General features: G+C 35.7%; 2 protein-coding genes across 43 annotated transcripts in view; one reads left to right on the plus strand and one right to left on the minus strand.

Moving 5' to 3' along the window:
• Positions 1-2,375: 2,375 nt before the first annotated feature.
• ACVR2A (activin A receptor type 2A) lies at positions 2,376-87,686 on the plus strand. 2 transcript variants are annotated; one of them, XM_070579656.1, is made up of 13 exons: positions 2,518-2,748; positions 3,105-3,238; positions 51,294-51,501; positions 55,201-55,310; positions 55,504-55,658; positions 66,846-66,869; positions 70,731-70,874; positions 73,236-73,379; positions 74,431-74,576; positions 76,330-76,444; positions 79,058-79,196; positions 82,847-82,977; positions 83,925-87,686. In XM_070579656.1, exons 2-13 carry the CDS (start codon positions 3,184-3,186, stop codon positions 84,117-84,119), a joined length of 1,566 nt encoding a protein of 521 aa, XP_070435757.1. In that variant the 5' UTR covers positions 2,518-2,748; positions 3,105-3,183; the 3' UTR covers positions 84,120-87,686. The 2 variants fall into 2 exon arrangements, with proteins under 2 accessions (XP_070435758.1, XP_070435757.1); XM_070579657.1 differs by lacking the exon at positions 66,846-66,869 and having other exon boundaries at positions 2,376-2,748.
• A 2,966-nt stretch (positions 87,687-90,652) lies between these two features.
• ORC4 (origin recognition complex subunit 4) overlaps positions 90,653-144,179 on the minus strand; it is a 77,697-nt gene continuing 24,170 nt past the window's right edge. For 5 of the 41 annotated variants that reach the window (XM_070579690.1, XM_070579676.1, XM_070579686.1 and 2 more), the window contains exons 2-15: positions 122,275-122,348; positions 122,117-122,185; positions 119,382-119,458; positions 118,705-118,795; positions 112,487-112,562; positions 111,935-112,020; positions 109,451-109,499; positions 107,480-107,631; positions 104,761-104,934; positions 98,443-98,529; positions 94,330-94,438; positions 93,486-93,581; positions 93,335-93,402; positions 90,653-91,109 (exon numbers count right to left, since the gene is read on the minus strand). In XM_070579690.1, the coding sequence (XP_070435791.1) occupies positions 90,921-91,109; positions 93,335-93,402; positions 93,486-93,581; positions 94,330-94,438; positions 98,443-98,529; positions 104,761-104,934; positions 107,480-107,631; positions 109,451-109,499; positions 111,935-112,020; positions 112,487-112,562; positions 118,705-118,707 (1,089 nt within the window). In that variant the 5' untranslated portion in view covers positions 118,708-118,795; positions 119,382-119,458; positions 122,117-122,185; positions 122,275-122,348 and the 3' untranslated portion in view covers positions 90,653-90,920. Of the gene's footprint in view, positions 91,110-93,334; positions 93,403-93,485; positions 93,582-94,329; positions 94,439-98,442; positions 98,530-104,760; positions 104,935-107,479; positions 107,632-109,450; positions 109,500-111,934; positions 112,021-112,486; positions 112,563-118,684; positions 118,796-119,381; positions 119,459-121,228; positions 121,504-122,116; positions 122,186-122,274; positions 122,349-123,443; positions 123,519-144,179 lie in introns of all 41 variants that reach the window. The other 36 variants (XM_070579667.1, XM_008518686.2, XM_070579666.1 and 33 more) reach the window with 19 other exon arrangements.

The following is a 144,179-nucleotide window of genomic DNA, read 5'->3' on the forward strand; positions in this document are numbered from 1 at the left end:
GTTCAATTAAACTTATTGTTGGTCTCTGGACTTGAAGTTCTAGCACTGGAGTGGATACAAGCCCAGGTCTCAGGTTTTGGGATTGAGTGACGTTAGCTAAGGCTGTTTAACACATAATTTTCTAATGTCCTGGCAGACCACAATTCCTTCTATGTTTCCTTTTCCTTTCCTCTCCTTCGTCACTTTCCTTCCTAATCCCAGTTTGTACAGCTTACACTATGTTAGGGAGGTGTTGGATTTGTAGATAAGAAAAAGTGATTCGAGAAAATAGAAAGAATAGAGGGGCAGTAGAATTAGCTGCAGGTACTTCTATCTCCTTCTTAAGCTTTGGAATTCCAATGGGAATTAGTCACATACTCTCATGTTACTTTAAATTATTAGGTTATTTTTACAGGTTAAATTACTTTTGAATTTTTAAAAAACACAGAAGGTGGAAGTGAACACAGACTTAGGGACAAAATAGGTAACTACTGCTATTGGATGTTAACAACTTTCCCCATGGGGTTATTTTAACTCTTTATTAGAGAAGAGTCTAGTGAAGACTTTGACTTGTTGCTCCTTTTTCATAGGACAGAAAAATAATTTTCATCTTCTGTTACAATCTTATACTGGTACTTTGGGTGTTAAGATAAGAAATATATTTTCAAGTTTTAATCCTATTAGTGGTTATTCCAGTTATTCCACTTGCTCTGGTTTCACAATTCAAGAAATATTGAAGTGATGCAGAGATAAGACAACAGTGGGGCCTGATTCAGGGTTTAACCGACATCAAACTCCTGAAAGAACTGAATAAAATACACTTTTCTATTCCAGAAACATTAGTGGCAACTCTTAATCAACCAGAGAATGGAAGAAGGTTTATATTTATTTCTCTGACCAGCTCGTAAAGTCCAGAGAACTATGTAATATGAGCTCACTTAGACACCTAGAAGACCAGCTTGGGACTTTTCTTAACTGTTGCACAATATCAGTCAAATTCTGAGCACCACGATTTGAGAGCTGGAAATCTTGGAGAGAGTTTAAAGAGCCACAATGATTATTAATAACCTTGACAAGTTGTAGAAACGGGCAGATAATTACAGGATGAACTTAATAGACAGAAATACACAGTAATTTAGAGGAAGAGAAAAATGAAACACTGTAAATACAAGGGAGAAGGTTTGGCTTTGTGGGAAAAAATGTGGGAATCAGTAAACCACAAGTAAAATATGAATTAGCCATATAGTACAGTTGCTTTATTATTTTTATTAATAAAAACAAAAATGTGTAGAGTACATGTGGGAATATCACATTTAAGAAAAAGGCTGTTATCCTCTAGTCATTTATACAATTATTTATTAAGCACCTATCATATGTTAGACACCCTGAGCGCTAGCATAAAATGGGGACGACAATAATAAGATCCCTACCTTCACGGAGCTCGCTAAAGTGTGGTAAATGACAAAGCTAGCACCTTTAATATCGTCTTTAGTTTGTATTCCGTACCCAACTTCGAGAAGGTAGAGCAAGTACTGGGAGCACCTTAACGTAGGGATCCTATTTTTACATTTTGCATCCCATTCCGTGCCTGGCACAGCACCTTGTAAGCAATCAACTTGGATTAAGGGGTAAAAACAAGCCCTAAAAGAACTAAAATTTGAAGAAGTAAACACTTGTCTGACCATCAAACATGTCGATCGAAATCAGCAGGTTTTCTCTTCAGAGCGTAACACATATTTGCGAACCTATTGCATGCAGGACAGTTCTCAACACAATGCTTTGTGTTTACAAGGGATGGTGGGAATGGATTCAAACTGCACATCGTGATAACTGCCGTGGATATCCTGACCGGGTGGACAGCCCATCCTCCGCGAGTTTTTTTCCTTTCTTTTTTCTCTTTTAGCCGAAAGACAAAACGCTTAAGCAGAAGCCGCACGGGTGGGATGCACCGGAGGACCGGGGGCACAGACCCAGCTCGCGCGCACCGAGCTCGCTCGGGCAGCTCGGCAGGCGTGGCGGACCGGTTCCCACCCCCGGCTCCCCGGCGCCCGGCATCTCCGAGCGGACGAGGCGTCCCCCCAGAGGAAAGACGGGAAGCCGCAGACGCCCCCCGGAGGAGTCATCAGCCCCCCGCCCCGCCTCGGGGTCCCGTTCCTCTTGGGCTCCCCCTGACCACTCGGGCATGCGCTGCAGAGAGGCCAGCCGAGCACCATTAGGACACCAGGCACTCGGGCCCCCAGCAGCATCCACTGGCCCACCCACTCGAGACCCACAGCCCAGCAGGCCGACCAGGCCGGACGCCGAGGCCTCGCGGTATCGAGCCTCCGTGCGCTCCGCCTCCTCGCCCTCCAGCTGGCCCCGCCCTCGCTCTCTCACCCCTCCCCCGCTCCCGCCTCGCTTCCCCGACAATCTCCTCGCGCTCCCGGCCCGGCACGCGCGCTGCGCCCGGCCGCCGCTGTCGCTGCCGCTGCCGCCGCCGCCGCCGCCGTCGCCGCGGAGCGTTCCTCCGCCGTTTAGGGCTTCCAGCTTCGGGCCGGAACCGGAAGTTTAGGGGGCGGGGCCGGCGGAGGCCAGGGGACCGAAAACGCGGCCGAGCCCTGAGCCCGGAGCCGGAGCCAGAGCCTGGACCAGAACTTGACCGCCGCCTGCACAGCCGCAGCCGCCGCCGCCGCCCGCCGCTCCTGCCCCGCGCCGTCGCCGCCGCCTCGGCCGCCACCGCCGCGAGCTCGGCCGCCAGTGGTCCGCGGACTTTGGGTGTCCGGGTTGAAGGTCGGTCCGGACGTCGGACCCAGCTCGGTTCCCTGACTGTCCGGGCGGCAGCGGACGCCGCCGCCACCGCCTCCTTGTCGCCTCAGCCTGGCGTTTTGTTCCGAGAGACCCGCGAGGCGAGCGGAGCTGACAGTGATTTTGACAGTGATTTAAACCCGCTTTTGTTGTTGTTGGCTTTTCGTTGTTTGGTTTTGTGTGTTGTGCGTGTGTGTGGCGGTTTTTCCCCCGTGGTGCATTTTTTTAAAATATATTATTATTGTGCTTTTTTTTCTTTTTTTTTTTTTTTTTTAAACCCCGTGAACGTTTTTTTGGTCGGGGCTTCCGAATATGTTTTATGACGGTTGATTTTACACCAGGAGGTTTGTCTCCGAGGAAGACCCAGGGAACTGGCTATCCAGCGAGAACTTCCTCCGGATTCCCCGGCGCCTCGGGAACATGGGAGCTGCTGCAAAGTTGGCGTTCGCCGTCTTTCTTATCTCCTGTTCTTCAGGTAGGTGCCGGCAGCGCGGCGGGGCTCCCGCGGCTCCGGCGGCCGCTGCTGCCGCTGCTGCCGCTGCTGGCGGCCGCGGTTGTTGTTGGGTCGGCGAGCTCCGTGGGAGCCCGGGGAGGATTCGCCCCCGCCCCGAGCCCCGCGGCCGCCACCCCCCCAGGTCTGATGGGGATCTGGAAACCTCCATGAATTTTTCTCGTTTCGAGTTGGGTTGGCGAACTGATAAGAGCCACTGCTCTGTTGTTGTGGAAGTGAGAAAGTCATGGTTTGTGGCCATAACACTGGATGACAGCGCTGGTTGGGTTGCAATTAAGCCGCAAATACCACAAGTGACAATTTATGCGAAGGTTTGAGACCTGAGAGGCGTATTCCCAAATGTCAGTGTGGCATCCTCTCGCATAAGGGTGTTTTTTAAAAAATCGTCTTTTAATTAGTGCTTCACCGGTGGTTATCACGACAGAGATCAAGTCAGTTGCTGCTTAATTTTGACCGTAAGAGACAATGCATCATATCGGCAATTTCATCTGGGTCTCCCCTCACGTTTTCTTCAACTCCAGTGTCCAGCAGTGTTAAAAATAGTTGTAGTTGTTGTTGGAGTGTTAACTATAACCCAGTGCAGAAGAGGTATGCCGCTGTGTGTTGGTAATGTGCTGGCTTTCAACCACCATTTATGTGCTCTTTTCTGGCATAGATTTTGCTTACCTACGGAATACTTATTTTAAACGCGTTGTGTTGAAGCATTGTTTTCGGTTTAGAACAGCCCGTTTGAAATTGTTCATACTGTCAAATACACAATAGTCATAAAATCGGTTTTGGTCCAAGGTTGGAAGAACAATCTGGCCCTTTTATATTTGAAATTTTGATTTTGTGAGAACATTCTATGGTTGCAACCAGTGGTTGGAAAACTATCTAGTCTTTTGTATTTGAAATTCTGTAAATGAATACAGCATCTAGCTCAAAGGTGTGCAAACGTACATAACAGGAGAGGTAGATAGAAGAAACAGTTTAAAAGTCACAATGAATCTATTTATCATAAAATTCAATATTCAGTTACTAGGTTGTGAGATAGAATTGTAAGGGGGGAAAACGAACTGACAGGTTTCATGGCCATGTCTTTATCTCGTTTGCCACAGGGAAATTAGAGGGTGGTAGTCTTTTCTTTGTGTACCTCTGTGGTGTGTGTGTGTCCATCCATCCTCCCTCCCCCCCTTTTTAATAGAATCTTTTGTAATGTATAGAATTCTGCTGAATGGTACATTTCCTTGTGGTTAATAAATGGATAAAGTCTAGTCTTATGTCTGTAGTGGTATTGATCAGTTCCGGGTGGGCTGAATGTGTTGTGAAATGGCGATCATTGCCAGAGATTAACCGAAAGAATCATGTCTGTTTAAATGGAAGAAGGAACATGCTTAAGGCAGGCTGACAGTTCTTTTTGTGCATGGTTTGGAGAGGAAGATAAACAATGGTGTCTCTGAAATGAATGAATACCTTGATAACATTAAACCTCTTGCTTTTGTGACATGACTTAACCACGTAGGTTTTACCCCCGCAGTAGTACTCTTTCTCCTCTGCCTCTCTATGTTCTGGTTGGTGAACTCCTCTTGTTCAGATCCCTTTTTCTGATCTCCTGCCCTTGTGGAGGAGGGGCATCATGGCCACTGACCAAGGAATTGTGGACATTACTCCCTCCCAAACCCACCTGAGTCGCACTATTTGGTGAAGGAGGTTATTCTTGAGCATTCTCAAGGTATTCTGGAAAAGCAGGCTGTCGCTACAGATCTTATAGCTTTCTCTGCTTGGTTTGGGAGTAAAAAGAATTGAGAATTAGTTTCTTGTAGGATTGTTTTCACTGGGCTGGAGGTTAATAGCTAAAATTTTGAAATAAAGTAATTGTGTTGCTATAGAGCATATAGATGTTCCACTTACATTAAATTAATATTAAACGTTATTGCGTAGTTTTTTTAAAATAAACATTCCTAGTTGAACTAAAATATAATTCTATTGAAGATAATTGAAATAATCTTAAAGACTTTAATCCATATTTATACGTGAAGATTTTTAGTACTTAAAATGTCTGATTTTTTAAAGAGCTTTTGTTATGACTAAAATGTACTCTGAAAAAGGATTTTTATGTTTCTTTTCCTAATTGATTTTTCTATGTAGTATGTAATCTGGCATGCTGGAAGCATGAGGATGGCTATTTTTATAAGGATTTAAATATTTCTCAAGTTGTCAGTTTTTTGTTTCTGAGTATTTGATTTTTTTAATCAAATGGAGAATAGTAGTGAACAGTTTTATTTCAGGTGTTTAGAATCGGTGTTTACTGTTTTCTATAGGATTTTGTGGACTTTGATTTTTCAGTTTCCGTCCCATGGTATGTATACTGGAGAGTGACTGTGCAGACTATTCCTGTAGGATATGGCCAAGTGTATACTTTCCTCCTCTCATTCCAGGGGAAACATTTTTGAGTTTTGCCCTCATCCTGAAATGCCTTCAGATTCTCTCTGATTTTGAGTTTTTTCATTCCGCTTATCCTTCCTCAGATTGTGTTTCAAAACACAAATCTACTTAGTTTTTTGTTTTTGAAGCATTGTGGTTAATTTGTATCTTTCTCCACAATTTGTTAAAATGTGAGGATGAGTTTAATGCTTGCTCTGGTACTTGGGTTTTTCCTGTCTAGTGTGATGCAGCTATTGTGGTATTTGAGTTGCATTGAATAAGTTGAGAATTCCTTTGGATCTTTTGGGACCTGGAGCAGTCTGGTCTGTATATTTGATGAAATAAGAAATGGAAATAAAGTAATGATGTGCCTTTTCTTCAGTTCAGCTAGGCAATACTGTACGAGTGCGCGCGCACACAGTATTTCTGTGAGTGAGTGTATGTGTGGTTGGAGGAGGAATTGGCAGTGCAGTGAATCTTCTGGGACTCTTCTGAACTTTGGCTCACAAGTGATAGATATTAAATGCTTTGTTTTCTAAAAGGCAGAATCTCTTAAATGTTGTCTGTGATCAAATTCAAATATAATATATTGGAACAGCAGGACCAGAAGAAAAACAAAACAAACCCCCTGCCCCCTACCCCCAATTCATTTGGAATTATTTTTCTTTTTAGGATAAGCTAGTAGTTCTCAAGCTTGAATGACTTTTGTTTTCCTCCCCGCACCTCTGGGGGGATATTTGGAGACATCTTTGGTGGGGGAGGAGGGGAGAGTGTTCTACTGGCATCTGGTGGGTAGAGGGTAGGGTTCCTGTTAATCATCATATAATGCAGGACAACCTTCCATAACAAAGAATTATCTGGCTCAAAATGTCAATAGTGTTGAGGTTGAGAAGCCTTATTCTAAATTCTTAATTTTTAAAAGCATTAGTATATTAGCAAAAGGGTTCTGCTCCCCCTCCCACAGTCAGTCATTAAATTTTGCAAGTACATGGTATTGATCTCCAGGTGACATTTTATTGAAAGTGTTTGTGTTTTCATTATCTTTTAAAATTAGGATGGTAAAGGAAATAGGTTACTATAGGTAGGCACATTATTTCATCCTATTATACTTTAATAAACATATTTTGCTAACTTCTGAATATACTCTCAATTATTTGTTATAACTGAGTGCTCATGAAGACTGCATATTCATGGATATGATGAATGATTGGTCAAGGTATCAAGTTTAATTATATTTGCTTTTGATACAGTAGTGTCTTTGACATAATAATTATCTTTAGGGACATTTCCTTTTGTCCTTATTGAAATCACTGGGTGATGTGGTGGCAGCGGGGCGGGGGGGGGGGGGTGTGTGTGTCTGTGTCTGTGTGTATGTATGTGAGAGAGAGAGATTAACATAGTGCTTGAAAGTTTTGTTAAGCTTCATATGGAAGAAATATGTTCACTATTACATGTTCCTTCAATGGTTTCAAGGTATAAATTCAGGTTTTTTTAAAGATAATTCTTTTGTCTACCTAACTTTAATTTCAAGAAACTTTTAAAGTGATTTCTTAATTACATCATTTTCTTGAGAATCATTAGCTGGGTTTTGGTTACCATTAGACTCATTGAGGCTGTATTAAGTAATATTCTATGATCTATCACAGACCCTTGTCATTTTTAAGATTAAATTTTGACCATAATTAATAAGTGCTTACCTTGATTTGAACTCTTGTTTTAAGGAAGTTAACCAGTCAGCCAGAATAGGAATTACAGTGAAACTCTTAAAATAAGTAGCACTACACTATTGAGAGGAAAAATTCTGAAGTCACTCCCACAAGAAGTATGCAAATAAGCCTCATACTGTTTTGTAACACACTGCCCCACGCATATCTGGTACTACTGACATTTCACCTTTTGGGTCCACCAGCCTCATTGTTTCATGAGAAGTAAAGCATAACTAAACCAAATGAGATTTTCATAATCTCTAAATTGTTCCTTTAGGTTCTAAAAGTATTTTGTTGCTTTTTTCCTTTGGAGGTACTCTTACATCTTATCTTTGGTGTCTTATAAATCTGTGATTTATATTTGTCTTTTCATGCTCTCTTATGTTGCCACTTGTCATGGTGCCCTTCAGATAGTAAGTTAGGTAAGGTTGGCAACGTTTGATGTTGAGGTCACTGGTACTTCTTCACTTTTTATTCCATATTCTGTAACTCATCTTTTCTTCCTTTCTCTTTCATTATAGTTTTTCCACTTTCCTCCCTTCTTAGTTTACTCTCTTTCCTCTTCTGTCCCTACAGTACTTCCCATACTGTAGGCTGCTTGCATGTGGAACCTACTCAAGGATGGCTCACTCAAGAGGGCTCACCCATGGTTTAAGTGAAAACAGATTTAATTTAGAATGCTTGAGAATTGACCAGATAGTCTTTTCTACTTTTATTTCATTCGTTGGTTTCTGGAATACTGCATACACACTTGGGAGTAGTGTTACTCTCTTGGAATCAAATGGCTTGAACTTTAGATTGTTCTTACTCTGTTTTTAATATTCTTTTTTTTTTTTTTAACTCTTTGCTTTCAAAAAGTCTGTCTCTTTTTATTATTCATTCATCGTCCCTGTTTAAGCCAAAACTTGACCAGATCAGAGAGTATATTTATTGCCACAGCTGGGACCACATTAGACTTCTTCTGTGGTAGATTTAATTCTGTTAGGTTATGATAATCATGTCTAGACAGAACATTGATTTGAAATTGACTATTGAACATGAAAGTTCCAGGAATAGTGTATAGAGGAAGAAGAAGGAGAAGTTGAGAAGGTAAGAAAACTAATGTAGATAACAATTGACTTTCTGTCATTCCCCAACTAGATTTGTTAGTCACTTTCATTGACCCAGCACATCTAGTGGTCAGATTTTGTTTAATAAAGGGACCTAAAAAGGGAATATGTTTTTGTCTCTGAGGTTGGATTTCTTTTTTTTTGAGGAAGATTAGCCCTGAGCTAACTGCTGCCAATCCTTCTCTTTTCTCTGAGGAAGACTGGCCGTGAGCTAACATCTGTGCCCATCTTCCTCTACTTTATACGTGGGACGCCTACCACAGCATGGCTTGCCACGCGGTGCCATGTCCGCACCCAGGATCCGAACCAGCAAACCCTGGGCCGCCGAAGCAGAACATGTGCACTTAACTGCTGCGCCACTGGGCCGGCCCCTGAGGTTGTATTTCTTAAACTGTTAGCATGGTGGGCTTAAGGGAAAAAATTGGGAGGTTCTTGTGGATACTGGACAAGGATGTCATCATAGTGGTCAGTAGACTTCTGTTCTGGTGCCAGCACTGCCACTGTCTAGCTCATCTATCATTTTCTTACCTAAGTTATTGCAGTACCTTTCTAACTAAGACTAGCTAGTTCCCTGTTACTACTTCCTCTTTCAGTCCATCCACATAGCTCCTAGATTGACCTCATTAAATAATAAATCTGAATATGTCACTTGTGCTTCAAACTTTTCACTGACTGTGAGTCACCTTTAACATAAAATCTAAAGTCTTAGAATGGCATACAAGGTCCTTTATCATTTGGTTCCTGCCTGTTTTCTCTAACCTAGTGCTTAAGAGTATAGGCTCTGGAGTTCGACAGTTTACATCCTGGTGTCACAACTTAACCTTGGGCAAATCACTTCACCTTTTGTGCTTCAGTTTTGTCATCTAAAAAATGGGGATATTAATAGTGCCTACCTCAGAGAGTGGTTTGAAGATTAAATGTCACATAAATGCTAGGTATTCTGCTCTTGCTCCTCATCAGCGTGAGTCCTATATTCCAGCTATACAAACTCGACTTGCAGTTTCCTGAATGTGTCATCCTTTATTTTATCACTGTGGTACCTTTGTACATGTTATTTCTTCCTCCTTTACCTGGCTAACTCTTTGTTTTTAGGACTGAGAAGTATCAGCTCTTTAGAAACATTTTCTCTGCCACCCAACCCAGATTGGTTAGCTGCTTTCTCTTCTTCTAACACTTTGTAAATAACCTTGATTCCAGTAATTACTGCAAGTGTTTACTTGCCCATATACACTTTAGACTGTGAACTCTTCAAAGACATCTTCTCTTTATCCACAGACCCCATCCTTGAACTGGGCACACAGTAGGTACTCATGAAATGTTTATTGAATGAGTAGAGTGAAATTTTTTCATTTCTGGACCTAAGTTTTCCCTTTATGCATTAAAGTGATAAACTAGGATTAGAGGATCTCTGAACTTTTTTCCTACTCTGAAAGCTTTACGATTTTATAGTTTTAAGGTTAGAGTTTAATAGTGACATTTTATTAGGAAAAAATGATTTTGCTGGTTGTTTTTGAGTGTCCTTAAGTTCTGTTCATTTTTTTTTTTTTTTTGTGATTGGCACCTGAGCTAACAACTATTGCCAATCTTTTTTTTTTCTGCTTTTTCTCCCCAAATACCCCCAGTATATAGTTGTATATTTTGGTTGTGGGTCCTTCTAGTTGTGGCATGTGGGATGCTGCCTCAGCATGGCCTGATGAGCAGTGCCATGTCTGTGCCCAGCATCTGAACCAGCGAAACCCTGGGCTGCTGAAGTGGAGCACATGAACTTAACCACTTGGCCATGGGGCCGGCTCCCTGTTCATTTTTTCAAATGATGTGGCTCTGATCTTTAGACTAAATCTTTTAATATAGTTTGAATTGTATAGATTTAGAAGACATCTTAGAGATCTTTCAAGTTCAGTGGCTTTCGACTTTTTTGCCTATAACTCACAATAAGAAATATACATTACATCATGACTTAGTTCCCATATACATAAATGTGTATATGTATCAGAAATAGAAGTTTCATGAATTAATTCTTACTGTGCAGGACACTTTATTTTATATTTTATTTCATTAAAAATTTTTGATTATGACCCGTAATTAATTTGGTGACCAACTAATGAGTTCTGAACTCCTAAAAAATTCTGAACTAGTTCAACAATCCCTTATTCTTTCCATCCAGTACCCTGAGTAGAGAAGGAAGCTACATAAATAAACATGTGCAATAAGAAGTATGTGCACTGAAAACTATGCTCATTATTTAATCTACAATAGAGAACATGTGCCTAGGTATAGAATATAGGGAAAATTGCACCCAAGGGAAAACATGGACCTGTCCTGGCTGAGCTCTTCTCTTTTCTGGAGAATTGCATGAATTAAGCACACACAAAGGTGCTAAAAATTATATTGTAATTTTGAAGAGTTAAGATTTTTTCATTAGGAAAGGCTTGCTGGAGGAGATAGATCCTAATGAGCGGGATAAAATGTATTGGCAGGAGATCGAGAAGGATATTCATCTTAATATGAAGGAAAAGGCACAAAACAGGATCAGGAACACAGCATTTGAGAGTAAACTTGACCATGGATGGAAGGGAAGTTGAGATGGAGGAATTTTGACTAAATCTGAGGAGAAGATTTATGTGATGAAAGATGTTTATAATTGTTTGCAGAAGTAGAACAATCTCAGTTGAGAGGGTTAAATCCAAATGAAAAGTAATTAAAACTTGGAGGAGATAGAATTGGATGATGTAGATCTTGATGGATGTCCTAAATACATATACATGTAATATAGGGCAGAAAAGCAACTTGAAGATTAAAGTAGGATGGTAGCACTACAAGATAAAACTGGTAAAGAAATAGCAAGCCAGAAGAAAATAGGAAACTCTTTCATCACTAAAGAAATTCTACAGACAGATACGGATTTAGATTATAAGCATGAATGAAAATACAGACATGAATTTGGAAAATAAGAGTACATAAAAAACATGAGAACATGTAATATTCTTTTACAGGGGCAGGCACACTGTATGGTGGATATGTCTTCATACTGAGGTCGACTTAAAGAATTCTAAGCACTAGTGGCTCAATATGTTGTTTGTGTTTAAATAATGGTCAGATTCCACTAATTGCCTGAATTGCTCATGCTGGTCATCCAGATTTTATTCTTTGAAATCTAAGCAAGGCATTTTTCTCAAATAAGTTATACTGTTCTATAGAAGTAGATTTAGAAACTTTTCTGACTGGATATATGCAATTCATGCCTGAATCCTAAACCTTTTCAATACCGTTCTTTTGGACCAGATAAAAGCACTTTTTTTTTTTCTTGGTTGACTGTTTTTGTAGCTATAGTTACATTGGGAATCATTTTATTCTCTCATGTTGCTGAAGAAAATAAATGTAAAGCAATAAGATCATAATAAGAAGGACCCATGTAGGGAGAGATTGCTTTTTAAAAGATTTTAAAAATGAATCATCTTTACATATGGTAAGAAAAATAAGCGTATCTATATGTAAAGCTTTAAGGGAAGATTTTTGCTGGTTATGATTACTAACTTCACAATTTACATTTTATAGAAATGAGACCTTTATTAGGAAAAAACTCTTGGTCTTCACATGTTTATGTCTATAAATGATAAATCAAGCTTGTTCCAAGGCATTATTTCAAGAGGAAGTGGCATGAACAAGTTATGAGATCTTGCCAAGTTTCTAAAACTCTGAGATTAATTTTTTTAAATTTGTAAACCGTGATGCATTAAATGAAATAATATGCCACATAGCACAGTAGCTGGTTTATAGTAGATATTACATATGTATGTTAGTTTTTAACTTGTCTTTAAGTCTTCTTTTTAAAAATATAGTGTGTAAAAAGCTTAAAAATATAGATTCAGTTCTTGGGGGATATTTTAAAATTTACTGATAAATTACTTATCAGTAATATAAAATAATATTCTGACTAAATGATTCAGCCAAAGAAAATATCAATAAAGAGTGCCAAATAGGGGCCAGGGTATATCTAGTACATTCAGATATCATAGTTCTTTTACAAAGAGTTCTTTAAGGTCTCGTTGTTCTAGCATGCATTAGAAGGAAACATTGGAGTAAGTCTTCATTTCTATTTATTTGTTGGAATTTAAAGTATTTTTCTTAGTTTCACTTAGACTTTAAGTTTAAAAAATTTTCATGTAAAAGTAAAGTCTTGAAGGATTCTCAAGTCTGCTTTTGGATAATGGCTTCAAGCTTTGAAAACATGATCGTTTGAGTTTTGAGATCAGTATTTTGAGTGTGTTATATAATATTTTGGACTAAAACTTAAGAGTTTCTCATTCAAATTCCCAGTTTCTTACTGACTCTTCTTTGACCTTGGCAACCACTAAGATCTCACTTTTCTCATCTCTAATTTAAAGAGGATGAAATAAGTATTCATTCATTTAACAACTAAATGTCAAACTATGTGCTAGGCACTATGCTAAGTAAACAGTACAGACATGGTTATGCCCATGTGGAGCTTCTGGTCATCAAGTAAGTAGTCTCATGAATAAAATAGTTACAGATTATTGCGTATGCTCTGACAGAAACAAATTAGGTCGTGAAAGGGTAACTCTTCATTTGCCTTACATATCACAATCTCTAACTACTTAGGTTATCTACCTATTTATTATCTGCCCTTTCCACTGCTAGAGTGTAAGCTCTGAGACAAGATGTCTCACCTTCATCAGAGTACCCCCTGGAAATAGCACAGGTTCTAGCACAGAGTAGCAGCTCAACCAATATTTGACTGGCTGCCTGAAGAAATGAATGCAGGGATAGGACTCAAGAGACAGGGACAAGAGCCTGTAGGGTTTTGCTCTAATGTGGGAAGGAGTTAGAATAAAACCCAAAGGGGAGTGGGAAGCAAGGAGTTTTAAGGAGGAGCTACATCTGGGATAGGTGTTAAGATCACTTTGGCAGCTATCTTGAAAATTTACTGGAGGTTGGTAAAAGTGAAGAGGTGAGACCAGTTAGAAGGCTGTTACATCCACCTTAGCAAGAGAGACTCTCCAAGATCCCTTCAGCTTTGAACATTCTCTGTATTCTGAAGCTTGCCTATGTTTACCAGTCTTCCTCTATTTTCTTAGTCATTCCATTTTTTCCCTACTTATCGTTGCTTAAAAAGAAATGGATAGTTTTATTGTGCACAGGAGAACTTTGAATGCAATGTCACACACACACACACACACAAACTCAAAAAAGATAACAAAACGCAGACCAGAGGTTAGTGAATTTTTGTGACAAATTCCTGTGTTTAGATTTTGTGCATCTGCTAATTTATTTTCTTGTTTACTAAACATTCCTATTTCTCTCTGAAACTTGGACTTTACTCCTTTTCAAATGCCTATAATATTCACAAGATCACCTCTTTATTGTTTTAAACATGTAAAATACTGTATTGTTGGTATGGTTGAAAATTCAGAAGTAGAAACTCAGCATATCTTGTATCTTAATTTTTAGGAATTTGATATGTTTCTAGGTTATCAAAGTTGTACAATAAAGGCTGAAAGGATAAATAGCTAATACTGTGGGCTATTATTTATACTCAGGGCTGTGGCCTCTAACTCTAAGAAGTCAGCTTGACTATTTTTATCTGTGAAAGATTTCAAGCTTCTACTGTTGGTGGGAGGGGGAGGTGGTGCTTGGCGCAGGGAAATCAACTCTGTATTGGCAGAAGTTCAGCAGCAGCATCTTTGACTAGGAAAACCTGCATTATTACACAGAGATAAAACCAGAAGAGACGTTAAACTTTACTGAATTTAAGAATATGAGAGTGGTTGCCTCTTTTCATTGGATTTCATTCATTTTGGAAGCAAGTAAAGCTGTCTATCTTTGGTAAGCCACCTTCTTTGAAGAAGTGTAGTTTCATCCTGTAAATATTAAAGACCATTTTATTTATTATTACCTTAAGTAAAGTAGTTCTAGGAAAAGAACTGGTTGCTTGGTTTTGTGTTACCTGGTAGTAGAGTTTCATACTGCAGGATTAGTGAATAGAATTTGCTAATTATTTTTATTTAAGCTGACTTGAAATTACTTGCATAAGTACACTTTAAAATGACATGGGGAGAAATGAAACGTCTGAGTTAAAAGAGAATGATAAAATGAGGAAGAGCAGTTCTAAGATATTAACTTATACAAGATGGGTATGGTAATAGTAAAGCAATTTGATTAGTAGGCATTCAGAAGTTGAATAAGACACCTTTCTGAATGACTAGGAAAAATGAATAGCTACTGACAATCCTTTTATTCTATATAAACATTATATAACAAATCTTACCAGGTAACCTTTTTTATTCTCTTCCTTAATTCTTTAGAGATACAAAAACTAGGTTTGGGTGATGAATTAGGAAATTAATTGATAATTATATTGTTTGTTAAAATGTAAACAGAGATTGCCTATTAACTGAGAAGGTTAGACGTAATGGAAGCAATTAAATTAGGAGGCTTTAACTGCTGAGAGGGCCTAACAAACTGTCAGGTACTATTTTCTCCAGTAACTCCTTCTATCAGAATGATTTCATGAAGAATAAACTACCCAAGCTGATCCTCACTTATGAAGGATGGAGTAAAATTAAAAGATTAGGGTCAGAGAAGAGTGTTAGTTATACTTTTTCCCTTTTGAATCATGAAGGTTGATGATGAAGGTTTTCATCTTTCTCCACAGATTTTGTCTTTTGCTATTGTAGCTTGAGAATAGCCCCTACTGAGAATTGTAATTCCTAGTTTTTTCCAAGATATGGAGAGAAATCAGCTATAAACCAGAGAGCGAAGAGTACATGAGCTTAGTTTGTTATAGTTTATAGAATTTTCTATCATTGGAACATGTGGTTGGCCAGTAAGGGCTGGCCAATAGAATTAAAAGCAGATCTTGTTTGCACAAAGGTAGCTGTTGGTTGGAAGGAATGGTTTTTTAGAAAACAAAGGGGCTGGTCCGGTGGCCCAGTGGTTAAGTTCATGTGCTCCACTTTGGCGGCCTAGGGTTTCATCAGTTCGGATCCTGGGCACGGACATGGCACTGCTCCTCAGGCCATGCTGAGCTGGTGTCCCACATAGCACAGCGAGAGGCACTCACAACTAGAATCTACAACCATGTACTGGGGGTGCTTTGGGGAGAAGAATAAAAAAAAAGAAGAAGAAGAAGGTTGGCAACAGTTGTTAGATCAGGTGCCAATCTTTAAAAAAAAAAAAAGTCAAACAAAAAGGAAAAAACAAACAAAGAAACAAACAGCAGTAAGAATGTCTATCTCAAATTCAGTGAAAGTAAATGATTATGAAATTCTGGGCTGGTTTGGTAGAAAGAGCATACATTCTGTACAGAGAAAACTTGGATGTTGGGCCTTTCTTTACTATGGTGTAATATACCATGTGAACTTGGGAAAATTTCATAACCTTAGTTTCTTCATCTGTAAAATGGCGTTTATAATACCTCACAAGATTACAGTGAGGATCAAAGGTCATATACACAAACATGAGACACTTGCGCATATATATGTCTGTGTGTGTGTATATATATATATATATATATATATGAAACTTTTGAAACTTTGAAATATTATTCCAGATATTTATAATTAATGCAATGACTTCTTCAAGGAGTAGAGAACAATAGGAAGGATTCACATGAACTGTAATAACACTTCTAATTCAGAATTTGTGGTTCTTTTTTTGGGGGGATGATTAGCCCTGAGCTAACTAACATCTGCTGCCAATCCTCCTCTTTTTGCTGAGGAAGACTGGCCCTGAGCTAACATGCATGCCCATCTTCCTCTATTTTATGTGTGGATGCCTGCCACAGCATGGCTTGCCAAGCGGTGCCATGTCCGCACCTGGGATGTGAACCGGTAAAGCCCGGGCCACCGAAGCGGAATGTGCACACTTAACCAGTGTGACGCCGGGCCGGCCCCAGAATTTGTGATTCTTCCTTGGTAGACATTATCTTTATGCTGTCTATGGATAAAGGGATTAATTCCATAAAGAACTGAATATAAAAGATTGGAGAATGTCTATTTCTTACCATGACCTTAAAGGCACTGCTTGATATGGCCTTCCTCCAGCCTCATCCTTTGCCATATTGGCGCTCTGATGGTTCCTACAACAAACCAAGTGCTTTTTATTCCTCTCAGCTTTTTTTTTCACTTGCCTTCCAGTAATATTTATAAGGCAGACTATATCTGACTTATTCACTGTAGTTTCCCAAGTGTCTAACACGTAATAGGTGCCTAACAGATACTTTTGAATGAATGTTGAATGCTTTCAAGTGCTTAGGACAGGGGCCCACAGACTTTTTTGTAAAAGGCCAGATAGTAAATAGTTCAGGCAGTCTCTTTTGCAGCAACTCAGCTCTGCCAGTTGTAACACAAAAGCAGTCATAGATAATATGCACATGAATCCGTGTGAGTATGTTCCAATAAAGCTTTATTTATAGATGCTGGAATTTGAATTTCATATGTCACAAAATATTGCTATTATTTTGATTTTTTTAAACCATTTAAAATGTAAAAACCATTGTTCAGGGCTGTACAGAAACAGGCTGCAGAGTGGATTTGACCCACAGGCAGTAGTTTACCAACCCCTGACATAGTACATTGTATTAAGTAGCACACCTCCCCCAATTTAGAAATATATTGTGTTCTAAAAACTTTGTTTGGAATGTAGGAACCATTTTCGTATTGGATAATTGTCATATCTGTTGATTAACTTGACCAATCTACAAGCCTGCTTTACCTCTGGTGCTCTGTATTCCAGCAATACAACTTTTACTCCAAGGAATAACACTGTCTCTGCCGGAAAATGGATTTAGTATTCTTTCTTGGACCACAAGAAACACCGACTCTCCCCAGCACTATCAGAATTTCCTTCTTCTCTGTTCTCTCTTCTTCTACCTGCTGTGCTTTGTGTCTTGAGAAGTACCCTGCCTCCTGGGGCTCCAGTAGGGTGGTATGGTGATGAGACCAAAAAAAGCTGTGTGTGTGTGATTAGGGAGGAGGGAATGGGAGGAGAAGGGCTAGGGGGAGAGAAGACAGAAAGAAAGAAAACAGAAAATATCAGAATGAATCACACATAGTATAGATAGTATTGTTTTGTGAAACCTCTATTTGTGTGATTATATGTATTTATGTACTGGGTCACAATGAAAAATGTGTTTCTTTCTGTGGTTTGGGGTCAGAAAGTTTGAAAGCCCATATTCTAAGGGTTTGAGATACTGATCCTGAGATCTTTTTTCCCCTCTTAATGTATATGAGAGCCAAATGAACCCAATGAAAAATGTAAAGGAAGCCCTTTGACTGCTTGCTAGAGTGTGTTTCTGGTACTGAGTTACCTTATGAGGTAGCTATCTGTTTTACAGATGAGAAAACAAGGTCATGTAGCTATTAAGCTTCACAACTGAGTTCAAACAGATGCTTACCTTACTTTAGAATATGTGCTTTGTCCATTATACCAAGTTGTTTTTCCTGTAGGGAAAGAAGCCACGTATGACCTCCATTGTGTTTTAGGGGATAGAAAACAGGCCAGTTGGTGGCAACTCACCAGATTTCTTGAGATGAGGCATTGGCTTTTAAGTATTAGGACAGGGCCATTGGAAGAACATGGTTAGGAACTCTATATGAAGAATGACACAGTATGTAAGAAAGGAGGGGACTCTGTCATTTTGCCTTTATTTTTTCTTCTTCCTGCTTTGTACTACTATCCCTGCTCCTTCATACCTTACCACTAGTATGGGCTCTTAACTCATAGCGGAAACAGCAAGGGCTTGAAGATGAGGTTTAGTGAGGAAGGGTAGTACAATCTTGTCTTTAGCTCAAAGGAGAATGAGGAGGGAAACCCAAGTAGCAGGGCCACCTGGCCACCCAGATGGGTTGCCTCTTCCCAGGTGGCAATTTGTAAGTGGGTGTAGGTAAAACAGGGCCTGCTATTAATTGTGTTACAAGCAGAGTCTTGGCTTTGGAGACTCGTAGCTTTGATATGCTAATTGAAATAGTTCTTTTTTTGTTATTAAGGGAATGCCTCTCTTAAGCAACACTTGGTTGGTCCAGATTGTTACTACTTTTAAGTACTTAAAAATCATAATACATGTCTAAGACATCTCTGTTTCTCTTGTGTATTGAGTTAGCAAGTATGGTGAAAACTAATTTAAGCTGATTGTGATCTCTAACTTGATTTGGAATTGTCTTGGGAAGAAAAAGATTGAAAGGAAAGCTATTGTTCTTAACTAGGAATGTAACAAAACTGTAGGGAACATCTGATACCTGGTTAATTGAATGGAGAGATGACGAACCCTTATAAAATGTGTTCGTCTTTCTCAGGCTGAGTTGGGATTCTTTATTTTGCTGTGGGAATTGCTAATTCTTGTAGAATTAGTTTCAAGTAGTAATATCTGAAGTCATAGATTTTATATCTTTTAGCCCTATTGCTTACCCCTATGGTACTGCTTACCGTATTCTGTATTATAATTGCTTGTTAATATGTCCATCTACTAGCTGACCTTGAGTTCTTTCAAGTTCATTCAATGTAGTGCTAAATTAGTGTTTGATGTAGGTTAAGAGCACTGGAGCCGGAGTGCCTTGTCTTGTATTTTGGCTCCATTATTTTCTTGCTTTGTGACCTAGGGCAAGTTATGTAACCTGTCTGTGCTACGGTTGTCTCATCCAGAAAATGGAGATGATAATGGTACTTTAACTTTGTACAGTTGATACTTTATATATTATAAAGTACATTTGAGTTAGTATATGTAAAGTGCTTTGAATGATGTCTGGCACGTAGTAAGCATTCTAAATAACTCAATAAAAAATAATAGTTGAAAGATAAGCCACAGACTGGGAGAGAATATTTGCAATATTTGATAATATCTGATAAAGGACTGTTGTCCAAAATAACTCTTAAAACTCAACAAGAAGAGAACAACCCCATTAAAAAATGGGCCAAAGACTTTAACAAACACTTCACCAAAGAAGATATACAGATGGTAAATAAGCATATGAAAAGATGCTCAACATCGTATGTCATCAGGGAAATGCAAATTAAAACAATGAGATACTACTACACACCTATTAGAATGGCCGCAATCTGGAATACCGACATCCCCAAATGCTGACAAGTATATGAAACAACAGGAACTCTCATTCATTGCTAGTGGGAATGCAAAATGGTACTGCTACTTTGGAAGACAGTTTGGTGGTTTCTTATATAATTAAACATCCTCTTAACATGTGATCCAGCAATCATGCTCCTTAGTCTTTACTCAAAGGAATTGAAAACTTTTGTCCACACAAAAACTTATACACCGATGCTTATAGCAGCTTTATTCATAATTGCCAAAACTTGGAGGAATCAAGATGTCTTTTAGTAGGTGAGTGGATAAATAAACTATGGTACATCCAGACAATGGAATATTATTCAGTAATAAAAAGAAGTGAGTTGTCAAGTCATGAAAAGACATGGAGGGACCTTCAATGCATATTACTAAGTGAAAGAAGCCAATCTGGAAAGGTTACATACTGTATGATTCCAACTGTATGACATCTAGAACAGGTAAAATTAGAGACAGTAAAAAGGTTAGTGGTTGCCAGGGGTGTGGCAGGGTGGGGGCCATGAATAGGCAGAGCACATAGGATTTTTAGGGCAGTGAAAACATTCTGTATGATATCATAATGATGCATATATGTCATTATACATTTGTCCAAACTCATAGAATGTACAGCACCAAGAGTGAACCCTAAGGTAAACTATGAACTTTGGGTGATTATGATGTGTCAGTATAGGTTCATCCTAGCTAATAAACGCACCACTCTCATGAGTGATGTTGATAATGGGGGAAGCTATGCGTGTGTGTGGTCAGGGGGTATGTGGGAAATCTCTGTACCTTTCTCTCAATTTTATTGTGAACCTAAAACTGCTCTTAAAAAAAATAAAGTCTTAAAAAAAAGTTGCTAATGCTGCCTGTTGTTTTTGCCTAACACAGTGTCTAGCTTTGAACTGTTTATTGAACATGAATGAGTACAATGTATGAATCTAAAACTGAGGCCATTTCAGTATATTTAGTGAGGGAGTCTCCTTTTGCAGATGGCCATGCTGTTTTGTTCAGAATACAGTAGTGTTTATTTATAATATTTATGTTTATATATTTATTGGACTCTGGTTTAATTCTAGAGCATCAGTTGGTTTTCAGGGAAGAATACTAACATTTTCAATTATGTAATTTGGTGGTATTGTTTTATAGAGAGATTTAGGGAGGATCTTTTCAGAAAACTACAAAATAGAAGGGAATAGTGTGATATTCAGTAGTATATTCCCAGATGAGAGCACCTCAAAACCTTCTTTCCAAAATGAGATAAAGACAAAAGGGAGTGAGTATATTAGGGCAATAACTGAAATTTCCAAAAGTATATATTGTTTTGTTTTCTCAGTATTTGAATATCAACATTTATTTGAATATCAACATTTTCTGGGAAGCTAACTTCCATTTATTAATGCTTTGTAGTTTTCTAAGTGATTTCACATATGTGCCTAGTTGATCCTATTTGAACCTATTTGAAATACGTTTCATGTTTGTCTTGTTGTTTTTTTTGGTGAGGAAGATTGGCCCTGAGCTAACTTCTGTTGCCAGTCTTCCTCTATTTTGGATGTGGGATGCCACCGCATCATGGCTTGGTGAGCATGTGTGGGTACATGCCAAGGATCCGAACCTATGAACCCTGGGCCGCTGAAGGGAAGTGCACCAACTTAACCACACGCCTCTGGGCTGGCCCTTTGTGTGTTTTTTTGTTTATTTAACTCAGACCCTGAGATAATAGAATTTGCCTGAAGTCACTAATCAGTGGGGTTAGAACTTAAACCCTGATTTTTAAGATCAGTATTCTTTTGTAAAAGTAAAGAATGCTTACCAATTTTTCTCTCATCCTCCTCTGTCATCTCCCAGCCTTAGGGGGGGAGATGTTTGCAGTCATTTATAGAGGTAGTTGCTTTGCAGATAATTCTGTGCCGCACTTTGAGAAATCCATGCTTGGTGGGGAACGGGGAGCCAGAAGAAGCTATATGGCAGTAGGAAGCAGCAAAGTGAGCCCAAATTCCAGGGCAGAGGTGGTTATGCTCTTGCTTGGATAGCTTGATAGCAACCAAAAGTCCACACATGTTAATTGTTGCTGAAGGACATTGTAGGTAAGTCTTGCCTTTAATTGCTATAGAAGTACTTTTCTCAATCACTTTTGCTTTTTATGAAGAATGGTTAATTGTTTTCCTAATGGGCCATTATTAGGTAGTCCTGTTATATGTGTTGGAATTTTACATTATTACATTTCTTTTCTCTCTCTATCTTTTTTTTTTGGTGAGGAAGATTGTCCCTGAGTTAACATCTGTGCCAGTCTTCCTCTGTTTTATATGTGGGATGCCGCCATAGCATGGCTTGATGAGTGGTGTGTAGGTCTGTGCCTGAGATCTGAACCCACAAACCCTGGGCTGCTGAAGCAGAGTGTGTCAACTTAACCACTATGCCACCAGGCTGGCCCCCATTATTACATTTCTTAGGTCACATTTGGAACTGGCAAGTTATGTCACAGCCCAATCATTATGTAAAACAATGTTATTAATGATAATCATTTGTTAAAACTTCCGTTATTAACAGCCACCAGTTATTTCATGCTCTGGGCTAAGTGGTTTTAAGTCTTAGTGATAATGTGTCTGACATGCCCTACAAGATAAGTGTTATCCCCATTTTATAGATGAGGAAACTGAGACTCAGTGACTTGCCTCAGGCTGCATAACTATGTAAGTAGCAGAGCCAGTTTATGTGACCTAGGTCTACAGGGCTTAAATCTATTTTTTGTGTTGAATCAAATATTCTGAAATATATGTAAAAATAGGAGTTACCAATTCCAGGAAGCATGACTTTCTTTGAACCTATTTTGCCAACGTGCCCTCCCCCTGCCCCGACCCTGACAGCAGCTGCTATTGCTGGTACTCCTTAAAAACTGTGATGTAGTAAAAGATGCTAAGTTAGCAAATTGAGTTGATCGGCTACCGGTAGCAGATATAACAGACCTTTCTCTACCTCTTAAATTAAAGTAATTGTTTATCCACAGCTGTTTAAAGACTGAGAAACAGAAGTTGTTCCTTTTGGTTATACAATGAGCCAGAATCAGAACTAGGTCAGAATTCATTTGCTCTGATCACCACTTGAGTAATTAGTGAATCAAATGATCAAAGTAAATGCAGCTTTTAAAGATGATTATACCTTGATTCAGAGAGATTGAGTTAATTGAAATTTGCTCACGTAGGAGAAAACAAATCCAGCTTCTTTTTGACTCATATTTGGAAAATAATTTAACGATAGTGGTCATTAATTGCTCATTTGTTGCCTGTTACTTATGTTGGGTGGGTGAGGAAGAACACGTTCATTAAGTATGAATGGTTCTGATACTTGGATTTGTGGTTCCCTTGCCCACATTCATATTAGGACAGATTGATAAAAAGATATAACGCATACTTTGTTATCCAAATCCAAGGACTTCAGTTTTCTGGTACTATAACTTTTAAATTATAGATTAGCTTGCAGAAAAGTGAAAAATGCTGAAGAGAATAGGAAGAAAAGGAAATCTCTTATTTTTGTATTTCTTAGACTAGGACTAGTGAGTAGAAGATGGCAAATGAGTAGTAGAAACTAATAAATTCATAGGGATTTGGTTTGAACTGAAGTGGCTGAATTTATAGAAAAATGAATATTGTCGTATCCTTAATCTGCTTAGCTGTAATTGAAATCAGCCAACATTTAAGGGGTGTCCACTGTGTGCTTCTCAGAATGCCATGTACTATGGAGGTTACAAAAGGAATATGAAGTCTTTGTCTAGGAAACTAGTCACTTTGGAATGATAAACCTTATACTCTAAACATAATACACGTTCTGAAACTGAGAAGGTAAAATACAAAAACATTTGACACATAAATTACTAAAATAATGTCAGCACTAAGTGATACTTCTTTTTTTTGGAGGCTTTCGTTATCTTTTAAGACTTCATTAGGTGAGGAATGCCGTTCACATTCTCCTTGATCTAGTCTTTTTGAGTCCTTGATTTTGTGTCTTCCTGAATTTATGGCTGCTAAAATAAAAGCGCCATGAGGCTTCATGTTTATCACTGCATTCCTAGTGACCAGTGCTCATTAAATACTTTTTGAATAAATTAGTATGAAAGAGTCTCCCCTTTTCCTCTCACTGTCTGGTTTCTTGAAAGTTTTCTATCCTACGCTGGCTTCATATCTATACCTTTTGTTTTCTCTTCAACCCATTGTTACCTGAAGTAAGTGAAATAATTTCCTCAAAGATTAATGATTTTCTAATTGCCTAATCTAAAGGATTCTTGTTATCTATATTGGGTTACTCCTTGAAAGTCTTTTGTCCCTTTACTCTCTGTTTTTCTGAATACAGCCCCTCACCACCTCGATATTCAATCCGCCCATACTTTTAGTTTTGTGTTTCCCAGAATTCAATCTTTATGGAATTCTTTTTTTTTTTTGAGGAAGATTAGCCCTGAGCTAACTGCTGCCAATCCTCCTCTTTTTGCTGAGGAAGACTGGCCCTGAGCTAATATCCATGGACATCTTCCTCCACTTTATATGTGGGATGCCTACCACAGCGTGGCGTGCCAAGCGATGCCATGTCCACACCCGGGATCCAAACCAGCGAACCCTGGGCCGCAAAAGCAGAACATGAGAACTTAACTGCTGTGCCACCGGGCCTGCCCCTCTTTATGGAATTCTTAATCTTCGTACCCTTCCCTGCTGAAGTAATCCATCTCTCGTCTTTAGTTCTTAACTAAATGTAGACATTCAAAGTTATACCTCTGACTTTGTTCTCCCTCTTGAGCTCCAAACTTATTTGTTAGTCATCCAGTAAGCATTAAGTGTATGTGAGAACTGGGAATATGGAGATGAATAAGACACCATATTTACCCTAGAGGATTCACAGTTTAGTTAGAGGAGAATGATTAGTAAACTAGCAGTTATGTAGCACATTATATTAGAGTGCCTTGGGACTACAGAAAAAGGTGACCTAATTCATTTTGGAGGGAGTCAGGTAATGTTTTCTGTCAGTGATGCTTGAGGTGGTTGTGAAGGATGATTAGGCGTCCACCAGTTGAATAAAGTGGCAGGGATATGTTACATTGTCTCTGTCAAGTCTGGTGGGTGTGCTCCCTTATGGTGAGACAGCCCATTATGGAAGTCTCCAAGGACTGAGGACATAGAGTCTCAAGGCACAGGGTGAGAATTGTCCAGTACAGCCAATGTCATGGCCAGCAAAATGGTATCAAGCGTTAAATCCAGAGGGAGGTGACTGTAAGAACAGGAGAGTTAATAAAATCCATTACTACTCAGTCAAAAGCAGTATGTGTAAGGGAATGACTTAGACCAAGGCTCTGAAGGTGATGTGTGCTACATTTGCCCTTTTCTGTGATACTTGTATGTTGTAGCAGTGGTCATAACAAGTTAAAGCAGTGCTTCTCAGGCTTCAATATGCATATGAATCACTTGGAGATATGCTCATGTGTCAGTGGGGATACATTCTGAGAAATGCATCATTAGTCTATTTTGTCGTCGTACTAACATCATGGAGTGTACTTACACAAACCTAGCAGGGATAGCCTACTACACACCTAGGCTATCTGGTACTAATCTTATGGGACCACCATTATATATGCATTCATCGTCGACTGAAACATCTTTATATGGTGCTTGACTGTAATGTTAAAGTGCAGATTTTGATTCAGTATGTCTGGAGTGGGGCCTGAGCCCCAGCTCCCAGCGATGCTATGCTGTCAGTCCCTGTACTTTGGGTAGGAAGGGATTAAAGGAGCCGAGAATGGCCAGACAAATGCAGAGGAAACAGCTTATACAGGGACATGAATAATTATTAAATGTCTGAGGAACTGGAATTAGTTCATAAGACCTAGATCATAAGGCATATTATGGGGCATGGAGCAGTGATGGGGGGGGGATGAGTCTGCAGAGGTGGACAGGGATCAGATCATGAAGGGCTCCATTTGCACAGGAGTGTTACCTTCATGCTGAAGGCTGTGGAAAGGCCATTTTGAGCCCAAGGATGCTTCATCACATTAGAGCTTTAGCATGAAGAGATGCTTTAAATTTTCAACAAGTTGAGGTCAAAGTACTTGTGGCTCATCCTGATAGTGATGTCAAATAAGTAGTGGATACAGATCTGAGCTGGAGAGAGAGTTGAGTCTTCAGCCAATAGGCATACAGGCATGAAATCTATTTTGCAGAAGGAAAACCAAAAAGAGAACCAAAGATTAAATTCTGGGGAACACTTAACGTTTTCAGGGTAGGGAGCGAGGACACGGAAGAGCTTGTAGAAGAGAGCAAGATGTTGCTAGAAAGGTAGAAGGAAAACAAGTATAGTGCCATTGTAAGAAATCTAGATGGAGGGAATATTCACCAGCGCCAGAGAGATCAAATAAGAAAGATCCTGAAAAGTCACCACTAGATTTGTCAATTTGGAGATGATTTATAACTTTAGCAGGAGACATTTCAGTGGAATGTTGGAGACAAAAACCATGCTGTAGAAGATGAGGAGTGAAATGTAGATGAGGAAGCTGGTTCAGCTGTGGTCAGTTACTTTTTAAGAAATGTTGGCTAAGAAGGGATGTAGAAATATAGGAAGAAAGCTAAAGTTGAGATGTTTATGTGCTTGAGGGGTTGGTTCAGGAGAGAGTTTATAGAAAAGGGGAAAATTAAAATTTAAACCTTTTGGAGCCAGAAACTTGAGTGCCATCTTCAACGCTTACTTCTTAGTGCTCTGCCAAAACTGGGAAATTACTAAATGCTGTAACTTTTACCTTCTGAATATTTCTTGAATCTATTCTTGCCTGCCCATTCCCATCACCAGTGTGTTAGTTCCACCCTTACCATCCCTTGCCTGGATTCTTAAATGGACCTTTTTTCCCCCACTCCAAAACAAAGCAAACAGAAAAGCACCAGGGAAAAAGAAAACCCTTCTTCCACATTCTTTGCTAGAAACCATGGAGATTACAGAAACTGAAATATCTGAGGATGAAGGTCAAACTTTTTAACCAGATGTACAGTATGCCCTGGGACTGTTCCTTTTCAACTTCATTTCCTGCCACTCACTGCCTCCCACTTTAATCCTATAACACTAAAAAAACTTCTTATCTCTCCCCTCCCCCACATGCTTGTTTATTTTGCCTCCAAACTCTACTCATTTTGTACTTCCTCCAATTCCTGTGGGATCCCTCTTCCCTGGCAAGTTGTTAGGTGCTCCTTTCTGTGTTCCTATAGCACCTTATTCATCCGCTTATTGTTATACTTCCTACAATATTGACATTTTCTCTAGTTTTCTCTCTTCGCATTAGATCTGTAAGGGGTTTATCTAATTCATCTCTGAATTCTTGATCCCTGGCTCAGTGCTGGTGGAGTTGGTACTCAGCTCATGTTCATTGATTAGATGTAAAAAGAGTTACATATGGAGGTCGTGGTATTTGACTGAACCTGGGAAGAATGGTAGGATCTCACCAAGTGGCCTTTGATGGAGCAGAAGATTCTATGCAGAGTGGCCAGTGTATACAATAGCACTGAGGCAGTAGATATGATACTTACAGATATGCTGAATATTTCTTTTAGACAGGAGAGAAGCAGTAGAAAATGTAATGAGGGAGAGGGTTAGAAAAATAAATTGGGGACAGATGAAATGGAGTCTTGGGTTCTGTGCTTTAAGATTTTATTTTTCCTTTTTTCCCGTGTAACATCCCTTGCAGATTGTTAAACTGGCAATTAACACCAACTCTTGAATTTTGAAGAAAGGCTCTATATCTTCTTGAAGTATCTGATGTGGATAACCTATCTATTTTGTGCAAGGTTTTAGTAATTTCTATTTTTGTTTTTTGGTTTTTTTAGTTCCTTTCCTAAAGATTATAAGATGTACTTTGTGGATATATCACTACTTTCTGTCATTGACTTTTTAATATCTTTAAAAGCAATTGTTGATGACTTCTAGATTTTTTTCCTCCTGAAGATAATCGTTTAATAAGGGGAGTTTGCATTATTCTTCTTTTAATATTAGAAATTATTCTAATTTTACACTTTTATATACTTAAGAGAACTTTCTAAAGCTGCTTCCTTTTAGCTTGGTAACTTGCTTCCTAGAATTGCTTGTTGAAATCTGTAAGTCTGGAGGTTTTGCTTTATGCATGCTTTTCCAGGTTATTTGTAAAAATGTTAAAATTGATTTTGCATCATTCATAAGGGAGACTGACTATTCATTCTTGCCTTTTGCATATTTCCTTAAGCCAAAGTCTAATTTATGACTGCAAAACTCTCTCAGTTGTGTGTTTAAATGTGATATTGTGAAATCGTGGAATGAAATTCAGGAATTGAATGTGTTTGGGGAATTTTTAGATAAGATTAGGTCAAAGAGAGGAATAGCATATAGGGTAACAGCCATTCAAAAGGGGTTTGCCCCTTACTGTGTTCCTGTAGAGAAAACGGAAAGCTGTGGTCTATGCTTATGCTCCAGTTGAAGAGAGAATTCTATGTATAAATCAAGAGTAAATGTTACGATGTAGTATATATTTAAATGCTAAGTTGCATGAGAAACCAGCTGAGTAACTGAGAAATACAGGACCAAGAAAAATCATCAAGAGGCAAAGTAGACTGGAAAGCATCATAAAGGAAATAGCACTTCAATGAACCTTGAAAATGAATTAAAATTTAGATAGATGGGAAAGTAGTTGTGTGTGGGGGTTGATAGGCTGGGGAGGAAAGGTGAGGGTAGGGACTTGAGCTTAGATAGGGAGGGACAATGAGAATGGCACATGTGCATTGAATGGGGTATGAATGTTCTTAGAGCTAGTGTGGGAGAGGGTGAATATGGGGGATATGAAAGGTGTGTGGGGGTGTGAAGTTTGTGGGAATGTGTGAGAGAAGAGGATGTGAGGGTGTGTGGGAGTTGTGAAGCTATGAGGGGGTGTGTAGGAGTGTGGGGGTATTGGGCATGTGAGAGAGGAGGGTGTGTGTGAGAGTCTGGGAGTATGTGAGAGAAAGTGTGTGTAGGAGTGTAAAAAGAGGGTGTTTGGGGGGTATGAGAGAAGGATGTGATTTGTGTGATTGAGAGGAGGGTGTGTGGAGGATGTGAGTGTGTTTTCTTCAAAGCAAAAAAAAAGAAAGAATTTAGTGGAGTGAAAAATATCTCGAGTAAAAGGAAACCTTCAATATTCGGACATTCCTGTAGTCATTGTGGTAGTCTGATGTAACATAGCATTAAATTAAGCGTTGGCCTGTTTCTTCCTCCCTTTAATAGTCTACTTGGTTATTTCTCTTACTTCTTTAATCAAAAATGTACTTTTAATCACAAATAACTACCTATCTTGCTTTTTTTGAATTAGTCTTTGAGTGAAGTATACCTTGCCAGAATGCTGAATTTAACAGGCCACTTCTGATTTTTCTTGAGAGCAAATGTCACACTTTGTACTGTTCTTCAGTCTATCTAGTGCCCTGTAGGCAGCCTAGGATGGAGTTACCTTTTACTCCTTCAGGCCTGCTAACCTGTAAAGTCGCTATGTGGTGACTCTGAATACTATAGGTAATTATCATAAGTCTTCTATATTGTGAAGACCCCACTTCTTCCTTCTTCTCTTTTAATGAGCTTCCTTTTTCATTACTTCTCGGTACAGACTGCTCTCTGCATATGTGCCATTCTTTTCCCTGAGTACCCTCTTCCTTCTTTAGACAGTCAAATATCTTTACTTTCCAAATACAGCTAGAATCTTTTTCGTAAACTGCTTCTTCTATGAAACCTTTTTTAATTAATCCTTGTATCCCTTTAAGTCTTCACATTCCACATGCACTTGGTTTGCAACTAAGCACACAAGTTATTTTACATAATTTCTAAATTTTTGTTAGTTTGAGTTTCAGAATGGATTGCAGGTTCCCCAGGGCAGAAAAATAGTATTCTGTTTCTTTTGGTATATTTCTGTAATATTTTGCATTCTCTGAGCACTTGGATATGGTTATTGTCTGATGATTGGTACTCCTCTCCCCAGAGCTCATATATGGAAAGGTGTTACCCCTACTGTGTCGCAAGTTCTATTTCTTATACTTTTGAATTTTTATTATATTAAAAATTTGCTAGGAAGACATTTTTTCCTTCCTTTTCATCAATATTGAGTAAATGCCAATGAGTTAATGCATTATTACTGATTAAATTAATTGTTAAATAAGCTTTCTTCTACATTTACCTTCTACTAGTCACTTTCTTTGAATTTTAATACCTAAATTCTAAAGAGCTGAAGGGACATCAATAAATAATTTGATTTGCTTTTTAAATCAGGATTTTATTTAAATAAAAAATTTTTTATCTTATGCCTCATAGGAACATTTGCAGAATATCTAGCCTAAGTGCCTGTGCATTTATGTACATATGATGTATTTAACATACAAATAAATTTTTATAGCTGGTATATCAATATTTTATATAGAACAAAAGTAAAAACCCCTGCTATCTGCTGCTGGTAAGTCCTAGCAAACAAAGGCGTGGAACAGCTGTTCTTATGCCTTATACTGTCTTTTTAGTGTCAGTGGACTTGAGCAGATATATTTTAAAAAACTCGTTTTATAAATATTCTGAGGATTAAGTCCCCTGTTTAACCATCTGTTAAGATTTCATTTTAAAGACAAACTTGCCTCCTGCTATTGGGGATCATCTTAAATTGCTGCTCACATTGCCATCCTCTTGCTCTTCAAATTGGCATCTTGTGACTTTTTCTGCTCATTCTCATCTCTTGTTACTTTCTCCCGTTGTCATTTCCTGTGACTTGATTTTGCTTGTTTCCTGGTCTTTAGCATGAATAGGAGAAAAACAGTTTGTTGACTGCCTTCTGTATTAGGGACTCTTATTGGTAAAGTTTGCTTGCTCTCTAATGCAAGTTTTTTTTACCCTACATAGTGGCAAACCTGATTACATTCTTTCCGTTTCCTCCTCTGAATTAGCATTGAAAACATGGAGTCCATGGTTTGGTATGTATGTATTCTACCACAGTAAAATTTTAATGATTGATAGCTAACTTCTTAAATGTGTCCCACCTACCAGATTTGCATCTATCAAAAAGGAGTCGTATGTTGTTTTTTCTGTGTTGAACATATTATATAAAGACTAATTAAAAGTAAAATATGCCTTGATGTAAAAAGCTTATTATTATGTCTTAATGGAAGGTTTGATTTCATGGATATTCAACATGTTGAGTAGTTGATTTAAAGCATTGATAGCTTATATTGTGTTGTACTTTATGTTTTCAGAGTATTTCTCAACAGAAATTTCTCTCTTTTGCTCCTTTTCCAGTCTGACAGCAACAGACTGCCATGGTTTTTCATCTGATGTTTTGGTTTATCACTGCCACTTCTGCAAATGCAGGAAAGTTGTCATTGATACATCTCTTGGCTCACACAATTGAAGAAGTATTGGCGTGATTTCTTTCTTTGACACAAATGCTACTAGAGGACCATGGTAGGAGTCTTGAGTCACCTCACTGTCTTCAGGTGATCTGGTTAAACAGGATTTGTGGCAGATGCTGTTAAATGCATCCTTTCTGAAAGTTATAATGATTTTCTTTCTTAATAATGTATCTTCTGACTCCCAGAATCTTGTATTAATACTTTGATTTTACATGGAGTTATTTTATGATAGAAATTATACTTGTCTTTCTGTGGTTTCTAAAATTTTTCTTTTTCCTTTGTTAGAAATAGCCATTGCTTTACCTTCTTAGGGGCACCTTTTAAGTACACAGGAGAGAAAGCAGTAAGAAAAGTTCCAGAGAATAATTTCCAAGTAAAGGAGAGGACTATTTTAAAAATAGACAGGGTGGTTTATGTGCCTTTGAATAGCTCATTTACTTGACACCTAACTTGTGGTTCCCTTTGGAGACATTCATGGTAGCTTCATTTCCAGATGGTATTCCTTGAAATGCACAAATATTATTTGTGATGAAACATTGTTTTGTGTTTTTTTTATAGGATGAACTAATTGATACAGCTTTCAGGAGATATTGAGTGGATAGAATGTGCATGTTCTAAGAAGGGCTCATTTGGCATGTGTTACAACGGGGGCATTGGGCCAGTCAAACTCAGGATGGTGGAGTATCTAGAACATTGCTGCAAAAGAAATACAATGCAAGCCACAAATGTGAGCCACAAAATGTTATTTTAGATTTTCCAGTAGCCACTCTGAAAAAAGCAAAAAAAAGGTGAAATTAATTTTAATAATATATTTTATTTAACTCAGTATATTAAAAATAATATTTCAACATGTAATCAATGAAAATCATTGAATTTTGTTGTACTAAGTCTTTGAAATCTGGTGTATACTTTACGCTTAATGGCACATCTCAATTCAGATTAGCCATGTTTCTAGTGCTCAGTAACCACACATGGCAGGACAGCTCAGGTTAGAATGTTTGGTGAAATTATGGTGATGCCAGGAAATTGGGGAAGGCATGAGAGGAGCAAACGTGAATTTCTAAGATAGACCTAGTGCAGGGAATTTTGTATGAAATGGTCTGTAATTTCAGGAGAGAGTAAAATTGAGAAACTGTTGTGAAGCCGAGCTTTGGTAGATGGTGGGGAAACCATCTGGAAGATGAGAACAGCAGAGATTCAAAAGAAGATAAAAATAGGAAATGCCAGGACTTGACAATGGCCAGTATTCTATAAGAAGAACAAAGTAATTGATTATCATTTTAAGGAAAGCATCTTTCCCAACTAAGGGCTGTTTAGCCTAGGCTGTGCCATTATAGTTTGGAGGAGAGCAGTAGTTACTCATAATGACACCCAAGAGAAACCATTGAGATCAGCAGATAAAATTGATGGCAGAGAAATAATGTGGGTAGCAGGGAGGCAGGGGAGGATGATTTACACTAATATAGTGGAGAGGTAGGGTCTGAGGTAAATGATTGATTTTTGTGAAATAAGAACCCGACAAAGTTCTTGGTGACTTAAGAGCAAATGAAAGATTATGCAGAATACTATATTAAAATTTATTGCTTAGGCAATGAATAAGAGGACCTAGTGATAGACTGGGCTTGGTATATAAAGTGAGGTTAAGAGCTCATGCTTTTAACTTTGGCCCAGTCCTGGTGTATGACGACTTAACTTTATATTCCTTGGTAAATTACAACCACCTAAGCCTCAGTTTGTTCATCCATAAAATGGGCAGAAATAGTATCTGCTTCATAAGATTACATGGATTAAATGAGACTATGCGTGTAGTGACTTTGACAAGTATGACACATCTTCCTGTTGTTCCTCTTAGTTTGAAATATCCAGAGGGAGGAAAAAGAGTTAGCATAGTGTTTTCTCAGAATACATGTTCACACCACATCTTCTAAACTCTTACCCCTTAAAGCAATTTTCAGAGTTCAGGTTGATGAAATCTGTTGATTAATAGTTGGTGAAAATTTCCTTACACATAATTTGTATTAAGTGAAGAAAGACTTTCTAAGTCTTGTTTTGTGAATGACATAGATAGTGAAAAAGAGAACAGAAGTCTGGGATTGAGTCCCATCACCACCACATAATGACTTAATCACTTACTTCTCTCTGGGACTCAGTTGGGATTGAATTGATTAGTGTTTGAACCTCCCAGCATTAGAATCACCTTGAGTACTGGATAAAAATGTAGATTCTTGAGCCCCAGCTTAGATCCCCTGAATCAGTCTCTGAGGGTAGAGCCAAGGAAGTTTTATTTAGCATTCAAGTGTAGCTGATCCACAAAGCATCCAGTCTGAGAACCAATGGAAAGGTTGATTCTAAGATCTGTTTTCCATTAAGTATGAATCTACTTATTGTATTATAAGTCTAGAATAGGAATTGGATAGGAATAATAATATCTATTCCTGTTTACCCTGTAGGATTGTTGTGAGGCTCAAGTAAGATATCTTTAAGTTTGTAAAACTAAGTTTAAATGAAAAGATAATTAAATTTTAGACATCTATAGATTATAATATATATGATACATATTACATATACATACATTGTAATATATAATACATATGTTTTATATATATATAAAATAGCTGTATATATAAAATAGCTCTTAGCTATAAATCTATAATGATTTCTGTATTAGCTGAATCTTGGTAGATCACAGTTCTTATTTGATACTAGGTTTTCTGTGCATAAAATAATCAGTTAATTTTTATTTCCCCCTTTCCCATTTAATTTTTTTTGCCTTTATTGGTTGCATAGAGGCTAAGCAGGATTATAGACATTCAAACCAGATGAATATATAATTTGAAAGAAAGACTAATATCTATTCTAATTGTTAAGTTTAGAGGTTTAAAATGTTTACTATCAGGAATATTAATATTAGAAATATTAATATTAGAATAATATTAATTCCTAATAATGTTAATATTAGAAATAACTTTTTTCATAATTTCTGTGACTCTTTTTACTTATTTATTTTATTATATAATTTTTTTAGTGCGGAAGATTGGCCCTGAGCTAACATCCATTGTCAATCTTCCTCTTTTTGGTTGAGGAAGATTGTCCCTGAGCGAACATCTGTGCCAGTCTTCCTCTATTTCGTATGTGGGATGCTGCCACAGCATGGCTTGATGAGCAGTGTGTAGGTCTGCACCCAGGATCTGAACCCCTGAAACCAGGCTGCCGAAACAGAGTGCAGGAACTTAACCACTACGCCACCGGGCTGGCCCCAGGTCTTCTGTGACTCTTAATTGTTTAAAGTAGATTGTCCTGTTTAGGGATTAGCTGTAGTCTGCTTTTCATATTCTTTTTCCATCGATTAACCCTTCTGCTCTCAACAAACAAAAAAACCAACCCAGAACAAAAAGCCACCGCTACCTCTGGCGTACTTTCTGGGGATAAAAGATTAATCCCCCGTTTTCTCCATTTCCAGAGAGGGCAAATTATTATTGAACATCTACTTTGTGTTACTTACAGCGTTTCGTGCTTAAAAACACTTATATTTTTGTATCTAATCCCTACACATAACTTAATGTATAAAAATGCTTATTAAAAATGCAGCATCCCAGACAAACAGCGAAGTGTGGTTGTGCAGGGCCCACGCTTTGAGAAACGTTGCTCTGAGTTTCTTGTTGCCTCCAGAGGCATAAATTGTAGGCACTGACTGTATAACATAAATAAGGAATAGTTTGTTTTCAGGTTGCAAATGAATGTAAAAATATTACACATCAGAACTCCACGTGTGTTTGTGTATGTTTTCTTTAAAAACTCAAAATGATACTAACACAGACCTACCACCTGCAGGTTAAAGCTGATTAGTATCACATAAAACATTTTTATGAAAAAGTAAATCAGAGGACATGGCTGGCTCTTGAAGGATTCTGTACTTCTCAGCCTTCCTTTTTAGGTTAGTTTCAGGGATCCAAAAATGTTACTATCCCTTAGTGAAAATTGTTAAGATTATGTAGTGAAAATTGTTAAGATTGGCTAGACAGGCAGTGTCGGTACTACTTCTGTTAAGAAAAACTGTTGCGCATTATCGTATGCCTAGTACTGTGCTCCTGCAGGCATCTTACCACACTAGCCGTTACCTCTTGAAAGGATTGAATGCCTTCATTCCCATGAACAATCCTCAGTTTTTGGTGCTTGTTCTTGTTTCTCCTTTAAATAGTTTGCTCACTCACTGTTACTTGCATTTCTTGTAATGTTTCACTTTTTGTCTCTCTCTTTGACTTCTTGGTTTCCCTGTTTAGGTATAATTATAAAATGAATGAAATAGCTTATAAAAATTTACAATTCCTGGAGCTGGCCCCGTGGCCGAGTGGTTAAGTTTGCACGCTCCGCTGCAGGCGGCCCAGTGTTTCGTTAGTTCGAATCCTGGGCGCGGACAAGGCACTGCTCATCAGACCACGCTGAGGCAGCGTCCCACATGCCACAACCAGAAGGACCCACAACGAAATATACAACTATGTACCGGGGAGCTTTGGGGAGAAAAAGGAGAAAAATAAAATCTTTAAAAAAAAAAAAAATTTTACAATTCCTAAGTACCAAAGTAAGCCAAAATTAAAATTTGGTTTGATAAAACCCATTTTCTTTACCTACACCAGTGCTGCTGCCTTTTCGCTTAGGTTTTTACCCAAAACCCCCTCAAATGTTAGGTATATGCCATGAGTGCTATTTATATTTGAAAATGCTAATATTGAAGGTGGATCTTGGGTTCTGTGGCGCCAAGGACGTAGTTCTCATCAGCTTATCGCTGTCATTCTCTTCCTCAGCCTTAGGAGGCTTTTCATACTTATAGATATGTAAGTTCCTGTTGGGCTTGAACTTTTATTGCAGTTGTTCCCTGCTCTTAATTTGTTTTTAAAAAGCAAAATTGTTCTTCACTGAAAATTGGGGCAGGTGGATATAAGTGCTAAATAGGAAGAGGGTGTGTGAATTCCACCAGGAATTGGTCTTCAGACTTAGTGGAAGGCCCTGGATTAGAATTGTTGACCCCTGAGTCACCAGCCAGCCAGCTGCTTCACTGAGAACAGCTCTGATGGGTGCAGTTGTTCCCCAGTCCTTTCAACTGCTTTTGGTCTCCATCCTTTTCTTCTATCTGGTTGCTGATGTCCCTTCTCCATCTCCTCAGTGGGTGAATACATCACTGAATGTGAGAGAGGGTAACAATAGTAGCATTATTACTAAAGTTTCTATGTCTCTAAATTCCTTTGCTTTCTGCTACGCGTCTTGATTGCAGACTTCCATTCCTAGGGTAGAACCTGAACCTAAACATTGCCTAGCTGTGGCCTTAGTTTCTGGCACTGGGAAAGTAGCTTTTATCTTGGAAGAAAGTACCCTATATTTGAACTTACTTGAATCTTACTTTGCTATCTTTCAGTGGCTCACTAGTAAAAATTTTTTGCCCCATGTTTAAATGTTTCACAAATAATGAGCTGGGAACAGCCCTAATAATCGTTACAGTTCTGTGGATCTTTGTTCTTTAAGAGAATGATGGATATAAACATGTCTGGGTGGGAGGATATCAAAGAAATGGTGGAATGGCGTTCAAGGTGGGCTAGCAGTTCTTTTCCAGATTTTTAACTTGCTAGAACATAAGCAAGGATGTATCCATGTGTGAACTCTCTTCCACTAATGAATTTAAAAGTATATAGTTTAACTTTATTGTTCTTCAGTTCTACTTTTCCAAGGCTGTCTATCATACTCTTGAACACAAAAGATTGCTTTACGGGGCTGGCCCCGTGGCCGAGTGGTTAAGTTTGCGCCCTCCGCTGCAGGCGGCCCAGTGTTTCGTTAGTTCGAATCCTGGGCGCGGACATGGCACTACTCATCAGACCACGCTGAGGCAGCGTCCCACATGCCACAACTAGAAGAACCCACAAGGAAGAATACACAACTATGTACCGGGGGGCTTTGGGGAGAAAAAGGAAAAAATAAAATCTTTAAAAAAAAAAAAAAAAAAAGATTGCTTTACTATTAGCTTAAGTAAATACGGGCTTTTCTGGTTTTATTGTTGAGGTATAGGTGGTGGCATATTAGAAAATAGGCTAATCATTCACATAGACGGTAAAACTTATCAGTTATTGATTATTGTTGAAATAAGCCTGGCTTGTTTTCAGTGTAAACATGACATTTCAAGTGAAAGTTATATTAGTGAAGGTAGTAAAATTTGTAGACTAAATGTAAATAATATGCTTTACAGATATTTATATGAAAGCCTTCTGAAGAAGGTTAGTCTAGACAGTCTATGTTCTGCCATAACTTTGATTCTTGAGTAAAACTTAGTATTACATTTATCGTGCTGCTTTTTTACTCTTTGAAAACTATATTTCTTCACTACTGACTGGTTAAGACAGATATATAAATACCTATGGTAAAAATTGTTGCTTGTAGTATATATATTTTGTTCCGTTAAGTTGTGGAGGGATAAGTCTATTGAGATACTATTAAAATAACTATTTTGTGGTAATTAACATAGAGCAAAATTGTCAGATTTTGGGCAGTGTTAATATAGCATGACTGTTAAAGTGTTGAAGAAAAGTTTTTTTCTTTCAGTTTAGATGGTAAAGCTAGATTTGGCTGAAATGTTTTAAAATTGTAAACGTGAAAAGATTTAGATTAAATATACTTTGTAATATTAAATAAAAATGTGTGTGTTAATCTGATTTTATTATTCCTGCTACTCCTTTTTTATAGGATTCAGACAAGTCAATATCTAAAACAATTTTGGTAATTGTTGAAAGGTGTTGGGTAAATGGGTTTATCTTTAAAGTGGACAAACATAAATTTTACAAATGTAACTTTTACATTTTTCTGGTAGGGAAGAAGCCAGTAACTGTAAACTGATTCAGATATTCATTTGATTTAGAATGTTTGTCTGAAATTTTTGCTTAGCTTTCTCTAGGTTGTGGAGGTGGGGATGCATGTTTTGTATTGTGACTTAGGGATTTTTAGAGAAAAATTGTTAGATTTAAGGACTTTCCTCTGTCTCTTATGAATAAATAGCAAATGAGACTTTCTTTTTTGGAAGGAGAGGTAATGGTTATAGAAAATCATAGAAAATTAATGGATTAATTTTGTGAGAGCTTAGAGATCAGTGGTTTCTTGAGATTAGAGAAGATGCTAAATGTATATATTTAAAAAACTTGTTAAATGTAATCAAACTGTGTTCTCAGTGGTTTGAGAACTATTTCCAAATGAGAGTTGATATTTTGCCTTTTTTCATTTCATGATCTGGTAATTTTTTCTTCAACTTTTTCAAGCATTTTCTCCATGTTTTACTCCATTGCATTATCTCACCCATTAAAAAGGGTTAGGGATAGGGTCAGGGTGATGGGAAGAATGTATCAAGGCCTGAAACAGTTTGATGTTCAAAGCAAGAAGTTCAGCTTATCTGGTTGAGGCTGAGGAGGAGTCAAATTGTGGAAGGCCTTATAAGATTTGTTCATTTTATTTTAAGGCCAAGAGCAGTGAGAAGCCATTGAATGGCTTTAAATTGGGGGAGTGACTTGATTTTATTCACTTTAATAAAGGATCTGCCTTCTGGATGAAGAACTGATTGGATGGGATAAAAGTGGAATCTGGGAAGTCAGTTAGGGAGGCTATTGCTCCACTCCAGGGAGAGATATAGGTGACTTGCAGTAGTAATCTTCTTACCCCACTTACACTCACCTCCTTCAAAAACTGGCTTAGATTTTCTCTGATTCTATTGCTTATGACTTAAATCTCTGATCTGATTTTGCTCTTTTTTATTTGTTTCATTTATCTATAAATTTTCGTTTGGCAAGCTAGGTAACATTTTATTGTTTTATTCGTTAAGGGTGCAAGTATGAATGGATGGTTTCTTTCCTTTTTTTTTGAGGAAGATTAGCCCTGAGCTAACATCGGCTGCCAGTCGCCTCTTTTTGCTGAGGAAGACTGGCCCTGAGCTAACATCCACGCCCATCTTCCTCTACTTTATATGTGGGACGCCTGCCACAGCATGGCTTAGACAAGCAGTGCGTAGGTCCGCATCTGAGATCTGAACTGGCGAACTCCGGGCTGCCAAAGCGGAACATGCAAACTTAACCACTGCACCACCAGGCCCAACCCCTTGATGGTTTCTTTATAGCTAGTATGAATGCCTTTATAGAGGGTTTACTTTCTGAGGTGTCCTTACTATCTACCAATGAGGAGTTAATGTGGCTGCTTTGTAATATGTAACAGTGATAACTAGTAAGCACTTTTGTATGCTAAGTCAGGATATCTCATTTGATTTTTATATTTCTTTTTATCTTCCAAATTCAGTTCTAAGACAAAAGTCTACTTTTTTAGAGGCATCAACGTGATTTTTTCCTTTAAATAAAGTGCACTGATAAAGAAGCATATTTGAAATTCCCTAGTCTTTGTGGTCTTCTGATTATTTATCTGTCATTACTGGCTTCCCACGTACCTTGCGGGAGTAGTTAGAATAAGCCCTAATTGAAGTTTAGAAGTATCTAAATATTTGTGAGTTTCTCTCTTGCTTTCTACTTTCAGTGTCTTGTTTTGAAAATTAAGGTCCTCTAGAAGTTTTGCTAATATAGAAATGTGCCTTTTGTATTAAATTGGATCTACAGTTAAGGGAATTAAATAAGCAAGTTGTAAAGAATTTATTTAAAGGGGGCTACTTACCTCTTTTATAAAGGAAAATTCTGTTGTTACAAATTTGGTGCTTTCTTTAGGACTCAAAAACTTTATGTTGAGACTTTTTAAGAAAGAGGTTTGAAATTGAGAAATTTGTTTCTCTTCAAATCTTGATCTGTACAAAAGTAGATATATACTTATTTTGGAACTGTTTATAGAAGGAAAATTAGTCACTTTTGAGATAACCTGTGTTGAAGTACATGTTAGGTGGTTATCTTAGTAATTTGTCGATAAACATTAGGAGTCCTTAAATAAGCAGTGGTTAAATGTTTATTTCGAAGTACTTTTACTTTCCTTATTATGCATGCGCACAGTGTGTCTGGTCTCACAACATACAACATTTATATTTTTAGTTTATTTCATATTAGTTGTGTTTTTAGTTTGTATTACTTGAGCCGGATGGACAGAATCTTGCAATGTTTTGTCAGACTGTTAGTAAGTACTAAGCACAGAGTATAACAGGCAAGGCAAAAAAAAATTTCTGGGAAGAATGCCAGAAAGTGTTTGTGTTTTCCTTTAGAAGTGATTGTTTGGTGGTAGGAAGGTGCTTAGTTAAAAAAAAAAAATTTGATTGACAGAGCCTAAACTGTGCATTGCCATGCAGAAATTTTATTTGAAAATTTATTCTCCTTCCTCATTTTTCTGACTTGTTTATCAGAAGTCTTTTGGGACATTGTGGACTTTACTTTTCTTGCTAATGCTTAAAAACAGTCCAGGGCAGCCAAATAGGGAAGGTGACTTGTCTTCTTATGATGTGTGTTAATGTAGAAAACAAAGAACACCAGAAGACCTATGATATATTTATAGTTGCATAGAAATAAATTATTAAAGTGAGTTTTGAAGTGGGAAAGAAATTGCAGAACACACAAAAGTAATAAATAAGAATTTTAGATTTTTCTTTTCTAATACTAGGAGTCTTAGTTATAAATATGCAAAAGGCTGTTGCTGATTTTTAAAGTAAGGCTAGTTAAGTGATTCTATATCCATTGTTATTTAATGTTATAGTGAGTTTCCAGTTTGCTTTCTTTTCCTTTAATAGAGCTGTTTTGCTATTTAAAGCTACTCTCATAAATATTGCTAGTTTTCTTTAATTATTGGTTTTAAATTGCAAGCTATTACTTTGATGAATACTTTAGTGATTTTTTTTTTAATTTTCTTACTCTTGATACTACTGGTTCCTCAAGTGTAATATTTCACATTACTTTCATGATAGCTGAAGTGATCCATTTTTACTCTTTTTTGCAGTAGAGTTTGATGATTTACTGAAAGGAAGGCCTGCATCTTCCCAAGTAAATAAAACACTGGAAAACCTTGATGTACATAGTGTCTTTTCAGTGTAATTGAGACTCGTAGGTTATTTTAAAAATAGTAGGAACTACTTTGTGTATGTGTGTGTGTTTCCTTAATCTATTTTAGGAGGTCTGTTCTGATTGTGAGAATTTAGCTTTTATCTCTTACTCTTCTAAATTTGTGCCCAATTTTGGCTTTTGTACAACTTTTAAAATAGCCCATTGATTCTGATGGAGGTATTGGCCTCTAGCTACAGTCACCATGATCTCCTCTGCCCCCCAGAAGATGAGCATCTAATATCAGAAATCTGTTTTACACAGTTAAGGTAATACTTGTATCTACTTGTACCTTTTTTGATGTAATTTGTGTTTTGAATAAGTGCCAGAGAACTGCATAGAACTATTTTCTTTGAGACCTGGGCATTTATAGATAGTCACACATTTTGTGGCTGTAGGCAAAAGCACTTTTCTGTTGTGCCTTATCTTTGAAGATATCTTATTTATCCTGGACAATACATACCTTTCATGCCAGTAAGACTAAATATCAGGAAGAGATTTAGCAACAAAGAGAAACAAAGGGTAAAATATGTATGAAAACAAGCTTTGTTTTGTCAGATGATGGAAAATAAACATTTAGAAACAGCAAGCCACCTAACCCAAATCCCTTTTGTCTGTTACTTCTTATACTCAGAGAGGCCGAATAAGAGACTATGGAAACTGAAAACTTGATCTCCATACTCTAATCTGCCAATCCTTTGGATACCTGTCACCATCTGGTCAGACGGATACTATAGACCCTTGGTTTCTTACTGAGTTTCTTTCCATTCCAACACAGTTTACTCATTGTTTTGAGATTAATCTTAAAAATATCACTTCTGTTCTTTCTCTAAACTTTTGATGTCTTGCAAAATGTGCCTTAATTCAATACTAAGGAATACGGAACATTTGTGTCTACTGAGAGCAGTCTTGTCAAACATTCTGATTATTCACAGCCCTGTTTGTTTGTTTGTGATCTTCCCTGCCTCTGTTTACCTTAGTTCTGTCTCTCCTTAATAGCCTTGCTTTAGTTCCATTTCCTCTGCAAAGCCTTCTTTTTTCTTTTCTTGTGAATTGATTGATTTAGTGCACGTTTACAGTCATGTGTTGTCACTTAATGATGGGGATATGTTCCAAGAAATGCGTTATTAGGCAATTTTGTCATTGTGCGAACATCATAGAGTGTGCTTACACAAACTTAGAAGGTAAGCCTACTATATACCTAGGCTGTATAGTACTAATCTTAGGGGACCACTGTCCCATATGCAGTCCGTCATTGACCGAAACGTTGTTATATGGTGCATGACTGTATAGAATTTCTGTACTGTGCCAGGCACTGGTGATATAGAGATGATAACAGGGCTCGTTCTAGAAGCTCATAGTCTAATGGAGGTCCTAGGTTATCATCTCCAAATTCCTACCACATTTATAAATCTGTAGTCTTTATCTTGGTGTTTTAATTTACGGTACAAGCATATGATCGATTCTTTCATCTGTACGTGCTCAGTATAAAGCACAGTTTTCTCCAAAAGATTCTTCCTCAGAAAAAGAGTCATCTTTTGAGTTTTACAAAGTTTTTCATATTTTGAGGCTCGCTCTCTCAATAATTTTATTTTGAATAGAAGTATGTTTCGAGAAGACAGACAAACTTGAAATGATGCCAGTCAGTGCTACTTTCGAATGTTTCTGGAGCTTTCCTGAGGGGCTAGGTAGAAGGGGATAAAGAGTTTAAACAAATAAATTATTCTTAGAGGGGGGGATTTACTATCATAATTTGTTGTAAACTGTTTACAAAGGTGGTAAAAAAAATTTTGGAAGCTCAGTTTTAAAAGCAATATTTTAAGTAGTTACCTTATGAAGATCCCAATATGTACCTATAGAAAATGAAAAAACCCACTGTTTTAGTATTGTGTGAATGGATACTTGTGGCTTGGAAAAACATTTCCAGTGACCATGTTCTGCATAACTTCAAAAAGTATTGCTTCTCAAACAACTTACATGGAAGTGAAGATTGTTCACGTTTTGATATTTTTTGATGACTCCAAAAAAAAGTCATGAGACAACACCTGCTGAAAGGTATATGTGAAGTTTGAACAAAATTTTGTAAAAATTTTGTGCTTTGTGATTCTAAAATATTCATAAAACTAAATTAATGAATAAAATAAGTTAATACATTGGACTATTTCCTATAGCTATACAAAAGTTTTGGTATTTCAAGTTGGTCAGAATTTTTAAAAAATCTGGGGGAAAATTGGGGAATCCTTTATATTGAGGGTTGCATGACTTACAAGTTTCTGGGTAGTTGGGTGACTACCTAGCATAGTGAGAGATTGTTAAATAATACCTGTTGAACTAATAAAATACTGTACACACTTATTTTAGGATTTCTTGGTGCCGTGGAGGATTGTACTATACTAGAATTTCTCAAGTACTTATTTACCAAAAATCATTCTTTTGTATAATGTTTTTGATCCTTCTTTATTTTTTTATTTGTACTGTAAAATATTTTGGTTTAAAAGTATCATTCACTTTGGTCTCCTTTCCATAGCTGATTCTCTTTGGATATGTGTTCTATCCCTAGAGTGGCAGGAGGCAATGACATGTAAAAGGTAAACAAGAATTGCTTTTCAAGTGGGATTTATTATTTTTGAGACTTCATTAACCCTTCCTAGAGGACTAAGTTGCCTGTGGGAGGCACAAGTTTAGAGAAGGCATTTAGTTGCATGCCTGTTTATACTATATTCTTAATGACTTGTTAATAGTTTCACACAGCATTAGAATACTTTTCCAGAAGTGAGCCTCAGATTTTTAAGTTGTCAGAACAGTTCTTTTCTTTCTGTTTATGTTGGTTGCATACATAGGAAGATTGTGATAAGGTAAGGCTAGTCACGGGGCCATGACAAACATTGTCCTCTTAATCGGAAAAAAGATTGATATAATTCATAGTTGTAAAAACTACTTTAATTCCGTCTATCTGTTAGAGAGAGGGAGGGAAAAGCAGTAGTTGGTGGGTTTTTTATTCAGTTGTTACATTGTGTTTTTCAATTTTGTCATTTATTAAGTACTGATTATGTTCAGAGGGCAAGTAAGATGGATAGTTTTAGACCCAATGGCATTCTGACATGTAAAAGGACATATATAGACAACTGATTAAAAACAATAAATATAAAATAAAACATTTTATATTGGATTGCAAGTAGTGTACATTTTGAGGGAAGGAGGAGTCCTCATTAAAGGACTTCTAGGATTTTGTTATATCTACCTTGAGAAAACTTCAAAATTGTCACATAGTTTGGGAGGTCTTTTGCAAGAGCTGGGTTTTCAGGAACTACCGGAATGATGATAGAGAGCAAAGGGGAGGGCATTCAGGATAGATTTGCTCAAACCGTGTCCCATTGCTCCAGCACAGTTTATTGAAAAGGCTATTTCTCCTCCGTTGAGTTGTTTTTTGCTCATTTGTCAAAAGTTAATTGGACAGATTTCTGTGTATCTGTTTCTGGGTTCTCTATCTGTTCCATTGGTCTATGTGTCTGTCCCTCCACCAGTACCACATTGTCATGCTTACTGCAGCTATATCCTAAGCCTTAACATCAGGAAGAGTGATTTCTCTCACTTTATTCTTCTTTTCCAAAAATTTTTAGAATAAGCTCATTTATGTCTACAGAAATTTGCTGAGATTTTTGATATGAGTTGAGTTAAACCTATATATCAATTTAGGGAAAATTGACATCTTTATTATGTTGAGTCTTCCAATCCATGAACACAGTCTGTCTCTCCAAGTTTTAGGTCTTCTTTGGTTTCTTTCATCAACATTGTATAATTTTCATCATATACATCCTCATATGTTTTGTTAGATTGTATCTAAGTATATTATTTTCTTAGGAGCAATTGTAATTGGTATTGCATTTTTAATTTCATTTCCACTTGTTCATTGTCATTATGTAGAAATGCAATCAATTTTTGTGTGTTGATCTTGTGTCCTGGCCCTGAATTTACTTATTAGTTCTGGCATTTTTTTGTTTGAAGGTTCCTTGGGATTTTCTACATAGATGGTCATGTCATCTGCAAATAGAAATGGTTTTATTATCTTCTTTTCCAGTTGGTATTCCCTTAATTTCTTTTTCTTGCTTTACTGCAATAGCTAGAACTTTCAGTACTATATTAAATAAGAGTGGTGAAAGTAGACATCATTATCTTGTTTCTGATCTTAGAGGGAAAGCATTTAGGCTTTTGTCGGGAGGTATGATGTTAGCTGTGGGTTTTTTTTATAGCTGCTCTTTGTGAGTTGAGAAAGTTCCCCTCTATTCCTGGTGTACTGATAGGTAGACTATATGATTTTTCTCTTTTAGCCTATTGATTTGACAGATTGCATTGATTGATTTTTAAATATTGAACCAACCTTGCATACCTGGAATAAATCCCACTTGGTTATGGTGTATTACTTAAAAAAAAATTTATTAAATTCTGTTTGCTAAAATTTTGTTGAGGGCTTTTGCATCTAAGTTAATGAGGGAGGTTGGTCTATGTTTCTCTTTTTTTGTGCTGTCTTGGTCTGTTTTTTGTATCAAGGTAATACTGGCCTCATAAAATTACTTGTGAAGTAATCCCTCTTCTTCTGTAACTGGAAGAGATTTTGTAAAAGTAGTGTTGGTGTATTATTTTAACACTACATGCTTTTTAAAAAAAAACCCTGATTGTCCTCAGATCCAGTTGCTTTAGGTGAAATTTACATTGTCCTCATAGGAGGAGTATTTAGATGTGAATATGACTTTTGCAGGGCTATTTTATGGCCAAATGTTCTGCCAAATTTCAGGTCCTGTGTATGGCTTTTTTTTTTTTTTTTTTAAGTGCTAGGAAAAATGAAATGGTCAGTACTAGTCATTCATGCATAAGTAGTATATTGGAAATAGAACTATTATCTAACTTAACTCGTGCTGGATTCAGTGACAAGACATTGATTTACTATAACTATGCTGAGTGTGAATTATGAAACTATGGAATTATCCATAATACTTATGGAATTATTATGGAAATTGAATCAGATGTGGAAACAGGTAGTGAAAGGTTTGGTAACTGTTCTCGGTCACAGTTTGTGAACTAAATTCCAAGTTCAGGTCACAGTCTCCTAAGCCAGCGGTCCTTAACTAGGGAGGAACATTAGATCACTGGTGGGTCTTTGCCAAAAAGAAAAAAGCAGAAACGGGGACACATATATATATCCACCCTCTCCACTCCCCATGTACTTTTCAGCTACCCATTCCCAGGCCTACAAAATGTCACTCAAACATATGAATTTGAGAAAACATATAGGGGTTTCTGATACACATCATTGGTTAAGAATCATTGTACTAAACCCTGCACACAAACCTTTTATGCCTCTTTATTTCTTTTGAAAACAGTATTAACTATTTTGAATTACTTTGATAGACTAAACCTATGGGTAGAAATTTAAAGTTTCAAAAATTTTAAATTGGGAGATGCTGTTAAAAATTAATATGTAAGTAGCTTTTGCTATCCCTTTTAGAACTACACCTTTAAAGTCACAATGTGAGCTTAAGAATATAAAAATACATATAATTTGATTGATTGATTGATTTTTTGGTGAGGAAGATTAGCCCTGAACCAACATCCATTGCCAATCTCCTCTTTTTGCTTGAGGAAAATTGTTGCTGAGCCAACATCCCTGGCAGTCATCCTCTATTTTGTATGTGGGATACCCACCATAGCATGGCTTGATGAGCAGTGCACAGGTCTGCGTCTGGGATCCAAACCTATGAACCCTGGGCAGCTAAAGTGGAGCATGCGAACCCAACCACTATGCCACTTGGCTGGCTACAATTTGATTTATTTTTATAATTACTATGTTATTATATTTAGTGTTCAGTTAGAGACATGATTGGATAGAGACTGATTATAGAATCAACTTAGAAGTGGGTGGCAAGGTTGTCACGTTTTTCCCTATAAGCAATCTTCTTTCTCTCTATGGAAAATATCAATCAAATGATAGTCTAGAAAATCATCCTGAAATCTTATTTGCCTTTAAAAATTGTGATAGAAGTAATTTTTTTAGTAAAGAAAATGGTCATTTGTTTATCTTTTCTCTAGACTACAAGTAGCAAGTAAAAGATACTGATGTTGCTCATTCCTCCTTACATAATAATTTTAAGACCCTTTACCTCAAAATCCTTCTCCATACACTGCTCCAGGCAGCCACTGTTAATTGATTGGAATTGACACGAAAGATGAAACCTATTTGGCGTTTCTGCTCTAGGCAACGTTCTGTTTTTCTGCCAGTTTTGTTTAGTTTAGGTGGTGTTTGTATGCCTCTGGAGTCTTCTTTTGGAAATTAAAAATAATTAATAGTGGTTTTTAATGTGAATTACATGAATGATAATTCACAGAAGACCCCTCCCCAATAAAACAAAACAAACAAAAGGCAGATTAGCTAGACTGTTGGAATTGGGACATTGTTTTAAGAAATAGCTGACCACATAGCCTGTGGACCAAATGCAGCCCGTGAACTAAGAATGATTTTTACATGTTCATAGGTTGATAAAAATTGAAAAAAGAATATTTTGTGACATGTAAAAATTACATGAAATTTAGTTTTTCAGTGTCTATAAATAAAGTTTTATTAGAACATAATCATGCTCATTCCTTTATTGGATGCTTTTGTACTACAATGGCAGAATTGAGTTGTTGTGACAGAGACCATATGGCCTGCCTAATATATTTACTTTGTGCCCCTTTAGAGAAAAAATTTGCCATCACCTATTTTAAGATAATAATGTAGGCAGTGAATGATTGCTTTTGGATTATTTAGTAAAGGAAGAAACTTATTTTGCTGTTATTTTCAACCAGTTTCTGAAAAGGAGTAACTTAGAAAATAGTGTAGTCATGTGCCTCATAACAGCATTTCGGTCAATGTCAGACTGCATATATGATGATGGTCCCATAAGATTAGTACCATATAGCCTAGGTGTGTAGTAGGCTATACCATCTGGGTTTGTGTAAGTACACTCTATGATGTTCACACAGTGACACAGTCACCTAATGACACATTTCTCAGAATGTATCCTCACTATGTTAAGTGACTCGACTGTAATGGCAGCCCTTCTTTTATAGGATACAAGGAACATAGAGATACCAGCCATAGTTTACAATATGTCAGCTCACCCTGTTATTTCTTCCACAGTTGAGAGGAATTCTTCCATAGTTGAGAGGAATTCTGCAGCACCCATTACTGCCACAGATTCTAGCAGCTTATAATTACTTCTCTGTGCTAGTACATTGTAAAGCAGCAGTTCTCAAACCTTTTCGTCTCAGAACTTCTTTAGGCTTTTAAAAAAATTTAGAACCTAAAAGAGCTATTTTTTTTTGATATGGGTTCTATCCATTAATATTTATCATGTTAGAATTTAAGACAGAAAATTTAAGACTATTTAAAAATGACAGTACTAAATCTACTATATATTAAGAAAAGAACAGATTTTTACGAAAACTATTTTCTGAAACAAAAAAATTAAACTTTTGCAAATCTCTGTAATGATTGTTTTAGTAGAAGATAACTGGATTCTCCTATCTATTTCTCCAGTCTCTTGTGATATATTGTTTTGGTATGAAGGAAATCTGGCCACACACAATATAATTAGTTAGAAAAATGGGGACTATTTGAAAAGCTTTTTTTCACTGAGGAAGATGTGCCCTGAGCTAACATCCGTGACCCCTCTTCCTCTGTTTTGTATGTGAGCCGCTACCACATCATGGCCACTGACAAGCGGTGTAGGTCCATGCCTGAGAACCAAACCCAGGCTGCTGAAGCAGAGTGTGCCAAACTTAACCAGTAGGCCACTGGGACTGGCCCTTAATAGCTTTTTTAGATAGTTGTGGATGTTTTTCTCTGATACTGTGCCAAAATCAGCAAGTGGTAGTTTCTTTGCATTTTTTAAGTCGATTTTATTGAAATTTAATTTACATAGAATAAATGTATTTTTCTTTTAGATAACAATTCTATGAGTTTTGATTAACCCACACAGTCATATTACCACTAGCACAATCAATGTGTAGAATATTTCCATCACCCCCCAAAATTTTCTCATGTCCCTTTGTAATCGGCCCTCTCTTCTCGCTCCCAGCTTCAGACAACATCTGATCTGATTTTTGTCCCCATAGTCTTGCCTTTTTTAGAATTTCATGTAAATGGAATCATACAAGATATAGACTTTGAGTCTGCCTCCACTCAGCATAATGTATTTTCGTTTCATCTGTGTTGTTGCAGCTATCACTAGTTCTTTTCTTTTTATGGCGTGGATGTATATTTTTCCATTTACCAGCGCTGGATATTGGGTTTCCAGTTTTCGGCGATTATAAATAAAGCCACTCCGAGCATTCACGTACAGATTTTGCATAGACATATGTTTTCATTTCTTAGGTAAATAACTAAGCATACGTTTGCTGGGTAGTATGGTAGGTGTATGTTTAATTATAAGAAGTTGTGAAACTGGCTTTCCGAAGTGGCTGGACCATTTTGCATTCTCACCACCAATGTGTGAAAGTCCCGGTTGCTCTTCATTTATTTTGCATTATGTTTACTAACACTTGAGATTGCTCATTTTTGTTTTAGTCATTCTAATCAATACTAGAATTAGTTTTAGTATACATTTCCATCATGATTAATGATATTGAATATGTTTTCATGTAGTATTTTCTATTTAGACCTTTGGCAAAGCATCTTTTTTGAATCTTTTGTCCCTTTTTTTGGAAATTGGGTAGTGTGTTTTCTTATTATTGAGTTGTGAGAGGTCTGTCTGTATTCTGAATACAGTTATTTGTTAGATATTTACTTTGCAATATTTTCTCCCAGTCTGTGACTTTTTTCCTTAATTTTAGAAGAGAAGTTTTTATGAAGTTAAACTTAGTTCTTTCGTTTCTCATGTGTTTTATGTTCTAAGCAATCTTTCATAGTTTAGGGTCACAAAGACTTCATATGTTTTCTTCTAGAGGTTTTATAGTTTTACGTTGTACTTTAGATGTATGGTATGTTTAGAGTTAATTTTTATTTATGGAGTGAGATATGAGTTAAGGTTCTTTTTTTTTTTTTGCATGTGGCTGTCCAATTGTTTCAGCATCGGTAATTGAAAAGACTGTATTTTCTCTATTGAAATATGTTGGCGCCTTTTCTGTGTATCAATTGCCCATATCTCTGTGAATCTATTTCTGGATTCTCTGTTCTGTCCCAGTGATGCATGTGTCTGTCTTTTCACAAGACCATACTGTCTTGATTGCTGAAGGTTTATAGTTGGTCTTAAAAACAGGTAGTATGAATTCTCTTTTGTACATCTTTTTCAGAATTATTTTGGGTATTCCAGTTCCCTTGCTTTTCCATGTAAGGCAAGAGGTAGTTTATTAAAAGTTAGTTACAGTGCAGAATCTGAAACCATTATTAAACTTTTCGTCCTCTGTGACATGAAAAACTATTGAGATGTCTTGAGGATTGAATGGATTTTTTTACTCGTGAATGTTTTTGTAACGTCACACATAACTCATTTGGAAAATGTTGGTTATCTGAATTATATAGACCTAAATATTGGCTCATTGCATTATTCAATATTTAAAAGTCACGTTTGTTACTATCACCAATGATCTCATCAGAAAATTCTTTTAAGTATTGGGAAGGTGTCAGGTTAGTGGTGGTAGATACAAATTTTCCAAAATTCCTATTTTTACTTGAAAACGCACATCTTTTTATTGGTGATGCATGCTCTTAATTGTTTTTGTTGAAGTAACGGGTTTACTTGGTTCAGTTTTGAAAATGTCTGCCAGATACCCAACTCTGAATAACTGTGGTTGGTTTTGGCTCATAACTCAGTCATGTAAGGGCTTTTTCTTGAAGCAGCCATTGTACATCAGTACACAGCAGGTGTGCTCTTGCTTATTAGTTCCCATTGTTTCTCACAGAATATTGTAAAGAAGTTGACTCAATGGTAAAGATTTAATAAAATTAGCAATTTTACTGCTTTTCATCAAGGACATTCTTAAGTGAAGTGAAACTGGAACTTTTCCAGAGAAATCTTGTGATATATGTGACCACTTTCTATTATTATTAATAGAATTAATTTTAGTATTAATATTTAATTGTTAAACTTAAAGTACAGAGATTGACCTGGAAACCTAAACCAAATCTTGTAACACTGGGAAGAGAGTAGATTATTGACATTTTATGAACATCTGAAGTTGGTGTACTGGGAGACAATCTTTTATTTTCAGAGCTAATACAGTTACATGAAGTTGTTTTATTATCTTATAGGTGCTATACTTGGTAGATCAGAAACTCAGGAGTGTATTTTCTATAATGCTAATTGGGAAAGAGACAGAACCAATCGAACTGGTGTCGAACCCTGTTATGGTGACAAAGATAAACGGCGACATTGTTTTGCTACCTGGAAGAATATTTCTGGCTCCATTGAAATAGTGAAGCAAGGTTGTTGGCTGGATGATATCAACTGCTATGACAGGTAAGGAAACATTTTATCTTTTATGAGAGTGTTGAATAATTTTCATCCTTCCTCTTCTCCCCTTTTTAAAATGGGGAAGATCAGTGCATGGATTTTCATTTAGATGTTTCTTTTTTAAGATGGGATTATGAAGACTGTTATAACATGTTCTAATGACTAGACATGTATTTTAAAGTAATAAAATGAATATAGTATGTTTTACCTTTTATCTTTGATATTATATCTTACATATACTTTGAATAATCTTCCAAGTGGTGAGAACTATAGGTAAGAACCGTTTCTTTCCCTATGTTGTTAGGATTATAAACTCTTTTTGAATGTCAATTTTAAGGATAAAGCGTTTTTAAAAATGCTTTAAAAGAGAGTATATCTGCTGAAAATCTATCGTCAAGGAGAATAAAGCTTCATCGTAGTATTTAATTTCCTTTTAGTTTCCCTTTATATGTATCTGGAAGAAATTGATCTTACCACATTTTCCCTTTTTTTTTTCTTGCAAAATAGAGCTTTGTTCTTTACCCCAAGAGACATTTTAACTTGACGTTCAGAATTACATCAGAACTAACACACTTCTCATAGAAAGCTACATTTTATTTAAAAGATCTTGCTTAAACTGTTTTATTCTGTACTGGAGATAAAATACAGTGGACATGTTTTTAACTGCCTGTGATCTGTCTGTAGGGGGTCCCGTAGATGTTGGGCTGATCACTTAAACTGCCTGGGCCACAGGATTTCCACTGTGGGTGGGTGCTGATGACTAGAAAGCCTGCAAAGTATTAGGTAACTAGACTTTTTGGAGCCAGAAAATACTGATCTACTCACGGAACGCGAAATACTTTCCAGTCCACTTTCAGGAGCCTCAGTTGATTACCATGAATTGATTATCATGGTCATATGTGATTAATAGCAAAAGGCATTGAATATGCCCATGAAAATTGATTAGCTCCACTTTTCTTAAGAAATTGAAAGTCATTTAGGGTATACTACTAAATCTGAATTTTCCAGGGACTTTGTCTCTATAATGATTCATGTTAACTGCATTTCTGATATTAGCCTCTCTATTAACAGAGGTGGTCATCAAGTGATATTTGTTATTTTGAAAGGTAAGTAGGGCCACTAGGAAAATTGTATGGAGGCTCCTCAAAAAATAAAAATAGAACTATCATGTTTTCTAGCAATTCTCCTTCTGGGTATTTATCCAAAGAAAACGGAAACACTAATTAAAAGAAAACTAACTAAAAGGTATATGCACCCCCATGTTCGTCGCAGCATGATTTATAATAGCCAAGATATGGAAGCAACCTGAGTGTTCACTGACGGCTGAATGGATAAAGAAAATGTGGTGTATATACATTGGAATATTACATAGCTATAAAAAAGAAGAAACTCTTGTCATTTGTGACAGCATGGATGGAGCTTGAGGGCATTATGCTAGGTGAAATTAGTCAGACAGAAAAACAAAATACCTTATGATCTCACGTATATGTGGAGTCATAAAAAAAGAAAAAAAAGAACAAATGAAAAACGAACTCATAGATAAAGAGAACCAACCACTGGTGATTACCAGAGGGTGGGCTAGTAGGTGGGTGAAATTAGTGAAGGTGTTCAGAAGGAACAAACTTTTAGTTATCAAACAAGTGAGTCCTGGGGATGTTAGGTACAACAGGGTGACTATAGTTAACAATACTGCATTGTACGTTTGAAAGTTGCTGAGAGAGTAGATCTTTAAAGTTCTCATCACAAGGACGAAAATTTGCAACTGTGTGGTGATGGATGTTAACTAGATTTGTTGTCGTGATCATTTCACAATATATACAAATATCAAATCATTATCTTGTATGCCTGAAACTAATATCATGTTGTATGTCAATTATGTTTCAATAAAAAAAGAAAGGTAAGTAGGAAGAAATGGGGCGAAAATAAGGTTTGGGGATCATCTTTATCTACAACTATCTTTTATTAATTAGTTGAAGTCAGGGATCCCTGTTCTTTTTGTAGTAAAAAGCTACTGTGCTTCTCACCTAAAACCAGTATCAACTGGAGGTTAAACTTTGCTGGATAATGGAGAGTGCGTTGTTCAGTACAAATGCTTGCTCTTACAGTCAGCGATTACTATACCAGCCTTGTTTCTAGGGGTTAATAGCTAATTTAAAAGTATGTGAGTTTTTGTTTTTATGCTCTGAATTTATTTAAAAAAAATATTAAGGATAGTAAGAAAAGTAAGAGAAAGGAAAAGAAGATTCAAGAAGTGTATAGAGGAGGGCCTGGCCCAGTGGTGTAGTGATTAAGTTCGTGCACTCTGCTTCGGCAGCCTGGGATTCATGGGTTTGGATCCCAGATGTGGACCTACACACCGCTTATCAAACTGTGCTGTGGTGGCATCCCACATACAAGATAGAGGAAGATTGGCATAGATGTTAGCTCAGGGCCAATCTTCCTCACCACAGGGAAAAAAAAAAAAGGAAATGTATAGATGAAAAGAGAATGATAAAAAGAATGGAATGGTGAAAAGTAATTTTCTTGAGTTAGAGTAGATATTTAATCATGTTAACCTTCTATAATTTGAAGCATGAGTCCAAATTTTAAATTTATGCATTTATTTTTTTTTAAATTGTTAAAACTTAGCTTTCATTTGTCTTTTACTTTCTACTAAACAGATATTGGTATAGATTTCATTTTAAAGTTTGATTTTGTTAAAACTACCTTCTCCCTGAAATTTCTTGAGCTTTTCACTTTAGAGTTAAGTTCAATCTTATTATTCTAACAACTATCACAAAAGTAGGCAGTTTATTTCTAAGATATGTCCTTAAGTCCACCTGATGTTTATCAGCAGTATTTAAATGTTTTATTATTATTATTTTTTAAATAGGTATAGCTGTTTCTTAGTGGCTGATTAGGATTTGCACTAGATGCTAAATCCCTATCTAAGGTCCTGTATAGGAGACTGCCCCGAAACCCTCCCCCACCAGTCATCCTAAGTCGAATCAGTATTTGATTCGTATACTAAGTTTTGATTCATATACTAAGTCCTGTATGTTTGTTGTTACACATTGTTCTTTACTTGTTGTTTATCTCAACCCTGTTCATTGTGTTCAGGGAATTTAAATCTGCTACAAAAGATGAGACTCTTAATTCCCAAGCTTAGTTCGCATCTCAAATATTAAGATATGTTCTGCCATGAGATATGAACTTGTACCATTTTTTGTGTGTGTATTTATATGTATACACGTGTATATGTATGTATTTATATGTATGCACATATACAGGTTTATGAATAGTGTTCAGTTTTTCTATTCATGAAATGGGAAGGCTATTTTCCTGTGAGAAAGAGCACTCCTAGACCAAACTTCTTTGTTGGCTTTATATTTCTCTTCAAGCTTTCCTAATGGTTAAAAAAACAACAAAAAAAGATAGTTGCCTTAGATTGATCATTAAAAACCAAATTAAAGCAATAGTCTCAAGGAGCCAATGTGTGTGTTATAAAATTAGCTGTTGGTTTGTTTTCTGATGAGATTTAGTAACAGGATTCCAGGAATATTTTTGGCCTTTAAGAATTATTATTGGATATTAATAGAAATCTTGAAGTTGACTGTAAATGAATTATTCATTATTTTATCTCTGAGAAGAACTTTAGAAAAACACCTATTGTAGATTCAGTATAATAATATTGATTTTACTCATTTCTTCTTTGTTTGTTTATAGGACTGATTGTATAGAAAAAAAAGACAGCCCTGAAGTATATTTTTGTTGCTGTGAGGGCAATATGTGTAATGAAAGGTTTTCCTATTTTCCGGAGATGGAAGTCACACAGCGTAAGTTCACAGGGAAAAGACATAGGTCTGTTCAACTGGTAGATGGAAAACAAAGCATATTTGTGTTGATGGAATAATTTACTGCTACCTTCTCCTACTCTTATTTTTCTCCTAAAATTTGACACTTAATAAATAGTTATTGTGGAATTTTGTAGACCAAATCTGAGTTGTTTTCTTCTCCCCTTTTCCACAGCTACTTCGAATCCAGTTACACCTAAGCCACCCTATTACAACATCTTGCTCTATTCCTTGGTGCCACTTATGTTAATTGCGGGGATTGTCATTTGTGCATTTTGGGTGTACAGGCATCATAAGATGGCCTACCCTCCCGTACTTGTTCCAACTCAAGTAAGTTGTCTTGTATTTTGTGCTGTTTTAAATTGTATGTTTTAAAGAAATATGAGTGTAGTGGCACCCCCTAGGTTGTTACGAACCATTTTCCTTTGGAGTTAATTTTTGAATGTTTATTCTTATGGGAACTATAGCTAATTCTGAAACTTTATTAATTTGCTGTGTCTTAAACTTTTCTCACTTAAGGGTTGAAGTAGAGTAGAATGAAGGGTATTCCTAGTCTTCTTCTTCTTTGGAGAGTTTTACTGTCATTGTAGTACTTTAAAGTGTGAGGTGCACCCTGCTTTGTTTCTTTTTTTTTTTGTTAAAGATTGGCACCTGAGCTAACAACTGTTGCCAATCTTTTTTTTTTTTTTTTTTGGCTTTTCTCCCCAAATCCCCCCAGTACGTAGTTGTATATTTTAGTTGTGGGTCCTTCTAGTTGTGGCATGTGAGACGCCACCTCGGCATGGCCTGACGAGCAGTACCATGTCAACGCCCAGGATACGAACCAGCAAAACCCTGGGCCACCAAAGCAGAGCATGTGAACTTAACTGCTCGGCCATGGGGCTGACCCTGCTTTGTTTCTTGAGAAGTGATTGATGATGGAGAAGCAGTATCATAACTCTTTCTTTCCTTTTCATTCCTAAATTTTTTGATTTTCAAGACTACTTGTCAAAGCATCCTTTTAACCATGGAGAGGGACCCAGTAAGGTAACCAAGAAAGTGTGGAAAAGAGAGGTTTCACAAAGGCGTCAGGAAGATATAGCCATTAAAATGTTGTTTTGGGGAAGAGGAGCAGAACAGCAATGTTTCTCATCGTGTGTTGTTGGTAGTTCCAAGTACATTTTTTTTGTTTGCAGCATATCAAGTGTGTACCGAAGACAAAAACTTTTTTAATGCCCTTGATTCTCAAATATGTATCTGACCCCAAATATATCTGAAAATATAGGTGTGGTAGGTAATCAGATTAAATTCATGAAATTTTCTTCGTTCTCTGTCATGTAGGCATTTGGCACTGGTCCAGTGCTTTACAACAACTTTTAATATAAGTAGTTAATATTCTACAGGCTGAGGAAAGGTGGTAACTTTTGGTTATACTTGCTTGAAACATCTTTGAACCCTAGTTTTTACTGCGTTTCCTTTAACTCTTAAGATCAGATTAGCTTGGCATTCTGGATCTCTTGGTTTAACTTTGTTTCTCTAATACCAGTAGGATTAATGGTTAAAACTTGATAGAAGAAAATGATAAAGTCGTATAATTTAATGGCCAAAACAACTTCTTCCCTTTAAGCTTTATTTACATAACGTATTTCTTTCTCAGTCCTTGCAGCAATCTGTTAGCATTAGATCTCTGATCTGCATAATCTTTGTAAAATGTGCATTTGGAGAAATAAACCCAAAGGTAAAATACTTTATTCAGTAAACTAGGTAAACACACTAGTGTGCACAGTAGATTGAAATATTTTAACTTTTAAACATTAGTAGCTAAGTTGTGGGTTTACTAAAAATCATCTCTAAAAAGTATTTTAAAGTAAACATTTTAGTGCCTAATAAAAATATGTAGTTTACTCCAGATGGCCGTAGGATACACTTTACCTTTATTGGTGGTAACTATTTTTTGTTTAATATCTACATTTAGAAGAGAGAGTACTTAGTACTATAGTAGTGTCCAAATTTATCCTACATTTGTGATATGATAGAAACAAACTGGAAACTATATTTAAAAACGAATTTGTTAATAGAGCTTGAAAAATAATAATGTAATCTTATAGATAACATTGATTTGTATATAGTATTGATACAAAAGTGTGGTTGGACATTTTTTTTAAAGGGCTGGATATCTTGTACTTGAGGCCACTTTGTTAAGAAATGCTAATTAATTCAAGGATTTAGACTTTTAAAAAGCAAAGATGCAATTATTATTCATAGATAACTAAGAACCAGGGATCTTCAGTGAGTATCCATCTCTGTGGGTTTTAGATATTTGTTGCCATGGTTAATGTTATTGTACACATTTACTTGGTACTTGCATTGCTCTGTGGTGAATTTGCATGATTGTATGAATTACTGAAAAATAAGGAATGAATTTCAAGATTTTGTAGTGGAATGACCTGGAATGGGCAAGCTTTGTTATGAAAAATACAAGAAATGCTTGGCTTCATGCTTTCATTTTGTCATAAACTAGGTTGCGGGAAAGGAGTGTTGTCATCATTGTGGAACTTCATTTATGTCATTTTTTACCATGTCTCAAACAGTATAGTGTCATGCTTAAAGTCTCATTTTTGGTGAGAGATTTGTGCACACTAGTTCTGCAAGATACGTAGTGACTATCTTGTTACAAAATGCTCAGTTTTATCTCCTATTTGAAAATAATTATTGATAATTACATCAAGCATTTATTGAACATTTACAGTATACTAGGGTACTGGTAAGTTACGTATATGTATAAATATATAGAAACATATAAAATATATAAATTTTTTCCATGATTTCTAAATTGTGACCAGTATGTAAGGATCATCTCTGAAATTTGTTAAAAAATACAAATTCTTAGACTACACACCTCAATGTGTGAAATAGAGCCTGGGATATTATATTTCCAGTAAGTTTCCTGGGTGATTCTGATGACCAGCCAAGTCTGGAAAGCACTGATTTGATTTCACCTCACAAATCAAATGGGGGTTGTTGTAATCCCCATTTTATAGATAAAGAAATTGAGACGTAGCAAAGTCTTAGACCTGGATTCGGAGTGAAGGACTCTCTGATAGTAAAGCTTTGCTCTCACTGCTTATGCTGTTCTGCCTGTCTTTCGCCAGAAAGCACATGCCTCTGGTGTTTCAGATAGTTTAGTAAACATCCTTGCCATCTCAAAATCGTTTTAAAGGCCAAAATCATTCTAAAGTTTATTCTACTTTTGAATGTTGAATAGGTTGACTGCTAAAACGAGCAATAACATTATCACATTGTCTCATATAGGACAGAAGAGAAGAGTCATAGATATATAGAGGGGCATAGTCATGTGTTTTCTATTAAAAGATGTTTTAGCTTATTGTAGAATAGGGTTTGTGAGTATTGATTGGGTTGTAGGTAAAGATTCCTGTGCTTCTGAGTTGATAGTGCCAATGTCTACTAGTTATTCAAGACTTGAGGGATATGAGAAGTAGGAAGGGGAGACGTGCTACACATTTGCAGTCTTAAGATGACTTCTGTATTTTATCTCATGGTCATGTCTCCATATTCATTTAATTCCAAGGACAGTTAGGAAAAGATCTCACAGTCCTCTTGTGGATTTCTGGAACATTCTTCCTCCACATTATTGGAACACTTTTAGACGATGACATAAAATTTGCCATTCGTTTTCTTAGAGAAACTTTTTCTTAAAGCTGTGGCTAAAGACTGATTGGTGAATTAACTGGTCTGTTGTAAGACAGTCTCAACATGGTGATATCTTATTGATGAGTCATTCCTACAATAAGAGCTATACTTAAAGAGAATTTACAGTGATTCTCAGCAAAGCAAGCTTAACCTGAACATACAGTGCTCATTCATTGATCAGATCTCAGTCTTTTGTTCTCGTTCAGGGATAAAACATTAGTCCTGTGGGATGTTCTGGAGAACTAAGAGAGATCCACATATATCCTCTTAATAAGCTGGTTCTGGCAGTTAAATGGTGAGATTCTTTATTTCTAAGACTTCAAGTTGTTTAGAATTTCTTCTGGTTCTGTTAGTATTTTATTCTGAAGAAGTGATGTAGGGATATACATGCTTTAACATCTGGTCTTGAATTATGGTTCTTAGTAACCAGTAAAATATTTATTCTAAAATTAATGTAGCATAGTTAAAGACATAGAAAAAAGTAATTTTCCTGTTTTTTTAATTGAAGCCATTCTTCTTTCTTTATAAGCTTTAACTACTATGTTTCTAACATTGTTTCATGGTATCACTGTCTTCCCAGTCATCCTGGATGAAAGCTTTGGAGACAACTACTTCTGTTCTTGGCCTAGTCATTTACCAAGTTCGTTCACCTTTGCATCCTTCCTGACTCTTTTGTAGTTCAGGACATTATTATACCTGAAGCTGAGATTATTTCTGTAATCTTGTGGCTGGTCTTCTTGCTTCCAGATCTCTGTCTTCATCTGTACTGTTGTTATAGAATAGCATTTTACATGTTGGATTATATTATTTCTGTGCTTAAAAATATTTCAGGGCTCTCAATAATCCATAGCAAAGAATACAAAGTTTGGAGTATAACCTGTCTTCCATACTTTGTCTGCCTTAGGGTTCTTTTTCCCATTATACTCTAAGACATCCATCATATGGATCTAGAATGGTATTAGTGGCTTACCATCCTTGAAAGAATTGAGAAAATAGTGCTCAAGTCAGTTTCTGTCTTCTGTGATTCAGATGAATAACCCCAGTTGAGAAAGGCTGTAGTCATTTGTACACATGTTCCATTCTCCAACTTGATTATAAGCTCCTTGAACACAAGCTATAATACTCACTACTGTATCTCACACAGTGTTTGTAAGTAATAACCATTCTCTAAGTGCTGAATTGCTGAATTGACTTCGTTGCATTTAGAGTTATGCTGAGATGATAATGCAGTATATCCAGGGATTTGTTTAATAAACATTCTTTATGAACATCAGGTGCTTTATGATAAATCTTGAGGCTGTATTTCTTGGGAGTAAAATAAGTTGAAGTATTTCAGTCTTTTGTAAGAGAACACCATTATTCAATTCTTTCTGTAATCACAAGCTCGAAGCATCCTTTTAATTTGCATCACCTAGGTCACTTTTCTTTTCCCTGTGCTGAAAGTGTCTTTGCACATGTAGGAAGATGCTCTTGTAATCTGCAGTGAGTAAACTGAATGCGAACTGGTTTTTCTAGTGTCAGTGAGTCATGAATATGAGGGAATTGATGCATTGACTCTATTATTAAGAAGTCTTGTTGTGGTTAGAGTTAAGGTGGTTTCATTAAAACCGTTTGCATTGCCTTCATAACTGTATGTGAGCTTAAGTTTCCTGCTTATAAGATCTGTATTTGTGCTGATAAAGAAATATTGCTTGAATATCACCTTACACCCGTTAGATTGGCAAAAATATCCAAAACCAAGAGTGACAAATGTTGGAGAGGTTGTGGAGAAAGAGGAACCCTCATACACTGTTGGTGGGAATGCAAACTAGTGCAGCCACTATGGAAAATAGTATGGAGATTTCTCAAAAAGTTAAAAATAGAAATACCCTATGACCCAGCTATCCCACTACTGGGTATCTATCCTAAGAACCTGAAATCAGCAATCCCAAGAATCCCATGCACCCCTATGTTCATTGCAGCATTATTTACAATAGCCAAGACGTGGAACCAACCTAAATGCCCAGAAACTGACAACTGGATAAAGAAGATATGGTATATATACACAATGGAATACCACTCATCCATAAAAAAGGACCAAATTGTTCCATTCGCATCAACATGGGTGGACCTTGAGGGTATTATGTTAAGCGAAATAAGCCAGACAGAGAAAGACGAACTCTATATGACCCCACTTATAGGTGGAAGTTAACATATAGACATGGAGAACCGATCGGTGGTTACCAGGGAAAAGGGGGGGTGGGGGGAGGGCACAAAGGATGAAGTGGTGTACCCACAACATGACTAACAATAATGTACAACTGAAATCTCACAAGGTTGTAATCTATCATAATCTTAATAAAAAAAATATTGCTTGATAAGAAAATGGATTTTAGGAGCTAGAAATTATCTGCCTTTAAAGAGATATGAAGTTAGTTTCTTGTTCATTTTTAAGGCTATATAAATAGCACTACAGTATCACAACATTAGTATGTTTTAAAGTGACAACAGTCTCTTCAGTCCTTTACGTCATGACATTTTGTCTAGATTTTGGTCTGATAAGGACTAAAGGCTTTCAGATGTTTGGAATACCGAGTTGGTTGTACAAAATAATCCTGTTGACCTTAATATTAAAGTAATAATAGGTTGTCGTTTCATGCTATGTCAAATTACTATCCACTGAGAAACCAACCCGTCTGTGAAAATACTTTGTAGGATTTTCCTCTTGAATGTGAGTCTATATATGTACCTATTTCAAATTAATAAGATGCTGAAAGGGTAGCATAAAATCATTCAGCCAAGTCAGTTTAGGAGAGAGTGCTGCTTTCTTATTTGGGGAGAATGCAGGGGAAATTCACTAAACTTTGCTGAGTATTTACTATGCTAATATTAAGTTATACTTACAAAATAAATATTACATCCCATAGAAGCACATCTTGAAATAGGCTGCCTCCTAAACGGTGGGAGTTTAGGAACACATGTCTCTTTCATTTACCTTCTTTTTCTCTTTCACTTTCTGTCTTTTAGAATTCTCTTCTATTTAAAAGTTAATTATAAACACTTGCTTGTTGTAACAAGACAAATTATACAGAAAGAAATGTGTGCAAAAAAAGGAGAGAAAATTGTTTATTCTTTCTCTTTTTCCTTTATTACTTTCCTAAAATAACCAGTTTAACAGGTTGGTGTATATGCTTTGGCACCTTTCTCTAATCTCATTTTCAATATATATTTTTTTCTCTTTTATAAACTGTAAAATGGTATTCTACGCTTGGTTTCTTTTAACAGTATACTGAGGGCAGGTTTGAGCTCAGTACTTCTATCTCATTCTGATTAAATGATGTGCTTTTAAGTGAAATTTAGTGGAACTTTTATGTATGCTCATGAAATACCAAAATATGATGTTTTATGAGCTTATTGTTTGTCTTAGGTTTCTGCTAAGAGCTGGAACCTACATTTCACAAATATTTTTAACATGCTATTATTTTAGCATATTTAAAATATGGTGATTCAATGCTGTTATCTTACACGTAAGCATCTTTGTGTGTGTGTGTCTGTGTGTGTGTGTGTGCGCCTAACTGGTAGTTCAGGGCTACTACAAATGTTTCTTCCTTCTGTGTTCCACCTTTGTGTGTGGTTCTTTTTGTATTGGTAACGTAAATTACAAGTTCCTTTTATGTATACTTCTAAACTAATTGTGAGGAGAAGTGTCATAAATTATCCATACATGCAGCTTGACAAAAAACTACTCTCGTTAGGCCTATATAAGTTGTTTCACTTACAAATGCACAGACAGACCCACTTGGAGACTGGCTGAAATTCCATGTCCAAAAGCAAAAGGAAAGGAAGGGGAGAAAGAAAAAAAAAATTTAAAACAAGTTAAAGCTGCCCATTAAAATTAATCAGAGTACCTTATTTCTAAAAATGACTTACATTTAAATTTTAAAATCTTGAGTTCAGTTTTCCTTTGGCCTCTGGAGGGCCCCATCTGCCAGGTTACAAATGGGACTGACTCATAGACCAGAGTACGCATAAATTTCTCCTTGTTCCTGTCTGACAAGGAGATGATAGATAGGAAGAAGTGAATTTGCTTTTCTCTCTATTCTTAATTTCCTGGACCCCATCCTAGATCTGTTCCTTTATTCCTAGCTACTTCATTGCTATCAAAACTTCTATTAATTTGAGATAATAAAAATGAAAATTGTTTGTTAGTAAAAGCAGCGTGTATCAGATAGGCTGAGAGGTGTTCAGGTTTGTTTGTTTGTTTTGTTTTAGCTTCGCCACTCACCTAATTCTTGAGTGCCTGTTGTGTGCCAGGCACCATGCTGGATGGATCGTGGTACATGGCACAAGGACAGTCCTTGCTGGCCCTTTTCGAGCCCACAGTTAATATGTAGGTAAAAATAAGTTGGTTGATTGGTTGTTTGACTTTGCAGCTTGGAAATGAAGGGTAACTAAGGTAATAATGGTGTTGCTTCAGCAATTTTGGGCAAAGAGTAGCGAAAGGAGGAAAAATACCTGATTCCAGTTGTGTAGTGATTGGGAGAAGAGCCACATCTGGGGTGTTTGGCTAGTGTTAAGTGCTTGATAAGTGTTAGCTGTTGTTGCTAACAGAGTAACACCTTCAAAATTGTATTCAAAGGAATCATTTTATTGAATCCGTTGTAGATATATATATATCAATACTTTGAAATTTAGTGTAATAAAGGATTTCATTTGGAGTACTCTATTGAGCACTATACAGAGCGCATTACACATTCTAACACATTTAATCTTTTCAACACCCTATGTTGTAGGTTCTGTTTTGTCAAGTCCATTTTATAGATAAAAAAATTGAGGCACAGATAGATGATGTGACTTAGCCTTGACTCAGTCTGCTGAGGGGCAAAGTCTGGTCATTTATAGCCAAGGATTATTATCCACTGAAGTAATTTTAGTTGAATGGCATATTTCAGTAAATAATTAGGTGGGGTCCATAAAAAACTAAAGTAGGATAAAGGGATCAGAGTACATAAATTACATTTAAATAGTTTTTATAGTGAGTGTATGTGGCCTTGTAGGTAAACATAGCCATTTTACCACAGCACAGTTTAATAATGTATAGCGTGGTCCTTTTCAGTTTTTTTTTTTTAGCTTTACTGAAGAATACAAATGGTAAAATAAATAAAAATAAAATTTCTTCTGTACTCGCTCATAAATCTGATGCATCTGAGCAGTAACCAAAAGGATGGGCAGGTCTACATCTCTTTCAGACTTTTAACCCCAGTGCTGGCTACCCTGAGGTGCTAATCACTTCTTAGGGAACTTTATTAGAAATCCTGATTTTATCCACTTTGGTCCGTCTTTGCTTTCAGGAGGAATTAGACGAGAGAAACTGTAGGAAGTAGGAGTTGGTATATCACAAAGGAATTTTGAAGGTCTAATTGGATAGAATCATGATTGTGCATTTGACAGTATCAATATTATTGAATATGTTAATGTGTAATGTCTTGCTTTCCCTAGCTCACAAACATTTGTCCTGATACACACACTATATTATTTCTTTATAGGTTCTATTTCTACCTGCTTGGGATTAGTCTTTTTTTAAATTACCAATTATAAAATTTCTTAGAATATAAGATAATTAGATGACTAAGAAGAGGCAAATTCAGAATTTGTCAGTTTTCAAATACTTTAAGTAGGGAGTCCTTAATTCTTCTTGATAGTCCTAAGAAGTTGAGTGAGTTATCAAAAAAAAAAAAATGTATATATATCTTGGAATGTTTTAAATAGTAAATAAGAAAATTTATAGTATCTATCATATGTATTTATTTATAGTCTATAAATGACCCCAAATCCGTATTTCTAGAAGGATTTCTTTGTATTTCCATTCTGTTTAACTCTCTACTTAGTATCTCCACTTAGATATCTCCAAGCACTTAACATTCAAGGGTAATAATCTTCCTTCTCAAATCTGTTTCTCAGTAAATGGAACCAGAATCCATTTGGGTTGTACAAGTCAGAAATCTAGGATGTGCTCCGATACTATTTTTCTACCTAATCTTCCTCCCGCTAGTACTTACTCCCTTTCTCAAGGGTCCTCTCCTCAGGAAGATCTTCTCTTACTTAACCTGCTGGTTTAAGGTACTCAAGGTATTAAATTCTTTTTTATTACTCTTATTTTATAATATTCAGTGTGATTCTTTGATTAGTCTTTCTTCCCCATGCTACAGTAAGTGTCATGAGAACTAGGTAGTCAGTGCCTGGCACAAACTAGGCACTCGGTAAAGATTTGTTGAGTGAATGGAGAAGTACTGTTCATTCTTTTCTGATGTTTGGCAATAGTTGTTTTCTTTTCCCCTTAAGGAATAAGCAGCAAGTCTCTTTCTCATCCTAATTATGTGACGTTAATGTGCTGATTTGGTTTTGGTAACATAGTTTATACATTGAGGCCTATTCTTGGTGTCTCTCGTTGAGTTTGGATTGATCATTCTGTAGCTTATTCTAATGTTCATTTACTGAGAAGTATATTGAGCAAAGGTATACTTTTCGGTATGCATGAATATAGCACCTACTTGCACAGTGTTATTACAGTGGCATCTTTACCTCTGAAAGCACCTGTGTGAAAACAAAATCTGAGAATGCTTAAGCCTTAGGAAGCTATAGTCTAGTTATTCATTTGGCATGTATTTCTTTCAAGGGATGAATTTTACTCTGCAGTACTGATAAGATGTTTTGATAGTAGGATTAGCTAAGCCTTGTAGATGAATTATAAATAATCCTGAATCATTATCACAGGAAAAAATCAAGGGGGAAGCAAAACTAGTTAAGCAACTAGTACAGATAAATGAGTTGTCAAATCTTTTTTGTCAGTGCTATTATTCTCTGTAGAAATATTGGAAACTGGGAAATATAATCAATGATTGGTAGAATTCTTAGTCTTCCTTTACACTGTTGACAGTATTTCTCTTAATTTTAAATTTGGGCCCTTACCTGTTTTGAGATGACTGGGAAAATGAAAATCTTGTTCTCTATCAGATAGTTTCTGAGTGTCCTCAGACTGGAAAGTACGTATGGATACTTGTTCCCGGGGCCACCACTGCTTGACGTCTTCATCTTGGATGTGGCTAAGGAAGTCGATTAACAATAGACCTGGTGTGTCACTATGTTCCACTTAATTCTTATGATCTTATTATTCCCGTCTTATTTTCTTGCCCTAGTGTATTATTTATGTTGCACGCACTCACATAGACACCACAAACATTTTTCTGTTTCACTATTATGATTCTGCTATCTTCCATGAAAGGAGACTAAAGCAGTTCAGGAAGTAGGAGATTCTAGAGATTCTTAAGACAACTGTCAGAATGTGTGATCTGAGAAACTTACTCTAGGGCTATATAAAAATTTCTTCAGTGCTGCTCCTACAGTTTTTGTTAAAGGCAATACTGCCCTCTGGTGTCCATAAGCAAATTCCAATGTGTATCTTCTCAAATTGCTTATTTTACTCTCAGAGTTTAGATTCTAGAACTTCTTAGAAAAATAAGGAACGATTATTTAAGCCTTGGTTTAGTTCATTTGATGTCTTGAAGTCCATTGGATCAGGTAACTTGGAGTCATACTAGAGTCCTCTGTTTAATAATACCCCTCATCAGATAGGTAATGTCCAAGACTTTTTTTGCTATTACTTTCCTCTGTTTATAAGGAAGGTTTTCCCAGTCCTCATTTTAAAATATGATACACTGGATCATTACCAACTTTTAAAAAGCTCAGTCATTATTCTCCTTCCTTTGTTTTTGTAACTGATGTGTCATTTTTCATTCCATTCTGGATAAAAATCGTAATTTCTTTTGCCTGTGTTTTTTTCTTCACAAGCACGCCTTTCATATAATGATAGAGGTAAGATGCATTGATGTTTGTTTTAATGGTTGTGGAACTTTTTGTGGATGCATACTAAACATTTTGTTAGATTTTTGTTGTTGTTGCTTTATTGTGCATCCTTTATGGTTTATAAATTTATGTTACAAAGTTTTGTTTTTTTTTTTTTTTTTACCACTTTTAGTATTAAAAACATGATTGATTTTCCATAGTAATAGTTTTTGGTTTTAAATAGTATACAGTTAACAATATTTATGTATAACTTAAGGTGGAATGTAGAAACAACTGTTTTAATTGATTAGAGTTTAACCCCTAATGGCTAGGTTTTTAGCCTTAAAACCCCTGTATTGGTTAATTTTTATAGTATATCATTAGCTTAAATGTCAACATGTGCTCATTTTTAACAGGGGTTGACTTTCTGGTTGAACCCATTATCTTTTCGTATGATATCTATATTTTCAGAAAGCTTCTTTCATCTTTGGCATCTTTAGCAAAGGGGCTAGCTAGGGAAGTATAACTTGATCTTTTGCTGTCTGGAAGTTTAAGGCTTTATTTAGATTAGAATTCACCCTTCATGTGGAGAACTCAGAATAAGTAAAATGATCACAGACTGTTTTACAGCTCTTTACTTCTAATAACTTATTCCAATATTAGTTACAAAAATGATATTAGATAGTGGTGTTGGGGTGGAGGGTACTTTTCGAGCTCTTGTCATTTGTTGCTTCTCAACATGGTGTCTTCTGATGCCATAATTTTCACATAGAAATGGGTAAAGAAGAGATGTAATCAGAGCCATGTTCTAATGCATATTTTTTTAACTATACAGAGTAACATCTATACGGTAAGAGAACTGGAGATTTAGGGAAAGTTTTCAGGAATTCTGCAGTCCTTATAGTTGCCCCGCCCAAAGTGTTTTTTCTGTGTAACAGGGCAAAGCCATGTTTTATGGATAACATCAGAATGTTGCTGTCATTATGAAGTTTAAGTCTGAATTTGTCTCTCCAGGTGTTCATGTATTTTAAAGATATAAATCTTTGTTCCTAGAATCAGCAGTTGAGTTTTTTGTGGTAAATTAGTATAATGAAGCTGATAAGCTGAAAGTCGTTTCTAATATTCTTAGATTATAGGATAAGGAAAAACTAGACGTTAGAGATGCAGTTAAAGCTTCATATAAATTTAATGAAGGGCTGAAAAGTATGAAATAGAATATTCTAATAATTTTTCATTAAAGTGCGAAAAGGTATATTGATTGGTTTATAGATTTTATGCAGTTATAATCCATTACAGAGTTACTCATTTCTGAACCCAATCTTTTAAATATTATTGAATATTATTTCAAAACATATCATTTGTAAAAGTTTTGACTTGTTACAGGAATGTGCCTTTGTAGACCTTTTTTCTCACCCTTTGAAAATTGGCAGTGTTCTCCTTAATTTGAGCTTTTTACTTATAAGCAATTTTAACAATAGTGTGTTTTCAGGCCGTTATATTGCTGAATATAATGGTAATGTTATTAGGGAAGTGATTTAAGATTTCTTACTGAAATAATGATAGCTTAGAAACTTGCTGAACAGAGCCTTGGAAAATTATGGAAACTTTGGAGTCTATCTATGCATCTGGAAAACATTCAATTATCTTTTTTTTCTAAACGGAGACATTGAAAATTATTTTATATTTCCTGATACTAAGGTTAATATATTAAAATCGTATTTTGACTGCTGACACGTTCTTTGTTTGAGATGTGGATTAAGTCATCTAAATCCTGTTTCATAGACTGAATCATATCTCTGTGGTTGGTACTCTTTAGAGCAGAGAATGGGTAATGTGTGTGTTATCTAGAGATGCATTATCATTCAATTTATATAAAAGTTGTTAAAATGCTTAGTGTTGAAGTTTAGGGCCATATTACTCTTTACCTGGTTATTTTCCCTCTTCAGCTTTCAGCCCTTATCTGCATACTTTTGTTTTTTGCATCCCTGTTTTGAAAACTTGACTTTTCTAACTTATCTTTAAAGAAAGGGGAATCATTGACTTTAACTTTATAGTTATTTGAAGTTTTTCAAATTGAACTTTTTCTGTTTAGTTAGTGTAATTGCTCTTTTATGCGATTATCCAGTAATTCTTGGACTTAGAGCACTGAGTGGTTTCCTTTGCCTCTAGGAGAGTAGTTTTCATATTTTTTCCCTCCCATCTCCACATTCACATAAGCGACATACTCCTATCAGTAGAGTCTCTTACTATAGGTATAAGTGATCATTCAAGGAATGAGATAGGGAGGGTTTGGTTTTAATAAACCCTCTCCAGAGAGTCTTGTGTCCTCTCCCACTAAGAGTCATAACGTTAGGGGCCATACTTCCATAAGGTTTATTTCTGACTTCCTTGACCTGTCACTCTGTTAAACTAAAAGGCTCTTTAGCCCTACTAACCTTTCCTGTTTTGAATATGTAAAGGAAAAGCAACTTTCATAGACATTTTAAGAATAAATATCTGAGGATGAAATGAGTCTTAGGAAGCCTTCTAGTTTATCTTACTGTTTTAAAATCGAAATTCTCAAACCACTTTATAAAGATTGTCTACTTTAGAAGTAGAAACTACATATTTTTCTTCTTTAATATCTTGCAATGTTTCCGTTGTTGAGGGTTTTTCTAATACAGATGTCAGCTTTTTAAAATCTTGAGTGGCACCAGTGGGCTGAATGATGTCTAGAGGGAGCACTGACAGTCTTGAGATGTTAGAAGAAACTTTTTAAAAAAGAGAAGAAAGGAAAGACAGAAAGATGCATTGACATACTATTTCCAAGTATCTTAGGTGCCTCCTAGTGTCATAACGTCTGTTGCTGTTGCCACAGAAATTTTCATTCCTCTTTACGATACTCATTATGCAGCCCTTCAAACGTTTTTATTATTTTTCTCTGGAAGCCTTCCAAAAGGCTTCCTACTTCTTGCTTTAGTTGCAGATAGTGAACTGATACAATGCCCTCAGTGAAGAGTTGCCACTCTACTTTGTGTAGGGAGCATTGCCTTGTGATTTGTTAATGTTGTTCTCCTGTTTATACAGTGTATTTGCTCCATTGTTTTTAAATTAACTATAGCAGTACACTTCTCTTTTACCATACCTTATCATCTACTATGATGACCATTCCTTTTCTGAATTATGATTTGTACTTTCTTTGTCAGTCAGCCCCACAACACTGATAAGTTTCATCTCAGATCAATTTGGGGAAGTAATTATAAGTGAAGGGATGAATTGTTAATAAGTTGAAAAATTAGAATGAATAGAACAGGTTGGCTATAGCAACATTAACTTACATATTTCTCTTATGTGCTTTGTATTTGATGTACCTATCTGCAATGTGTTTGAGTGTGACTGTGAGTATATCTGGACTGATGAAGAGGAGACTTAAAGTTAAACAGTCATTGGGGAAAGTAGTAGATTTTGAGGAGAGGTTTTCTTTGAGATAGCACTATAATTTGCTGTTTCTGGCACTTTTCAAATCCTCATTCTGTAAGGAAGTCTCAACTGGATGAAATCATTGGAATGCTGTTGGTAGTATCCTAAAGGTCACAGAAAATCTTAGTTGGGAAAATTAGTGAGACTGGATCAAAAAGATTGTATTTAGATCTTTTCTCCTACTATGCATATATAGCAATGATACTAAATGTTATTATGAAAACTCTTAATTCAGGTTGCTTGCCTTGTGGTCACTAGAGATAATTAATAATGCCAGAGAACTCAGTTTTGGCAAGATTGAACTTAATCTCATTTGTATGTGTTTACCATTTCTGTTAATTGATTCTTCAGTATACTTACTTTTTTCTCATATTTAGAATTAATATGTGTCATGTGCTTCTTTTTAATAATATTATTATTGTTTGTCTGTAGGACCCAGGACCACCCCCACCTTCTCCATTACTAGGTTTGAAGCCGCTGCAGTTATTAGAAGTGAAAGCAAGAGGAAGATTTGGTTGTGTCTGGAAAGCCCAGTTGCTTAATGAATACGTGGCTGTGAAAATATTTCCAATACAGGTATGTTTATTGCATTTTTCTAACCTCCATATGTTTTTTAAAAGATGCAGCTGGCTAGGTCATTGTTACTCAGAAACCCTCTGAAAACACAAGCCATGTGTTCCAAGGTGGTTCTTTGTGATACTGGGGAAAGCAGTTAGCCCTTTTGTGTCTGCCTTCTCATCTCAGAAGTGGAATTAATGGTACAACAGTTGTTATGTTTGTTTGGAGTGGTGGAATTACAGTAAATGAACATATGGAAAATCTTTTGCCCATAAAAATTCTACAGAAATGCAAAGTGAAGATGAGGGTTCCAATAAAAAAATATAATGCATTGTCTGAGTGGGTTTTTTTCCGAAGACAAAGATTTGCCCTGAGCTAACATCTGTTGCCAATCTTCCTCTTTTTTTTTTGAGGAAAATTCACCCTCAGCTAACATCTGTGCCAGTCTTCCTCTATTTTGTATGTGGGTCACTGCCACAGCATGGCTGATGAGTGGTATGGGTCTGCACCTGGGATCCAAACTTGTGCACCTGGGCCGCCAAAGCAGAACATGCCAAACCTAACCACTACGCCAGGGGGCCGGCCCCCCTGACTCATTAACTTTTAATATCCCACTGACGTGATCAGAAGAAAAGGCAAACAGAAGAGTGACAGAATGGTGTGCTTTTTCTAGAATTGCTGTTTGGAGGTATATTACCAGACTGATTAATTTTTGTTCTACTTTGTTTATGTAGTCATTTCAGATTTTGTTTGGTTAATTTTCAGAGGGAGTGAATCAAGACTCAAAATAATTGGTTTAATGTTGAGTCGTTTTTCTTTTTTTGGTGACGAAGCTTGTCCCTGAGCTAATATCTGGGCCAGTCTTCCTCTGTTTTTTGTATATGGGATGCCACCACAGCATGGCTTGTCCAGTGGTGTATAGGTCCTCACCTGGAATCTGAACCTGCCAACCCCAGGCTGCTGAATAAGAGCGCTCGAACTTAACCACTACACCACCAGGCCGGCCCCAACTTGTTTTTCTTTTAAAGGGGGTAACCTCATAAAATCCTGGTCTAATGCACCTCTGAGCCGTTCTCATGTTTTGTTTTGTTCCGTTGGTGTTACAGATCTACAATGTAACCTATCTCTTTCCTATCTCTTGCTTATACACCCCTACTGCTAATGCCATGCATTGTGGTGTGATCCTGGCTGGGTTTGGTGATACAGGCTCCACTACTGCTTCTAGACAATGGATCTTCCTTATTCCAAAGTTATCATATAATCAATTTCTTTGTCTTAGTATACCTGGAGTTTAGCCTTCTTGCCTCCTCTAAAGCCTGTTTCTTAGAGTCTGTGAAGAAGTTTATTACTTTCTTGTTTTGGTAGCAGTGCAGATACTGTAAACTGTAGTTGAGTTCTCAGAGGAAGGGTCTATTCTGTTGTGCCAAGGTTCACAGATCAGCGTTCTTACTGTGTGAAAAAGCTTAAAAATTAGGGAAAGACATTCAGATTATACTAACGTAAGAGTAACAACAGCAATAACAGTAGCTGACATTTTATTGAATGCTTCTATTGTGTCAGAGAGAGTGCCTTATACATATGAGCACTCACTAATGCATGTCCAGATATTACCCATACATGTAATACAACAACCCTATAGGGCGGACACTATAGGCCCCGTTTTGCTAATGAGGAAACTGTATGTAACTTGGCAAATTTTTAGTTTGGATCCAGAAGGTTCCTAACCAGTATGCTATGGTGCCTCCCACTTTCATTATCCTTTCATTGTGAAAAGAAACAAACCCTTTGTAAGCAGATATGTAGTAGGCATGGATCACTTGCAGGCATAAATAAGTCTATGGTGTTTTAAGTTATTGTGTTGCATATTTATATCCCATTGCGCTCTCATTGACTTTGTGGGGTATTCTAAATATTATGTTAAGAATGTTTGATGTAATGTTAGTCTTTGAAAAAAAACTGTTTTCTATTTAGATGAAGTCATTCTATCTGAATTTCATCTCTCAGAGAGATTATTCTGAATAGCAACACAAGTAACTTCACACCAAGATGAAATTACACTGTAGTAGGAATTTGTAAGCAGAATGTGTTGCCATTGTTAGGTACACAGGTGCAGGATTCCTGACCATCTCCTGTGTTTACAAACTAGAAACAAAGAAAAGTATATTTTGAGGGAATAGGGCAGGGCAGGCATTTGGTCTGGAACTGTTACCTATTGTCAGAGTTTTTTTTAATTAAAAAAACAGGACAAGACAAAACCAAAGAATCTTTTAATAGCTTTCTTTTCTTATTTTGTCTTAGAACTTACTTGAGTAATCTCTTAGATATGGCTTATTTCCTGCTACTCTTTGCATTCTTACTATTCTTTCTTTTTAACTTTAGGACAAACAGTCATGGCAAAATGAATATGAAGTCTATAGTTTGCCTGGAATGAAGCATGAGAACATATTACAGTTCATTGGTGCAGAAAAACGAGGCACCAGCGTTGATGTGGATCTCTGGCTAATCACAGCGTTTCATGAAAAGGTAAAACCGCTTTCCGTGTTAACTCATAGTCAAGTCAAGGTGGGCTTACTTGCTTCATGTTGGCTACAAATCCCTCTGGGATTTGTATGTTATTATAGTTGGGAACAGTATGTTATTTTCTGGAAATGGTATGTTGTTATAGTGGTTAATATGTATAAATAAAAAAATCTGTTTTAAAAGGTAATTTATTTTAATAAAAGAGCAAAAATGGCAACTTTTTCGCTTAACCCTCTACTTCTGTAATACCAGTCTTTTGTCCCTGATTTCTTATGCTATAATTACCTCTCTTACAAATAATTATTTTAGTATAGCCAGTGGTTAGTAATTTTCATTTACCATTTATGATCCATTTTGATTACATGAACTGTTTTTTCAGCTTGAATTTTGTTTCTTAAAACTCTTTAATCAGTGTGGCTTTGTGACAAAACTAGAGGCAGAAATTTATCTGATCTTTGATCTGTTACTAATTTGTAGGGTAATTATCACCAAAGCACACTTGCTATTTTCCTTCAGTTCTTACTTTGAGTTAGTATGCAAGTCCACATTAATGAAACAGGAAATTGTGTTCTCCTTGGCAGTCAGTTTCATCATTGTCAAATATGAGTGGCTCTTTGACTTCTCTTAATTCTTGACCAAAAGGATGGCAGTGTCTTTATGGTAGTTCTTGTGTATATATTTTAATTTTGTGTTCTCCTAGTCCTATGATATAACATCTCTGTAGTCCATATGTTTTAACTTTTTAAATGTTTTCTAAAACTTTAGGCTTTCAACTAAAAGTCTTTTTTTAAAAAAATGTTGCCTTCTAATAGGGGAAAATTGACCAACTGTGCTTGTAGCAAACCTTTAAAGATTAGTGGTATTCTTTTCTAGTCAAATGTTTATTAATGTGAAACTTGAACCATTCCAGAAAGATTATTCTTTGGATTTCATTATTCACTGAAAGGAAAGATACATTGCTTTCCATAATCTCTTAAAAGTAAAAAGGAAAGTCTCCATATACATAAGGCTTTTGTCAAGAGCATAAGTTGTTTTTTTTCCCCCCTTTCTTTAGGGTTCACTGTCAGACTTTCTTAAGGCTAATGTGGTCTCTTGGAATGAATTGTGTCATATTGCAGAAACCATGGCTAGAGGATTGGCATATTTACATGAGGATATACCTGGCCTAAAAGATGGCCACAAACCCGCCATATCTCACAGGTAGAGCTAAATTTATATTATTTTCCCAAATAATTCAGTATTTGTTTATTATTTAAATTTTTAATCCTCTGGGCTAAATTCACTTTTCCCCTAGTTATCTAATCATGCTATAGGAGGCAGTTGATTTTTATTTGTTTTTCACATTAGCTTTGAGATTGGCCAGGAAATATTTTGGATAATGTATATGTTAACATCATTAGCTTAATTGTTAGTCAGCATTAGTTTAATTATTGTTTTAATTTGTTTAATTTCTAAAAGTATGGTTAAGAATGAAAGTGTATTTTCTCTTTCTCAAAGGAGAAAGAAATTTGTTTTACGTCAAAACATGATTTACTTCAAAGATGATTGTAAATAGGTATAAGGGGATGTAATTAAGGAGAGCCCTTGACTATCTTTTTTGCTTGTGTTTTGAATGACCGTATGATCATTATGTGAGCCGAGGTGGAAGGAGACATCATTTGAACAACTGGCTTTACTTAAATGCCTTTTTCAGTGAAGAAATAGAACTTGGAAACAACAGTTGTCATACCCTCAAAAGGGAAAATGTTAGTTCCTTAAAAACGGGATTCAGTTTGCCATCGTGTATTTAACTTCCTTGAACATAGGATCAGTTTGTCATCTTCTTGTTTATTTTGAAGGTGGTTGCTTTAAGAGTAGATAGCTGATTCATTTAATAGATATTTAATTTATATAGATATTTATTTGAGTGACACAGGTGGTGTTTTAGATTTCTGGGAGGAATTGCTTTTAATCCAACTCTAATATAGATTTTGATTTTGCAAACCTTAAATGACATCCACTTCAGATATAGTTCTCCTTTCTCCTCACCTTTCTGCGTACAGTCTAACTGCCTCTTCCTGGATTTTTGCTTTCCTCATCTAGTCCTATAGGAAATGCCCAAAGGTTATTAGGAGTGGGGTCCTTAGAAATCTTTTGAGTACAGTCTGGTTTTTGTAGCACTTGTGGGTGTCTACCTGTGCCTCTCCTATCCCCCTCTTGGTCTCTGTGTCGACACACAAATTTAACCACTGCTCATAGCATAGATGCATTTAGTCAGGGTATAGTAATTTCTAGTATGAACCAGTTGAGGCTAGTGTAGAGAGGAGGATATCTGATTGCCTTAAAATGGTTATTAGTCTTTTTCAGAAGACCAGGATCTAGCTGGAGCAGTGTACATTTATGGTGAAAAATTTCTATCTGTTATACGTTCCTAGAGATGCTTTTCTACACCCAGGTTGATGAATATAAGAACCACTAAAATAAGGGACCATTCTAAAATGTAGGCATTTATCAGTAGGCAAAGGCCCCAATTCAGCTGTTATTTGAAAATTCTTTCATTCTGGTTTCTCAATTTCAGTTTCAAAGGGAGTTTCTAACTATAAACTGAAACATTTTTATAATCTTAAACAAAAACATCAATTTTATGATTGGTAGATAGGAATGACATCGATAACATGTAGGCTGGACGGTACTTTTGGAATGGCACATCTTTATAAAACTTGTTAATGGAGAGAATTCCGTCTTTCTGTTGTGAATAGGAGTGTGTCACTGTACTCTTGTGCTTCAAGCTATATGGAGACTTTGCTTAAGCTTTTTCTTCCTCTCTCCCTTTTTCTGTATTTCATCTCTCAAATAACTTTTTTCTGGCATACGTGGTATGCCATAAGAGTTCCTCTTTCCTACTTTCAATGAAAATTTTTAAAAGATAACTTATGTAAACTTAATTTGAATACTTTATCTTTCTATTTGCAAGGGACATCAAAAGTAAAAATGTGCTGTTGAAAAACAATCTGACAGCTTGCATTGCTGACTTTGGGTTGGCGTTAAAGTTTGAGGCTGGCAAGTCTGCAGGTGATACCCATGGACAGGTAAGGATGATGACTATAAAGTGTAAGAAAAAATGCTCTTGTCTTGTATTTTTTTAGAATGGACTGTTTGGACTGAATTGATCTGAAATCACCGTGGTGGTCATTAAATTGGCATCTAATGTAAAATGTCTCTCTTAAGAGTAATATGTTACATTTGCTGAGGAAGACATTTTGATATGGTAGTGAAGGACTGTTAGGACCTCAGATGGTTTAGATCAAGCAATTCATAAAACAACCTAGACAAGTGGCATGAGATTCTAATGAAAGAAGAACCCAACATATTTTAATAGACCTCATTCTTACGGAGTTCTTAGTATTAACTCAGTAGTTTTAGCTTAATTTTTTTCACTGTCTTAAGAGGAATGGAGGAATAATCAGTTACTATTCATGCTACAGTCTGTTAAGATCTACTGCCCAGTTGTCCAGTAAACACTTACAGTTTCCTGCTTCTTGGTCTTTATTGCTTCATTAACTCTTTAATCAAATTTATAGCTTTTCTCTGAATTCTCTCCCAAGTTCAGAGCATTGTAAAGCTCTGAGAGAGAAGCCTAACTCTAGTCAAGGTCTGCATGAAGAGATCTCAGCAGTGGGAATCTTGTAGAAGGCCAAAGAGAAAAGGGACATTATCCGTACATTTTATTGTCAGAAACTGTGAGGCTAACAAAAGTGTTTTCACTCCTACAAGATTACCTTTTAATCAAAAAACTGGTTTGACCTGAAAGGTAACATTTCCTTACAAAGTCGGATGATTGAGGTTTCATGTGATCATTTGTTCATCTTTCAAATCATGTAGATTTTTTGGTCATCTTATTCTCAGCTTTCTTTTCTTCTATCCTGTTGACCTCCAGGTTTTTTTCTATCCTATTGACCTCCAGGTACACAGTTGTTAAGGACTCATAGCACAACAAATTTTGGCAATATTGACTCATGATTTAAGAATTTAGCTTGGAGCAATGGTCAGCAGTCATAGTTCTAGACAAGTTGACTTTGAATGTATTTGGGAATAAAGGCAGTTTTGTGGAGAATATTACTGAGATGGGAGATTGTGCAGGAAGCCTAGGGACAAATTTCTGAGCTGAAAGTATGATTGATTATCATCAGACTAAATTTTGGGAACAGTTTAATCCTTTGGTACCTCATAACCCCTCACCCCTTGTTTTTTCTAAGAAAAAATTTTGGGACTCATTCATATCTTTTAATGCTCACAATTGCGTTACATGATGAGCTGAAAATAACTAATTACTTACATCATTGGTTCCTTGACTTTAGATTTCAAGGATCAGAAAATTTGAAAATGCATGCTATTGCACATTTTATATATTGCAAAGAACACTGGAAAAAAATAAGATTTTTTAATCTGTTATCTTCAGTTTATAAAAGAGAGGACATATAACACTAAAGAGGTAGATAAGTCATTATTTTGTAAGAAAAGTAGTAGTTTGGATTTCACGCATTTATCTTTGGGAGAAAAGTAGACTTTTGGGAACTGCTTGCTTTTAGTACAATTAAAATAGTTATTTAAAGTAGTAAAAGAAGCAGAGCTACTTTTTTTTCTTTCATGCGTTCTCCTTGTTAAATGAATTAAAAACTTGACCTTTAGGGTCTTAGTGATCTGTCCTTATTTTTTTTTTAAACATCTCTATTATAGGTGTATTTGCAGATAATTGCCTAACTTCCAATCTAAAGGTCACAGTCACCTAAGGATGGAACTTTTTGGAAATACCAGTATCTGGGCTGCTCCCTAGATCTACTAAAACTCAAGTAGATTGTGATTCCCCAGCTATTTCACAAAAAATGTTTAAGCATTCTTATATGAATGTTGTCAAGCACCAACCAAAGCTAGCTGTACTTGCTTAGTAACCATAGTTACATTACTAAGAAATACCAGATTGTTAGGGACAGATATAAATAAAGAACTCCAAAACAGAATTCATGAATAAATAAATACACAGACTTTGTACAAATAGATCTTTAAAAAGTTTATCCATGTTTTACTTGGCCAATTCTTTTTATGTTTTGTATAGTTTATTAGTTTTTTTAATACAGAGAAAGAGAAACCCTCAAAAAAAAGAATTTTTTTTTTAAAAAGGTGCATTTAAAACACTATGCAAAGTTACAGTTGAAAAGTATACAACTTTTTTCCTACATTCTTCTCCTCACAACCAGTTTTGTTTCTTGTGATTATTTCCAGAAGGGGGGAAAAATTCTAAGCCTATACCAGCATAATATCTGTTGATATATTTATTAATGTACCCAGAAAGGATCTTAGTATATCTACTGCTTTATTCCTTGATGTTTTCATCCTTCAGTATTTTCGGAAATCTTTCCATATCAGTCCTTAGAGATTTATCTCATGTGTTTTAAGAGCTGTATAGTACTCTGTTTGTTTAAGCAGCCCCTACTGATGGATCCTTCCACTGTTTCCAGTGCCTTGGCTGTTGTATTACTTGAAATGGAATAAAATTCTGCTTGACCCTCTAGTCTGGTGGTCATAATTTAGTTACCGTATCTGATAGTAGACCACATTTGGTTTTGATTCTTTTTACAAAATCATAAAATGTTAGTTCATAAAGTTAATGAATGAGTACTGTTTGCTTTCAACATCTTTTTCAGGTTGGTACCCGGAGGTATATGGCTCCAGAGGTATTAGAGGGTGCTATAAACTTCCAAAGGGATGCATTTTTGAGGATAGATATGTACGCCATGGGATTAGTCCTGTGGGAACTGGCTTCTCGCTGTACTGCCGCAGATGGTAAGGGAAAAAATATTTTGAAAAAAGATATATATGCCTACTACACATATATGAAAAGGGATGATTACATTCAAAGGTAATATTTTAAAGGGCAATTTTTTTTTTTTTTTAAAAGAGACTCCAAGAGGTGGTGGCTTAAAGAGAATTCAGGAGGCAGAGGATAGAGCGGGCAAGAGAGGAAAGCTCCTGATAGGTAGTGATTCTGTACCATTGCCACATGTTTTGCTGGGCATTTCACATACTTTTAGTTTATTTCCTAAAACAACTTTGGAGGTAGTTATTATCTCAGTTTTACAGATGAGGAATTTAAGGCTCAAATTTTAGCTAGAAATTAAGTAGCTTGCCTATTTTAGCCTCAAGGTGATAAATGGTGAAACCTAGATTTGAAACTGTGATCCAGATGTAGAGAGAGGGCTGCTACTTTGGTTAGACCCCATGAGTCCTGCCCCCAGGTTCTCAAGTCAGCTCTTGTGGCGAGAGGAGATGTGAGTAGAGAGGAGATGCAAGTAGAGTCAGGGGACTTTGCCTCCTGGGACACTCAGGCTGAGTCTGTTCAGCACTCCCATAATGCCAACATATAGCTAACCAACCAGATTGAATTTACAGTCTGTGCTCCCTGACACAGAACTGAACGTGCGTTTGGATATACCACAATTTAAATTCTGCCTCCTTAAAGCTTTGAAATCTGACCTGATGTGGACATTATTGTGAATATTCATTACATGTCCTAGCGCAGCACCTTGGTTCTAAAGGATTCCTGTTTTTTGTTCTTGTTATTGAAGTCCTTGTTGAAGCCTGATAAATATATGCATTCATTGATTGATTATAAACCTACATACTATATTCCTGGTGTGACAAAATTATAAGTAGTGTTCTAGGTCCTCTGTAGTGCTCCTCATAAGATCCGAACTCTCTTCGAGTTAACAGCACTTGTTTGGGTGTGAGAATATACAAACTTTCTGACTGATAAACTCCCAGACAAGTGTAAATTTGCTTGATCTGTTTTTTTTTGTTTTAATTTATAATTGCCTAAAAATTTTCTGTGGATTGTGAAAGACTATAGCAGAAATTGTGTTGAATATTTAAAAAGGTATAACCAACGTAACCGATATTTATAAGAATACTTTATTTTCTGAGTTCTGTAATAGTCACTCAGTATAGGACAGACTACTGACTATTATGACCTATATCAGACCTCCATATATGAAATCTGATTTGGGGTACTGTGCTTTTAAATGGAACTTAGTAGAGAGTGCTCAGGAATGGACATCCATTCATTCTTCCAAGATTGGGTGTTTGGCATGGGAGTGGATCCAGAACCTAAGAAAGGTTGAAGCAATTTGGATGGCTCAAGCTTAGCTTAGAAGTCTACAGGAAAAAGAGTAAGCCGTTCAGTGTATTTAGTCTCAAAGTGGAAGAGGAAGTACATTTATTATGTGCATTTATGGAAGCAGAAGTAGGTCAGATGGCAGATGTTATAGGAATATATATTTCATAAGAACTTTATTAATATGAACTCTCCAAAGCAAACCATTGCATATGGGGTTATGCGGGATACACAAGATGCAGCCTTTAAGTAATGTACAGTTTAGTTAATGTGATGAAATATATTCTGGACGGTTAACTCTACAGTAAGGTAAAGTGTGAATTGTCTACTCGAGTGCTCAGTACATAGGTATTCAGAAAATGTTTTTGGATGAATGTAGTCCCTGAGAAATGTAAGGGAGTGTTATGGGAGTTTTGAAGAGTGAGAAATTGCTTTGTTTGTGGGAGGAGTTATCAGGGGAGATTTTATGGGAAAAGAAAAGGATGGATGCTGACATTTCTTAAATGCCTTGCATGTGCTATGTAATGCTTAATTGCAGAGTCAGTTATTTCTGACTCAAGTCAGAAATTGGGGCAGAAGGGACAGTGTGAACATTGCTAAAGTGAGTGCTTTAAAATTTGTTGATGGCTAATTCTTGATGGTTCAATTCATTGATTCCCAAACTTTAATGTGCATACCAAACTCCTGGGAATCTTGTTAAAATTTAGATTCTGACCCAGTTGGTCTGGATTGAGTCCTGATATTTACATTTCTTACAAGCCACCAGTCAGTGCCAGTGCTGCTGACCTGTGGACCACACTTTGAGAGGCAAGGATTGAACAGACACCTTAGAATGTCAGTACAATGAGCCCTCTGGATCCACTGGTTCCGTGTTCGGGGATTCAACCAACTGCAGATCGAAAGGCCCACTATGGTTGCCTTTGTACTGAATGTGTACGGACTTTTTTTCTTGTCATTCCCTAAACAATACAGAATAACAACTATTTTTATAGCATTTGCATTGTGTTAGGTATTATAAGTAGTAAGTAATCTAGAGATGATTTAAAGTATATGAGAGGATTGCATAGGTTATATGCAAATACTCTGGCATTTTGTATAAGGGACTTAAGCATCCCTGGATTTTGCTGTCTGTGGATTTTGGTTATCTGCAGGTAGGTCCTAGAACTAGTTCTCTCCATCCCCAAACCGAAGGACAAGTGTCCTCTCAGTCACTGGAAGTGCTTAAGCAGAGACTGACTATCAAGGCATCAAGGATTCTTACAATTCAGAGAGGGTCGAGTTATATGGCCTCCTTCATGATTTATTATTCATATCTATCCAAGACTATTGGTGCATTTCAAGAGCTTGTACAAGATTTATGTCTATCCATGGACACATCTGGTCACTGAAATTGCTCATTAGTGACTGGTTTCTTTCAAGGGGAGACAGTACACTGATTGAAAGCACAGACTTTAAAGTCGTTCATAGAGCTGTATTCGAATTCCAGCTCTACCACTTAACAGCTTTATGTCCTCGTGCAAATTCTGGAACTTTTTTGAGCTTTCCTCTCTGTAAAATAGAAGTAATGCTATCTTCACTTTGTGAAGATAAAATGGAAGTAAATAGTATATGTAAAGTTCCTGGTCAGGATAAGTGCTCATCAAATATTAGTTATTATTAACTCCTAACTGCATTTTCCTATTTGAGTGGGCCTACAAAGAAAGGATCATTTATGTTGAATAAATCCTGCTTATTCTTGAAGGCACATTCTGACTTCTTGGGAACCCTGTTTGGAGAGTATGTGATTTTTTAAAAACGAAGTGTCTTTTTGGCAGCTCTTGTGAGGGCAGAGAAGAGGTGTGACTTTGAAGTACCTAATTCCTCACATGCAGCGTGTAACGGGTTTGAATGTGTCATTGAATAAAGATGGTTATAACAGATTAAACCTGAAATCTTCAGAGATGGAAGCACCACTGTTTACAGTCAGGTCTGAATTGCAAGAGGAGTGGGTACCTTAAAGGGATATAATATCCTTGGTTTGCAAACATCCATCATTCCCTGTGCCCTCTATACGTATGGAGACAGGCATTCCTCATCCAGTAGATAAGAAAGCTCCTTACACATCCTTAGTAGGGTTACATACCAAGTCATGGACTTTAAATTTCCCTTAAATTAGAGTTTGGGTCACACTGTGGTATAAGTATGGCTGAGGGTCCATTTCTCTCCTGTCATTATAGCATGTAACAGTTGGGAAAAGGTGATACAAAATATGTTTTAGAAAGTTTATTTCACTTTGAAAGTCAGGAAAATTTGAATTAAAATGATTTTTTTTTTTCCATTTCAGGACCTGTAGATGAGTACATGTTGCCATTTGAGGAGGAAATTGGCCAGCATCCATCTCTTGAAGACATGCAGGAAGTTGTTGTGCATAAAAAAAAGAGGCCTGTTTTAAGAGATTATTGGCAGAAACACGCTGTAAGTTATACAGTTAGCTTTTCATTTGAAATTCCAATAAAATGCTTTTCAGAGGAATGATTTCTCTCTCTGTACATTTCTCTTTCTTCTGGGAGGATTTTCTGGGGAGGTGATATTCATACAGGATGCTCTGTACTGCAGTTCTAGAATCAGCAGTTAGGGCTAAGTCTGTATACTCATAAGGGAGATGGTGAAGTCATCGAGCCTTAGGGGGCTCTTCATCTCTCTGCTCCTGTGCAAATAAGTATGTCTCCTGTTTAGAAAGCTTCTCAGGGAAAGGAGTGCCTGCAGATAGATGCATAACCTTTCTGACCACCACCATTCCACATTTTAAAAAGTGCTATTTTAAAAAGTGAAGCATCCATTTTCTCCTCGTTATGGGAGTTTGTTTTTTAGCCTTTTGATTTGGGATTGGAAACTTTCAAGTTCTCAATAATGCTCTAAAACTAGGGACTAGGTAGATGAAGGATGGAACAGTATTGCCCTGGTTATTTTGGTCTTGATATAACCAGAAACGGATAAAACCAGGTAGGAAATCCTCAAGGATGACTTTCTAAACTTTCTATTTAATTGCAGGATAGAAATGTGGATATTAAGTAAGAAACACTAAAATTCGGTAGACCTCCTTTAGCCTTGGTTTTGAATTCAATTCAAGGGTTAGCATTGGTTTCTGAACAATAGATGGGATTTTTGGACTTAAAACAATGAATCACCTGCTTTGATAGTCTCCAGTGCTTAAAAAAACGTGAATTCTCCTAGTGCTTTTCTTCATGTTGCTGCACTCAGTAGATATTCAAAAGTGACTATTGACAAATAATATCAAACTTAGCCAATCTTGAAACTTTCTTTGGCTCAGAAAACTAGCAATTTCTTTATGGAAATTTTATTCTATTTCCTAATAGAAAACAAAAATTGCTGTGGTGTTTGAATGTATTTTTTCTTTTTAGGGAATGGCAATGCTTTGTGAAACAATAGAAGAATGTTGGGATCATGATGCAGAAGCCAGGTTATCAGCTGGCTGTGTAGGTGAAAGAATTACTCAGATGCAAAGACTAACAAATATCATTACCACAGAGGACATTGTAACAGTGGTCACGATGGTGACAAACGTTGACTTTCCTCCCAAAGAATCTAGTCTATGATGGTTGCATCACGTGTACACTGAGAAACAGGACTCTGAACTGGAGCTGCTAAGCTAACGAAACTGCTTACAGTTTATTTTCTGTGTGAAACGAGTAGGATGTCTCTTGGACATGTTGCAAAGAAGACCCTCGTTTAAAATGTGGCTCTGTGAGACTTATGACATTACCTGTAGCAGAGACGTGAAGGACATGCGACTAAGAGAAAAGTTACAAACTCTACAAAGAAACTTTTGAAAAAGTGTACATGAAGAATGTGGCCCTCTCCAAATCAAGGCTCTTTTGGACCTGGCTAATCGTGTTTGAAAACTGACATCAGATTTGTTAATGTCTGTGAGAAGACACTAATTCCTTAAATGAACTACTGCTATTTTTTTTTAAATCAAAAACTTTTCATTTCAGATTTTAAAAAGGGTAACTTGTTTTTATTGCATTTGCTGTTGTGTTTCTATAAATGACTATTGTAATGCCAATATGACACAGCTTGTGAATGTTTAGTGTGCTGCTGTTCTGTGTACATAAACAAAGTCATCAAAGTGGGGTACAGTAAAGAGGCTTCCAAGCATTACTTTAACCTCCCTCAACAAGGTATACCTCAGTGCCACGGTTGCTAAATTATAAAATTGAAAACACTAACAAAATTTGAATAATAAATTGATCCATGTTTTGTAAGAAGGTATTACAAATTCACTGTGTTATTTAAGAAAAAAAGGTAAGCTATGCCTAGTGCCAACATAAGTGGCTATTTGTAAAGCAGTGTTTTAGCTTCTCTTGTGCTAGCTTGTAATTTAAGGAAAAAAAGTGCTGTTTTTTGAAATGGAAAAATGGTGTCATTTCCCCCTTCTTCCCATGTTTTAAAGCTTCATCTTATATCCGGTTCCCAAAATATTGCATACTTACCTAAGTATTTTTTTTAGGTGTGTTGTGTTTCGGGAATATTTGAAAATTTAAAGCATGATTTACATTTTTTTAAATGAGCTGTAACACTGGAAAGCTCTTCATTTTTATTCTTTTAAAATAGATTTTTTTCCTATTTATATATGTAAAATTGTAGTGTATTTCTTTTCACCAAACAGTATGTGTGTGGGACATTCTTTATTACTGTTTCAGGATCGCCTCAGGAAGTGTCATTACTCAGAATTCCTCACTCTCTGCTTTGAGACTTGTAACTTTATCACGATATTTCTGCTTGGTGCCATCTTGACAGAGTAATATTTGATGTCTGTGATACATAAAGAATTATCCTAGGATAGAGATTTTAAATTTTAAGCACAGATTTCAGATGTTACTGCTTTAAAACAAATCAGGGATAACAAGTTAAACTTATAACTTAAAATATGCAATGACATTTAGAGGTAACCAATGTTGATGTAGGTGACACAGCCTAGTCTCCTCCTGCAAATTGCTTTCCCAACTAACTCTGATATTAATTTAGAATAGTTCATGCCTTATCCTTGATTAAAAAAAATGGAATTGATCATAGGTAGGTGCCAAAGTGCTTTTCAAAACAATATTACATTAGAATATAATTGGATTCTTCCTCAAATTTATACAGGCCAAAGTAAAACATTAATTTCCTGAGTTTCTAGATTACTGACCAACAAATAGCCAGTATTACACTGTGTACTTTTGTCAGGTCATTTAAAAATGAATACATTAATTTTATAAAAGAAGTTTTTACATGTCACTATCAGGAGCTCACTGTGAATGTTATCTTCAAATGGCTATTTAACCACACAGTACACTACATTTTACATATAAATGCACAATCTCTGGAAATAATAAATTATTTATAAATAATACATAGGTCAACAGACTCTAAGCAGGGAGGGAAAGAAGAGTAATAGCATTGTTGTCTATGTGCCACACACCATACAAAACTTTGTGCTCTTGGTCACACATGTATCCAAGGTTTCATTGTATTCCTAAGAATTTCCATTTCAATGTTGAGTTCACCTCTTTATTTCAAAAAATAGTTGGCCTCTCAATTTCTTGATTTGGTTTTGCTTCCACTTCGAAACTAATGAAGAAGGGAAAATGATGAGAATGTTCATACATGAAAATTGTTGATCTCCTGAAGACTAATTTCTACCTGTTCTACATTTAATCCTGTTTCTAAAAGTTAAAAAAAAAATCGAAACAAAAACAAGGAATATTATGATGAATGTTTGGCTTATGTGAGGTCTAGAGATAAATTTTGTAAGACCAATTACTCACAAGATAGAAGTTTTCTCTTCATGTTAGAAAAAGTTTTTAGAAATCCTGGTTATTGTACTTAACTAGCTAACCAATTTTAAAACTTGTATCCTTTTGAGAACTATATTAATATAAAAACACTTTTTATAAGCAGTAAATAATAATGTTCCAGTGACTACCTGTCCTGATACCTAGTCTTGTGAAAACTTTCTTTTGCAGGGCATTTTCATGTTTGGTTTACAGTCAGTGCAGAGTGGGCAAGTTAACAAAAAGTTTGAGCTAGGGATGCTGAAATAAAGAAAGATGAAAGAATGAGAAAAATGACTTGTTTTGGGGTTAGCTAAGACCCCAGTAATTTTTTCCTCATGTGTATGGTGCTCTTTATGATTCATCTTGTATTTTGCCTTTCTGACACCCATCCGAACTGCTGCTCTAACGTATACTCTTTACCTTGCCCAGATCTCCGTGTAAGGAATGCTTTATGATCAACTGCCATAGGACTGATGGATTAACCAGTGTTTGGCTTTATTCAAAGTCTATGCCCTGCACAGCTCTTGTATGTATTTTAGATGCTAGGAAGTTTTTAGCATGTGATGTGTGATTCTTGTTTGAATGTTTATTACAGGTACCTTGTGAATTCCAGAACAAGAGACTGTGCCTCACAATTGTTGGTCCCGTGAACTCACACTATCTTTCATGGTGATGTTTTGAAAATACAATCAGGAAAAAAACCCAACAAGTTTGGAATTTAAAAATAGAATCATATATCATTAAATTGAAAAAGAATCTCTTTTTCCCCCTTTCCTCACCCCTATGTAACAGCTACATTTAAGTAAAATGCAGATGGTAGGGAAAAAAACCCTGGCCAGAGGATAGTTTAGTGGAATAAACTGATTACTGTTTTTAAAAAAAAATGCTTCACCACAGATATTTTCCAGTTTCTCTTTTTTACCTTTTTAAAAAATTACTTTTTAGGAATATTTGGTATAATGTGCATAAAATTATTTACTGATTTATGGGCAAAATGATACAAGTAGCATCTTGATTGAACATCATTTACCTCAGATACTCAACCAGCAGTACATTTTTTATGCAGTCTCAACCCATATCCTATTTGTTACCTCTCAAAATATTGGTAAGCAATTATTTTAGCTTTATTCTGTATTTCTTGTCAGTGTTTTGGGCACAGGTTGTTGTACTACTGTCAAATTGTACTTGCTGTTTTTTTCTGCAAGTATTTAACAAAAAGCTAAAAAAAAAAAAAATAGCCCCATAAAACCCCACCTTGGATAAGTGATTGTTAAATATTGTACAAATAAAATGTATGCTATCCCCATTCCATCCCCAAGTTAAATAAAAAAATGAATTATGGTATGATTTGCATATGCAGTTTTTCTTTAGCTGTATGTTCTTCTTAAAGAGGGGAAGAGTAGCTTTGTAATTTATAGTGAAGTTTACACCTTGAAATTTGCAAGAATGGAGACTGGTGAAAGAAGGGAGGTCTGTCAGCTGTGGCATTTCCCTCCTTTGTTTTCTAAGCAGATTGTATTCCCACTGAAGTATCTATGTTGGTCCTGCCAGTTTTAGGAAGCCAGAGGCTAGCTGGCATTAATTACATTGCCTTTTCATATGGAAATAGAGAAGTGTGGCTTAGGAAATGGTCATGAAAGATATAAACTACACTTCTCAACTATGTAACTAATTGAATGGAATAATTCTGGCATTTTCATTTAGAGTCATCAGTAAGAGTAATCATCAAAGAAACTAGCTTTCATTATCATTTTTAATGTTGTAAAGGCTTTTCTTTATCCTGTGGCTTTCAAAGAAAAAGAAGGTGGAAAAGCCCCACATTGTCATATTGAGTGTCATAATTTACACCAACGGATTCTCAGTTTTTTAGGGTAAAGGTGAAGGAAGGGGCAACACAGGTTATGGTGGTCTGAAAGAACCTGCATTTGCTTCCAAAACAAATGAAAATGCACACCATGGTGGAACCTGCATGGGACCGCTACAGAAAGACTGAAATTGTTTTTCACAGCTGTGTTCTGCAAAACACTGCTTCTTCAGGAAGTCAATAGTATATACTCAACACATATGGCATTATGACAGAGTAAGTTTGGACCAACAGGTTTTAATTCTTCAGAGCCATTCATGTGCATGTGCACGTGAACTGGAGTTTTTTTGTGTTTTTTACTAAGATCATGTTTTTGGTAGGGCATCTAGACAGATCACACAAGTAAAAACTGCACTTCGTGAAGCCTCTAACACTTGGCCTCACCTGCTTTTCAATCTGATGACCCATGGAGTTCATGGGTTTTTGACTGTGCTGTTAAATGGCTATATTCCTCCTCTAGTAAATGAAGAAAATATCTAAGCCATATTTGTTTACATTATTCTTGAAAGTGTTTTACTAGGGCTTTTCAGATTTGATTTTTATTTTATTGATGATGATGATGTTTAGGCAATTTAAGAGATGAAGCTAAGTTTAAATATTTTCTAAGTACATTTTAGCTTCTTTGTATTAGGGAATATGGAAAGGGAAACATCAACCTTCCTCCTCCTCCCATCAAAAAATGCCTTTGGTGGGGCTGGCCCAGTGGCGCAGTGGTCGGGTTCGCATGCTCTGCTTCAGTGGCCCAGGGGTCACCAGTTCAGATCCTGGGTGCAGACCTACGTACCGGTCATCAGGCCATGCTGTGGCACGCATCCCACATATAAAGTAGAGAAAGTTGGACGTGGATGTTAGCTCAGGGCCAATCTTCCTCAGCAAAAAGAGGAGGATTGGCAGCAGATGTTAGCTCAGGGATAAGCTTCCTCAAAAAAAAAATTTAGGAAAGCCTTTGGAATGGAGACGTATAATTTATTTGTATGACTTCTGCTAACCTATTTTTTCTGATTTGCTTTATAACTGTTTCACTAAAAATGAAAATGTTGATGGATCTTTTATAGCTCTCAAGTAGCCAAGGAGGCAAATGAGGGCTCTCAGCCTTTTCAGTGGCATCTTAAGCTAGTAAAAATTGGCAATCCTCAAGTCAGTTCTTTAGATGCTTTTACAGTTAGTGTCTTTAAGGCAGATGGTACTTCCCTAAAAGAGTAGATAGAAATTTTTTAAAGGGACAATTTTAGCTCATGTATAAAATCCTTGCTTCTAGTAATAGTGAGGCTACCATATTAAGTATTTTGGCAAAGTATCCCCTGAAAACCTATAGACTATCACATAGAACCACTATGCAAGACACTGCTGAAAAGTAAATGACAGTGATCTGAAGACTGAGAAGGCAGGGAAGGAACAGCTATGTATGCAAAAGAATAGGTTGTAACTACTGAAGAGTTACTTTTATGCACAGAAATCTTTTTATATCCCGTTCTACATCCGAGACTTGATAAAAACTAGATAAATCATTTCTTAGAGCATACTTTAAAAAATACGTCGTAAGGAACCCATTACTGAACTTCAGGTCTTAACAGCAGGGGCTTTGGCGTCAATCAAACCTGAGATGAACTTCAGGGTCAATCATTCTCTACCTGTGTGATTCTGGACACTGCCACTATTGTGTTAACATTCTTATCTGCAAATAACAGTATCTAAATATCATAGGGCCTTTAATAGTTAAAGGGATTATAAACTGCATGAGGCTAGGGACTCTGTCTTTTGTAAACCATCCATGAAAACAACAGGCAATCAAATACTCTTGAATAAATGAAGCCACTAATACTTAACAAATGCTTATTAAATTCCATTTTAAACATATACCTGTATTGGTTCATGGATTCCTGAATTTATAAGGTGATGCTTTGACTAACATTTCCACATTCCTCTTAGCAATTCACTTTTTGATATAAATACATTTAGTTAACACTGTCAAACACTTCCTATTATTCGTGGGAGCAGTTTTCCAGGAATTTCCTAAAGTGTCTGTTAAAAAGACAAATTCTGATCCTTTTGGCCTAGAGTAGGCCCAAGAATCTGCATTTTAAAAAAATCTTACAAGAGATTCTTCTGTAGATGGTATGAGTACCATATTTTGAGCAGTCCGGAAGAAAATGTTTAAACTTTTGCCCAAAATACATGTGAACTATCTTCTAGCCAAACTGGTCAGTCTCCTGAACTGGAAGACCTACGCCTGGGACAGAATCCAAAATTTCCATAGGTTCAAAAAAAAAAAAAAAAAATGCAGCACCTCCCACTGGACCAGAAGATTACTCAATTACACCTCTATCCTTACCATTGTTTCTTTACTGCTTTGTTTAAAGTTTATAAAAACATTTGGCTGCTAGGTTGAAATGCATTCTTCAAATGTACCACATAAATACTTCACAAGTGTTGAACAAGCATATGGTTGAATGCCTAAAATAGTCACATTTATTTTTTTCAACTGCTACTTACAGTATAATCTAAATCACTGGGATTATAAATCATGTAACTGCTCATGATTCAAAGGCAAGATACAGCCAAGATTAGTACATGTGTAACAGTTCCCCATAAATACAAAAATACATGTTCATAAATATAAAAAATGTAATAACATATCTTATTAAAGGACAATAGCTTTTAGTTCTGTTAGAGAAGCATGCCTGAAACTCCATAATTGAAGCCACTGATTGTATTCATAACCAGCTTAGTGAGGATGTTGCCCACTGCCTAACATCTGTAGGACAGTTGGGATATTTCTGCAAAGCATTCATAATTTGAGTACTATCCAAAAGTAGTTTCATCAGCTGGTACTCTCTCTGTGCATTTACTGAAGTTCTTTCCATGGGTCTTATTAATTCTAATTGTTGTAAGTGTTCAAAAGCCTGAAAGACGAAAGAAATAGTTTAGGTTGAATAGGGGAAATAAAGTAACAACGTTAACCCAGAGAACAGTTAAGGTTTTGGTCAGGCGCCAGGAAACAAAACTTAATAGAAATAAATAGGGTTCAAAAGTAATTCTCATCAACCTCATAAAGACTTCATACCTCACAATATACAGTTACCAGTCCCTGCTTTGTTGAATGTAAACAGGGCAAACTTTATGGCTTTTGTTCCTAACCTCATTCTATATCGTATCTCCTCCTAGTACTTAATGAAGGGTTTCAACCCGTTCTCTCTAAAAACCCAAGACCTGATGAGACCAGTAATTTTTGGCTAATTACCTAGGTTACGCAAATTCACATTTACATTTTGTTTCTACCTTTGTAAGACTTAGCTGTGTAAAAGTTTAAAACAGCTGCAAAAAAAGAGGCAGGCAGGAAAGACCCCCTAGGAGTACACCAGCCTGTTCAGCTGGTCCTATAAATAAATGATTGAGCTGAGTGCCCCGGGCATGGAAGGGGGAGGACAGGTTCCTGGTTCCCTGAGTCGACAGAGACTGCCACAACCTGTCACAAAGTCCCCTTCTTCCATCCCCTCACCTTAACAGAGTTCTGTACTGTCTGCTCCCTCTCACCTCTAATATGCATGTATTATTTCTTTTCTAACCTTGATTGTTGTTTTAGGTATTTTACTAGGATATGAAGGAAAACAAACCATTAAATCATGACATAGCAACCATTAAATACTGATACACTGAAATAGATTCCTGAGCTTTCTTTTCTTACATCCTCATTCTGAAAAATATCATTGGAATATATTCTTTATGTATCTTAAAAATTCTTCTGATGAAAAAGAAATATCTCGACAGTATTCATTTCTGAAAATGAGAAAACACTTGGAGGCTGCACGTCTTGGGGCTGAATAAAATAGAGGAAATTTAAAATATTTCTAGGCACAAAATACTTTCTTATTTTAAATGCAGAAATGAGCAGCTGCAAATTACTCATAAGAATTTAAATACTCAGGTAACCCTTTTCACTCATACAACACCCACAAACTATGACTATCAGACAGATATGGATGTTAGGAAGAGGTTAAAAAAGAAACCTCCAGTATGCTAAATACTTTTCCTGTTGTTTTCAAGAAATGGCAATGCCCTGTACTCACGTTTTTTTGGTTGCTACACGAAATAATATTCTGACCACTAGGGCTTATAAGAGATGCTAACAGACTTACGGGTTCATTGCTTTAAAAAAAGAGATATTTATTCCCCTAAAGTCCTCTAGAGCTCTACTGTCCAATAAGGTAAGTACTAGCCACATAGGGCTATTGAGCATTTGAAATGTGATACTCGATTTTAAAGTTTAATTTTCAGTCAGTTTAATTTAAAACTGATACTTGAGTCAATCAGAAAATTTTAAGTATGTTTGGAACAATTTCAGAATGTTACTCTACTTCTTCAACTAAAATTTTTATGGAATCTAAAGAGAAAGTATTTCCAATGAATATTTAGTGAATCAGGATGTGCATTAAGTGTAAACACACACTGAATTTCAAAGACTTACAACAAAAGAAAATAATGGAAAACACTTTATTAATAATTTTCTATATTGATAATAGATTGAGATTTTTTGGTATATTAGGTTAAATAAAATATACTAACGTTAATCTTACCTTTTTCTAATTTTCTACTTTTTTGTTGCTATTAGGAAATTATATAGCTCACATTACAGTTCTAGTGAACAATGGTACACTAGAATAAAGTTTCTCAAGTTTTAAAACTTATGCCTCACCCAGCTCCTAATAAAACTTTCTCTGTATATCCTCACCAGCCAATGATATTTTGTCTTTTAGTTTCTTAATGGTTCATATCTGCATTTTTGTCTCTTTTTAAAACTGCCGAGATTACAAAGCCAACCCTTGGGTTGTAAAGGAATAGTTATATACTGACAGATTTGATAGACTGTAATGAATAGTTCCTTTTCAGGATGCAAGTGCTAGGAACAGACGGTAGAGGGCAGTATACCTCCACACAAACTAACAGAACTGGCTGCTTTCTTCAGGATTATTCATACATTTCATTTTTAGATTTTTGTTTTGAAAATAAATTCCTATGATAAATACCTAATGTTTCAAAATTAATGAAAGTGCAATTGTGATATATACAATCAAATCGGATGTAAAAATATACCTGTCTGCAGAAAAATAACGGTGAACTTAAATCTTACCTTCATGACAACAGGTTTTTCAAAATTATAAACAGAATGGGCCTTCCTTTGAACAAACTTCTGAAACTCTGGAGAGAAAGCAATGACAACGTTAGTACCTTCAAATAAGCAGTGGGTTAGAGTCAGAAAGAAACTACCAGACTCATCTCACCATTATAGACCATTTGAAAATTAAAGGGCTCCTCTTCATAGATGTCATTTAAATGCTTCATTGCTATTATAAGACAGATTTCCAAGACTGACAGACCTACAGTTACAAAGGGAAACAAACTATGAGTCATAGTTTACTTCTGATATATAAGATTGAAATAACTGTCCTCCAAATAGAATGATCATGATTTTGAGGAGTCGGGGAGGTCGTCTTTAAGATCTCCCCTTGGTTCAACTGTGTTTCAGTCACTATGATCTATATAATCTTAAGTGAGTTACTCAACCTCCTTGAGCTTAGTTTTCCTATCTGCAAAACGAAGATCTTTCTAAACTTACAGAGATGTTATAAGGATGAGAGATAATATTATCAAGCATTTACGGTATGGCCCACAGTAAACAAAAACTGAAGCTGCAATTATTCTGTAACTTTAAAACACATAGGGCCCTTGATGATTCAGAGAATCTCTAAACCCCTGGAAATTATATCTAAAATTTTTCCTCAAGAGAAGTTTCATTAGATTCTCAAAAGGGATAGCAAAACCAAAATGGTTAAAAGCCAATGCTTTTCAGTAGCACTTTGTGCAATGAGAATGCCTACAATAGTTTTAGCTGGATTTGCACTGTGGCAAGGGAGGCAGAGCGTTGAGTTTCTTTCACTTTATATGGGAATGATAATACCTTTTAAAGGGCTGAGTTAAAAGCTGTATGGATATAAAAGCATTCTAGATATACAACACTATACCCATTGTTAATTATAATTTTTAAAAGCATTCTATTATATAAACTCATTATCAATTATATAAACTCAAACTTATAAAAAAGTCCTAATCAAGCAGGTTTCTCACCATGTACGATATTTGCTTTAGAGTCCATGCTACACAGCTGGTTTGCCTCCATCAGATCTGCTGCAGTCATAAATGGGTGGGATGATGTTACGCGATTTAAAGCAAGCATCTAGGGAAATGTGGATCAGCAAAACAATTACATATTTACTTGGGCATTTTGGAGATATTACTGAACAAAACTTCTTAATTTGGAGAGTCTATTCTTACAGGAAAGTAAATATTAATGCTTGGGAAAGGTATTCTCTCATATTTAGCTCTATTAAAATAATGTTTCAATTCATTTACCATATAACTCTATAAATGTAAAGCATAAAAAACATTCTTGCTGCTCTCTCTACCCCTTCCCACTTGCATATCTTGTGTAATTACAACTCTGCAAAAGAAAAAGTAGGGCAAGGAGAAGAGACCAAAAATAAGAATACTATTCAAAGCCAAACCAAACAGGCAGATCTGTAATTTGTATAAACATTCATACTACTCAATCAACAAGTCCAAGGTTAATGTAAGTGACAGACAGAAGTTAGCTACTTTATGTTCAATTGTACAAAAAAGAAAAAAATAAAAGCCAAAATTACACCCAGAAACAACTCTCACTGAAAGCAGAGTCCACTTTTCATGTAGCTAATTGTCTTTCCAACAACTAATATAATTCCTGGATTGAAGATTTATTTATTTGTAATTTTTAGAAATTTAAATTTAGTTATTTAAACATGGTTAGCAGACAAAAATGCATGATATCTGGTTAAATTTGCATTCCAGGTAAACAATGAATCATTTCTTAGTGTAAGTCTGTACCAAGTACTATTTGGGACATATTTATAGTGAAACTCTCTTCCCCACTTTAACCAGGGTCCAGGGTTCTTAGTTGCAAAGAGTTTGGCAATCCTTGTCCTTCATTCCCCTACTGGGAGGGACCCAGGTACTCAGTAGCTCCTTCCCTTTCTCTTACCTTTTCTTTTTCCTTTTATTATAAACTATTTTTGACATAAAAAAAGGCAAGAGAAGAACATAATGAATATCCATGACCATTTCCTCAGCATATGAAATATAATCTTTCTAGAGTTGGAGTCACTGTCTCTTCCCCCGGTTGGATTCTCTACTCTTCCCTATACAAAAAAATCATGTATGTCTTATAATCCTACTACATATATATTTATTCCTAGACGACAGAGTAATTTTCAAGTTTCATATAAATACCATATTGTACTCTTGCTTCTCTCTTCACTGAAGATCTGTTACGAGAATTTACCCATGTTAAAGTATCAATTCTAGTTTATTCGTTTTTTCTGTTGTATTGTATTCCTTTGTATATATTCACAATTTAATTATTCTTCCCTTATTTAGGTATATCGGTCATTTCATTTTCTTTTTTTTGCAATTATAAACAAGGCTGCAAAAAACAATCTTGTATATGTCTACATATGCATTTGAGTTTCACTAGACACCTAATTTGCCAAATTGCTCTCTAAAGTACTTATTCATATTTACACTACCAGCAGCAATAAATTTTAACAGTCACAGCCACCATACCATCAGACATAAAATGATACCCACTAGATTGGCACAAAAAAAAGGTTTAATTGTAAAGTTTAAATTGTACCGTTTCCCGGTTACTGGAGAGGTTAACATCTTTGCATATTATAGGTCATGTGAGATTCTACCTTGGTAGATTGCTTGCTGATATTCTTAGCTCATTCCTTTACTGATTATTGTAGAAGCTGTTTATATATTATGGATAGTACTGATGATTACATGCATTGCATATATCCTGTCAACCAGTCTTCACTTTTTCTATGGTATTTTTGGTGTCTCGACATTTAGAAATTCAATGTGATTAACCTTATCCATCTTTTCTTTTATGGTTTGTGATTTGTATATCTTCTCTAAGAAATCTTTCCCTACCTCAAGATTACAAATATATTCTCTTATGTTTTTCTTCTAAATTTTTTAAAGTTTATTTATTTATTTATTTTTGGTGAGGAAGGTTGGCCCTGAACTAAGATCTGTTACCAATCTTCCTCTTTTTGTTTGAGGATGGTTGTCCCTGAGCTATCATCTGTGCCAATCTTCCTCTATTTTGAAGGTGGAACGCTGCCACAGCATGACTTAATGAGGAGTGTCAGTTTGCTCCTGGAATCCAAACCCATGAACCCTGGGCCGCCAAAGCAGAGTGCGTGAACTTAACCACTACACCACTGGGCTGGCGCATAAAGTTTTATTTTTGTACGTACATTTATGTTTCTTAACCTGGAATTTACTTTTGGGTATGCAATGAGGGTGCTTTTTTCTATGTGTATAACTCCAGACTTTTTGTTGAAAATGTACCCAAACTATATCTAATCTCAATCAAGTCTTTCCCTCTTCTTTATAATTTCTACCAATTCCAAAACTTTTCTTAAACAAGAAAAACCAAAACAAAAATCAAGCTATTACTTTGAATTAAAAGTGTAATAGGAAACTGGCAAAACAATGACTGTTCATGTTGACAATTTTGAGGCAGGGATATTTTTCAGAATAACGAGAGGTGTGTGTATATGTATATTTATGTGTACATACGTGGTGTGTGTGTACATCCTCTATATACCAAAAGTTAGTAACTGAAGTCTAATTTTGGTATATAAATAACTAAAAACCTTACTCTTAAAAACTCTTAGTCCCCAAATTCCTTATGATAAGGACAACTATTGCTGAAAATAGCAGTATGCTTTCGATGGATGGATGGGAAAGGGATGTGCTAACAAGAAGGAAAGAATATAGGGAAAAAAGTCTTAAATTTTCTGAGCAAAAATAGAAATCAGGAAGGAGAATCTGTAAATAAACACAACAGAACCACATGGTAAAGTAGAATATAAGCTTGAAGCCAGAGAACTTTGTATTTGAGTATTGTTTTGCCCTCTACTAGCTGTGTGACCTGCGGCAAGTTATTTAACCTCAAGTAGCCTCAGTTTCTTCAAAGGTAAGGATAAAAATGCCCAAGGATAAAAAATAGGATTATTGCAAAGGTTAGACATAATAACTATATTACTTGGCTCATGCACTATTCAGTAAATGATATCTATTATTATTATGAATGAAAGTGACCAAGAAGAAACTCAGAAAACCAAAAGTGTTTTCTCCTTGAAAGGTATTTTCCAAAGATAATTTTCTAGAAATATTCAATACTGTTAGTGAAGGATGAACTTTAATTTTCAGAACAATTAAGTATCCCTTTATTGATACTGTTTAAGCCTAGGATATAATTACTTGGTGAAATCCATGACCAGGTGGGATTTATTCAAGGTATGCAAAGTCAGTTTAACATTCAAAAATCATGCAATGTAATCCAACATATCAATATGCTAATGAAGAAAAATCATAGATCATATCCATTGACACCGAATAAACATTTGACAAAATCCAACAGTCCTTCATAATAAAATCTCACTAAGTTAGGAATAATAGGAATTACCTTAATTTGTAACAAACATGCATAAAAAACCCTACAGCTTACATCATACTTAATGGTAAAAAATTGAATATTTTCCTCCTAAGACTGGGAACAAGGCAAGGATGTCCACTCTTACCACTCTTATTCAATATGGTGCTAAAAGTTCTAGCCATTGCAATAAGACAAAGAAATAAATATAAATAAATAAGGAAATATAAAAACGAAAAGATATACAGATTGGAAAGGAAAAAAATAAAACTTTCTATTTGCAGATATGATTGTCTACATAGAAAATCTCAAAATATCTACAAGAAAATTTCTAGAATAAATGAGTTCAGCAAGGTCACAGAAAACATCATCAACACACAAAAATCAAGCACATTTCTATATACTAACAATGAGCATGATGAAACTAAAATTAAAAACAAAATATCATTTACAATTACTCCAAAGGAAATTAAATACTTAGGTATACACTTTAAACACATACAGGATCTATGTGGTGAAAATTATAAAGTGATGATGAAAGAAATCAAAGGACTAAATGGAAAGAGAGATGCACCACATACAGGGATTGGAAAGACTCAATGTAGTAAACATGTTAATTCTCCCAAAATTTATCTATAGCTTTAATCAATTTTACCAAGTGAAAGAAAATGAGTGATAAAAATAAAACAAATACAAACCAACAGCATGTGTAAAGACCGCAGGTTTTTGCTGACATTGAAATGCTTCTGGAGTACTTCTCGCACACTTCTATCTTCTGAGAGACACTGGAGGAAAAAAAATCAAAACAGAATTAAAGAATAACGCAGTTTAAAACCTAAATATAATCACGTGCCTCACTGGTTGGTGTACTTCATTAACTCTATCTGATATTTATTCATCATTAAATAGGTGCTGATCTTATTTTCAGAACACAGAAATCAAAATCAAACTTTCAATCTATTGATTTTCTTCTTATCCCTTTATGTTAATAGATAAAAAAATAAAACGCAATCTTCACTATCCCAAAATTTCTGGTCTAAAAAAGGAAACTATATAGTTATCCTAGTGGGATGATCAAAATGCTGCACAAAACACAACAGAGAATAAGAGTTACTATACTTGGGGGGCTGGCCCCGTGGCCGAGTGGTTAAGTTCACCTGCTCCACTTCTGTGGCCCAGGGTTTCGCCACTTCGGATCCTAGGCGCAGACATGGCACCACTCATCAGGCCATGCTGAGGCAGCGTCCCACATGCCACAATTAGAAGGACTCACAGCTAAAAATACACAACTATGTACTGGGGGGCTTTGGGGAGAAAAAGGAAAATAAAATCTTTAAAAAAAAAGTTACTGTACTTGGGAAAACAAGGTAAAGTATTACAAAGAATGCTTAAACTGTATGAGGCAATAGGCTAAAAAAAAGAGGATTCCAATTACAGGGAACATGTAGCATGAGCAATGTAGGAAGAGTGTGGCATACTGACAGAAGATGAGTAGTCATGTAATCCTGAATTGCAGTTATTGGCAAAGTGATTATGCAGAAAGATAAAGGCAGGAAAACCTAATTGGAGGCAATGGCAATTGTCCATACAAGAGACAAAGAGGGTCTGAATTAACACAGCAGTATGAAGACAAGAGAGAATTAAGACATTTATAGAAGATATGTCTGATGGAGGATCAACTAGTAAGGAGTAGGGGAGGAAGGGTTTGAGAAGGGGAAGAAAAACATCAGAGATGATACTATGGGGGACAGAATGTCGCAGAAGCAGCAAAGAGTAAGATGTGGTCAAGAAGTGAAACTTAGATTATCAAGATTTAAGCAGTAGATGGAACAGAGGAACAAAGTAAGAGATTGAGAAAGATACTGAAGACTGGAAGAGAATCTGAGAGAGCAATGAAACTAAGGGAAGAAAACTTCAAGAGGGAAGTGGTAATCAACAATGTAAACTACTTTGTATAATTAAGATATATTATATTATAAGATATATTAAATTAAGATATAAAAGATAAGATACATTAAGATATGTTTTGAGAAGAAGCTAACAGCTTTGGAAATTCAGAGATCAATAGGGCCTTTGAAAAAGCAGTATCTAAAAGAGCCAAGTGACTGCAGTGAATTAGGATTAATGACAGGTGAGGTACACTTGGCACTGAAGAAAAAATTAGAGTAAATTCAGAGTTGGCAGAGCCAAGAAAGGCTTGGAGTAGCTTGACATAATGTTTCAAATATCATATGCAAGGGATAAGAATTCTTTTTCCTTAAAAAAAAAAGCTCAGAAAACTAAGTACTTCTATATTTTCTAGAGCTAAAACTTTATGTCTCTACTTCTTTCACTGTTAAGAAGATCCAGATTTAGGAATAAATTCTAGTCTAATGGAATGAAGCTTTATGTTCTCAGTAAATAAATTAACCTAGTTACAGACCCCATTCCCCATTGTTTTTAGTTCTTTCTATTTTAAAAGACTTGCTGGTACCTTTTTACTATATACAGGGTTGAATACCCTTTGGAAGTACACAAGATAAACATTAAAGGGTGAATCTTCTATACTCTGCTTTTCTGCTTATCTCTATATTTTCAGAGGTGTGAATCCAACTCCCGTTGTTTCTGAAAGCTGTCACCCTCTTGCTTTTATAATTACTTAATCTGCTTTTTTTTTTTTAAGATTGGCACCTGAGCTAACATCTGTTGCCAATCTTTTTCTTCTTGTTCTCCCCAAAGCCCCCCAGTACATAGTTGTATATTCCAGTTGTAGGTCCTTCTGGCTCACCTATGTCGGATGCAGCCTCAGCATGGCTTGATGAGCAGTGCTAGGTCCACACCCATGGTCCAAACCAGTGAAACTCTGGGCCACCAAAGTGGAGTGCATGAACTTAACCATTCAGCCATGGGGTTGGCCCCCTAATCTGCTTTTTTAAAAAACATCTACAAGATCTATATGCAAGCCGTTAAAAAACACCTCTCATTACATTTTAAATTTCATGTTCACTCAAACACTATAAACTATACATATCTGTAGCATACATATATTTATACATATATAAAGTTAAGGCTAAGGCTATTATCAATAACCATGTATTGGATGCCTACTACATTTAATTAAATATGATAGTCATTGAAGATATTAGACCTTGGGTTTCAAAACATGACTGAATTTCTTATTGCTCTGGATTGAAAACTCCCTCATGGCTGGCTCAGGAAATGACGTAAGGGAAATAAGACAGAGACTGACTGACTGACATCACCCCTGACAGGAACATGGGGGAAACTCCTGGAAATAAAGCAGACCTTCCCTGTTATTCAGGGAAGCTGATATGTTTCCTTTTTAGTGATGAACTTACATGAGTAGCAGTCACAGGAGCAAGTTCTTATTGTGCTGACTGCACAATTTGCTTGGCAGTGCCCTCTTTACAGGCAGATTCAAAGCAGAATGTTACAGGATTACACTGGTACCTCAGGACTCATGCTACTTCAGGGATAACTCAGTGGCAGCAGCATTATGTACTAAGTCTCTTAGTACTGCTAAACTGTCTCAACTTCTGTTAACTAAACAGGGAAGGTTAAGACAGTAGGTAAATCTTCCTTGAACTGAGCAATTGTACTTTGGGGGAATGTCTTTTGAGAAGAATTAGCTACAGTCCTTTTAAATGTTCTTTTACACAGAGATTTCTCTTATTCTGTCATGCAGAGATGGTGTTTACTTTCCTTCCTTATCTGACTCATTTGGAGGAGGGCTAAAACAAACATTCAAGTTAAGCAGGATGTCCAGGTTCAAGCCTACCCTGAAGATATTTCTTGGATGAGATTCCATAGGTGACCCGTTATCTATACCATTGCTTGTGGTATAACCTTGGAATTAGAAAAACTTCCTAGATAGTCAGCACTGAGTGAAAGGATAGCTCCCTCAACGCAGCCTCCCCAAACCCTCCTGGACAGGGCCTCTGGCCATGGTGCTGACATATTTTTCAAGTGATGCCCATTTATTTGCATGCCAAAGGGAGGTGGCAAATGATGCTTAGGAAAGGGGAAGAAAATACTACAACTAAGAGACACAAACTCAAGTGGTACTCGTTCTACCTTATGGAAGAACTGCAAGATTGTCAGAAAGATGACAGGATAGTCCTCACATTCACTCCTACCATCTGCCCCTAAAGTCAGTGACATAGAATCAGCAAAAAAGGACCAAAAACCTCAGAGTTAGTCACTCAACTACCATATGGTTACCATTCTCTGAGTCATCCAGAGTTATGCTTCACCAGTAACTCCCATCATCTACTTCCTTTATATACCCACTCTGAGATGCTCAGAATGCAATAGAGCTGGAAAGGACAGAAAGATGGATGACAGCACAGAACTACCTGGGCTGTGTACTCATCTTAGGAAAAGAAAGTGAGCAGGGATAGAAATAATAAAAACCTAGGAAGTGCAGACATTTAAATACTATGAAAAATAGCATTTGACTTTCTAAAGCAGTCAGAAAAACACACTGTCGTAACAAGACAATCAGTTCAGGAGTTGTAGAAGGTGAAAGTCTGTGTGGCACTGAAAAGAGGATTCAGAGGCCAAAGATCCAGAGCTCTGATCCACTCCAGATGTAGGAAGAGAAGGGACAATGTGGGAGCACCAATTATAAAGTGCTCCTAAAGAATGGAATCTTATAAACAGACACAATATTAAAGAAAACTTGCTTGAACTAACAAATATTTGAGTCCCAGGCAAGATTAATTTGGAGAGAAGGGTAAAAGGGAGGACCCACACCAAATTATATCACAGAACAATATCTGAATTTTAAGGATAAAGTCAGTCATTTTTCAATACAATTCTGTATAGTTATATTAGGAAAAAATAATATGGAATTATCAATCAGAACTACGTAAAAAAAGATAAAGAATAATATGTAAAGTTTGAATCCTTTATGTAAAACAATAAGTTTAGTATGTATATAAGGTCTGAAATGCTATAAACCAAAAAAATTACTCTGTAGTAAAAGGAAGGGGGACGGGCATGGATAAAAGGAAATTTCTACCTTTTACCATGTATTCTTATGCACTGATTAAATTTTTTTTTTTTTTTTGAGGAAGATTAGCCCTGAGCTAACTACTGCCAGTCCTCCTCTTTTTGCTGAGGAAGCCTGGCTCTGAGCTAACATCCGTGCCCATCTTCCTCTAGTTTATACGTGGGACGCCTACCACAGCATGGCTGCCAAGCAGTGCCATGTCCGCACCCGGGATCCGAACCAGTGAACCCCGGACCGCCGAGAAGCGGAACGTGCGAACTTAACTGCTGCGCCACCGGGCCGGCCCTGCACTGATTAAATTTTGTTCAATGAACTTTTAATTTAAAACAACGAAATGCGTCAAAATTAAGAGTGCTTACATGAACAGACTATACTTTATAATCAAAAAAAGAATCAAGTTTCACTTATGCAAGATGAGTAAGTTCTGGAGATGTAATGTTCATCAATGTGACCACTGTTAACAATACAGTATTGTATACTTGAAATTTGCTTAGAGAATAGAACTTGTGTTCTCACAACAACAAAAAAAGAAAGAAAATGGTAACTATGTGAGGTGATGAATACATTACATAGGTTGATGGTACTGTTTCACAGTGTATAAGTGTATCAAAACATCAAGTTGAATACCTTAAATATATACAATTTTTAATTTGTCAATTATACCTCAACAAAGATGGGAAAAAATAAGAATCATTTAAAAGCAAAATAAATGCAAAGTTCTCACTTTTAATTCAGTATTGATATTTAAGATTATAGTAAAAAAAATAATTATCATTGTTGCTTTAACACAAAACAATCTTCTTTTAGAGCCAGTGAATACAGACTGTGTAACTCTAGTTATCCAGATATCCAATCATCCTCACTCATTACTATTTAATATTATAGACTAGCTTTTCCCAATTCTTTCAAAACCAAGGACTCTTATACTGTTTTCCACTTTCACAGTACCCATAGTTTTGCAAGATTCTACCATGTGGAATTTATTCAGCAACACTGTTGTTCAATTATGTTATTAAACACACACACACACACACACACACATAACACTCTCCCACTGCCAACTGAAACTTCTTGTCAGCATAAGATAAACCAATGCTAGTATGTTGAGTTGCTATAACAATGGCCTGTACAAGTTAGGCTGTTCAACTTAAGTGTAGGTAAATTTACAGAGTCCACAAGCTCTAGGGAATCTTTAAAACAACATGTGAATGTGCCTTTGTAGCATAGCTAAGACTCTCAGGGCCCCAGCCACTCCGAGATGGGATTGGCCAATGTAGATAATGTAACTAGATGTGCCACAGACTAGATTACCCTAACAGACCCAGTAACATAAAAACTGAAGCTGTTTAGAACGGGAAAAAAAAATCCACACTGGGGGGTGGACCCAGTGGCATAGTAGTTAGGTTGTGTACTCTGCTTCAGCAGCCCAGGGTTCACTGGTTCAGATCCCAGGTGTGGACCTATGTACTGTTTATCAAGCCATACTGTGGCAGGCACCCCACATATAAAGTTGAGGAAGACAGGCACATGTGTTAGCTCAGAGCCAATCTTCCTCAGCAAAAAAGAGGAGGATTGGTGGCAGATATTAGCTCAGGGCTAATCTTCCTCAAAAAAACAAAAGAAATCCACACTAGATAGGAAGGTATGAACCACTAAGCTAACATTGCTAAACTTGTAAAATGAAGAAAATAAATGTTTTATGATGGAAATTCATTAACAAAATAACCTAAAATGTAAACTAGATATAAATAAAACAAAAATCTCCTGAAAGTTCTCTTCACAGAAAAAATTTAATAGATATGACATTTCAATTGTCTTTTAAAAGAAGAAAATACATACACACAAAAGTGTATAATTTGTATTCATGCAGTTGTATGCCACAGCAACATTAGAAGCTTTGCGTGAATTTACAAATTCTAAAAATCCATAAGTCTTAATTACTTTCAAATGATATGGAAAGACACTAAATTACTTCAACATTACTGCCTTTGTTCCAAGTTACCTGAACATTCTCATTCCACTTCTCAGCGAAAAGCTTGTCTGGAAATTCAGCAGGTAGAGATAATTGTTCTTTAAATATTTTAAGATACTGTGGAAAACCAAATGAATTCATTAAGTGTATCTGCCGGTGAGAAAATCGTGACTTCACTCTTTTTTCTAAGAGTTCCAAAATATCCTTAAAAACAAACAAAAATCTCCATAAGATGCATGTTAAAAACAAAAAAAAAACCAATGTTAGAAGTATCTGAACTATCACCTATAATTAGCAATGCTTATTCCATAATACACGATTAAGCATTTAAAAAAATTTATGCAAGCCTCTAAAAACTCAAATTATTCCCCTGATCTCCTTAGGGTTACAAGGCAGTAGAGGTGAGAGTGTGGCTCAGAAATAAACCAAACCTCTAAAAACAATTTTTACGCAAGCTACTTTAAATAACGCCCCTCTAAGCATTTGTAGGCCTGGTGATGCCATGCCTTTTCCCTACCATGTTATTCTCAGCTAATCTTTAACATTGCAAGACCTACAATAAAAGCTAAAAAAATTATAACTATTATTGAATAGTTATACGCCACAGTAACATCAAGAGTTTCAATAAGGAATTTCATACATTCCACGAAGAATTCAGATGAAAAATTAAGATAATAAAATGTAGTAAGGCTTATTACATTCATGAAAATTTAAACATCTTCATTGTTTTATGTAAAAAGACTCAAGAAGCAGCATGTGTAATGGAGACAAGTTCAGTTCACTAAACTACCTACAAATTTAACCTGAAGCCTTGCTGGACTGAAGAACAGGCTGTCAAAGAGGAAACTGGCACGTTATTGACAAATTATTCTTTTGGCTTTTTTATAGTGATATTTTAGAAACTACTTGTACTTGTGCTATTTTTCCTTAAGAAAACGTTAGAAACCAAGTTTAGTGTCAATTTTCTATAGTTAAAAAAGTTAACAACAAAAAAAGCTGGGGTGAGGCCCAGAAACAAGGATTTTTAAATCTACCCAGATGATTTTCACTATAGCTAGGTTAAGAAACCAATGATTTAGAGGAAAAGATTCAAGTGATCAAAATGGGATCGTGGTTAGTTTGGGAAGGAAGACAGGAAAGATTAATAGCTTGGGGTTGGAAGGGAGAGGGTGAATGAAAAACCTAGAATGTTTTTTACAGGTTAAAGAAAAATATGGTGTAGGCATAAGAGAACTAAACGGAAGTTACATTCAGAGACAGTAGTGTTATACATTTATTTGCTATTAAGGAGCAGTTCTAGAAGCAACCATACAGGTAGGTGGCTGAAAAGCTAGTGGGAGCAACACTCTATGCAAGCAATAATTAAGAGCCTAAACTTGGGAATGAAAAGAAAGAGATGCAAGTAAAAGATATTTTAGTGGTGGACATTAATGACAGATGTTGGCAAGGTGGAGATAGAGGGAATAGTGAAAAAAAGAGTTACTTCAACAGGGAAGAGGTTGTTTGCCAGCAAAGTCACGACTCCATCTATCCCTTTGCTCTTTCTCTATAAACATGGACACACAGATAGACTTGAAGAACAGCACAGTTAGAGAAGTATACATACAGAATAAAAAAAGAGAATCTGGTAACACTGCTAAGGAGCTATTGAGACTTTATTTGGTCCTTTACAGGGTCAATAACATTTGCCAGTGCCACTTCCACGCAAAGGAAGATTTTTTAGCAAGAAGGAAGGTACTTCCTTAACTTCTATGATAAACTGCTGCTTTTGGCAAGAAGGAATAAAGATATGTGAAGAACCAGCCAGATGTTCTATGAGGGAGGCTTATTATGAAGGCATACATCATAAGCTCTAGAGCACTGGGGAAGGAGGACAGAGAAAGCCACTTCACAGAAAAACAGCAACTGGAAGGAGGACTGTTGAAAGATGACTTAGTAAAGAGTTTCACTTTTCTAAAAAAGAGAAAGAGCTGCAGGAAAGGAGAATAAGTAAATGGGTCTGACATAAGCCTGCCAGGACTGGAGAAGGGAAAAGGATGAAAGCTATGGATGAATGGCAGCCAGAGTATGAAAAAGAGAGGTGACTTTTAAATATCAGTTTTGTGTGAATTCAATACGGAAGTTCATATGAGAGAAAAAGAAGGTAAACACAAAAAGGCCTGTGTAGCTGTCCAAAGGTACACAAAGTTCAACATGTAAAGTCTTCACAAAGTAATGTGATAGTGACATTGACAGAATGGTGAAAATCATTCTAAAATCCCCCAACGAGCAAAGAAGCTCCTATCTACTGTGACAGCTTGATAGAAAGAATCCCTTCCATTTATGGAGATGTGTACTTACAAAGTTGGGATACTATCATTTTGAGTTGAGTCCAAGTATTTTCAAAATATGGAAAGAATCTTAAATGTAAAAGTAGAAACTATTAGCGATTTTACAAAATGGTGGAGAGATTATTTAATTTTCTCTTTACTTGCTAATATAGAAATTATATTTATTAGCATAATCTGACTTTACATTTTTTATGCAGTGATTCCACTGGAAGGAGGGAGGTATTAGTTTATGAGCATATGTGATAACTGTTTTCTTGTTTTCCTCAATCTGAGTTGAAAAGTAGGATAAATGTACCAGGCATTGGTAGAACACATTTGAAAAAATGCTTAATATAATGACATACATAAGTGACTATGTCAGTGAGCTTTAATTTTTCTAAATATCACAATCAATTCTTTTAATAGAAAGAAAGACTTACCAATCTACATGTAAGACCAACAACTGCTACTGGAGTCTGTGCAGACTGAGAAATGTCAAATAGATTATAGAGAAGTGTCTGGTTTTTATGATGAGCAAAAAGATCAAATTCATCTAATATGAAGATCACTGGGCAACTACTAGTCCGGTCACCTAAGACAAAATAAGAGTTTTATATTAACAAGCAATTATATCAACCTTTCTTAAATTTCCAAACTAATTACTATATTTCCATTTTTAAAATTCAACAAACATATACTGATAACATTCTCTGGGTAGAGCACTTACCAATGCATGTACATTTATTAAACAAAAAACATTATTCACAGGACAAGATATTCTCCCTTGCCTTCAAGTGGTTCACAGCCTAATTACTAGACTCTAGTAGTTTACTGTTGAAAAAATTGAGACAGTCATTTAAATGAGTGGAAACTATTGTTTAAAATTGACAGGGATCTTTTAACATCTACATAGCCCAAAACACTTCGGGATTAAAATATAGAGGAAGTCATTAATTTATGAAAAAAATTATTGCTTCAAAAGAGAACTGTTTAGTTAGTGGAAATGCAAAGTATATCTTCCTACAGGAATAATTTTTATAAGCTAGACCATGAAGTTCAACCAAAGCCACTTTAACTCTTTCTAACCACAATTTTAATACTTCAACAACAGAGGAAATTTCAACATGCCTGTGAATCATTTTTTTCATCACAACAATGGAAACTACTTTAGCATTCAAAGAATCACTATTACGTTAAGGTTTAAGATTTTATATTTCTATAAAAAAATGAAAAGAAAATCTGGTAAGGGGACACACTCCAACAGATAAAAAAATACGCTAACCTAAAATGGCATAAACACCACAGGAACTACTCAAAAGTCTAGAAACAGACTTACATAATAAAGAAATCTAGTATTTGATAAAATATAGGGTTACATATCAATGGGGAAAATTAGTATAGTCAAGGTTAAAGCTCCAATTTACACTTTACCAAAATAAATTCCAGGCAAATTATGAATTCTAAGCATGTGTATTAGATGAAAACATAAGTGAACGTCTTCAAAATCTGAAGGAGAGAAAAAATTCTGTCTATGTAAAAAATTTAAAACTTCCATTCAGCAGAAAACTCCAAACCAAATTTAAGAGAAGAGAAAAAAAAAATCAGTGCAAGATTTCCCATAAATAAGTACAAGATAAACATCACCAAAATAAGGCAAAGAACCAACAGGAAATACAAACCAGGAAATATCAGTGGCCAATAAAAATATGAAATGATGAGCATAATCACTATGAAAACTATGCAAATTAAACTGAGATATAATTTTTTCTATTAGGCAAACATAAAAATTAATAATTGTTTTTGAAGTTGTGAAGAAAAAGGTACTCCTAAATATGTTTAGAAAATGGACCTTCTGGGGCAGTTTGGTAATATTTATTCTTTTACATGTAGTATCTTTTAACCTAGAATTTAACTCATTGAAATTTACCCCATGAAATATCTGGATGATCATCTAAGCATTTCTTCCTAATTATACAAAATTAGAAATAGAAGTCCATAATTGGTGATTAATGTTTTAATTCATTATCCTGATAATTTTTAACTATAGTTAATTTATATTTATAAAACAGAATATGAGAATGATAAAAATGATGATGCAGCTCAATATTTAATGACATGACAAGATCCTCACGAGATACTGTTAGTAAGTGGAAAAATGCAGATTACACAATAATATGGAAAATGATTTTATTCTTATGTCTATCTATATCAATGACATACTGCAGGTGAATAAAGATATGACAGTCAATGTTAACTGGAAAGATCACTATTACAGTGGTGGGATTACAGTGATCATTCTTTTATATTTATTTTATTAGTTTTTTTGTAAAAGTATGTATTACCTTTATAGTCAGGGGAAAAATAAAGCTAAACAAATATCTTTTTATATTGTTAAGTATGCTAATATTTACCCTTTTTTAAAGCTTCCAGAAGAAATGAAAGGTTTTCAGCAAAGCTTCCCTAAATAAGAAAAAAAAAATACCATGACTAGAAATTTAGTAAAATAAAAAATAAAAGAGAGCTATCTGACTCATAGACATTATATAGATACTACGTATTTTTTTCTAGTAAATTATAGGCATTGGCCAGATTCTTAGTTGAATATCTCCATGCTTACAATCTAAAACTTATATTAAATATAAAAGCAGACACGGCACAGCACTGAAAATGGCATTACTAAGTCAAGTTCAAAATTTTATATTTTCTGGATAAAATCCATAAAAATGTTAACTTTATTTAAAGGTAGTTTTTAAGAGTTGCTACATTCTAAATACAGTCAGAGAACTAGAAATCTGTTGCATTTTGTATCTTCAAACACATCAGGCTCTTGCAAGTCTCATATTAGTTTGTACTGCTAAAAAACTGCCCATGAATTTAAATGAGATCCAAAAGGAAAAGGGAGATGAAATTTGCCTCAAATATTAGACACTACAAAGGTGTTCTTCTATTAAAGGGTATATCATAGCATTTGTATATATCATATCAAATTTGGCTATGTTTACTTGGTTCACAGCCAAACTTTTTTGGATACAACTTAAATATTCTAGATGGAAATTAATAGAGCAGTAGATGCATTATCCAGATGTCCCAGCTTGTGGATAGGGGTACTTAATTTTTATTGCCTTCAGTCTTTTTTTTTGAGGAAGATTGGCCCTGAGCTAACATCTGTGTCCATCTTCCTCTCTTTTTACGTGGGACACGTGCCACAGCATGGCTTGATAAGCAGTGCTAGGTCTGCACCTGGGATCTGAACCAGCGAACCCCAGGCCACCAAAGCAGAGTTTTCGAACTTAACCACTATGCCATCAGGCTGGCCCCCATTCACACTTTTTAATTTAAAGAAACAGCCAACTTTAAATTTGAGGAGATGTACAGGAGAAAAAACCCCACTTATTTGTTTCCCAATCGAGAGAACTGACATAAATAGCATAATAGGTTCTTAAGAACTTCCACATATTTTGTGCCCTTTGCCATTTTATGACTTCAGGCAAGCTAATTATGCTCTCTGAGCCTGAAGTGCCTAATCAATATAATGTAGAAGTTAGACAAATAATCTTTATATGTGATGATTATGATAACAATAGTGTTGACTAGGATGATAAACAACTGCACCTTTTATTATTTCCTATGAATCCAATATGAATAGGTTCATTTAGGAAAGTTGGAAACACCAATTTATATCAATTGGAAACCAAAAGCCAAACTGAGCCTACGTGATAGTAACTCTCTTTTACCAAGTAGGCTACTATGTTCAACATTACATTCTGAACAGAAGTAGAACATTAGATTTATAGAAGGGGCATTTTGAACTTGCAATTCAAAGACCTGGGGACAATGAAAGGGTAACACATGACTGGCTCAACTTGTTACAGATAATTATCAAAGAATAAAATTACTAAATATTAGGAGGCTTACACAACTATGGCTGTGTCACTGCAGTAGAGTATACACAGTTTAGAGATTAGAGTGACCAAGTTTCATGATCACCAGCGACTAGAAAATGAACTTGGAATGTACATAACCTACTTCAATTGCATAAGCAGTATAAGGATGAGTCATTTCATCATGAACATTAAGGAACCTGCAAATTAAGTTAATCATGTTTCTTCTGTTGAGCCCTATAAATCAAGTGATAGGTAAAAAGTTTAATAAAAGTTCCAAAACACTTCTAATCAGTTTCTTTAAGTTACTGATGTTCACCGTCCTGAAATTCCAAGCTGTTACAACAATGAGGTATGGGTAAGTTCCTGAAAACATTTTAATAATAAGATATAACTAACATTTGTATAGTACATTACCATCCGGTATTTTTTTTAAACATAAATGATGTTTAATGCTTCCTTTTGTCTTTAGAATAAATCTGTGGAGTAAGTATAATAAGATAATGCCCATTTAACAGATGAGGAATCTGAAATCAGAAATATTCATTAGACCATGATCACCAAGCAGTCAATGGGTTCTTAAGGGATGATTCAAATCTAACTTTTGTAGCTTCAAATTCAGCACATTTACCACTACTTCCATGCAACCCAAGTCTCAGAAGATTGGAAATAGACTGCTAGAGTGTAATATTTTTAAAAATATGTTAACCTATCTCAAAGGATAGAGAATCCAAATATTTATCTTACAGATAAAGAGACAAATACAGATATCTACAAAACCTGAATTTCTCAGCTATATTTTATAGCTAGTATAATCTATCCCCCAAAAAATCGAAACAAAGATTTGATGCAAAAATGCATCCTAGTACATTATACATTTTTATGAAAAGAATCTTGCATATTTCAATTGAGAATCTCCGAATGCTCCCTAGCTTTACAAAAATAAAAAAATATCTATGTTATACAGACTTGACTTTAAAGCCTATTTAATAAAAGAATGGAAATGATACTTACAAAAACTTTATCTCCAACTACATTTTCCAGATTTAACTGCCTTGTGATTTCCTTTAGGGCAATATTATCATTGATCTGCAGCAGTCCTGAAATAAAGGCCATTTAAAAGTATTTAATTAAAATGAAATATGTATTTGCTACAGTGCAGATTATATTCCAGTTAAGTAAATTTTCTAATGCTTTTTAAATTTAACTAGAAAGAAAAAAATCAAAGCCTGTTAGTTTACATTATTTCCTTTTTAAAACTCAGCCATGAAGATGTTTGGTAGACTCAAAGAACCAGCTTCCTTGAGGTTAGTGTTATTTAAAAAGAAAGAAAAGAAAAAGACAAAAAACAAGAGTCCTTATGTGCCTCCTGTATTATTATTTTGTTTTACTTTCTAAAAATATTGTATATGGAGTGCTAAAGCAAAAGTTGTTAAACATAGATCTAAGTTTTTAAAATATAATAATTAATCCAGATTTAAAACACCTACAAGTGAATTTAGTTTCATACTATAAAAAGTTCACATGGCTTATATAATTTCCAATAGCAAATGATGACATACTTACCATTTAGGTGAACTTGTAATACATTTTCACTCACTTCTTCTACTTCCATTAATTCTTTCAAAGCATGGTTTATTAACTAAATAATATTAAAAAGTTAATAAAGTAGTTAATGATACGCAAAAGATGATAAGCTCATATTCTTTTTCAAACTATGAGTAACATGAGGAGAATATAAACATATTGCTATTTTAAATTAACAAATAAATTTATAGATTCTTTACAGATAAAAGGTTTAACTAGAACATCTAATGTCTGACTGACTCTTAAGATGCCAGAGCCAAGACTGATGTCACATTCTCTCAGTCATCTACCCAAACTTCTAGTAAATGTTTATAAACAACCTTGAGTTTTCAAAGAAATATTTCTCTACAAGTCACATAAAACTATAGCCACTCAAGAACTTCATGTCTCAGTTCATTATACATCTCAAACATTTATCCTACTAAATATCACTGAAATCAGTTAAAAGCTATTGAAAAATGCTAAATGCTTACAAAAAGTCTATCCCTCAAATATCAATTTCTATGAAATACCATGAACTATTTTGTATGTTATCATGAAATGAAAATCAAAAAAGAAATACCAAGAGGTTAAGGTGAAAAAGAGATGTTCCGTCTGTTAGTTGCCAGGTATAGAGAGAAAGTCCTTATTAAAGAAACTTAAAGCTTGCAAGAAAAATAATAATTATTATTAATAATATACTTTTAATATTCATTACTAAAAATATACTCAGAAAGTATTATATCACCTTCAACTGTTCAATTATAAAGGTTCATGTTTTTATAATTACAGGTTTCTATGCCACATTTACATCCTTTATATTTTTTGATTTGTGACATCTTATCACTCATATTACAATATCATATCTCTTCATATTAAAACTGCATACATTTTCTAAAATTTGAAAATGAACAGAGTTAGGAAAAGCCAAAAGTCTTTTTAAAAGTAAGAGCAATGATGAAGGACTATTCTTTCTAATGTTAAAATAAAAGGTAACACCACAAAATAAGTGGTCTAGCAAAACAGGCTGTATACACACACACAAAAAAAATTAGTAAAGATGGCATCAAAATTTAGTGAGGACAAATAGGATTATTCAACAAAGACACTGGGATGTCTGGTAAACTACTCTGAAAAACAAAATACTATTTGTATTTGCAATATTCTACTTCTATCTGTCACTGCAACATCTTTGTGCAATAGGAAGAAGTAAATATCCTCATTTTAAATTATTAAGTTTCACAATGGGATATCAAACATACTAGCCATTCCTGGTATATTTGTATGGTTTTTAAAGCATATGCAATTCTACTTTAGATCATAGGTAGTCCAGGTCCTCTTAAAAAGGGGCAATCTCAAAATATCAACTGTCATACTATGAGTAAAAGCCTAGGTGAGAAGTGACTTTCTTGATAGAGAACTGTCAGAAGATGAGGTGGTAATTCTCTGCCTTTGGATCAAGTGAGACTCTATCACAAGAGTTTGTCCCCAGGTGATACAAGCTCTCAAAATATTGCCTTTGCCATATTTTCTTAGGAATCTGCTATGTTCTTGCCCCCATCTCTTGTTATTTTACTTACATAATATTTATATTTCCCTGGCTCTGATTTTATGTTTTAAATCATTTTATGTTTGATGAATTGTTGAAAACCATTTTAAATACTCTGCAGAATGAAATGAGGTTAATAATAATACTTTCATATTACATATGCACAAAGAGTCATAACAGCTTTAGAGCACTCTTTCCATTGAATTTACTTTACACAGTAAGTTTTAATTCGCTTGAATCAGCTCACAACTTTTTTATGGGCAGTGTGTATGGTCTGAAATAATAATTTAAATGTATTAGCAAGTATGTCTTCAAATAATTTCAGTTCTAATCTGGATATTGGTAAAATTTACTGTATAATTAGCTAGGTAACCAATAATGTAATTTAAGCCAGATTTTTTCATGAATACACTGTAATTTTTTCCAATATTTTACACTACGTTATAGACTAAAAAAATTTAGTTGGTTATTAATGTTACAACAAGCAACATAACCAATTTGGCTACTCCATTTGCACATTCTTTGCAGCGAAAAATTAATTCTACAAACATACTGGCATAGTTCACTTAGACCTGCCAATATCCAGAGATTTTTATTTTATTTTTTTTGAGGAAGATTAGCCCTGAGCTAACATCAGCCACAAATCCTCCTTTTTCTGAGGAAGACTGGCCCAGAGCTAACAGCTATGCCCATCTTCCTCTATTTTATATGCGGGATGCATGCCACAGCATGGCTTGACAAGCGGTGCCGTGTCCGCACCTGGGATTCAAACTGGTGAACCCCAGGCTGCTGAAGCGGAATGTGCACACTTAATTGCTGCACCACCAGGATGGCCCTATCCAGGGATTTTTATGCTAACCTACTATTACTATTCCCAAACTCTTTAATAAACACAAGATTCAGCGATATGCAACTAGAAGAAACACCAATTAGAAGAAACATCCTATTGAGCCATCCAGCAAATTTTTCTGTCTACAGTAATTTCTATATAAAAGAATATTTTCCAAGATCCAATCTGTCATTTGGAATCATATCTATATTTTGGAAACAAAACGTTTGAAATATAACAAACCACACTATCCATTATCTTTACCAATTAACTGTAGATTTTCAATTTTCACATTTCAGGTAGTTTGGCCAAAGACGGTATTTTAAATATACTATCATCTTATTTTTTTAATTTGAATTTACATAATTATACTAATGATAGTTCTTGTCTAAGAATTACTAAAGTCGCACAAGTTAAACAATGCTCTTTAGCTCTTTGACTTCTCAATATTGCAGAAGGAATAAATTAAATTGTACCAAAATGGAACACCAAGTAGGGGATTCTTCCACATTCCAGTGAAGTCATGCTAGATAAATGACTCCACAGCACCAGAACAGGGGTCTCATTTAAGAAGTAACAACAAATGGATAAAGTGTCGGTATGCCAAGAATAATATACCCATTTTATTAACTGATAAATAGTATGCCTTAATGGCTGTCTCCTTCTTTAAACCGGAGTAAAAAGAAAAAAATGACATGAGTTTATAAAAAGATGATATAACATGAAAGAAAGGTAACAACAAGCTGATGAAAAGAGATTAATTACTACTGAAAATGTGTATTTTAGAAAATAAATGTTTTGAGCTATTTAAGCCAGACTTAAGACAAACACAAAACACCAGACTAAGAAGGTACATGACAAGTAGCTGGACAAGAAGGAAGGATTATTAGAAAATGAAAATGCAATATCATATCAGAAGAAGACGACAACAGAACTGACAAAGAATAAAATCACATTGGTTATATGGTAGAATGCTGAGGGAGAAAAAGAAAAACATGAAAAGAGAGAACCAAGGAGAAATGACACAGAGAAATAAGAACAAAGGCTTAATAATGGGATACTCTAATCCTAAGAAAAGACAAGAAGAAATGAAACTGAAGATATACTGAAAAATAAAATTATTCCTTAGTGAAGTTCATATTAAGAGGGTTTGTATAATATCAGTTAATTTTATGATCAATGCTTAGATATAGCCTATGAATACCAATGCAGTAAGACAAGAAAAGGAAATGGAAGGTATAGATAGAGATAGGAAAGGAAGAAATAAAGCTGTCTTTGTTTGCAGATGACATGACTGTCTATGTAGAAAATACCAAGACTGATACTCACTTATAGCAAGGTTGCAGGATATAAGGTAATACACAAAAGTCATTTGCTTTCCTATTTCCTTGAAATATAAAAACGTAATACTATTCAAAATAGCACCAAAAAAAATTAAGTACTTAGGTATAAATCTCACAAAATATGTATGAGATTTATATGAGGAAAACCACAAAACTCTGAAGAAAGACCTAAATAAATGAGAGATAAATGGAGAGATATTCCACATTCATGAATGTGAGGATTCAATAGTTAAAAAATCAATTCTTCTCATGTGATCTACAAATTCAACACAAAATCCCATAACCTTCCTTTCTCTTTTATATTTCTGTGGTCTGGATGGCTTTAGTGATTTGTTGTGTTAACCAGATTGTTGGGATTTTTTTCCCTTTGCCTTCAACCAACTTTTCATTCTTTAGTTTCTTAAATAGACTGTATAGTAATATAGTTCATGCATCAAAAAGTATAAAAACCTATGCAGTGAAAAGTTTCCTATCCCTGTTCCTGTTTGCCTAGGTCCTACTCCCCTCAACAAATAACCCAATATTATTATGGTTTAATATTTCAAGGAACTTTTGGTCCACATACAAACCAATAGAAATATGAACCTTTTTTCTCTTCCCTTTTTGAAATACACAAATTTTCCCTTATTCTTTTTTACTGCTGTATAATAGTCTACTACATGTATGGATGCACCACGATTTATTAACCAGTATCCTGTTGGTGGGCATTTATGTTGCATCTTTCACTATTAGCAAACAGTGCTGCAATGAGTAACTTTGCACATACATCATTTCTCAAGTGTAAATTCCTAGAAACGTTGCTGAGTCAAAGAGTACAGGCATTTGTAATGTGGTTAGATTTTGTCTAACTCTAGTGGTGTCAATTTACACTACCAGCAGGAACATGTGTGCTTATTTCCCCATAAATTCATAAATTTAGTGTGTTATCAATCTTACAGGTTTTTTGTCAATCTAATAGAGAAAATTACTATAGTTTTTAATTTACTTAATTATAAATAAAATTGAACATGTTTATAAGTTTACGATCTATTTGTAGTTAATTTTCTGTGACTTTTCTATGCACATCCTTTGCTCATTTTTTCTATTGTTAATAGAATTATTAATCATTTAAAATATCCTAATAGCTCCAAAGCATATTAGTCACATAGTTCTCTTGTAAAAACTCTCCAAAACAGCACTGAAGTCAAACACAAAGGAAAATCATAAGAAAGAACTCAAAAATAAATAGTGGTTGTATAAAAGGAACGAGCATTATAGACTAAACCAAATTAAACATAAAGTCAAAACTAAAAAATTACTGTAAATATAATTATAATATAATAAATGTGAAAAATTCTTAAAAGATTAAAAAAGAAATTATCTAGATCTCCAGTCCCAATTTAGACTTCAAACAATACTGGAAACGGGTGATAATAGTAAAATCTTAAAGTCCTAATTTACTCATCTTTACATAATATACAGTCAACAGATACCACTTAAAAAAACAACATAATTTTACTTCTATCTTACATAATTTTAGTTAATGCATAATTTTACTTCTACAAATAAAAAAAGCATGTTAGTGAGAACTCTAAATTTATTACATTGAATATAGCAGAAAACAGATTTTACACAGTCCAACTATTTAAAATTAAATAGTAATTTGTTCAAAGTAACAGCTATAATTGGTCTCCTATATTGAAGAAGGTGAAAAGAGAATAAGGGAAAAAAACAAGAGTATTGTTTTTCGTCCTCTCTTTTTTCTTTTTGAGGAAGACTAGCCCTGAGCTAACATCTGCTGCCAATCCTTCTCTTTTTGCTGAGGAAGATCGGCCCTGAGCTAACATCTGTGCCCATCTTCCCCTACTTTATATGTGGAACACCTGCCACAGCATGGCTTGCCAAGCGCTGCTATGTCTGCACCCGGGATCTGAACTGGTGAATCCTGGGCCGCTGAAGCGGAACGTGCGAACTTAACTGCTGCATATTGTCTGGGGCCGGCCCCAAACAAGAGTATTTTTTTGAGGTAACTATGCAAATATGATAAAGAGGGAAAGAAGAAGAGACTTCTAGAAGATGTGAGTGTACATATGAAAAAAATTGCTTGCGTTAGGGTTAAACAATAAACAATAAAATAATAGGGAAAAAAAGAATGCATGGTATGATAGTTACCTAATCTATGTGTAAAGAATAAGTGATAGAACATAGATAAAAGGCACAAGGTACATGCTCAATAAATGTTACTTTGCTTTTTCCACTGGCAATCACTAATTCTTCAAGGACAAAAGATCATGATGGAATGAACATAAGCTAAAAATTTGTTACTGTGGGGAAAAATAAGGTAAAAAAGATATGCTCAACTCAAATATACACCTTAAAGGCTTTACATGTCTTCTACAATGAAAAAAAAAAAGCAAAATGTTAGTAACAAAATAATGAAAAACATTTTTGATGTTGTTTATAAGAATCATCACACGACTACCAAAACAAACACACACCACAAATCAACAGCTTTTACCATGGTCTTTCCTGATCCTCGGGGTCCAATAATGAGAACAGAGTTACTTTCTCCATAGATAGCAGTTCTTTTTAGCAGCTCAATTAAGTGTCTGAAATGACATAAATAGGCCAAAATTTAAAAACAAAAGCTAGAATAATTTGTTAGGTAATACTTTTTAAAAGCTGAATTTGAATATGCACAAAAAACAGGCATTCCTCTTCTCTCTCCCTCTGCGCACTTGACTTATGCTCTAAACAGTCCTACACAGAACAACACAGAAGAGAGTGTAGGCCAATACTGATTCTCTGGAAACCTCAAGAGGAAACAAAGTAAGTTTGAAATATCTTGGTCTTTATGATGATATGGGACAAGGGACAAGGGTGGCAACTCTTAGGATCTTTCATTCCACAGCTGGCTGCTGAGTATTAGTGCAAGAAGCTAAGAATTCTCTCCATAATACGAGATAACAGAAACACAAGACACTTTGAAAGTTAAAGGGCTTTCTCATTATGGAAATATTTATATCTGCTCTTGTTTCATTGTATTCAGAGTTTCTATACACAAAGTAAAATTTTTTACCGCAAAAAAAAAATGTTTGTTAGCCTTGTTTAAGATCTAATTTGTATATGACAATTTTTGCAAAACCTAAAGGGTGTAGACTCAGAAGGAAATATGAAGGGGACAGATAAACTTACTTATATTGTACTTGTACTCCAAACAGGTTACTATGTAGACTCTGATGACAAAATCTTTCACGTAAAATTCTTTGTACCTGATGAAAATAAAGTGAATAAATACAAATGAAAATATTATATATGCAATCAAAAATGGATGAGAATATACATTTATAGCAGAATAAGGTATTAAAGAATCAATTCAACCCTTCCTAAATAACTTGTCTTCAAGAGCTCTGGCACCATTTTCATGAGTTGTAAAATTAAGTTCTTTTTACCTATCTCAAGTCCCAGAGAAAGGATGAGAATTTAGTTGTGAAGGTTTCAACAAGAGGGAAAAGAACTTATTTTTAGCTACATCAGTAAATTGAGGGATGTTTTAATGGACGTAAATGAATAAATACCTCATTTTGTATAACGTGTCAGCCAAGGAACAAAGACAGAAGAGAATCTAATAATGTTATTTAATCTAATAATGCTCATGCACCACACCTCAATCTCTAGAGACCAAGACATCTAAACCGACTTAACGAAAGCCCAGTTAATCTGTACCTGTCATAAAAGCCAGGATTCTGAGGAAATAAAAGAAGTTTAAAAGTACATATAGTTATTGAGGACCTATTAGTTGCAGAGAACAATACTACTAAAAGACCTTGATCCATGTCTAAAAAAACCAGTGCAGATACACTGGAAAGGCATGACACATTAGAAGCAACCTGCAAAAAAGCAGTAACTCAGCATATAAGGAAATGCTCAATTATATGGAAGAAATCACTTCATCTAGGCTATAAAATAAGGAATCGTTAGGATAAATTAAGAAAAAAATTCTTGCAAAGAGCTACATTTTGAATTTGGCTTAGAATGAAGGGCTTAGACTCAGTTGTAAAAAATTATGCCAGACAATGTAGCACATTCTTTAAAAAGATGGACCATTAAAGTCACTCCTTTTCTGCATGTGCTGCTAATACAGAGGTCCTCCAGGGATAAAACCCTTTAGAGGCTGTTTCAGATTTGGCCCTATCAGCAGAAACAAGAAGCCTCCAAGATTAGTTGCTTCTCTCAGACTGACAGCATGGGACTGATCCTTCACATACCAAAGAGATAAATCTCAGTTCTCTTTACACGTAGCAGAGGCTAAGCAAAGCAAACGATTCACTGAGAATCCATATTTATTGTTATAGAGGAAGTAGAAAGAGTAAGAGGATTGGTGCCAGAAGAGCCAATTATATGAATTTTGAAGTTAGCCTTTTCTAAATTTTAATTCTTTTATCTACAAAATGGAGACAATAATTCTTGCAGGCCTGTTTTGAAGATCAAATAAGGCAGCTAGCACTAACATAATATTGGTATTGTACAGGTAACAGCTGATACCTCTGAAACACTTCAATGAGAGTATACACTCAATTAATCATAATGTGTATTCCACTACCTAGATAAGATGACTAGAAATCAAAAGACAAACCTCAGTCCTTTTTGTTTTTACACTTCATTAAAGTCTATTACAGAGGAAACAATTATGTATAAAATATAACAGAGGGATAAAGTGAAGTAAAGCTATAATGACCAGTCAGAGATTCAAAAATTCCAAAGTGATCAGAGATGCAGATTAAACAGGTGTATACATATACAGAAATTAATTATGCTGTACATGGAAGATCTGTGCACTTTACAAAAACATGTAAATTATACTTCAATTAAGAAAATTTCTTTGGAACAGAGTTAAACAGTTTCCTTCAAAAAGAAAGAAAGTAAGGTCTTATAAAAGGATGGCAATAACATTCAGTTTTGATTTAAAAAAAATGTAGCCTGGTCAAGCCACATAAATATCATGCCCTTTCCCTGTTAGACTCATTGAGAGAGAGACATACAGATATATCCTCAGCATTTGGAAAACAGCATGCACTTAAGAAAATATTAGGGGCCGGCCTGGTGGCACAGCAGTTAAGTTTGCATGTTCCACTTCGGTGGCCTGGGGTCCGCTGGTATGGATCCCGGGTGAGGACATGGCACTGCTTGGCAAGCCATGCTGTGGCAGGTGTCCTACATATAAAGTGGAGGAAGATGGGAACGGATGTTAGCTCAGTGCCAATCTTCCTCAGCAAAAAGGGGAGGATTGGCAGATGTTAGCTCAGGGCTGATCTTCCTCCAAAAAAAAAAAAGAAAATATTAAACATTCATGATAAAAACATTCAACATACTAGGAATATAATAGAACTTCCTCAACCTGATAAACGGCACCTACAAACACCTATAGCTAACAACATACTCAATGGTGAAAGACTGAATGCATTCCCTCAATATCAAAAACAAAACAAGACTGTCTGCTCTTGCCACTTTTATTCAATATTGCACTGAAGGTTCTAGCCAGGGCAATTACACAAGAAAAAGAAATGAAAGGCATCTAGATTGGAAAGGAAGAAGTATAACTATCTCTATTTGCAGATGATGCAATCATATATAGAAAATCCTAAGGACTAACCTAAAAAACTATTAGGACTAATAAATGAGTTCAGCAAGGTTGGAGGATACAAGATTAATACACAAAAGTCAATTGCATTTAGATACACCAGCAATTAACAAATCAAAAATAAAATTAAGAAAATAATTCCACTTAGCATCAAAAGGAATAAAATACTTAGGAATAAATTTAAATAAAGAAGTATAAAACTCTGAAGATAATATTAAACTAAACTGAAATCAGACCACATTTAGGAAGACATGAGTAAAGTTAGGATTCCAACTATCCAAAGACTTACAAAGGATGAAATTAAGAAGTAGCATGAGACAGTCTCGCCTTGAGAATGGAGAGCGATTCTTCACAAGTGCTAAGGGGAGAATTCAAGTTGAGATGACTATTTCTCTGATCGCTTTTGCATGTTAACAGACCTTGAAATTAATGAAAATATATACTAACCTGTGAAAGGCACTCTGAATGTTTTAAGTTGTTGCTCTTTAATTTACGACTGCTCATTTCAACAAATTGAAATCCTTAAAAAAAAAAAAGTTTAGCATGAATATAATAAAGACTATTGGCTTAAAGAGATTAAGAATTTGCTTTTATAGAATCAAAATAAACACAAGTTTCAAAATGTGAAAAATGTCCAAATTTCTCAAACTTTAAAAATTCTCACTGTCTCCTTTTTGCATAAGTACGAGCTCATTTGACACTCTCATACCACACTTTATATGGTTCATTCAGACAACTACTCCTACCTTTTCCTTCAATCTACCATTGAACTTCCCTTCTTTGCCTTAAAAGAAAAAAACAAAAAAACCTACGAGCTTCTTTTATATAGAATGTTTCTCTCCGAATCCATCCCACAGGATCATCTCTTCTAGAAAGACTTCACTTTGTTGTGCCACTCATCAATCATACACTGTCATTAGAGCCTCTTCTGTGAACATCCATAAGTGCTTGTATTTCTCTCGATCCATACTCGAATTATACTAAACAAAATTGTCTGTTTAACGGACAGTATCCCAAAATTGAGGTATTTTAAAATACCAAGCATTTTAGCATAATGTCCAAAATAAAAGTGGCAATGGTAACTGGAATGAAAAATATACTAATGAAAAAAATTGGAAACTTTTGCAAAATTCTCCTTGAGGGCAACACACTCATAGATAAACATCTTTTGCTAAAAGATCTAATTTTCTTACTACTGATTTCCTACAGGAATACTTTATTAGTCACGTAGTAATAGCTTCAGTAGTGTTTACTTATGCACCAGGAATTCTTACAAATGCTTTGCATTTATTAACTCATTTAATCCTCAAAAAGATCCTATGGAATATGTACTATTATAATCCCCCTTTAAGATTAGAAGATACAGAAAGGTTAAGTAACCTGATCAAAATCAAACAGCATGTAAGTGGCAGAGCCAGGATTTGAACCCAACCAAGTTATACTTGGTTCCATATAACTATTATACATATATTTATAAGTGTATATACTTGGTTATATATAACAAATTGTTACTTAAGTCAACTATTTTTAAAAAGTACAAATTTCAATAACTTGAAGGAAGATCGGTCACTGTAGCAATATTATATTTTACATTCACATTTATTAACCTCACATACCGACAAACAGACACCAACTCTTCGAATGTAGTCTTCTTCTCTGGAAATGCTAACAGGACAGCAGGTGAGCAAGGCCTTGACAGATAGATACCAAGTGAGCAAATCTGTCTCCCCCTTGCTGTATAAGCCAGGTAGCCAAGACTCAAACCCCAAAGGGCTTCTAGCTCCAGGCTCCCAAATTGGAAACTCAAGAACAGAGTACTCAACTAATGTCTAGTCACTTAACCATCTTCTTTCTTAGGAGAAAAGTGGTTTTCTCACTGCACTAGGGCACCTTTCTAACAGCCTTTTATGTCTACATTAAGGTATCTTGCTTGAGAATCTTTACATTATTCTTAGTCTAGTTATTTTAATTTTTTTCCCTCAAATGAGAGGGGTGTGTGTGTGTGTGTGTGAAAAACCCTTTTAGCAACATGAAATGATACCCTCACTCAGGTTTAAGATACACTTGATTGTGAAAAAAGTCTACAAGCCAAGATCTGAAATCACAGGAAACCATGGAACTGACCCCTAGACAATAAGGAGGACTGAAGTTTTAAAAAGTGGAAGAAAGCTTTTGCAATATGCCTCATTGTTTAGAACTGTATTAACTGTGTCACAGTATTACTGGAATTAAAATAAATTTTCCCCCATTTCATGCATTAAGAAAATATTGCTCAGAAAAGCTAAGTAAAATGTCTGAAGTTCCAGGGTAGGTGTCTAATCTGCCTCCTTGCATCAAATATAATTCAGGTAAGCTATGAAAAGCATGCATTTTTCTTCGTTTGGGGATCATTCATGAAAGAAACAAACACACTACTTCAGAGACTAACCTATATAAATTCTGACTGTAAATGGTCTTAGTTAAAAGGTTAATTTTAACACATCTTGCCCCTCCATGTACTAGGCAAATCTCCACTCTATATACCAAAGAATACTTTAAATGGTTATTCCAATATTATAGACAAAAGACAAGCTTCAGACTGGGAGAAAATATTTGCAAACTACATATCTGACAAAGGACTTATACATAAAGAATCTTCGAAACTCAACAATAAAGAAACAAACCAATTAGAAAAATGGGAAAAAGACATAAACATTTCACCAAAGAGGGTAGATGGATGGCAAATAAACACATGAAAAGATGTTTAACATCATTAGCCAGTAGATAATGCAAATTAAAGAAACAGTGAGACAGCAATACATATCTATTAAAATAGCTAAAACAAAAAAAGAGATGACAGCAAATGCTGGTGAGGATGCAGAAAACTGGATTCCTCATACAACTACTGCTGAGAATGTGAAATTGTACAGCCACCCTGCAGTTTCTTAAAGAACTAAACTACACTTACCATGCAACACAGCAACTGTACTCTTGGGTATTATTAAGAAATAAGAGGGGCCGGCCCCGGGGCCGAGTGGTTAAGTTTGCATGCCCCGCTTCAGCAGCCCAGGGTTTCGCAGGTTCAGATCCTGAGCATGGACACGGCACCACTCATCAGGCCATGCTGAGGTGGCATCCTACATGCCACAACTAGAAGGACCCATAGCTAAAAAGACACAACTATGTACCAGGGGGCTTTGGAGAGAAAAAGGAAAACTAAAATCTTAAAAAAAAAAAAAGAAAAGAAATAAGAACTTATGTTCAAACAAAAACCTATAACACAAATGTTCATAACGAGTTTACTTGTAATAGTCAAAAAAACTGGAAACAATACAGATGTCCTTCAACAAACCAGTGGAGTTAAAGAAACTATGAAACATCCATACATACAGGGGAATATAAGTGAACAAAAAAAAGCAATGACTGTTAATACATGCAACAACTTGGATGGATCTCAAGGGCACTGTGCTTAGTAAAAAAAAGGCCAATCTCAAAAAATTACATATTGTATGATTCTATTTAAATAACATTCTTGAAATGATAAAACTATAGCAATGAAGAACATATTCATGGTGGCTAGGAGACAGGGACATGGTTGAGGGGTGAGTATGACTACAAAGGGGATGCAAGAGGGATTTTCTTTATAATGATAGAACAGTTCTATATCTTTATTGCGGTGATGGTCACACAAATCTATACAGGGCATCAAGTCACAGAGAATTATACAGATACACACAAATGAGTGCAAATAAGAACTGCTGAAGGGGCCGGCAAGGTGGCATACTAGTTAAGTTTACACACTCTGCTTCAGTGACCCAGGGTTTGAAGGTTCAGATTCTGGGTGTGGACCTACACATTGCTCATCAAGCAATGCTGTGGCAGACTCCAATATAGGAAATAGAGGAAGATGGGCACCGATGTTAGCTCAGGGCTAATCTTCCTGAGCAAAAAGAGGAAGACTCGCAATGGATGTTAGCTCAGCGTCAATCTTCCTCACCAAAAAACAAACAAAAAACAAAAACCCTGCTGAAAACTGAATAAGTTAACTGTTAAGTCTAGTTATCAGTGTTATAGCAATGTCATTTTCCTGGTTTTGATATTGCACTACAGTTAGATAAAATGTCACCCTTAAGAGAAGCTGGGTGAAGGGTTTACAGGATTCTGTGTACTATTTCTACAACTTCTAAGAGTCTATAATAATTTCAAAATAAAAAGTTGAAGGAAAAAATTCTAATTTTATAGTTTTTTTCAAGTGCTTAATGATCAAAAAAGGTGATTATTGGTGGTACAGCTAAATCTCTATTATTTGCAAGTAGATTGTTGGAATAAGTTGGCTTGAATCTCTCCTCAAATTATACCAGTGGATCCTGGGACTCCTTCTGCTTTCTATACTATGATTTTACTTACTATTCTGAAATAGTAGGACTAGACATAAAATGTAAGAAGGGCTGCATGTCTATGCATGACTAAGTGACTACTCATGTTGGTATCAAATGCAAACATAGGTGACTGCAATTATTTAGTTGCAGATTTGGTAGACTCTACTATTATTTACTCATACTATTGCAAAGAGCAGTGAAACAGGTAATCCCAAGGAACAGCTTATCCTCGTATTACTCCTTTAGCTTCCATACTTGCTGTATTATTGGTTTCCTGTAGATTCTTATCTCAAATTATGTTTTGCTAGAGTGTATAAACCTAATTTTTCAACCTCAAAGTTCCAAGTAACAATTGGTCTATTTCATCACCTAGAAAATTTCAACCCAATCCACTTTTGTCACTAGCTACCTCTATCTCACTTTAGTTCACCAATATTTCTTGACTGGAAATCTATGACAGCTTCTTTATGGGTCTCTAAGTCTTGTCTCCATTCGTGATACCATTTTGACATAAAAACCACTCAATTTCATCTCCAACTCTCCAAATTCTAAATTTCAAATTCCCTACCACAATTTAAAAGGAAGTTTCTGAAAGACTAGTTCCCAGTTTAACTAATTAGCTCCTTCTCTTAAAATTCTGCCTGGAACAATCAACAATTCTCTGTAACCTGCCTCACTCGAAACTAAGGTCGTAGCTGAGATATTATTTACTCCAGAATACTTTCTGTGACACCTTTATATATTCCTACTCTGAGAAAAGTCTGAGGGTTATGTGTTACTCAAGTGCTTTCAGGATATAAGCTATTTTTCTCCTTTCACAGAACTTAATCAGCGCACAGTGATGTAGCTAACTCTGTGTTTACTTATCTGTTTGCTCCACTCGACCAGAGGCTCCTAGAAAGAAGGGCTCAGAAATTATGCTATAATTGTATCCAAATAAACTAGTGCAATACTGGCATACAGTGATTTTCCAAAAAATATTCGGTAAATGAATAAGTGCTAGACAGTGGAGGATGTTCATAGATAAACTAGCTGCCAAAAAGGAACCAGGTTAGGTTAACTTAACTACTTAGCCTAATTTTAACATTTTGAATAACTACATGCCATAATTCTCAAAAAAACTGCCCAATATAAAATAATGTTATATATAGAATAACAAGTTAACATAGGAAAAAAGAATAAGTTAAATGTAGTGATTTATTTTATAATTTAAGTAAAATATATGCAGCTTAATATTATCATGGTAGCATCACAGCAACAGAATTTCAAAATGTTTAAAATACAGGTAATTTGTTTAAGAAATTTATTTCTTGTAACAGAGAAGTCAAGAGTTAACAAAAGATAAAATACATGAAAATTTTTTTTACAGATTACTATTTTTTTTAAAGATTTTATTATTTTTTTCCTTTTTCTCCCCAAAGCCCCCCAGTACATAGTTGTATATTCTTTGTTGTGGGTCCTTCTAGTTGCGGCATGTGGGATGCTGCCTCAGCGTGGTTTGATGAGCAGTGCCATGTCTGCGCCCAGGATTTGAACCAATGAAACACTGGGCCGCCTGCAGCGGAGCACACGAACTTAACCACTTGGCCATGGGGCCAGCCCCTACAGATTATTTTTAAACCAAGTTGCAAACCTTATAAAGCTGAAAGTCTCGCGATTCAAAAGAAGGTAAAGTTAATTGTCTTTAGAAAAATTTCTGTCTTCTTATAATCCTGGATTGATAGCTTGATATGAATATAGTTTTTAAAAAAATATCAGTAATATATTCTCTTTCCTGGCATTAGACTAACATTTTATTTATACTGTCTTCAATTAAGAATTTGGAAGATTAAGAGAAATGCTTAAAATGAAGATTAAAACTAGTAGTCAAAATCTACACTTTTATTTATTTTATTAATAGACACCAGTACTCCAATTATCTTCCATTTCGTGACTTATAATTTTGCCCTGGAGGAACACTCTCTCTACTCATTTCAAACCTGCAGTCACTGGATGCCAATTTTAGCGTGTCTGAAAAACTGGGAAAAACAGACTTTAAATCTATTACTGAACATATGAAAAAGTAGGGTTGAAAGGTTTTCATTTTTGAAATTAAACCAGAAAAAGCAAGAGCAAAGGAAACGAAGATGAAGGCACCATAATTTTTCTAGAAATTTAAATTTTTCTTAGAAAGTAAGTCACAAATGATGAAATAAAAGAAATATTTGAGGACAACTACTCAAATAAGAACTGTAAGCAAGAAGAAGTCCAGAAAAAGGCCACTTGATTAGAGCAGAGATAAACAAACAGAGACTAAGAAAACAATAGAGAGGATCAATGAAACAAAAAGATCTTTGAAAAGATCAACAAAATTGACAAACTTTTAGTTAGATGGACTAAGAAAAAAAGAGATGAGATTCAAATGAATAAAATCAGAAGCAAAAGTGGGGACATTACTATTAATTCTACAGAAATAAAATAGGATTCTAAGAGCACTACGAACTATATGCCAAAATAACGGATAATGTAGGTAAAATGAACAAATTCACAGAAAAGACAAAATCTACCAAGACTAAAGCACAAAGAAGTAGAAAATCTGAACAGACTTACAACTAGTAAGGAGACTAAATCAAAAACAAAATAATCTTTCAACAAAAAAAAGTTAGGACCTGATGGCTTCAATGGGGAATTGTACCAAACATTTAAAGAAGAACTAACAGGAATCCTTCTCAAACTTCTCCAAAAAACCAAACAGGAGGGAACATTACATAATTCATTCTTCAAGGATAGCATTACCCTGACACCAAAGCCAGATACACTACAAGAAAACTACACATCAAGACGGCTTATTAACAGTAATGTTAAAATAATTGGTAAAATAGTATCAAACTGAATTTAGTAGCATATTAAAAAGATAATATACCATGACTAAGTGGGATTTATTCCTGGAATGCAATGATGGTTCAACATACGAAAATTGATCAGAGTACTATATCACATTAATAGAACAAAGAAAAAAACAATTATCTCAATTGATGCACAAAAAGCACTAAAATAATTTAACATCCTCAGGATAAGAACACTAAACAAACTAGGAATAGAAGGAAATTACTTCAACATAATAAAAGCTATATCTGAAAAATCCACAGTGAATATCTTGGTGCAAGACATAAAGCTATTTCTCTATGATCAGAAACAAGGCAAGGATGCCTGCTTTCACCACTTCTATTCAACAAAGTACTGCAACTTCTAGCCTGAGCAATTAGGCAAGAAAAAGAATTAAAGTTACCAAAATTGGAACAAAACACTCAAACTGTCTCTGACTGCAGATGATATACTCTTACATACAGAAGACCCTAAAAATTCCAGACAAAAACTGTTATAACTAATAAATTCAGCAAAGCAGAAAGATAGCAAGTCAAGACAAAAAATTCAGCTGCATTTCAAACACAATTGGGAAAGGAAATCAAGAAGACAACTCCATTTACAATAGCATCAAATAGAATAAAATACTTAGGAATTAACCTAGCTAAAGAGGTGAAAGACATCTACAATGGAAACTACGAAGCTCGCTGAAAGAAACTAAAGATGACATAAATGGAAATATGTCCCATGTTCACAGATTCAAAGACAAAATATTGTTAAGATGTCAATATTACACAGAATGATCTATAGATTCAATGCTATCTCTATCAAAATCCCAATGATGTTTTTGCAGAAAGAAAAAAATCCAACCTAAAATTCGTATGGAATCTCAAGGACCCCAAATATCCAAAAGAATCTTTGAAAAAGAACAACAGAGCTGAAGGACTAATACTTTCTTATTTCAAAACTAACCACAAAGCTACAGTAATCAAAACAAAGTGGTATTGCCATAAGATAGAATACAGACCAATGAAACTGAAGAGAGAGCCCAGAAATAAACACATATATCTCTCCACATAGATAGTCAAATGGTTTTTGACAAGGGTGCCAAGACCGTTCAATGGAGCAAAAACAGTCTTTCCAACAAATGACAGTGGGAAAACTGGATATCCACGTGCAAGAGAATAAAGGTGAACCCTTACCTAACACCATATGTAAAAAAAATCAACTCAAAATGGATCAAATTGCTAACTATGTAAGCTGACACTATAAATCTCATAGAAGAAAACATAGGACAAATGCTTCATGACATTTGACTTTGCAATAATTTCCTGGATAAGACATCAAAGAAATAGGCAAAAGAAAAAATAGCAGCCAGCTCCGTGGCCAAGCGGTTAAGTTTGTGCGCTCCGCTGCGGCGGCCCAGGGTTCGGATCCTGGGCCCGGACATGGCACCGCTCGTCAGGCCACGTTGAGGTGGCGTCCCACATCCCACAACTGGAAGGATCTGCAACTAAGACATACAACTACGTACCGGGGGGTGGGGGGAGGGGGGTGGGGGGGTGGAGGTGGAGTTTGGGAAATAAAGCAGGGGAACAAAAAAAAAAGATTGGCAACAGTTGTTAGCCCAGGTGCCAATCTTTAAAAAAAAAAAAAAAGAAAAAAATAAATAAATTGGACTTCATGAAAAATTCTAAAATTTGTGCACTAAAAGACACTACAAAGTAAAAAGGCAATGTACAGAAAGTGAGACAATATTTGCAAATCACATATCTGATAAGGAATTAAAGTCCAGAATATATACAGAACTCCTAAAATTCAACAACAGATAAGCAAATAACTCAATTACAAAATGGGCAAAGGATTTGAATAGACATTTCTCTAAAGAAGACATACAAATAAGCACATGAAAAGATGCTCAACATCGCTAATCATTAGAGAAATGCAAATGAAGACTACAATGAGATACCACCTCACACCATTTGGATGCCTACTATCAGAAAAACAGAAAATGACAAGTGATGGAGATGATGCAGAGATAGTAGAACCCTTGTGCACTGTTGGTGGGAATGTAAAATGGTATAGTAGCTGCGGAAAACAGTATAGTAGTTCCTCTAGAAATTAAAATACAATTACCAGTCATTTCCATTCTCGGTATATACTGAAAAGAATAGAAATCAGAGTGTCAAAGAAATATTTGTACACTGATTTCAAAGTAGCATTATTCACAACTGACAAAACATGGAAGCAGCCCAACTGTCCATCAACAGATGAATGGATAATAAAAATACAGTAAATACAATAGAATATAAAACCCTAAAAAGGAAGGAAATTCTGACATATGCCACAAAATAGACGAAGCTTGAGAACATTAAGTGAATTATGCCAGTAACTAAAAGACAAAGACTGCATGATTTACTTATATGAAGGACTCAGAATAGTCAAAATCATAGAGAAAAAATGTACAATGGTGGTAGTCAGGGGCTGAGAGGAAGAGAAGAATGAGTAGTTATTTTTTAATGGGTATAGAGTTTCAGTTTCACAAGATGAAAAGAGTTCTGGAGATGCATAGTGATGATGGAAACACAAAAGTATTAATGTATTTAATGCCACTGAACAATACACTTAAAAATTTTTAAGATGGTAAATTAAACGTCATGTGTACTTTGCCACAATTAGAAAAACTTTGTGAAATTGCTGGGAAGATGGTAGCACAGAAGGATTTCCCACAGACACAACAAATTGACAACCACCTGTGGAATAATTACCTCTGAGAAAGAACTGGAAACTGGATAAAAAGAACCCCCACAACAATGGACAACACTGATGGAAGTGAAAGAAACAGAAATACCTTTCTGCTAAGGAAAAACCCCACTCTACCTGCAGTGATTCATGGCCAGGAGCAATCTTAAGGTATGAAGCTTTTCCTGGAGGAGTGGGAGATCTGAGAAGGAGACCTATGCCACAATAAGCAGCTTTTGAAATCAGCACAACCAAGACGAGTGTCATCATACTTCGCTTTACAGGCTATTAAAACCGACATGGAATATACCCGCAAAACCTACTTAAGATAGGAGGAAAAAAAATCTGCTCTTAAAGGGCCCATGCACAAATTCACCCATTCTGAAAACCAACACAAAATTACCAGAAAGAAAGGTGCATAGTCCTTCGGTAAAAGCGACTCATGTGATAAGCTCTGAGCTCATCTCAGAGAGGCAGAAGGTGGCTGCGACTACCTCTCTAGGGACTGAGACACTGGCAGCAGCCATTATTGTGACCTAGTACAGCTGTGCTGAGACAGATGTTGGCAGATGCCATTGGATTTTTGACCCTGAGCTGTTAGTGCAGGTGTTTGCCCTAGCCATTAGAATACTGATTTAATCCAGCTGAGCCAGCACAGGCAGCCCGCCCTAGGGACTGGCCCTGCCCACCAGTTAGCCCAGTGGGAACTTGTGGGCCCAAACAGGCAAGCTGTGTAGAGGCCCTACAGTCCAAACAGGCAGGGCAGGGTGTGTGAGTGGGGCAGGACTGATGAGGTAGGTGGGCCCACAGGCAGTGGGGCGTGTCAGCTGCAGCAGACGGGGCTGCTCACCTTCTCAAACAGCCACATAGGAAATCTGCTTCACCTTCCAATGCCTGAAACGATTGTGTACTGTCATGCCTGGGGCTGGCCCCAACCAGCTGTGCTCCTGAGAGAGCTGACAACAGCCTCACAGGCTGGAGGCCTACAGCAATAGTGGGCCCCTCACCTCACAACCAGCCACACTGGGGGCCAGACACACTTAACAGCAAAACAGCAGCCAGGTGTGTGCTATTAGACCTTTCAGCCAGTTGAGTCTTACAACCAGCTGGCCAGGGGCCAGCCTAGCCTATTTGTGTACCTGCAGCAAAAGCAACCTAGCCACAACAGAATGGCATATGTGGGACATACCTGAAACATTTGGAACTGGTGACAAGAGGGAAACACACTGTTGGGCCTCATAAGCCATCTCTTACTTAAGCACAGAGAAACAGGCAAAATGAGGATACAAAAATGAGTATGTTCCAAATAAGGGAACAGGACAAATCCTTAGAAAAATAACTACATGAAACAAAGACAATCTGCACAATAAAGAGTAAAAACTAATGGTCATAAGGATGGTCACTAATCTTTGGAGAATAATAAACACAGCAAGAACTTCAACAGAGAATTGGGAAATATAGAAAAGAACCAATCAGAATGGAAGAATACAATAATAGAAATGAAAAATTCACTACAAGGAATGAAGAGCAGAATAGGTGTTACAGAAAAATGGATCAGAGAGCTGGATGAAAGGGCAGAGAAAAATCAACCACGTTGAACAGAAAACAAAAAAGAATTAAAAAGAATGAAGACAGTCTAAGGGACCTCTAGGACAATATCAAGTGTACTAACATCTGTATTACAGGTGTCCCAGAGGAGAAGAGAAAGACAAAGGAGCAGAAAAACTAACAGAAAAGATACTAGCTGAAAACTTTACTAACCTAAGTAAGAACACAGACATCCAGGTATAAGAAGCACAGAGAGCAGTAAACAGGATGAACCCAAACAGGCCTACACAAAGACACATTATAATTAAAATGTCAAGAACTAAAGATAAAGAGAGCATCCTAAAAGCTACAAGAGAAAGACAACAAATCACATACAAAGGAAATCCCACAAAGCTATCAGCTGACTTCTCAGCAGAAATTTTACAGGCTAGAAGACAGTGGCATGATATGCTCACACTGCTGAGAGGAAAAAACCTACAGCCCAGAATACTCTACATGGAAACGTTATCATTCAGAACAGAAGGAGAGAGAAAGTTTACAAAAAAACCCAAAAACTAAAGGAGTTTATCACCAGTAAAGCAGCCTTACAAGAAATGTTAAAGGGACTTATTTAAGTGGAAAAGGAAATAGTATGAAAATGAATAAGAAAAGTATTTAAAAAAAAAAAGCAATGAAACCACTAGTAAAGGCAAAATACAGCCAAAGGTAGCAGATCAACCACCTACGAAGCTAATATGAAGATCAAAAGACAAAAGTACTAAAATTATCTATTTCCATGATAAGAGGCTAAGGGATACACACACACAGAAAACAGGTTAAATATGAGATCAAAAACATAAAACATGAGAGAAGAAGAGTAAAAGAGTAGGGCTTTTAGTAAATATCAAATGTAAAAGATCATCAACCTAATATAGATTGCTATTTATATGTTATTGTATATAAACTCACAGTAATCACAAACCAGAAACCTATAATGAATACACAAAAAATTAAGAGAATGGAATTTAACACTAATACTAAAGAAAACCATCAAATCATAAGGGATGAGAGCAAGAGAAGAAAAAAATGAACAGAGAACTACTAAAACATACAGAAAAAAAGTAACAAAATGGCAGTAAGCACATACACTTCAAGAGCCACTTTAAATGTTAATGGTTTGGGGCCAGCCCCGTGGCCGAATGGTCAAGTTTGCGCACTCTGCTTCAGTGGCCCAAGGGGTTGCTGGTTCAGATCCTGGGCATGGACCTAGCACAGCTCATCAAACAACGCTGAGGCAGCATCCCACACAGCACAACTAGGAAGAACTACAACTAGAATATACAACTATGTACTAGGGGGCTATGGGGAGAAGGAAAAGAAATGTGATTGACAACAGATGTTAGCTAAGGGTCAATCTTAAAAAAAAAAAATGTCAATGTCTAAATGCTCCAATCAAAAAACATAGGGTGGCTGAATGTATAAAAATACAAGACCCATATATATGTTGCATACAAAAGACACTTCAGACCTAAAGACACTGTCAAAGCAAAGTCAAAGGATGGAAAGACACACACCATGCAATGGCAATGAACAAAAAGCTGGGAGTAGCAATATGTATGTCACACAAAATAAATTTTAAAGCAAAAACTGTAACAAGAGAAAAAGAAGGGCATTACATAATAATAAAGGGAACAATCCAACAAGAGGATATAATACTCATAAATATCTGAGCACCCAACATAGGAGCACCCAAATAATATAATACAATATTTAACTGATATAAAAGGAGACATAGACAATAAAACAATAACAGTAAGGGACTTTAACATTCCACTTACATCAATGGATAGATTATTCACACAGGAAACATGGACTTAAATGACACATTAGACCAGATGGACTTAGTAGATATACACAGAACATATCATCCAAACCCCACAGAACACACATTCTTTTTGAATGTATGTGAAACATCCTCCAGGACAGATCATATTTTATGCCACAAAACAAGTCTCAACAAATTGAAAAAGAGTGAAAGAATACTAAGCATCTTTTCTGACTACAACAGTATAAAAGTAGAAATCAACTACAAGAAGAAACTGAGAAAAGCCACAAATACGGGGAGATCAAACAGAATGCTACTGAACAACTACTGAAGCAAATAAGAAATCAAAAAACACCTGAACAAACGAAAATGAAAATATGACATGCCAAAATTTATGGGATCCAACAAAAGTGGTACTAAGGGGGAAGTTTATAGCAATACGGGCCACCTCAAGAAACCAAGAAAAATCTCAAATAAACAATATAACAGGGCACCTAAAAGAACAGAAAAAGAAAAACAAACAAAAACCAAAATCAGTGGAAGGAAAGAAACAATCAGTGCAGAAATAAATGAAATAGAGACTAAACAGCAATAGAAAAAAATCAGCAAAACTAAGAGTGGGTTAGTAATATGAATTAAAGAATCTGCCAAAAAACTATTAGAAATAAAAAATGAACACAGTAAAGTTGCAGGATACAAAATCAACATACAAAAATCAGCTGCGTTTCTATACACTAACAAAGTAGCAGAAAGAGAAATTAGGAATACAATCCCATTTCCAATCAGAACAAAAAGAATAAAATACCTAGGAATAAATTTAATCGAAGAGGTGAAAGACCTGTAAACTGAACACTATAAAATACTGTTGAAAGAATAAAACAAATGGAAAAATACTGCATGCTCTCGGGTTGGAAGAATTAACATAGTTAAAATGTCCATACTTCCTAGAGCAATCTACAGATTCAATGCAACCCATGTCAAAGCTCAAATGACATTTTTCACAGAAATAGAACAAAGAATCCTAAAATTTACATGGAACAACAAAAGACCCCGAATAACCATGGGAATCCTGAAAAAAAAAAAAAACAACAACAACAACGCTGGAGATATCCCACTCCCTGATTTCAAAATATACTACAAAGCTATAGCAATCACAACAGCATGTTACTGGCAGAAAAACAGACACAGAGATCCATGGATCAGAATCGAGAGCCCAGAAATAAATCCACTCACCTATGGACAGCTAATTGTTGACAAGGGAGCCAAGAACATCCAATGGAGAAAAGAAAGTCTCTTCAATAAAGGGTGTTGGGAAAACTGGACAGCCACAAGCAAAGGGATGAAAATAGACCATTATCTTACACCATACACACAAATTAACTCAAAATGGATTAAAGACTTGAATGTAAGACCTGAACCCATGAAATTTCTAGAAGAAAACACAGACAGTACCATCTCCAACATTGGTCTCAGCAGCATCATTTTGAATACCATGTCTAACCAGGCAAGGGAAATGAAAGAAAAAATAGACAAATGGGACTACGTTGAACTAAAAAGCTTCTTTATAGCAAAGGGAATTATCAACAAAATGAAAAGACAACCTAACAATTGGAAGAAGATATTTGTACACCACATACCTGACAAGGAGTTAACAGCCAAAATATACAAAGAACTCATACATCTCAACAACAAAACTAACAACTCGATTGAAAATGGGCAAAAGATCTGAACAGACATTTCTTCAAAGAAGATACACATATGGCCAACAGGCACATGAAAAGATGTTCAATATCCCTAGTTATTAGGGAAATGCAAATAAAAACTACAATGAGACATCATCTCATGCCCATCAGAATTGCTATGACTAACAGGAAACAGCAAGTGTTGGAGAGGATGTGGAGAAAGTGGAACTCTCATACACTGCTGGTGATAATGTAAACTAGTGCAGCCAATATGGAACAGTATGGAGATTCCTCAAAAAATTAAAAATATAACCACCTTACAACCGAGCTATTTCACTCCTGGGTATTTATCCAAAGAACGTGAAAAACCAATGTGTAAAGACATAGGCCCCTCTGTTCACTGCACATTATTCACAATAGCCAAGATTTGGAAACAACCTAAGTGCCCATCAAGGGATGAACAGGAAAAGAAAATGTGGTATATATACACAATGGAATACTACTCAGCCATTAAAAAAAAAAGAAATAAATCTTGCCATTTGCAACAACATGGATGGACCTTGGGGGTATTATGCTAAGTGAAACAAGTCAGAGAGAGAAAGTCAAATACTGTATGATCTCACTCATAAGTAGAAGATAAAAACAAGAACAAACACACACACAGAAACACAGATGAGATTGCTGGTTACCAGAGGGGAAGCAGGGAGGGAGGAGGGCAAAAGGCATGATAGGATACATGTGTACAGTGATGGATGGTAATTATTCTTTGGGTGGAGAACAAGATGTGGTCTACACAGAAATTGAAATATAAGGATGTACACCTGAAATTTATATCTTAGAAACCAATGTTAGCTCAATAAAAACAAAAAAACCTGAAAAAAAAAAGAAATGTCCTAGCAGTAACTAAAGAAAAAGGCAGAAGTTAATATTACAAAGAAACGAAGGCCTAGAAAATTCTACAATGGTTCTGCACAACTCCCAACTTCAATCCCACTCTCAAAAGCCCAAAAATTCTCACAAATGTGTCAAATAAAGAGAGAAGCAAGCTGTAAAAGTCATAATTCAGTTATTAAACCTAAAGAAAAAATTCATTAGGGCTCCAGACAGAAAAACACCTACAAAGAAAAATAAATGCTGAAAGACAATGGGATAACGTTGACAAAGTTCTGAGAAAAAGAGAGTTTACAGATTCAAACTCAGTAAAGATTTAATTTATATATAATAGTAACAAGTATAGCCTTGACAACTCAGAATGGACTCAGTAAAGAGAGCAAATAAAAGTTTGGGGTTGGGGGTGATGTGAGGAATTCAACCATGAAATCCAGCCAATTAAAGCATGATTCAACACACATACTCTCAGAACCACACATACACACACATAGTGGTGAGCTTTCAATCCACTGAAATAGAGTTAAAACTAAACAAGTATAAAAATTATAGTCACTGTACAGGTTGTAAACATATAAATCTTGATGATTTGAAAATAATTATACAAAAAACTGGAGTGAATGTGTAAGAGGGCTAATCTCATTTTTCATAGTGGGAAGGCAAGACTGTCTAAAAATGAAACATGCACTACAAAAAAGGAATTATTTTTTATTTTATTTTCCCAATTCATGTCATTATTCTCTATAGTCTAGTTGGTCTACTTATGATATTTCTTTCTTTCTTTTTTTTGAGGAAGATAGCCCTGAGCTAACACCTGCTGCCAATCCTCTTTTTGCTGAGGAAAACTGGCCCTGAGCTGACATCTGTGTCCGTCTTCCTCTACTTTATACGTGGGACCTGCCACAGCATAGCTTGACAAGTGGTGTGTAGGCCTGCACCTGGGGTCCAAACCAGAAAAACCCAGACTTCCGAAGCAGAATGTGCAAACTTAACTGCTGCATGACCAGGCCATCCCCCAGGACTTCTTTTTTTAAAAATCTTAGACTGGGATCTTTTATAAAATTATCTCTTGTGTTTAACAAATATTCAAAGTGCTGCAGTTCCTACAATTTTCATTTGGCTAAATTCAGGAAAACTAATGTAAGAAATATCACTATTTGTAAGGGTGCACATATGCGCGTGAACGTGTGCACACAAACACACAATTCACGAAAATGGTTCTTCTATATAGTGCTTCATATTTGTCACTTAAAAGAGTGTGAAGGGTCAAAACTGGCCACCCCAAAATGTGTCTCTTGGCTTGATTATTTTTAAGAACAAAAGAACCTGAAAGAAACTCTGACCTTCCTCCCCAAGTGCCTGAAAGAACTTAAGGCCCATTCCAGGAAGGAGCTAATATACTAAGTTAACTGTAGTGTGATGTAAAATCTCTCTGGGCACACTGTTTATAGTTGGCCCATTCGCATTGCCATCTCAATGTAAATTGCTTTCCTTTCCCTTGAAGTCCCAAAGCACTACTCCTAATATCCTTTGTCTTTAGCTGAAAATGGTATTTAAGATGGCAGCTTTGGCTATTCTGGTGAGTGACTCAGCATTCCTGGGTTTCTCCCATGCATACACGTTATAAACCTTTGTCTGATTTTCTCCTGTTATTCTGTCTCATGTCAATTTAATTCTTAGGCCAGCCAGAAGGACCTAAAGAGCAGAGGAATTGTTTTCCTCCCCTAGAATTTGGCGACAAGGATGGCATAAAACTTCACTGGTTGGATGCTACTCGCTCCTAGACTACTGCAGCTGAGAGACCCCTGATAAGAGCCAGCAGGAGGTAAGAGTTCTTACCATGTCAGTCTCCTGGATGTCTGCCTGCAAGGTCCAATGGAAGTGAGAAGGTGAGTGTTTTTTCTTTTCTAAATTTAGATTAACAGGAGAAAACACTGGTGAAGCTAACTTCTAAGATTCAGCGACTCTAGGAAATTTGGTTTGAGTACTCATTGGTTAAGTTCCTTCTCCCAGAGATGGTCACTATTTCCTTGTCTCTGGTTTTTGGTCATTTGACACAAAAAGGAAAAACCATAGGGCAAGATTCAGACACCTTTAAGCCTGTTGTCTGGGAACATGCACATGAGGTGAAAGCTGTTGTTAAGGGCATCTTGGAAGCCAGAAAGGCCACAAACTTTTGGGCATGGGTCAAGCAGTTAAGAGCCATTAGGGCTCTCATCACCTCAAGAAGACCTCCATGAGAGGATAAATTGGGTCATGAAATGGGATAAATGACACAGGTCCTCCACTAACTTCAAGACAATGTCCACCCAATGACAAAGTACTCTATAAAGCACACACAATCCCAACCCTACAGTACCTTCCTCCTAGGTATTAATCTGTCTGCAAGAGACCCAAAGCTTAGCTAAAGCTGTTAATGTGCATATGAAGTGAGGTTTTTTTCTTTTGCCTTGTTCTGTCTTGAGAGCTTGGTTATGCGACCTTTCTGGTCTCTGCCATCTGGAGGATGCACATACTGACGTACATCTTGGCAGTCAGTTGAACAGCGTGGGGTTCCAAAATGTCCTTTTTATCCAGCTGTGTCAGCTCTCAAGGGGATTTGTCATAAGGGGTCCCAGTTGCTTCCATAAGGGGACTCTGTCATCTCAACTTTCATGGCTTGTTGTGCAATGAAGTGATGGCCATTACTTTCTTAGACTATTCTTGAGGATGAACTTTCTGGTTCTTGTGAGGACTGCTTCTTTTGCAGACGTGCCTTGGGTCCATGGTTAAGCTATAAAAGGCTTATTGGTGTGAGTCACTATTAAGACCCTACTTGTCGATATGGCCAGACAAACAGTGGTAGAAACTGGGAAAACGTCTAACTTGGAGAAAAAAGTTTTGAAGGCTCTCATCACAGTGGTTTTATTGGTACCTATGGAAAGTCCAAGTTGAAAAAGGAAACACAAAAAAATAATGACTAGTCTTAAGACTTGGGCTCAGGTTACAATTGAATTGAGGAAATATAAAAGCATAAATGCTGATAAAATTAATTAGGTTGGAATGTTTCAGCTAACTTTGTATAAAAAGATTGTATCAACTTTGCCTGAGTATGTTTTAAAATATCTGACTGGGATTGCTTCCCCATCCAACATTATAACACCACGACCCAACCTAACGATAATGAAGGCTATGATTAGAAGGGTAAGGGTTAATGAAATTAAGATGAAATTTTGTAGGAAATGACATATTTACAGGCTTTATGTGAAGTGACTGGATCTTTTTGTGCCTGGTTGTATTATAGATTATACTGTGGAGATAGACATTGTGTCTCACTGTGGAACCTTTCCCCCACCAGATTATACGACAGCATATAAATCTGCCCTTCAAACAATGTTAATTAAACATACTAAAGAGAAGTCAACAGGGTTGCCTGAGCCCACACAGTATGAGATTAAAAACTAGAAGCTAATATCAGGTGCTAATAAAAAGGACAATAAAAGACACCCCTGCCAAGGTAAATTGGTCTGGGGTCAAAATGCACACTTAGAAAGATGAGCTTTGTCAAACGCTTTGCGAAGAGTTTCAAATGTGTAATACATTGCCCTGAAGTTTTAGAACATAAAAAATTTTTAATTCACCTCTTAAGCTAAAAATTCTGATATAAAGAAGATACTGGAAAAAGGTAGCTAGAAGGGTGTTTTAAGTTCTTTTGTCACTCAGAGAGTAATAGTGTTCTTTGGCAAACTGGAAGCAGCCATTTTTGTCTTGTAAGTCTCTGCAAGGCAGGAGGTATGGCTCTAGAAAGCAGTCCAAAGTTCACATGTCCTTTTGCCAATCCCAAACTCAAAATGCTCCTAGATATTGACTGAGACAAATGACTAAGACATTAAGAAATGATAAAACAAATATGCCCCAGAAACTCCACTTTGAAGAAAACATGACTGCTTTCTCTGTGCCTCTGTGACACAAATTTTCTACTCTCATCTTCTCTAGGACCCAGGAGCCATTGTTTGAAATGCAAATGTTTCTCCTAAATTAGTGAGTTTCTTATTGCACCTGATTCATAAGAAAAAGTTAAAAGAAGCTATAAGGTCTTTGCGTCTACTTCTGTGTTCATGTGTGTCTATAAATACATGTTGTAAATGAGAGACATTTTTCTACCTCCAGATGGTATGGCCAAAATTAAGAACTCTATTTAATTGGTTTAAAGTAACAACTTACATAAATTATTTCTAAAAGTAAAAGAAACTTACTCAAATTAACCCAATATGAGATAATCTTTGGTAAACAAAAGCTTGTCTAAGTTTGTTCTTCTGATTAAAATATGCATGTCTTCAGAATTATCAGCATTGGATATGATGGAGACATACACCCTGGGTTTACCAGTCAAATAAACTCATGCTATCCTCATTACAAATTTGTCAATAAAAGAATAGCCTTAAATAATAGCTGATTTTGTCTAATGTCTCATGAAGTTTTCGTGGTTAATCTAAACATAATTGTTGAGAGAAAATGATTCAGACATAAAAAAAATAAGAGTTTATAGATAAACTTTTAGCAAGAATTGTAGTTTATGACAGGTACACTGAAAATAGCTTCCAAATACTCTTTGGGAACTGGAAACTTTGAAGTTTTGCTAAGTTAAATGAAAAAATTCACTAAGTATCTAGATCATTTTCAAATAAGATAAAATACTAAAACATTGTTAAACATGTCTAAGCTTACCTACTTTTGTCTTATTACAGAGAAACTAAGGAGTGTTTGGGTCTATTAGTGAGGTGGGAGATTGGGATTGGCCACCCCAAGATATGTGTGTTTGGCATAAGGATTATTTTGGGCTGCTTACTTTTAAAAACTGCAGACATGGGAGAAACTCTGAAAAGCAGAAGTTACCCTTTGTAAGAGACATCTACATTTGTAAGGGAATTCTCTATCTGTAAAGGTGTCTCTGTACCAGGAAGAAGAGGGGATGGCCCTATCCCTAAAAAGTCTTACCAATGTAGAAAGCAAGGAAATAAATCTGCATAATAACCTTACTCCTGTTTACTGTACTTTTCTGGTCATCTCCTCTAAGTGACTTCCCCCACCTCCAACATCCTAATTTGTAGCTGAAGATGGTATTTAAGATGAGAACCTCAGCCACGTTGGTGAGTTGCTCAGTTTTCCTGAGTCTCTCCCACGTATACATGTTATAAAACTTTGTTCAATTTTCTCCTGTTATTCTGTCTCATGTCAATTTAATTCACAGTCTGGCCAGAAGAACCTAAAGTGGGTAGAGGAAATTTCTGCCTCCCCTATAGTAAACATGTCTTATATTTCATTACACAACTGCACTACAAAGTAACATGTTTCTAGAAATTATGAAAAGTGTTTCTAAGTTTTCCAAGCCACAATATGCTAATGCAAAAGACTGCGTAATTGCTTACTTTTTAGTTTTCACTAAAAATTAAGGTCTGTAAAGGTTAAGAGTGCTAATGAATATGTGATTAATGCTACTAAAAATTTATGAGGAAAACATCTCTGTATTCAAGGAAAATAACATATATCTTTTCAGTAAAGCAGACATAAAGAATGTAAATACTTTTGTTTGGTTAAGAAAGGTAAATTTGTCCAAAAGTATTAGGAGGAAAAAAAAAAGGCATGCAACAAATTCTAAATGTAAAAAGACAAAGTTATAGAAAGTTTTTGGAAGAAGAACCTTGAGGAAAGAGCTGTGCATGGTCAAACTGGCTAAGACTGAAATGACTTTAAGTAAATGAGTTTTACTATCCAAAGTAAACCAGTGGAAAATTAGAATTTGTTTTCTTCCCTCCCTTAAAAGGATGATTTTCTTGAATTTTTAGTCTGCTTTTGATAAGAGATAAAAGGTTTTCATGTTTTATCAAAATAAATCTCCTGTATTGTTTTTATCAGGTCTTTAATCACAGGTGCCAAGGTTTTTCTTACACCTGTTTAATTTTCTGCATTCACCTAAAGTCCTTTAATTGTCACCATGGTTAAATGGATACCTCAGCATTGCTTCATAGGGACCCATGATATTATGTACACAAATGTTACTGATATGTTTCAAAAATTATATGACATTCCTAAAATTCTGATGCGTCCTGGTAATCACTCATAATTCTAGTTATTATTTTAAAGTGTTATATGTCACAAAATCAACTGCCATTTTTAAAGTCTTTTGTCGTTTACAGAGAGTTTTGTTTTACGCTGTTTTTACAAATGTTTCATCTTCAGAGAAATTCACGGAAAGGACTCTCACACTCTAGAATATGACTTCTGATAACTTTTGGATTATAAATCTGAACTGGGTAAAAAATTACAGAACTCTAAGAAACTGAGGACTTCATAAAACTGCTAAGAGAAGATCAGGATCAAAAGTTGACTACATAGGGCTAATTGAACTGATGAGAAAGATTTTAACTTTTACGATTTTTAATTTAAAATATTGCTGATTTTCGAAAATGTCTTGTTTTTTCAGATTTAAGGAAAATTTTTTCTTTT

The sequence above is a fragment of the Equus przewalskii genome, chromosome 17 (assembly GCF_037783145.1).
Source record: "Equus przewalskii isolate Varuska chromosome 17, EquPr2, whole genome shotgun sequence".
NCBI classification, from domain to species: Eukaryota; Metazoa; Chordata; class Mammalia; order Perissodactyla; family Equidae; genus Equus; species Equus przewalskii.

Bases quoted from the DNA above. Each gene is read 5' to 3' on its own strand.
- ACVR2A (XM_070579656.1), top strand. From the start codon at position 3,184: ATGGGAGCTGCTGCAAAGTTGGCGTTCGCCGTCTTTCTTATCTCCTGT. The intron at 51,502-55,200 runs GTAAGGAAACAT...GTTTGTTTATAG, and splicing joins GATATCAACTGCTATGACAG to GACTGATTGTATAGAAAAAA. The intron at 70,875-73,235 runs GTATGTTTATTG...TTTTAACTTTAG, and splicing joins TGAAAATATTTCCAATACAG to GACAAACAGTCATGGCAAAA.